At 39.1% G+C, this 144,179-nt stretch overlaps 1 protein-coding gene across 1 annotated transcript; it reads left to right on the top strand.

Annotated features, from left to right (window-relative positions):
* Window positions 1–23,832: 23,832 nt before the first annotated feature.
* On the top strand, window positions 23,833–81,894 carry LOC308630251 (cysteine and glycine-rich protein 1-like; the record flags this gene model as incomplete). Its single annotated transcript, XM_081258733.1, has 2 exons — window positions 23,833–23,969; window positions 81,344–81,894. The coding sequence occupies 2 exons, from the start codon at window positions 23,833–23,835 to the stop codon at window positions 81,723–81,725; spliced, it is 519 nt and encodes a 172-aa protein (XP_081114859.1). The 3' UTR covers window positions 81,726–81,894.
* Window positions 81,895–144,179: the final 62,285 nt, after the last annotated feature.

The following is a 144,179-nucleotide window of genomic DNA, read 5'->3' as shown; positions in this document are numbered from 1 at the left end:
AATGGAGCTCTTCCATCTCCTACCTTTGTACTGATTTCCTCCCTCCTGGTCAGTTCCGGATCCTGCATGGCTGAGATCTTGCCATGGTGGTGAAGCAGCCCTGAGAAGTCTCACCCCAGTGGCCAGTCAGCCTAAGTAGCATTTCTCATCTCACCTAGTTTAGTTACATCCAAGTTCAAAAAAGTCCTCTTTATTTCTATTATGATCACCACAGAAAAAAAATTCTTTTGCTAGATTCTTGGTTTCCCACTGGGTGTTGTGGTACACATTTGTGAGATTTATAGTTGTTTTTCCCATAAAATGGAAATGTTCCACTCATCCATTCATTCATGCAACAAATATTTACTGAAAGTCTGGTATGTGCTAGGCACTGCTCTAAGTGTTGGAGCTACAAAAATGAATCAGGTAGACATGGTTTCTGTCCATGGGGCTTATAAATTAACCCAGATCATTTCTTGACCTTTTGTCTAAATCTCTTTCCCTCTTTTTTTTTTTTTTTTTTTCTGAGTTCTCACCCAGAAGTTTGTAAACATCGGACTGCTTGTATTTGAATCAATTGCAGATTCCCTGACCCTAGCCCTGGACATTCTGATCAAGTGGATCTAGAATGGATATCTGTATTAAAAAATATATATATAACCTTCTTGGTAGTTTGATGTGAGCTAGGTTTGAGAACCGTTATTATCAAAAACATTCTCATCATTTAGATTTGAAATTGTGGTGGTGTCTGAACCAAATATGGATGATGGAAACCATTGACAAGTATTATAGGATGTCAAGTGGGAACTTTCTTTTTGTGGCATAACTACTGTTAAGACCCAAACTGAAGACAGAAGGCACAGTGTGGTCCATATCCTAAATTTATAGAGTCACTAGCAGTTGGGGGTCAGCCACCCTTCTGTAGAACTCACTGAGAGGCCCACAGTTAGAGAATGGGCTCAACCACCTGTGACTCCCAGGGGACTTTGGGAGAGAGGAAGACAGCCTTTTAGGGAGTAGAGGTACAGAGTCATTCCTTCTCTCAAGTCAAGTGTGTGAGGGAGGGGACCTCAAGTAAATCACTTGAGAAGAAAAGTAAACAGACATTTTGTTCCCTGGCTGTATGACCTTCTTAAGTAGCAGACTTGCTGATGCACCTCGTGTGCTATGGGAATGTGGGGAAAGAGAACTGAGTGGAAATGGCATGAGTGGAACAAAATCCAGGTGGAGAGGGGGTCTCCTTCTTCAAAGTGGAGATGAGGAAGTCCTTACATGCCTGCAGACCTGAGAATTGGCTCTGAGAAGTATATGAGACTGGGAGCCATAGATGTCCCAAGATTGATGCAGTGTGGGGGCAAAGAGGGACCCATATATGGGGGAAGGGCAGCGTCTCCTAAAGGATGTAACCAAATCTCTCTCCAGAGGGGAATCTTTGAGCCACCACTGCTCTTCCCTGAGCCCATAGACGATAATCCAGGCTAGTAGTTATAGTCAACCGAGAAGAGGGATGAGAGTTTGCTCAATCACAAGAGGAGATGCTCCTGCTTCCTCCCTGACCCAATTCCAAAGGAGCTCACACCTAGAAAAAGGAGGGGGTGGAGGTGACAGAGAGCCAGAACTCATTGTCCTTAGACTACCTGAAGCCCATCTCTTCTCTGCCCCAACAAACTCCCTCAGCTTTTAGTCCAAAACTGAAAGTCTGAACTTTTCTGGGTCATGGGACAAGTAGAGTTTTGATAGAAAATACAATTGAAGTGTTTAAGTGAACAGGACTGAATCTGAAATAGCTGAACGAGATTGTTGTAGTAACCAGATTTGTTTGAAAAGCACATAAATAGGCAAGAAGTATTTGGGGAGCTGCTGTTCAGCAGGAAAATGGTGTGTGTCTGGGAAATTTATTGGAAAACTAAAACCATTATATATCCATAATAAGCTGATATTCTTTAATAAACAAAAAGTTTTTGTTTAATGTTTTTTGAATAATTATATATGCCCATGTTACAGAATTCAAAAGATATAAAAAGGTAAAAGTAGAAGATAAGTTTTTTTCCCCTTTCCTCTCCCCCAGTCTTGTAGTTCTTATGTTTCTTTCTTAAAATATCACAGACTTGCTTTATATTAAAGTTTCCAAAAATAGTCATATAACTCTATATCGATTCTATAGCACTGATGAACGTATATAAGAAATATATGGGGTAGATACATTTCCACATTCTAGGGTTATTTTTTGGAAGCTGTTGCCAGACAGCATCATCTTGTCGTCATTATTTCTTTGTGACCCAGTGGATCTCAGTGTTTGAAATTCTCCAGAAGCAGATGTTTAGACTATCCTCAAGTTTTTGCTTTTTAATTTTGAATCTTTGAGACAGCTATTCTTATATTAATTATGTCTTATTGATTTGCTTATTCCTATATCACTGTCTATATTTTGCTTATTCAAATGAAATCGCTTTATTCATCAAAGGTTTTAAGTCTTATTTAGCTTCAGAAGGAATGCTAATTGTTCCTTCCATTTTTGCCTCCTCTAATCATTCAGGATTCTAAGTCATGAAACCTCTATACTTGGTTTTCTCAGCTATGGAACTCCGTAAAGACAGCTTGCTTTCTTCTGCTTTATATGGTGGGGAAAAGCTTCATTAGCCAGGACTGACTTTGTCACAGGCCAAGGGTGAAGGTCAAGAAGTTGACTTGTTTTAGTGACTCGTTTTTAGAACTAGGGTGTGGGTGGGGTTTAAAAAAGCTTTCATTGGCCTAAGGCCAAATTAAAATCTAGGTAACAAGATTATAAACCTGGAAACCTCCTCAACTCTCATCCCTCAAACTAAATTGGATTTAACCACTCTATGTTTGCTTTTTCTTCATGTCAATGATCATTCTTTAGCATGTAAACTCCTTAAGGACAGAGACTGTAAATTATTTATTTTGCGTACTTTACAACACAAATCAGAGTGTTTTGTGCATCGTGGGTGATTAATAAAATATTTGTAGAGTGATGGGCTAAGTAGTTTTGCTTTAATTCAGTAATGGATAGGGAACTAAAACAACAACAAAAACCAAAAACTAAAATAACGAATTCAGTAATAGGAAGGGGGGAGAGTTTAAATAGGAGCACTACATGACCAGAAATGTGTTTAGAAAGGTGAGTGTGGTACAGAGCTACTAGATTTAGCAAATAAAAATACAGAGGTACCTGTATTTATCTGGTACCTCTGGTATGGTGTTAATATAGCCTTTTTAGAAACAGACTCACAGACATAGAGAATAGACTTGCGGTTGCCAAAGGGGAATGGGAAGGGGAGGAGGGAAAGGGAAGGACTGGAAGTTTGGGGTTAGCAGATGTAAACTCTTACATTTGGAATGGATAAACAACAATGTCCTACTGTATAGCACAGGGAACTATATCCAATCTCCTGGGATAAACCATAATGGAAAAGAATATGAAAAACAGAATGTATATATGTGTAAAAATTATACATATCTCCTGAATAGATTGAGTAGAAACAGAGTAGAGAGAGCTAGGAGACTACTGAAATTATTGTGGGAGAGAAGGTTGCTGATAATGGATATATGCAAGGACTGGATTTGGGGCACACTGTGGAAATAGAATGGGCAGGACTTGCTGACTGCATGTGGGAGGTGAGGGAGAAATGAAATCCAAAGTGATTTCTGCAAGGTTTTAAATTTAGACTACCAAGTCGATGAATGCAGAAAAGTGATATCCAGAGAGCTGAAAGGAGACCAGGTTTGTATGGGGAGAGGAAAAGGACTGAGAAAGAAAATAAGTTCAATTTAAAACTTTTTGAATTTACAATTGAAAGTGACCAGAAGATATTTAGAAATACTGGTTTAGAACCAGGGAGAAGTTTGGTAGGTACAGACACAAGAGCCTTTCAAGAAGGATTCTGGGAAGCAGTGGGTAGGAAGATTTTACTGTAGTATACCTGGTTGTGGACCAGCGGAAGACATGTGTCTCCTGATGCTGAATTTGGATCAAGAAACAGAGGAAGCAAATATATATAAACATTCCATTAAACCATGCTGTATATATTGTTAGTGTTTTTTGTTTTGTTTTGTTTTCAAAATAGCTATGTAAGCCTGAGTATAACAGGGCAATTGGTGAAGCAAGAAGTTTTTCTTGCAGAACCTTACCAGAGTCACTGACATTTTTGCCCTCAGGGTAAGGAACAAAAGGCAAGGAAAAATCTTAATAGGTGATGCTGCTCCTGCTTGAGTCTCTCCTGGCTTTCTTAGATTGTGTATTCTTGGATAAATACACTGAGGACTTAGAGTAGGGTGTGTGTGTGCATGTGCATGTGCATGTGCATGTGCGTCCTACCATAACCCTTCTGCAATTTTTTTTTTTTTTTTTTTTTTGCGGTACGCGGGCCTCTCACTGTTGTGGCCTCTCCCGTTGCGGAGCGCAGGCTCCAGACGCGCAGGCTCAGTGGCCATGGCTCACGGGCTTAGCCGCTCCGCGGCATGCGGAATCTTCCCGGACTGGGGCATGAACGCATGTCCCCTGCATCGGCAGGCGGACTCTCAACCACGGGGCCACCAGGGAAGCCCACCCTTCTGCAATTTTGCAGTGGTGATCAATAAATATTTATTGAAAAAAAAAGAGTGAACAAATGAATGAATCTTCAATAAATAGCTAAAGATACAGCTGTATTAATAACATCAAAATAATGGTAATAGAGTAGATATTATGGAAATTTAGAAAATTCAGTATTTCCCATGAGTCTTTAGAGGTCTCAAGGAAGAATTCTGTGGAATTATGTTAGAAAAGCATAGAAACTGGAGAACAGTCCAAAGTATCTATTCCAGCCCTGTCAGGTTCTCTTCCCTCAATGCACAAGTTCCTGGCTGCACACAGTGACAAAGTCTTTGTGTAGCAGGATTGGAATTTTCCGTCCCATGAGGACAGCATGGGATGTCAGCACCTCTTTAGAGTGGGCTTTTCCATTTTGAGGAGTTCCAAATGGGAACAATTGGATAAAAATGTATGAAGTAGTGCATGAAACAAAGAAGTCCCCAGAGGTAAGAAAGTCAAACTAAAGGGTGAGCTTCCCCTATAGGTTACTCCTCCCATCTGCTCTCTGTCAGCAATTGGATTTTGATAATCTGAGAACTAAATACAAGTGGAAGGGTTTAAATGGGAACCAGAATGAAAGAAACAAAACCACAACCTCCATGAAGACTCCAACAAGACAAGAGAAAAAAGAAAAAAGAAAAAAGAAGAAAAAAAAAAAAGGTTTAAATGCTTGGAGCTCCATCTTCTGGTCATGAAACAAGATAGAACTGAAATGTGATGTTAATCATAAAAACTAAAACTTATCAACAGAAACTGTGTTAAGTGTATTATCTCATTTAATTTCTCTGTTATCTCAAACAAATTACAAGCTCTTGAACTCAGAAATTAAGGATCTTCATGATCTGGCTCCAACCTCCTGTTTCATCCCCATTCATTCACCCATTTTAACAAGTATGTACTTGAGTCTACCAGGTAAACAGTACTGGCTGGGCTCCTTAGGAAGTGCAAACCCATCAGTCTTGGCACCTGCTTAAGAGATGACTTTTATTTGCATGCCATTAACAAACACTTTGGTTATTTTACATTTAGTAAACTACACAAATAGTACATGGATAATGCTACACAAATAGTTCATGGATAATGCTTCTCTCCCCAAATTAAAACTTGACAGAAATGGCTAAATTTTCCTCTGACTGGCACCCCAGCCATAGTCCTCTCTTCCTCTCACCAGTAACCACAGTTGTAGGTTTGTGGATGTTATTTAAACTGTGATATATATGTAAATGCACACATAGAAGTTGTTTGGTACTTCTTGTGAACTTGAATAGGGGCATATGTATGTATGAGTGTATTTTACAAAGATAGTAAAATACTATAGTACCACTGTATGCAGTTGCCTTTTACCCCAAGATGCAATACATCTTGGGGGATTTACCTGTGATATTACATACATATCTAGTTTATTCTTTTTAATAGTGACATAATATTTCATAATACTTAGCCTATCTCCTTTTTAGGCTTGTTTGCAGAGTTATAAGCAATGCTTATAAAGATTCTTATGCACATGGGTATTTGTCTAGAGGAGAAACTGAGAAGTAGGATTATTGGGCCATGGGGTATGTGTAGTTTTGGTTTGATACACACTGATTATTGCCCTCTGAAGGGGCCAATGCAATGAAAGGGCTGTTTTTCCACATTTTCTTGTCTGCACGTCTGCCAACACTTGATATAATCAAACTATTTTTTTGGTCATTCTGATAGCTAAGAACTGGTATTTTATTATTGTTTTTACTTCCATTTTCTGCTTGCTCATCCTTTTATGCTTATTGACCATTTTATCTTTTCTTTTGGGAACTGCCTCTTATTCTTTCTGTGCTTCTATCCTTTACTCATTTTTATTGGGTTGTTTTGCTTATTATTGAATCTGTAGGAATTCTTTGTATATTAAGGATAATAATTTTTATATATATGGAAAATATTCTTTCTGGATTATTGCTCCTTTTACTTTATTTTATTTTACTTTATTTTTTAGTATAGTTGACATACAATATTATATTAGTTTCAGGTGTGCAACATAGTGGCTTGACACTTACATTATGAAATGATCACCACTATGAGTCTAGTTACCATCTGTCACCATAGAAAGTTATTACAGTATTATCAGCTATATTCTCTATGCTGTGTATTACATACCCATGACATTTATTTTATGACTGGAAGTTTGTACCCTTTAATCCCCTTCACCTATTTCATCCATTCCCCCAGCCCCCCTTCCTTCTGGCAACCACCAGCTTGCTCTCTGTATGTATGTATCTGTTTTGTTTTGTTTGTTCATTTGTTTTGTTTTTTCCACATATAAATTAAACATATGATTTTTCTCTTTTTAAATAAATTTATTTATTTATTTATGGCTGCATTGGGTCCTTGTTGCTGCACATGGGCTTTCTTTTAGTTGTAGCAAGCAGGGGCTACACTTCATTGTGGTGCGCGGACTTCTCATCGTGGTGGCTTCTCTTTGTTGTGGAGCACAGGCTCTAGGCACGTGGGCACATGGGCTTAGTTGCTCTGCGGCTGTGGGATCTTCCCACAACAGGGCTCGAACCCGTGTCCCCTGCATTGGCAGGCGGATTCTTAACCACTGTGCCACCAGGGAAGCCTCGGTTTTTGTCTTTTTCTGTCTGACTTTTTTCACTTAGCATAGTACCCTCTAGCTCCATCCATATTGTTGCAAATGACAAGATTTCATTCTTTTTTATGGCTAATATTTCATTGTGCTCCTTTTAAAAACATTGCCAGTGATATTATTTATAATGCATAAGTTTTTATTTATCAATCTAAATTATCAGTCTTTTCCTGATATATATTTGTTATATATTCTCATGCATACAGATTCTCATATTTTTATGTATATTGTAGCAAGTGTGGCCAGGTACTCAACCATATCCCCTTGGACCTTACAATTTATACGCAGGTGTCTAAACTGTGTGTGCAAACAAACACACGTACATACATTATATTTTTTTCTTTCAGTCTGTTGATACTTTAAAACTTTGCCCATGTTTGTTATAGAAAAACTTTTAGTGGAACAGTAGGTTCACAACATAGTTTTCCATATCTCTTCTGTATCTAGTATAGTACTAGGCACTATGGTATAATGGGAAGAGACCTATGAAAGAAAAGAAATTTATGAGGCACTTATATCTCAGGCAGGAATTCACATTTAAGAGAACAAATGATAAAAAGGAAACTGTTAAAAAATAAGTTATCAGAGTAGAAAATTTATTTGAAAATTGTTCATTGTTGAAGACCATAGAGGAATGATAAGAACGTGGTGTTGGTTAACCAGGAAAGCTTACAGAACTATGTGATGGTTGAATCAAAATGAGGATGTGGTAGGAGATATTTGGCAGAGAGCAGTGGGCAGAGAACTTTGGTTGGTATGAAAAAATAGTGCAGGGTCAAGAATTAGCATGTTGTGTCATGGGAGAATGCGGAGTGGATGGGCTTTGCTGGTGGGAAGGCTCTGTTTGGGACATTTAATCAGGGGGGACTCTAGACAAACTAGCACTTCCTTCCTACCCATCCCTCACCACAGGCAGTCATCATGGGTCTCATTGCCAGCTCTCGCTGAGGAACATGCTCATTCAGAAGTAAATGACGACGATTTAAGATTTGGGAAGGCAAAGCAATTAAAGGGTGGGGTGGGAAGAGGAGGAAGAGAGGAAAAGGTTTTTCTAGTTAAGATACAAATGTGAGCAAAGGCACAGGTGTGAAGGTTAATGGACAACCTGGAGAAAAGAAAGGCGTTTCATTTGGCCAGCACAGTAGCGTTCCTAATGAAAATTTCCTGTTAATAAGAAATAAATCAATAGACCCTTACATAACAGTGACTGCATTGTTAGTGCCTTTGATTGAGAAAATACACGATGATAAAATATACATTTAACAATTGTTTTTAAGTTAACATATATACATAGCAGAAATTTGTTTAGTTTACAGAGAATAATTGGACTTATGTGAATTCTCAGACCCCTTTACATTATTCCAATACCTCCCAGGTACTTGGCCAACAGGTTGGGCTCCACCGTGCTAGCATGGGGTTTCTGTTGGAAGGGTCTTTCTGTGACAGATTCATTCATTCATTCAGCATATATTTATTGGATATCTACTAAGTACAAGGTACTCTTTTAGTCTCAGGGACTACAGCTATAAAAGAAACAAAGATCTTCCTGTCACGAAGCTTATATTCTAGTGGGAAGAAACAGACAATATAGAATATTACACAAATAATATTTCAAATAGTGCTAAGTGTTACGGAGCATAGGGAGTGCATGAGTAGGCTGTGGGAATGTTAAATAGATTGGAGAGAGAAGTGATATTTGAATAGACATTTGAGTGAGTCAGAGAGAGCATGTGGCACGCAGGTCAAGGGAACTGCTATTGCAAAGCCCCAGAGGTGAGAGCATTTTGTTGTCCTTTAGTAAGACTACAGGTATGGCTAGAATTAGGGTTAAAAAAGATGGAGGGTTGTGGTAGAGGATGAGGCAGAGAGGTAGTGAGTAGCCAACCACATAATATAGGGTCTTGCAGACCATTGTAAGTGCTTTGAATTTCACCCTAAGTGAGATAGAAATAAGCCATTGGAGGACTTTATTAGAATAGTGACATAATCTGACTTATGTTTTAAAGTATCACCATAGCTGTTTATGAAATAAATTATTAAGTAAGGATTGAAACAGGAAACCAATTGCAGAAATCCAAATTAGAGATTAATTGTCAAATGGTTTTGACTGGTTGAATAAAATAAAGACTGAGAATCGACACTTGTATTTGGCAACAGGGAGTTTACTATGGAGTGTGTACAGGAACCTTCGAAGATTTTATAGGGAAGTGATATCATAAGCATTGTACTATATGAAAATCTGTTTACTGGTAGCAGTAGATGGGAAGGACTGGATTAAATGAAAAAAGAAATCTGAGGAAAGAGAGAAATTTTAGGTGCCCATTTTATTGAAAGATTATGAGGTAGCAAAGGGAAAGGACATTTTAGAGTCTGAAGTGAAAGAACTAGACAATTGAAGGAGTATAGGGTAAGATCAAGACAGAAGAGTCAAAGCTAAATTTTTTGAAATTGTGTGACCAGAAAAATAAGAGTTCCATTAACGGAAATGGAAAAGTCAGGAACAGAAGATGATGCCTTTAATTTTGTGTATCATGACTTTGAAGTTGTAGACATCTAGGTTGATTTCAATGCTCACCTTTAAATTACTGTTCTACAGTCCTCTATCAGCAGTCCCTGCTTTGAGACTTTAGAGGCATCTGATAAACCATGATCTTTTGACTGGCAGAAAGTCACTTCACATCCTTGGGGGCCTTGACACCTGGACCCCACTCTTCTTCCTAGAGTAAACCTTTGTTACTTTACTCTGTAGTCCATACTGATGATCCACATGGAATAAGAGCCTCACAAAAGATTCCTTGTTTTCCTTTGATTATGTGCTAACTTTGAGGTCTGTGTGGTAAGTTTTGGTGAAGATATCCTTCAGAATATAGATGTAAGTCCAGAATATGAAAGAGAAATAAAAGTTGAAGATTGAAAGGTGGGAGCCATTTGCTATCCAACTGGGTAAGAATCCCAAGGGAAAGAATGTAAAAAGAGAAGAATATTAATTACAGGTGCGGGAAGAAATCTATGTAGTAAGAAAGTTAATTTGAAAAATTGATGGCGTGGTGGGAGGACATGTACATTTAAAAGCTATTGAGATCTTAAATGTTCTCACAAGAAAGAACTGGTAATTACTTGATGTGATAAAGGTGTTAGCTAATGCTGTGGTGGTAATCATCTTGCAATATATAAATTTATCAAATCAACATGTTATATACCTTAAACTTATACAATGTTATATGTCAATTATATCTCATTTTTTTTTAATTAATCTATTTATGGCTGTGTTGGGTCTTTGTTTCTGTGCGAGGGCTTTCTCTAGTTGTGGCAAGCGGGGGCCACTCCTCATTGCGGTGCGCGGGCCTCTCACTATTTTGGCCCCTCCCGTTGCGGAGCACAGGCTCCAGACGCGCAGGCTCAGTAATTGTGGCTCACGGGCCCAGTCGCTCCGCGGCATGCGGGACCCTCCCAGACCAGGGCTCGAACCCGTGTCCCCTGCATTGGCAGGCAGACTCCCAACCACTGCGCCACCAGGGAAGCCTCAATTATATCTCAGTTTAAAACATTTTTTAACATTGAAAAAAGGGAAAGCAAAGAGGAAAATAAAAGCTATCAAGAACATTTCTCAAAAAGAAAATTTTCCTTTCGTCAGTCACCTTGATGGGCCATATTGTACTGGAAAATAAAATTCAGAGCATAAAAGTGGTCTAGGGGAGACAGAAAGACAAGTAAACAAGAACGTTTGTGAGGCTTACAGGAGCAATCTGGAGGAAGTGGGTGAAGACCTCTAAGAACTGGGAAAACCTGGGAGATAGGAAAAAATGGGAGGGGATGACTCGAGTAGATGTTGGAGTGGACAGGAGCGAGGATCCCAAACGAGATGATCAGTGAGAAGTTTCTGATTCTGGGTATGGCTTTGGACGTTTAAGGACACAGGTGCTTTTTTTTTTTTTATCAAATCCCTTTGATTTTAGGATACTATGGATAGTGTAATAGACTGTCAATTTAATAAATTTTTTCAAGAGAAAATATGACAAGAATTTTACAGATTGATTGTAAGATATATCAAAATTCCAAGCACATTAAAATGGGGAAAATTTGTCTTTGAATAGCAGGAATACTGAATTCAATTTTAAATCTTCTGTTATGTTGTGCTGTGATATACTACATTCTCTTACCTCATGTTGTTACTGAAACTTCAGTAAAGACGTATGATCACAGCTATAGTGTGATTAGATCTTATGGGATTAGTGTTTTTGGGAAATTAGTGTTTTGGGATGTATTCTATGTTGAATCAATATGGAGTAAACTTAAGGAAAGACAAGGATGACAGTTGAGAATTCAACAGAAGCAAGAAATCTGAGGAAGTGACTCAGAATAATGTTAAGTTCCTTTAGAGTTCATGAAGATATTAGGGATGCGATGGGAGATACTGGTTTTCCATCCTATGCAGGATAGGGATTCTTTCCATTTTAATTCACATAATATATGCAAAAATATGTGGCCATAGAAGGGGGTGGTGACTATTTTGGGGACATCCAGCTTGTAAACATATGGGTCACAACACATTTAAGGAAGAAAAGAAGAAATGGAGATGAGAAAAGCAGTCATCGAAGAGGTAGAATCAAATAATTTCAGATTATTTCTAACACTTGGGTGACTTTATATCTGGACTGGTTAAGATGTCATCAAATCCTCTGACCTTTAAAAGTTGTTCCTGTCCTGTAATGCAATTACCTACTCTCTCTCTCTTTCTTTCTCTCTTAAAAATTTTTTTTCTTATAAGGGGTTAAGCAACTCCAAAAAGTTTTTACTTTCAACTCAGGAGAATATTAACTTTGTGCTTTTTGGGTGATGAAATGGATGTGCCATGCAGCATGTGGGATCTTAGTTCCCAGGTCAGGGATCCAACCCGTGCCCCCTGCATTGGGAGCACGGAGTCTTAAACACTGGACTGCCAGAGAAGCCCCAGATGTGAGTCTTTTTACCTTCCATGTAAACCTAACTAGATCATAAGTTTCCAAACTGAACAAATTTTGTGGAGGTTGGAAGGAAAGTTCAACTATGTATTTTCTGAGTGAAAGACAGTCATTTAATTCTCTGACACAATGTAATGATGAATCCTGTTGCAATGTTTTTCGGAACCAAATGAGTTCATTCTTTGCACAGTAATATATATGTACATGTGCATGTGTGTGTGTGTTTGTGTGGTGTTTTCTCTCTTAAGACTATTAGTTCTCTTTGAAACTGTACACCCAGGGTAAGCTATGGATGGATAGTATGGATTTACGCCAAAGAATTGTAGGAGAATGAACCTTTCTTATCATCTTATCATAGTGCTCTTCCTATTTCCTAATTCTCTTTCTGCTGCACAGCAAGGGGGCATTAGGATATAGAGCTTGAAAAAGAGCCCCATGTCACACAATAAAATATTTTAGTTTTATATGCCAAAACAGAGTATATAGTGTAAATGATTCCTTGGTTTAGAAATATGTAAAATCTTAGTATGTACTTATTATATATAGTTGTATATTTAGTTGAAAATTGTTGAGACTGTATAAAATAGCATGCACCTCAACATAGTGCACATTTGAACTCAAGAAACATCGGTTGTACTAAACTTTCAAGGTTATCATTTTATTTTTTAAATTTCCTGTGAAATTCAGAGTATTCTTGCTAGTTTCAATTGCAGAAGAATCAAAAGTTTTTCCAAGTTGTATAGAGTTTCACATAACTTCAGACTGAACCTTTATATTCATATTAAGGTATAAAGAACTTCAGATGCTTACCAAAAATATCATATTTTCATCATTACCTTAACTTTCTAATCAGTTTCTGTTCTTAAAAGTTAAGGGGTTTCAAGTGTTAGAGAAAAAAAACACAGTGCTCTAATAATAAGGAGCTTCAGGTGTTTGCTTTGTAGATGTGGTATATAGATTTAATTTTCTCTGGGATTTATATTTGACCTAATGTGTATTTATAACTATTTTAGTTGTAGCAACATGACTTTCATTTTGCATACCTAATAAGGGTAACTGATGAGTCAGATTAATGACACTACTTTATGTTTCGCATCTTTCATCTGCAGCTTACTACATACTTTGTAAACATTAATTAAACATCACAACACACCTTGGAGGAAAGGTAAGTATTATTATCCTTCTTTGGGGAAATAGATATAGAGGGCTTAGATAAGGCAAATATTAAATGTATAGAACTGAGTTCTATAGGATAAGATGCCAATAATGCTTCTCCCTGGGTACGGAGAGAGAAGCATAGGTGTAATTACTATAAAATTACCAAGTTTATGGGGGATGTGAGTTTCAGGGGGCCCAGAACCCTTTGTGAAATTACTTTTGGAGATTATGTATTAAACTGAAGCTCCTGGTTAAGATAGTGTGTATCACCCAGTACCCAAACTTATCTTTTTCCTGATGAAGTGGAAAATCAGGTCAGGATTACTGCAACGTGCTTGAACTTAATAACTCAAGTAGAATCATATGATCTGGGTGTTCTAGCACAGCCCTGATTTCAAATGAGCTGATGATCTGCTTCTCCCATAAGTAGATGCAAACTGTTCTTATTGTGTGACCTAATTTTTGGTTTGCGAATCAAATCACCGTCACTATCATGGTTAGTTTTATTTTTATTTATTTATTTATTTTTGCGGTACACGGGCCTCTCACTGTTGTGGCCTCTCCCGCTGCGGAGCACAGGCTCCGAATGCGCAGGCCCAGCGGCCAGGGCTCACAGGCCCAGCCGCTCCGTGGCATGTGGGATCCTCCTGGACCGGGGCACAAACCCGCGCCCCCTGCATCGGCAGGCGGACTCTCAACCACTGCACCACCAGGGAAGCCCATCATGGTTAGTTTTAAAGCTTTGTTTCTGTATCCCAAAATGAAATGGATATTGATCAGTTTTCAGGTAACTTGGGTGATTTGTAGAGCTGGCATATAAGCTGTAAATTTCATTCAGTTGCTGGTTAACTCAGATAGGAATTTAACAAGATGGACTTTTATTTTTTTCTTTCATAAAGGAAGGCTGAAGAGAGATACCCCAGGCTTTAGATGGGGCATTTAAAGTGGCGTCAAGGACCCAGGCTCTTTCTCTTATTTCTCCACCATCCATAGCATGTGATTTCCATCCCCAAGGTTATCTTATGGTCTAAGATAGTTGCTAGGATTTGAGACATCATATGCATGTTCCATTCAGGAAGCAGGAAGGACAACAAGGCATACTCCAGCTGTCTGTCTTAAGGAGTTTTCTCTAAAGGCCCACTTACTGTTCTTCAACCATCCCTAACTGCAGGAGATGTTAGTAAATGCAGTCATTTGGTGGACACACCACTGCTTGGAATAAAATCAAAGTTCTGTTACTAAGGAAAAAGAAGAGACTATATGCTAGATAGGTGACTAGTGGTTTATAGCAAGAAACCAAAATCAATTATTAAAGCCAAAAAAAAATCATCTTTGGACAGTGAATTATATGGGTGGCCTTTTGTCTTGCTGTTATTGACTGAACAACTGACACATTTCCACTGCATTTCGTGATCTGGAGGCACCGCCTATGGGTGTGTATGTGTGGCCCTGGCAAGAAAGTAACTGAACCAACAAGTGTATCAGCAGAATTGTTTGGAAATGTTCTTGCTGAATTCCTCCCCACCCTGCCTTTGGTCTTGAACTTAAGTCTGGTTTCCTGGTGCACTTGCAACTCAGCTGCTGCTGACCATAGTTAGGCAGAGCCAGGATAGAATAAATCTCCCCTTTAATGATTGATTACAATAATCTGGGACACAGAGCCACATTTCTTTTGTGCAACTTTCTGCTCTGTGCCTTCTATAAGTGTGTCTGTCTCTCTGTGTATTACCCTGAGGTCCAGCTGCTCCACACTCTCCAGACATTGATTGGGAGGAGTTTAAAAGCATAGGTGGCAGCAAACTTGCTTGAAAGGAATATTTCACTTAAAATTCTAATTGCAAAAGAGTGTGGACATCCAGTAGTAATTTCTTTCTCCCTTTCTTCTTTCTTCCTCCCTCCCTCCCTCCCTCCCCTCTTCCTCCCTTCCTTCCTCCCTTCCTTCCTTCCTCCCCCCTCCCTCCCTTCCTCCTTCCCCTCTTCTTTCCTCCCCTCTTCCTCCCTCCCTTCCTTCCTTCCTTCCTTCTTTCCTTCCTTCCTTCCTTCCTCCCTCCCTCCCTCCCTCCCTCCCTCCCTCCCTTTCTCTTTCTCTCTCCCTTCCTCCCTCCCTCTTTCCTTCCTTCCTTGCTATCTTTCTGAGAAAGCCTCAGGACTACTTTCTTAGCAAATTTCAATTATATAATACAGTATTATTGACTATAGTCACCATGCTGTACTTAGAACTTGAAACTGAAAGTTTGTACTCTTTTACCAATTTCTCCCCATTTCTCCTACTTCCCCCAGCTCCTGGCAACTACTGTTCTACTCTTTGTTTATATGAGTTTGACCTTTTTAAAAAAAGATTCCACATATAAGTGATATCATGCTGTTTGGCTTGTTTCACTTTGTCTTTCTCTGTCTAACTTATTTTACTCAGCATAATGCCTTCCAGGTCCATCCATGTTGTTGCAAATGGCAGGATTTCCTTTGATTTTTTTTTTAAGGTCGAATGCTACTCCAGTACGTGTGTGTGTGTGTGTGTGTGTGTATGTGTGTATCTTACATCTGATTTGTCCATTCATCAGTGGATGGACACTTAATTTGTTTCCATATCTTGGCGCCATTGTGAATAAATGCTGCAATGAACATGGGAATACAGATACCTCTTTGATATTCTGTTCTCATTTCCTTTGTATATACATTCACAAGTGGGATTTCTGGGTCGAGTGGTAGTTCTATTTTAGTTTTCTGAGGAACCTCCATACTGTTCTCCATAGTGGCTGTATCAATTTACATTCCCACCAACAGTGCAAGAGGGTTCCCTTTTCTCCACACCATCAGCAACACTTGTTATTTGTGTCTTCTTGATATGGCCATTCTGACAGGTGTGAGGTGATATCTCACTGTGGTTTTCATTTGCATTTCCCTGACGATTAGTGAGCATCTTTATATGTATCTGTTGGCCATTTGTGTATCTTCTTTGGAAAATGTCTATTCAGTTCCTCTGCTCATCTTAAAATGGAATTGTCTTTTTTTTTTTGTTTTTTTGCCATGGAGTTGTGTGAGACCTTTATATATTTTGAATATTAACCCTGTATCAGATATGTTATTTGCAAATATTTCTTCCCATTCCATAGGTTGTCTTTTCATTTTGTTGATGGTTTTCTTTGCTGTGCAGAAGCTTTTTAGTTTGATACAGTCCCACTTGTTCATTTTTGCTTTTGTAGCCTTTGCTTTTGGTGTCAAGTCCAAAAAAATCATTGCCTAGACCCATGTTGAGGAGATTACCCTCTATGTTTTCTTTAGGAGTTTTACAATTTCAGGTCTTAAATTTAAGTCTTTAATCCATTTGAGTTTATTTTAGTGTATGGTGTAAGGTAGTGGTCCAGTTTTATTCTCTTGCATGTGGTTGTCCAGTTTTCCCAACACCATTTATTGAAGAGATTATCCCTTTGTATAGTCTTGCCTCCTTTGTCATAAGTTAATTGACCATATATGCATGGGTTTATTTCTGGGTTCTCTATTCTGTTCCATTGATCTATGTGTCTATTTTTGCCAGTACCATACTGTTATGATTACTACAGCTCAGTAATATAGTTTGAAATCAGTAAGTGTGATGCCTCCAGCTTTGTTCTTCTGCCTCAAGATTGCTTTGTCTATTTGGGATCTTTTGTGCTTCCATACAAATTTTAGGATTTTTTTTCCTTTTTCTGAAAAATGACATTGGAATTTCAATAGGGATTGCATTGAATCTGTAGATCGCTTTGGGTAGGTAGGGATATTAAAAAAATATTAATTCTTTCAATCCATGAGCATAGAATATCTTTCCATTTGTTTGTGTCTTCTTTGATTTCTTTCATCAACATCTTATAGATTTCAGCATACAGATCTTTCATATCCTTGGTTAAGTTTATACCTAAGTATTTTATTCTTTTTAATGCAATTGTAAATAAGATTTTTTCTTATTTCTCTTTATGATAGTTCATTATTCATAATGTGAGTATGAATATGATAATGTTCATTATCTCTTTATGATAGTTCATTATTTCTCTTTACGATAGTTCATTACTCATAATGCATTCTCTTTATGATAGTTCATTATTAGTGTATGATAGTAGTTCATTAAAAAGATAAACTTTTTTTTTCTTTTCTTTTATTATTTATTTTTATTTTTTTGGCTGCGTTGGGTCTTACTTGCAACATGTGGGATCTTCGTTGAGGTATGCGGGATCTTTTTTTTTTTTTTTTTTTTTTTTTTTTTTGCGGTACACGGACCTCTCACTGTTGTGGCCTCTCCCGTTGCGGAGCACAGTCTCCGGACGCTCAGGCTCAGTGGCCATGGCTCACGGGCCCAGCCGCTCCATGGCATGTGGGTTCTTTCCAGACCGGGGCACGAACCTGTATCCCCTGCATCGGCAGGCAGACTCTCAACCACTGTGCCACCAGAGAAGCCCAAGGTCTCTGACTTTTATCTCACGACGACAAAGCAGAAAGCACACTGTCTTCAGGCAGGCAGATCTGAGAGAAGCGGAAGAAGACCAGCACACTGAGTTTCTTCTCCCCAGTGCCCCAATTAGATAAATCAGCTCTTCAACACACAGGAGAAGGGAGGGATGGCCCAGGAAGCCAGTTGTGCTCATGGAAAAGCCATCCTCATAGAATCCATAGGAGGAAAACATCAGGCCTGTCTCTAATATTTGCACAACCAGAGGAAGGCCAGAGTGGGTGCTCTAAGCATAGGGGTGGGGGAGTGGTGTGCAGAGCTGATTGTTAGCATTGCTTCTCAACTCCACATTCAGTGATGCTTGGTAGATTGAAATTGGCCATAATGGGAGTACTTACACCACAGGAAATGGCAAACTACAAATTAGAGCCTTTCTTTCCTCTCCTCTGGTAGAACTGGTTGTTAAAAATCCATCAGCACACCAGTTGGCCCTGGACTGGAGTTTCAATTCCATGGGTTTATGGTTGATACTTCTCTCTGCCCCCATCATCTAGTGGAGATGTTCATGATCAGTGATTAAACGCACATTTATGATTGCCATGAAAAAAACTCCAGCTTTTGCACCATCTGCTTGCCTCTCAGAGATGTACTCCATTGGGCATGCCCCCAGGGCAGTCTGCGCTCTGAGTCCTCTGTCTTGAAAGAGCCAAGGAGCCGGGGATGTGTCTTCCATTGGCACTAAGACTGGTCATTCAGTGCAGGCTTCTATAGTCCCTTGCCAAGTGTATTGAGGTGGAAAGCATAAGAGTCACTTTGATGCTTTTAAGAGTCTTACAGGCATTGATATCAGGACACAGCCTACTTCATGGGGGAAATGAAATTGTTAGCAATCGTTTTCTCAGTGGAGTCCCAAAGTACCTGCGTTTTAGAAGTTAGAAGTTCTGGATTTGAGTCCTGTTTATGCAGATTACAATTGTTGAACTTTGCAAAAAATATTTCACTGCCTGCAGTGTTGGTTAATTTTAAAGTGGGATTAATAATCTTCAATTATAAAGTTTTGAGGATAAATGAAATAGCATGTGAAAATGAGTTATAAATCAAAGAGCTACGTTAATGTAAGCATTATTGTGGTAAAAGGAGAGGTTAGTTAGTTCTGACATTTTAGCTAATTATTTGGAGGGCAGGAAGCAGAGCTAGATTATCCCAAAGTTAATGAAGCATGTGCTTAGCCCTACAGCAAAGGAGTATTGACTTACTTTTTGGAGGGAAAGAATTTGATATATCTTCCTCAATCCCTCCAAAATAAATTAATCATCGTTGGAAAAATAGAAATTTATTGGATTTCTTTATGCATCTTTTACAGTTTGTTTTAAAATTATACTTTGGAAGGGAGTTTATTATAATTAAAATTATAATTTGGAAGGGGTATTGTGTTCTTTAAAAGTATTTAATTTTCTTAAAAACACCTTAATTCAGCCACCATGAAATAATTTTTACTTAGGTTCTTATACTTTTCCTTGTCTTTAAAAGGACTGGGGTGAAGGAAGCCTTCAGAGGTACGTTTTGTGTCATATATAATACTTTGTACAGAACACATAAGGCTGTTTTTTTTCTCCACACTATAGGCAGAGCTCAGATATGAAACTACTTTAATATAATGTTTCCTTGTAAAATGAAAAATAAATAATTTTTAATATTGAATTTTGATATGTTAAACAAAGAAAATTTACATCTTTCAGGTTTGAGTGCTGTTTCTTAGTGGGTTTTTTAGATGTATCTTGGCTGCCCTCTAGTGGTAGGTGAGGCAAACCGAACCAAAACCTGGGGGATAAAAGCTCAGTTCTTTGAATATAAAATAGGGTATTGAATATTTAAGCCTTCAATTTAAAGGGCATGTAATTAACTCAGGTTTTGGCATTTCTTAGATACTAAGTGTTGTTGTTGTTACTTGAATTTTTCTTGTGTTTATTGTTGGTGGTAGTCCGTGTGTGTGTGTGTGTATTCTTTCCCACAGAACCCAGAATCTGATGTCTAGTTATAAATTCTAAATTTTTTGATGCTTTGTGCAATATCTTCTAGTACAAATTCTAGAAAAATAAATTTGTCAGTAAACTTTTGGCCAAAACTGAGATTATTCTGGTGAACTTTTTTATTTTGGTAGAAATTAATATATTACAAAAAAAATACTAAACTTGAATCTGATCATACCTCTAGATCCAACTAGTGATTTACAGGGAATCCATGGGACAGAAGAACATGTTAGACTATACTGAGGAGATGTAATCAAACTCAGACTGAGAAATTCTACAGGACATAAAAGTACAATTCTTCAACAAATAAATTGCAAGAGAAAAAAAAGATGAAAGCGGAATCTCAAAATTAAAAGAAACTCAAAAGAATATCATAATTTTACCATAGGTATCTCTAATTTCACTCCTGATTAAAATAAGCAAGGGGAAGAAAACCTATCTGTAAAATTTATGAGATGAATAGTTGAAAGTACATGTTTGATATTAACTAATTATTTTTAGGTGTGATAATGTATTTTAGTTTTGTTTAAAGACAAGTTATTATCTTGTAGAGTTTCACACTGAAATATTTATAGATGAAATCATATGATACCTGGGATCTGCTTCAATATAGTGGAGGGGAAGGAAGAGATGGAGGTGAGGATATAGCACAATTGGCCATGGGCTTATGGTTATTGGCACCGGATGGATACCTGGGAATTCATTATATCATTTAATCTGCTTTTGAGTGTATTTGAAATTCTCCATAATAAAACAATAATATCAATACATTTGTTACAGTTCTTTTAGTAACAGCTATGTAAATGAATACAGTCTGTCGGACTACTAAAACAATTCCCTTCACCCTCCTTAACCCAAGATAAGCTCACTTTTTTTTCCCTTGTTCCCTTAATTATTTTTTTTAAATTAATTAATTAATTTATTTTTGGCTGCGTTGGGTCTTCGGTGCTGCGCGTGGGCTTTCTCTAGTTGCAGTGAGCGGGGGCTACTCTTTTTTGCAGTGCACGGTCTTCTCATTGCGGTGGCTTCTCTTGTTGTGGAGCACGGGCTCTAGGTGCGCGGGCTCTAGAGCGCAGGCTCAGTAGTTGTGGTGCAAGGGCTTGGTTGTTCCATGGCATGTGGCATCTTCCCAGACCAGGGCTGGAGCGAGCCCCTGTCCCCTGCACCGGCAGGCGGATTCTTAACCACTACGCCACCAGGGAAGTCCTAAGATAAGCTCACTTTGAACTTCATTTTTTATTGGAGGTACATCCTAAAGTTGTACCTCCAATACAAAATGAAGAGCAGCCCTGAGAAGTCTGGCTCAGACCAAAGGGAACCTTGATTTCTTGGACCGCTAAGAAATTAGGTTAGTTTTATCTGGACTCTAACTCCAAATTAAATCAAAGGGGATCGTAGACTAAAGATCAGGGGTAAGACTTCTTTGGGAAGAGACAATGTAATAAGCTTAAATTACCCAAAGAGTAAGACATTGACTGACCCTGTTGTTCAAATTCCACTTGGCTTCAGGGTTTGAGACTTGCTTATATACCCCTTCCCTAACTATCTTCCCTCTTCCACCCACCTGACCCTAACCTCAGTGCATGTGGAAAACCACTCCCCTACTTGTTCTAAGGAGGCTGAGTACTGCTTTCCTACCTAGTGCTTCCCTGGATTCTTGCTCTGAACACTCTCCATGCAGACCCAGGATGCTGCCATCCTGCCAGCCTTCCATCACTGCCTCTTCTGATATAATATAATGTTCCTTCTCTCTACTCACGAACACACAAGGCTGAGCCTCCCTGCACCTGATACCAGTCTGAAATAAGGCATGACCCTTTGCAAATGTTAAGTTAACCTATTTCCCCCTGGAAGGCCCAAGATAAGCCCAGACCACTTCCTAATCTCCTACATAGCTATTTCATCATTCTTTCAGCAAATAGCTATTGAGTGCCTAATATATGCTAGGCTCAGGGCTAGGCAATGCAGATAGAAAGGTAAGCGAAAAAGACCATGGTCCTTGCCTTCACTGAGTTTGCAGACTAATGGGTTTTAATGATCCAAGATAAGACTGTTATTTGTAACAAGTCTTTACTGAAGGTAGAAAGATAAAGGAAAGAGAGCAGTACACAGAAAATACCTTCTGCACCAGCCCAGGCTGGCTTCCTGCCTCGGCCTCTCTTGGTCTAATTCCATTTGTGTAGGGGCAGTTTTTTCTCCACCACTGGAATTATTATGGACCATTACATGACTCAGAATCCAGGACAAACTCCAGGGACCCAGAGAGAGAATATTTTTCTACAAACTCTTTTTTTTTTTCTAAGCACACCATTTATAGAATGACACATATGATATAGATATCTGCATTCCAAGCTTTTTCCAAGTTCTGCATCTCTAATATCCTGAATACTTAATTCTTCACAGGTACCTCAGGTTCAACACATTGCAACAAACTCATTATCTTCCCAAAGAAGAAAAACTTACTGATCCTCGAGGTACATTCTATCTGAGTAAGTAGTTCCTCTGAGAACATAGTTCTACAAGTGAGAAAACAAGTATGAGAGCAAAGCCTTATACATAACATTTTCATATACTTCAACTAGACATCCATCCATCACTGTCATTTATCAGTCATCTTACATATTTTTGAACTGTTAAAAATTACAACAAATATTAAGAAAAGTGCATAAATGTATATCTGTGTTAACTTTCCCAAAATGACAAAATTGCTTTACAAATTATTTTAAATCTACTTCCTTAAATCCTCATTTCTTGCCAGGATTAACCTTTCCCCAGGAAACTTAGAAAATAATAGAATTTCAAGACAGAATGATCAAAACTTTAAAAGTTAGAATAAAAGAAAAGCATGTGGAGGCAAGTTTCAACCTTTTATAAGGAAGAATTTTCTAACAGTTTTTGATGTTCAAAATGAAGGAAGTCACCTTGTGATGTTGTCCTTGTGTTCCCGGTGAATTTAAGGTTCTTTCTTTGTCGTGAAAGAATTCAGAGATGAAGGGATAGGTAAGAAACAGATTTATTTAGAGAGAAACACATTCCACTGACAGAGTATCGGCCATCTCAGAAGGCAAGAAGCAGGAAACTTCGAAATATGGCGTGGTTAATTTTTATGGGCTGGGTAATTTCATAGGTTAATGAGTGGGAGGATTGTTCCAATTATTTGGGGGAAGGGGCAGGGATTTCCAGAAATTGGGCCACCACCCACTTTTTTTTTTTTTTTTTTTTTTTTTTTTTGTGGTACGCGGGCCTCTCACTGTTGTGGCCTCTCCCGTTGCAGAGCACAGGCTCCGGATGTGCAGGCCCAGCGGCCGTGGCTCATGGGTCCAGCCGCTCCGCGGCATGTGGGATCCTCCCAGACCAGGGCACGAACCCATGTCCCCTGCATCGGCAGGCGGACTCTCAACCACTGCACCACCAGGGAAGCCCCACCCACTTTTTGACCGTTTATGGTTGGCCTCAAAACTGTCATGGCACTGGTGGGTGTGTCATTTAACATGCTAATGTATTACAATGAGCATATAATGAGGCACAAGCTCTACTGGAAGTTGAATCTTCCACCATCTTGGACCTAGTTGGTTCTCACTACTTTTTGTCATGTACTGTGGCTATATCTTCTTTTAAAGGTTGTGCTCTGCCCCCTTCCCTCCTGTTTCACTTGGAAATGTAAACAGGTAGGATGACTATTTTGTCAAGGCTATGAAAACTCCTATTTAAGGGCTAACACTTGATTCTTTGAACAATGAAAGTGGGAATATTAAAGGCATTGTAACATCTGGAAAGGAGAGTAGTATCAGGGCAGAGATGTTTTCCATTTACAGCTTATATGTAAGATGGGTGTAGACAAAAGTTTAGGCATCAGAATTATCATATGTGTCAGTAGATGGGGCATTGGCCCTAGACTGTGGGAGCAGTGGTGAACCCATTTGCTGCAGGCCTTACATTCTCAGAAGAGACTTGAGCAGAATCTTCGATGAAAGCGGTTTTTGCTGCAGCTTCCAAAGTGCTAGTATCCGCTAGGAGGCCTGAAGACATCTAGGATAGTTTGAGTCATATCTTAGGCCATTCTCAAGGGGATGATACTGGCTATGTTGCCAATTATAGAGTTTAACACACCAAATTTGATGTGCCACTTAGGTCTGGATCCTCCTGAAACACAACCAACACCACCACTACCACCACCACCATCAATCACCATGTTAAATTATGCTGGGTAACAAACAACTGTGAAATCCTAGCAGTCTGTGACAACAAAATTTGCTTCTCACTTTACGCTACATACCTACCATGGATTGACTGAAGTTCTGCTCAAATCCCCTCCCTCTGGAATCCATGTTGATGGAATAGCCACCATCTGAAACTTTGCCAATTACCATGGTTGAGGAAATAAGACAATATAAACATTGTACACCAGCTCTTAAAATTTCTTCTTGAAATAGGGTATTTGGTTTCTGTGTTGTGATTAAGATGGCATTTTGATCATATTAGATCTGGGATCCAGGAATAACTGGATCCAGCCTCTCACTAGCAATCTTTTTTACCAGATCCCGAAAAAAAAAGTGCGTGGAGAAAATAGTAAGAATTAAAAACAGAAACAGACTCACAGACATAGAAAGCAAATTTGTGGTTACCAAAGGGGAGAGGGGCTGGGGGAGGGATAAATTAGGAGTTTGGGATTAGCAGATATAAAGTACGATACACAAAATAGATAAACAACCAGATCCTACTGAATAGCACAGGGAACTACATTCAATATCCTGTAATAAACCATAATGGAAAAGAATAAAAAAAAATAGTAAGAAAATGAACCATGTTTCTCTGATGTGTGTGTATCCCCAGTGAAGAATTTCAGTGAGCTAGAAAGGACCCCACCAGGAACTCTTTACATAAGCCTGAGAAGCTAGGGACTAAAAGGGGTTAAATACCTGCTCTGCTTACTTCTACTCCACAGCCTGGATCTGAATCTTTTTTTAAAAAATTAATTTATTTATTTATGGCTGCATTGGGTCTTCATTGTTGTGCGCAGGCTTTCTCTAGTTGTGGCGAGCGGGGACTACTCTTCATTGGGGTGCATGGGCTTCTCATTGTGATGGCTTCTTGTTGTGGAGCATGGGCTCTAGGTGCACAGGCTTCAGTAGTTATGGTGTGCAGGCTCAGTAGATGTGGCTTGTCGGCCCTAGAGTGCAGGCTCAGTAGTTGTGGTGCACGGGCTTAGTTGCTCCACAGCATGTGGATCTTCCCTGATCAGGGATCGAACCCGAGTGCCCTGCATTGGCAGGTGGATTCTTAACCACTGCGCCACCAGGGAAGTCCCTGGATCTGAGCCTTATTGCTATTACTCCACATCTGCCAACAAGAGGCTGAAGTGAGCACAAGATAGAAGGGAAGGAACTAGAGAGAATTTGTCTCAGAACCTAGTGGGGAGCTGGTCTAGGCTGCATGTCCATTACCGAGTCCCATGGGGAAAGAAGCCAGAGAACACAGAGAGAGAAACAGAGAGCATGAGCCTGCCAGTGGAAAGCATGTGGAGTGGGAGGTGGTGGGCTGTCTCAGGAAGGACAGGCTGGGGACCTTCATTTCTCTTGGGTTTTGAGGAAGAGAGGTAGAAGGGACTACAAACACATATATCAAGACATGGCCCCTTTTCAACAATTTCAAAATCTCCAGTCAAGCAGGGTGGCCCATAGAACTGTATCTTCATAAATCCATAGTAACTAACCATTATAGGTAGATACTTAGTACTGAAGAGAAGGTCACGAGGAGATGCGGTTTCCTAACCATGGTTTCCTTCTGGACAGGGTTGGCGTGAAGGGGGAGAGTGAGCAGGACTTTAATATGGGATTCTTTCCCCTTAGGCCTTATTATCTGGCAAGAATGACCCTAAATTGAAGCATGTAGATGCATGTAGGGGAACAGTCAATAATCTGTTTTATTTCTCGGTAGGAAGGTATGTCACTTTAATGCTTAGAGCAGTATGGAGGTTCCTTAAAAAACTACAAAATAGAACTACCATATGACCCAGCAATTCCACTACTGGGCATATACCCTGAGAAAACCATAATTCAAAAAGAGTCATGTACCAAAATCTTCATTGCAGCTCTATTTACAATAGCCTGGAGGTGGAAACAACCTAAGTGTCCATCATAGGATGAATGGATAAAGAAGACATGGCACATATATACAATGGAATATTACTCAGCCATAAAAAGAAACGAAATTGAGCTATTTGTAATGAGGTGGATAGACCTAGAGTCTGTCATACAGAGTGAAGTAAGTCAGAAAAAGAAAGACAAATACTGTATGCTAACATATATATGGAGTCTAAGAAAAAAAAATGTCATGAAGAACCTAGGGGTAAAACAGGAATAAAGACACAGACCTACTAGAGAATGGACTTGAGGATATGGGGAGGGGGAAGGGTAAGCTGTGACAAAGTGAGAGAGCGGCATGGACATATATACACTACCAAACGTAAAATAGATAGCTAGTGGGAAGCAGCCGCATAGCACAGGGGAGATCAGCTCGGTGCTTTGTGATCACCTAGAGGGGTGGAATAGGGAGGGTGGGAGGGAGGGAGATGCAAGAGGGAAGAGATATGGGAACAGATGTATATGTATAACTGATTCACTTTGTTATAAAGCAGAAACTAACACACCATTGTGAAGCAATTATACTCCAATAAAGTAAAGAAATGCTTAGACTTTAAAAAGCTTTTTGTAGGTTGTTTATGTCGATTCCTTATAATTTTATTCTATATTTTTCAAGCACATACAGTATTTTTTATTTTTTCTTAAAGGTGAGAAGTGATCTATTATTTACCTTACACATAGAGTGTGGCTAGGGACAGTGACTAGGTGTGAATGTCCTCTCCAGCTTCTAATTTGGGTCTCTAACTGCTTCCTTTCCAGCAAGGATTCTCAACCCAAAAGAAAACAAAGTAATGTAGTCCCAGTGAGTTATTCTATTTTTGCACATAGTGGTTTGTTAATGGCAGGCACCTCTCTTTTTTCTTAATAATAGAGAAGTTTTATTTAGATTTTCAGATATGAAATTTATGGAATTGATTCATGAAGTCATGGCATGTGAGCTTATTTCTGAGGGTAAGAGTAGTAAGAATACTTCAGCAGACTCTAGGTGTGCAAATTACCCTTCAGTAGGTCCTGAGAAGGAACAATGAGGGTTGGGATCTTGCAACAACAGCAGGCAGTGCAGTGTTATGGAGAGCAGAGTTATAAGGAAACATTTAACATCAGGAGCTGTGGCCAACTTTTTCTCTTCTCCCCTTCTATTCCCTAAGTAAGTACCTGATTCCCAAGCATCCTCTATGGGCAGAATACTCTTCCCTCTTCCCCTGGCCAAATAAAAATACTCCTCTACCCTTGTTAACTCTGTGGTGAGCTGGTGTAGTTCAGTGTGTAGACTTTGGACCCAGATTTCACAAGTTCAGATTCTTGTACCACCATACACATGACTTTGGCAAGTCACTTGATTTCAGTATTTTTCTTCTTTGGGTGAGGATTGAATGAGATAATTAATGTAAAGTGCTTAACAAAATGCTGGGAACTTTAGAGGTGCTCAGTAAAGGTATGTGCTCTCTATATATCTAAAATTATCATGGTAGTCAAATTTCCCAAGGTGACTTGAATTTTAAGCAATTTGGATACACTGTAAGATCATATGTTTTGTTTTTTTGGTTCAGGAAATATATCACAATATTTGTTACTTCTAAGATGAAGGCACATGAAAACTACAGTTTAAAAAAAATGTTATCTATGAGGGGGTGTCAAAATAAGTTACTATCTGTCCAGTTGATCTTAACGTTTTACACTGGATCAACCTATTTGCACACACACACACACACACACACACGTTTAACAAAGCTCTCTTTATAGTCTCTACATATTCTAGGTAGTTGCTCAGGACCCTCTTCTCTCTTTTATTTCCCTTTCCCCATTCATTGTTCCCAGATTTTAGTTGGGCTCCCTTTTGCCTGGCCCTGGATTCTAGGATTTGGCATCACTTTGAAATTTGCTTCTGGCTGTTTCCGATTTGATAACCTTTGAGACACAGCCTTTCTGTCATTTTGGGTCTTAGCACACGCACCATGTCTCAGCTCTTCTCATCCTGTTGGTTATAGGGTCTCCCTGCTAATTGCAGGAGTAGACCTTGGCTGCCCTGAGCCAGAGCTGCTGGGAGACACTCTCCTGGGACACGGACCTTTGGTTCACCCAGCCTGGCACTAAGCAGCAGTGTCTCAAAGATTATCAGTTAGCAGTGTCTGGGGTTTTCCTCGTGATCCCACCCCAGTTCCGGAGACTCTAAGAATCTGCCTGCCCACCAGGGTTTCAAATCTTTTTCCACGGCAGTGGCAGAAAATGAGCTTCCGGAGGGACACAGCAGATCTTTCCCTGAGCAGATGCTTAGCGATCATCAACCAGGTGGGTTCCTCCATCTGGCAGGGGTGTGTGCCCCTCACTTTGGTTGTGCCACTGTCTGTCCTGCCCTGAGTCGCTGTTAGTGTGTAAAGTGCACTTTGTTATGCACCTACATTTGAGGGACTTGTATTCTTTGCTTGTGTCTGTTTTAATCAATCACAGCACTGTCACCCTTGTGACCACTGTACCCCCTTCCAGTCCCTGGTTCATACAACTCAACTCACGCTTGAGAGATCCCTCAAGACCCTGAGAGGGGAGCCAAGAATGAAGACATTCACAGGGACTGGTTTACACCGGGTTGTAGATTTTTCTCTCTATACAAAAACAAACACTTGTTTTGAGAACCTAGGGAATTTAGCTAGACAGTGAGCTTCTTGAAGTCAGGGACTCTATCTTACTTATGTTCTCCCCCAACTCCTCCAATGCCTAGCACAATATCTGGTACGTATTTTGTGAATTTTAGGAGCTAAATTAATTACACTTCTTGCTTTCCTTCTTAAGTTGGGAACCACCTGAGAAATAGAGGAGTCAGACAGCTGGAAATCAACAGGCTGCTGTTAGCACATAAGTTGCCTTTGTTCAGAATAGAAAAAGGCACTTTTTCTTCCTTTGGACATATGAATTAGAAGAAAACACCCACTCCTGGGAGATGATTGTAAAGACAGACTGCCTCTGGGTGGATAAGTCAGAAGAAAGTTGTGGGGAACTGGCTTGGTGTGCGGAAGCTGGGCTGGATTTAGTGCCTGCTTGTCCCCAGGACCAGTGCCTTTGTGCAGGTGCCTCTGGAGATCAAAGCAGGAGGAAGTTTTATATTTTTGTTTTGTTTTTTAATAGTAAAAGTTGAATTAGAGCATATTGCATAGGTACACCACCACGATGGGCTTTCTAATAATCTATCATTGGAAATTCCCTGGTGGTCCGGTGGTTAGAACTCAGTGCTTTCACTGCTGAGTGCCCAGTTTCAATCCCTGATTGGGGAACTAAGATCCTACAAGCCTCATGGCCAAAACGTAACAAAATTTTAAAAATCTATCGTTAATTGAATTTACCATTCAAAATAGTAGGGTTCTCCTTTTCGGAATAGAGCCTGGCCCACTATACTAATCACATAGTGGAGGGCCAACCAGGCTCTGCCCTCCCTACACTGGTATATATAAACCTGAGGCTCAGAAGAGGCTTTGCCAAGTTTGCTCAGGGCTTTTGAAACCAGCCCTGCAGGTTGGGCTCTGCAGGGCCTTCCTGGGGACGGACTCCTTGTGTCTTCCACCTCTTGTTTGTAGAAAAGCTTTAGCCTCCTAGGCTGTCCCTGAGTTTCAAAGAGCAAATTTAATCAGAGAAGTGAGAAAATGCAGAAAAAAGGAAAACAGTCAAGCAGGACAAAATAATAAGTTTACTCGTAAAACAAAGTCAAGAACCTTTAGTTCCTCCTCAACGGCCATTTCCTTGAGTTGTTTTGCAGATACTAAAATCCCCTCAAGTGGAAGAAGTTAACTGCATGCTGTCCACCAGCATGGAGACCTCATGGTGGGTTGGAACCAGAGAGTTGGTGAGTGAGATTCCCCAAAACATCAGCAAGTTACCTCACCATCAACCAATCACAGAACTGAGTACAAGCTGATGACATACCCTGTGACCCTCTCCCTCACACTGTCTTTAAAAACCCTTCCCTCAAGGTCATTGGGGAGTTTGGGTCTTTTGAGCATGAGCACCCTGTTCTCCTTGCAATAAATGCTGTACTTTCCTTCCCTTGCAACCTGGTGTCAGTAGATTGGCTTTGGTGTGCATCAGGCAATTGGCCCCACATTTGGTTTGGAAACACTTTCTCCCAAAGTCCACAATAGTATACTTCCTTTCTTTTCCGTGGGTGGAATGAGTGAGGAGGTGGGAAGGAAGCCATGAGAATTATTGTTGCAGAAGTTCTTACTCATGGAATCATGAGACCAGGAGAAAGGAGGTTCTCAGGAACATAGTACTCAGAATAATGTTTCCTGAATGAGTGAATACATTTTAAGAAGAGGCAGATATGAAGTTTACTGCATAAATGTAGTTAAGAAAGAACAATGGTAGAATAGTTAGGAGGCAAATTTTGTGGCTTAAATGAATTTTTTTTTTGCGGGAGGGGGCACATGCTGCGCAGCATGCGGGGTCTTAGTTCCCTGACCAGAGATCGAACCCGTGCCCCCTCCAGGGGATGCAGTGGAAGCACAGAGTCTTAACACTGGACCACCATGGAAGTCCCTTAAATGAATGTTTTGTGACTTGATAATATATCAGGAGTATGTAAACCATACTTGGCTTGTTATCTGGAGGGTTTTTGTTAACCCTTGACGTTGGATGTGGGGGGATTGACTACTGATAAAGGAACAGAAAAAGGGCCTTTTGAAGGGCTTGACTGTTCAGAGAGTGAGTTGGAAAGTCGATTTTGGTGGAGAAAGATTAATCAACTCATTTGGAAACCATTCAAATTTGACTAGAGGGAGAGGAGATAAGGAGTAAGAGCAACAGTTTCTCAACTTGGGTACCTTTGAAAAGACTCTATCTCTAGTGGGTATAATGAGAGTTAACTTTTTTTTTTTTTTTTGCCTTTTTTGCGGTACGCGGGCCTCTCACTGTTTTGGCCTCTCCCGCTGTGGAGCACAGGCTCCAGATGCGCAGGCTCAGCGGCCATGGCTCACGGGCCCAGATGCCCCGCGGCATGTGGGACCTTCCTGGACCGGGGCACAAATCCGTGTCCCCTGCATCGGCAGGCGGACTCTCAACCACTGTGCCACCAGGGAAGCCTGAGAGTTAACTTTTATTCCTTGGAAGGGAAAAAAGAGATACCCCTATGAATTCTCAAGTTGCTGCTTCAGAAGGAGATACCAGTCAGAATGTTACACAAGAGAATGATAGAAGAAGTGAGAAGGCTTATTTCTGGGCCTTTTTTGGGGACTCTGTGTATGTGTGTGTTATCTTGTTTCTTATACTCTAATTACATTAATTAGGGTTAATTCATATTTATAAATTAATTAATTCATATTAGTTTATCAACTTAGTCAAGGATTTTGAGGTCCTAAAACACATGAAACAAATGAATTTTGATGGTAGAGGAAAAGATCAGCTGTTGGGTTGGTAGTGGGTGACAGTGGAGTAAAGATGGGGAGCCAGGAGTCAGGGGGAGAGCAGTACCTTCTTGGAGGTATTTGAGCTTAATTTAGTAATCTATTGCCCCATAAACAACTACCCCAAGATTTAGTGGCTTAAAACAACAGTCGTTATTTAGCTCATGGTTAGGGCATGGGATCAGCTTGGTAGTTTTCCTGCTTGTCTTAGCTGGGCTTACTCATGAATCTCTGGTCACCTGCTGCTTGTAGATAAGATGGTGGGTCAGCTGGGGAATTGGCTGTTCTCAGCTGGCCTCCCTCACATGTGTGGTAGTTGGCTGGCTGTTAGCTAGGGTATCTCAGTTCTCCTCCAGTGGCCTCTTATTCTCTAGCAGGTGGCAACAGGCCTGTAAAGAGATGGTTTCAGGTTTCCAGGTGCAGCAAGGGCGCAAGCACCAGCACTTTTAAGCCTCTGCTGTACCTCATGTTTGCTAATGTCCCACTTGGCAGGTCACGTGGCCAAACTCAATTCAAAGAGTGGAGAAATAGACTGTCTCGATGGGAGGCTCTATATTGCCACAGGGAGGGGAGGGATTTGATGCCATTTTTACCATCTACTATAGAACTTCAGGTTGCTGTGAAGGCTGCAGGTTGGAGAGAAAGGAAGAGAGGGGTCTGGAGAAGGGGAAGGGTAAAGATGATCTTTGTCTACTTCAAAGCTTTTCCTGGGACTGCCCCTAACTTGGGCTAAATGCCATTGTGTGGTAAAAAGAAATCTGGCAGACTCGGAAACTAAAGTTCATACCAGAAACTATTGGGAAAGGGAAAACTAGTAGAGGAAAGTAGTGTGGTTGATTACGGGATACATATTGCAAAAACATTTTAAAATTAAATGTTGCACAGGACTCAGCCTTAGATATCATTAGGTATTACTTAGGTATTAGATACTACTTAGATAATACTGAGATAGTACTCAGTCCAGTAATCTAGATCTTGTATTACTCTCCCTTTATTTGGATAGGAAAACTGGGTTACAGGATGTTACCAAACTCATAAAATTGTGTGCCAGAAGCTTGAAAAAACTGGGAATCATACTTATTAAAGCTGAAACTAGACCTTGATTAAAGAGTATCATTTTCCTTATTGTTATGGAAAACTGAGGTAAGGGTAGACATCTTACAATAGTTTCTTTATTATCAGCTGTGTCAAGAAAATAAAAGGACAGTGTTTGGGGCATTACTGAATTGTGCATGCTGGAGCCTTAATGAGACGATTAATGATCTGAGTAGCGCATCATTTCAGAAATGGGAGGAGGTGGGGAATGGTGTGAGGGAGCTGCTTTTCCTTCAGTGAGCTCATCTATCAAGGACTAAATTAAGACAGCAAGTGGAGCCAGGGGGAGAACTTGGCTCATTTTCTCCTCATCTGGGCCTCATCTTCTCTAGGTAGCCTCAGATCTTGAGGCCTCTAAGTCCCAACTTCCTCTCAGTAAATTGAGGATGTTATTATTCCTGAGTAGTCTTACTCAGGAACTTACCGGAAAATCAAGGCTGGGACTACACATCATCCAGAACTCCTCTACCTCTTTTGTCCTTGTGCTTGTTCATCTGATTTTCTTGAATTGATATATTTTTTAGAGAAGTTTGAGGTCCACAACAAAATTGAGGGGGAGGAATAGAGATTTCCTGTATAACACCTGTCTTCACTCATACATAGCCTCTCCCATTATCAATATCCCCCACCAGAGTGTACGTGTGCTCGATTTTTTAAAAAAAGCTTTATTTTGAAATAATTTCAAAGTTATAGAAAGGTGGAAAGAATAATAGAGGGCTCCCATATACCCTTTATACAGATTTAACAATTCTTAATGTTTTGCCACATTTGCTTTTTTGTATTCTTTCTTTCCCTCTGTGTGTGTGTGTGTGTGTGTATATATATATACACACACACACATATATATATATACACACACATATATACACACACACATATATATACACACATATATACACACACACATATATACACACACATATATATACACACATATATATACACACACACATATATATACACATATATACACACACACATATATATATATACACGCACATATATATATATATATATATATATAAAATCATTTGAGAGCAGGTTGTATTATTATTCCCTCTGACCTCAATACTTTATTATGTGTTTCCTAAGAAAAATGATATTTTCTTAACATTTTCATAGTATAGTTGTCACATTTAGGAAATTTAACATTGAAACAATACTTTTTCCAGTCTACAGTTCAAAATCCAATTTGTCAATTATCCCAATAATGTCTTTTTTCTCTCCAAGATCCAATTCAAAATCCTGTATTGCAATTGGTTGTCCTCTCTCTGTAGAGTCCAAATAGATTTCCTCAGCTTTAAAAAAAATCTTTAATAAAAAATTGATATTTTTCAAAGAATACAAGATAGCTATTTTACAGACGGTTCATCACTTTGGGTTTGTCTGGTGTTTCCTGATGATTAGACTTAGATCATGTGTTCCTACCTGTACCGAAAATCAATGCGTTGTTCCTCTCAAAGTACTACATCTGGTGGCACACAGTGTGCATCTGCCCTTACTGGTGATGTTAATTCAATCACATAATAAAGGTGTTGTCTGGTTTCTCTGCTGTATAGTTACTATTTTTCTCTTTCAATGCTAAGCGATCTGTGGGGAGACACTTTGGGACTATGCACATATCTTGCTCTTCATCGAGCTTTTCCCCCTTGGATGCAATGCTAATTCTTGTTTGAATGAGTCTTTATTATGATAGTTGCAGGGTTTTCTTTTCTTACCTCATTCCGTAACTTTATCTTTCTTTTCCACAGTTGAAATTTCGTTCCCAACATTGTCATCAAATTATTTATTTTCTCAGTCTTACATTACCCACAAAATAGTTTTAGAATAGCTACACCGATATCGTGGTGAAAAACAAACCCATCAGAAAAACCTCAAGACTTTTTGGAGTTCTTTTATTCCCTAGATTGTGGGTATAATGTCAAAATGCTGTGCTCAAAAGTTATTTGGATTGGTTCTCTTTTTTTCCCCTTCTATGTGGTATTTATCCTTCCCTAACTCCCGTCACCGCCCCCCCCCCCATCATGGTTATTAATTTAAACTACAGTGTGTTAATTTGTTTCTGTGTCTATTAAGTTTTAGTTTTCTTTCTCATCTCCACTCCATCCTTTCAAACCTAAAATCTATAGCCTACTGTTTTAGTCTCCCAGGGATGCCATAACAGAATACCAGGCTGGGTAGCTTGAACAACAGAAATTAATTTTCTCACAGTTCTGGAGGCTGGGAGTTGAAAATCAAGGTGCTGGTAGGGTTGGTTTCTCCTCCTGGTTTACAGATGGCCACCTTCTCCCTGTGTCCTTTCATGACCTTTCCTCTGTACTTAAGCACCCCTGGGGTCTCTTCCTCTTATAATGACAGTGGTTCTATTGGATTAGCATCTCATCCTTTGACCTCATTTAAACTTGGTTACATCCTAAAAGTCCCTTCCTCAAGTGATATTGAGGGTTAGGGGTGCAACATATGAATTTTGGAGGGTACACAATTCAGTCTGTTATACCCACTAAACTTTGGCTCTCCCATGAAGCTCTTGATACTGCTTTTGAAATTCATTGAGGCTGCTGACTTCTTTTGACTCAGTTCCTTCCTTGTTCACTTGTTTATATGCTTCCTTATTTATTCTTTTCACAATTCATCCAATCACTCATTTTTTGAATAATTTACTCATCCGAAAACTATTTATTGAACACCTACTAAGCATAAAGCACTTTGCTAGACATAGGAGATATAATGGTGAGGAGGAAAACAGAACAAAGATAAGTCCCAAAAGTTTATAGCCAACTGGGGGAGTCTGACATGATCAAAGAGTCATCCAAATAACTACTGTATTTTTAATTTCTTAAACATGTAAGATTACAATGCAATTGTGCTCCAAAGAATATATAAGAAAGCCTAAAAGGAGGGAATTGGTGTATTTGATGTAGTCAGGGAAGGCATCTCCAGTAAAATGATATTCATGCTGGATTTAATGAAATGCCAAGAGTTAACTGGAGAAAGAGAAATAAAGGAGAAGGGGAGGTGGTATAATAGGGAACTGATGGTTCCTGGCAAGGGAACAAAATACCCTAAGGACTATCATTTTAATAATCTGCACCAATACCATCAGATCCTTTGCCAATAGTCCTGCATTGTTCACTTTTCCCATCTCCAGCAGGGTATTCGTTCAACCACCTATAGAATAGTGTTGCTGTAAGTCACACCTTTATGTGGATTAGCTCCACTGCAGATTCATTATCTCCAGTAATAGCAGCCTGTGTGCTGATGTTTCTGTGTCTCTGGGCAATTCTCTTTCTATTGTTGCTGCTCAAAAGCTAATTCAAACCTGGCCAAGTTTCCTTGAGCAACCTTGCCCATTACCTCCTATGAATGAATTTTCCTAACACACAGCAAATAGAAGCTGTTATGTGAGAATACCCTACATACTAATTGCCCCATATGCTGGTGAGTTCGGTGCTATCTCTCCAGCCCCCTTACTTCCCAACATCCAATTTGCCATCCACTCTTGTTTTTTTTTTTTTTTTTTTTGCGGTACGCGGGCCTCTCACTGTTGTGGCCTCTCCCATTGCGGAGCACAGGCTCTGGACGCGCAGGCTCAGCGGCCATGGCTCACTGGCCCAGCCGCTCCGCGGCATGTGGGATCCTCCCGGACTGGGGCACGAACCCATGTCCCCTGCATCGGCAGACAGACTCTCAACCACTGCGCCACCAGGGAAGCCCGCCATCCACTCTTGTTCATTCAACCTTGTCGATATCTTTTAACTGACTTTTTTTTACTCCATTTAACTACTTATTTCAGACTCTTGACATCTCTCTCTTAGATTTCTACAAGTACCTCTTTAAATATTCTACCCTCTGCCTCCTGCCTTATCTCCTTTTAATTTATCCTCTATAGTGCACCAGAGACAGTCTCTGGTATACTGTATTCTGCATTAACAGAAAGAGTGTGGGCTTTGGAGCAGAACAAGCTCTGCTATACAGTTATATGTCTTTCTGCAAGTGACTTAATTTCTTTAAGTTTCAGCATTAAAAAAAAAGCTGTAAAATGAAGATAATAATACCCATACTTGGTTCTTGTATGTAAAATGTGCTCAAGCATTATCTGGTATCATACTACTAACGGTTAGCATTAAACCAAGGGCCGGGCATTGTACTAACTGCTTTATGTGCACTACCACATTTATATTTTCCAGATGATGAAATAAGGCACAATTTGCACAAAGTCACACAGCAAATAAAGTGGTGAGGAATTCATGCTCAGTCAGTTAGCCTCCAAAACACCTGTGCTTAACCACACAACTACAGCTATTATGAGAGCAACTACAGCTATTATGAGAGATAGGGTGGAAAAGTGAGAACACTGTGAAACTTAGCTTCGGTTCTTAGCTGCTAGATGAACTTGGACAAGTTTCTTAAAGATTTTGAGCATCAGTTATTTGATCTGTGAAATGAGAATATATACCTACAACATTGTAAAGAGAGTTAAGTAAGATTGAATTATATAAAGTAAATGGCATGTAATATCACTCAATAAAGAATATCTATGATTATCATTATTTCTAGCTTAAAAGTACAGTAATTTAGCTACTCTGTTTAAAAATCGTGTTGCTATCCCTCTGCATCATCAGGATAAAGTCTACTGTCTTCAGCATGGCCCACTAAGCCGTGCATTAACGCCTCTTTCCTTCATCTTCCACTCCGAGGTTTAATAATGATCACTTGCTGTTCTCCCAAACATGCACTGCTTTCGTATAACTCTCTGTCTTTTTTAAGGCTGCCTTCTTGGCCTGGAAAACTGCCCCTCCTTCTCTTGCTCCCACCCCAATATGTTATCTTTTGTCTAACTCTCATTCTTCAATACTTGGAGGACCTCCACCCATCCCCCTTTTTTCACAAAGCCATATTTGGTTAACATCTTCAACTTCCCCAGTTATACTTGAATGACCTTTCTCAGATGCCTTTGTAAGTGGGCATCCATTGAATCTCGTTTCACAATTGTTTACTGGTCATTTTTCCTCACTAGACTGTGAGCTATCAGAGGGCAAAGATTGTGTCTTTCCCATCAGTATTCCAAGACTTAGCACAGTGTGACTGCTCAGTGAATGCCTGTGTATGTGGATTAAATGTAATAATCAGAAGTATAGAGGGCAGGTATTTAATAATAAATATTTTCAACATTTTAATAATTTTGTACATTTATTACCCAATATATTCTATTAATAATATTTATTTAATTATTTATAATATGAGGGTGATGCTTGTGCCTTTGTTCCCTTGTACACATTTCAGAATTTAAGGAATATGTTTAGTGAAGTCTCTCTGCTACAGTTTATTCTATTATCAGTTGAAGTAATTATAAAGTGATTCTGCAGACTGCTTATTTTCCTCATTGTCCAGACACAGTGAAAGTCTCCAATTATTATTATTATTTTTAAGCACGTTCATTAACCAAATGTAATGTCTTTTGTTAGGCTGTTAACTGACCTAAAATAAGGGCATTTCCATTAAATAAAACTGAAAAGAGACTTCCGGGTAAGATGGCAGAAGAGTAAGACGCGGAGATCACCTTCCTCCCCACGGATACACCAGAAATACAGCTACACGTGGAACAACTCCTACAGAACACCTACTGAACGCTGGCAGAAGACCCCAGACCTCCCAAAAGGCAAGAAACTCCCCACATACCTGGGTAGGGCAAAGCGGAGAGATCCCCGCACAGAGGATCGGTGCCGAGCGGCACTCACCAGCCCGAGAGACTTGTCTGCTCGCCCGCTAGGGCGGGCGGCGCTGGAAGCCGAGGCTCGGACTTCGGTCAGAGCGCAGGGAGAGGACTGGGGCTGGCGGCGAGAACTCAGCCTGAGGGGGGCTAGTGTGCCACAGCTAGCCGGGAGGGAGTCCGGGAAAACTCTGGAGCTGCCGAAGAGGCAAGAGACGTTTTCTTCCCTCTTGGTTTCCTGGTGCGTGAGGAGAGGGGATTAAGAACGCTGCTTAAAGGGGCTCCACAGACGGGCGTGAGTCGCGACTGAAAGCGTGGAGCCCAGTGACGGGCGTGGGACTCTGGGGCTGTTGCTGCCGCCGCCAAGAAGCCTGTGTGTGAGCGCAGGTCACTGTCCACACTGCCCTTCCGGGAGCCTGTGCAGCCCGCCACTGCCGGGGTCCCGGGATCCAGGGGCAGCTTCCCTGGGAGAACGCACGGCGCGCCTCGGGCTGGTGCAACGTCACGCCGACCTCTGCTGCTGCAGGCTCGCCCCGCACTCCGTGCCCCTCCCTCCCGCCCGGCCTGAGTGAGCCAGAGTCCCCGAAGAGGCTGCTCCTTTAACCCTGTCCTGTATGAGCAAAGAACAGACGCACTCCTGCGACCTACACGCAGAGGCGGGGCCAAATCCAAAGCTGAGACCCAGGAGCTGTGAGAACAAAGAAGAGAAAGGGAAACCTCTCCCAGCAGCCTCAGAAGCAGCGGATTAAAGCTCCACAATCAACTTGATGTACCCTGCATCTGTGGAATACATGAATAGACAACAAATCATCCCAAATTGAGGAGCCAGGAGTCAGTGCTGTGCCTCTGAGGGGGGAGAGCCAACTTCAGGACACTGGTCCACAAGAGACCTCCCAGCTCCACATAATATCAAACGGCGAAAATCTTCCAGAGATCTCCATCTCAACACCAGCACCCAGCTTCACTCAACGAACAGCAAGCTACAGTGCTGGACACCCTATGCCAAACAACTAGCAAGACAGGAACACAACACCACCCATTAGCAGAGAGGTGGCCTAAAATCATAAAAAGTCCGCAGACACCCCAAAACACACCACCAGACGTGGACCTGCCCGCCAGAAAGACAAGATCCAGCCTCATCCACCAGAACACAGGCACTAGTCCCCTCCACCAGGAAGCCTACACAACCCACTAAACCAAACTTAGCCACTGGGGACAGACACCAAAAACAACGGGAACTATGAACCTGCAGGCCGCAAAAAGGAGACCCCAAACACAGTAACATAAGCAAAATGAGAAGACAGAAAAACACACAGCAGGAGAAGGAACAAGATAAAAACCCACCAGACCTAACAAATGAAGAGGTAATAGGCATTCTACCTGAAAAAGAATTCAGAATAATGATGGTAAAGATGATCCAAGATTCTATTTCCCAGATCCAAAATCTTGGAAATAGAATAGACAAAATGCCAGAAACAGTTAACAAGGACCTAGAAGAACTAAAGATGAATCAAGCATCAATGAAAAATACAATAAATGAAATAAAAAATACTCTAGATGGGATCAATAGCAGAATAACTGAGGCAGAAGAACGGATAAGTGAGGTGGAAGATAAAATAGTGGAAATAACTGCTGCAGAGCAAAATAAAGAAAAAAGAATGAAAAGAACAGAGGACAGTCTCAGAGACCTCTAGGACAACATTAAACGCACCAACATTCGAATTATAGGGGTTCCAGAAGAAGAAGAGAAAAAGAAAGGGACTGAGAAAATATTTGAAGAGATTATAGTTGAAAACTTCCCTAATATGGGAAAGGAAATAGTTAATCAAGTCCAGGAGGCACAGAGAGTCCCATACAGAATAAATCCAAGGAGAAATACGCCAAGACACATATTAATCAAACTGTCAAAAATTATACACAAAGAAATCATATTAAAAGCAGCCAGGGAAAAACAACAAATAACACACAAGGGAATCCCCATCAGGATAACAGCTGATCTCTCAGCAGAAACTCTACAAGCCAGAAGGGAGTGGCAGGACATAATTAAAGTGATGAAGGAGAAAAACCTGCAACCAAGATTACTCTACCCAGCAAGGATCTCATTCAGATTTGATGGAGAAATTAAAACGTTTACAGACAAGCAAAAGCTGAGAGAGTTCAGCACCACCAAACCAGCTTTACAACAAATGCTAAAGGAACTTCTCTAGGCAAGAAACACAACAGAAGGAAAAGACCTACAATAACGAACCCAAAACAATTAAGAAAATGGGAATAGGAACATACATATCGATAATTACCTTAAATGTAAATGGACTAAATGCTCCCACCAAAAGACACAGAGTGGCTGAATGGATACAAAAACAAGACCCATATATATGCTGTCTACAAGAGACCCACTTCAGACCTAGAGACACATACAGACTGAAACAAAGGGGATGGAAAAAGATATTCCATGCAAATGGAAACCAAAAGAAAGCTGGAGTAGCAATTCTCATATCAGACAAAATAGACTTTAAAATAAAGACTACTAGAAGAGACAAAGAAGGACACTACATAATGGTCAAGGAATCAATCCAAGAAGAAGATATAACAATTGTAAACATTTATGCACCCAACATAGGAGCACCTCAATACATAAGGCAAATACTAACAGCCATAAAAGGAGAAATTGACAGTAACACAATCATAGTAGGGGACTTTAACACCCCACTTTCACCAATGGACAGATCATCCAAAATGAAAATAAATAAAGAAACACAAGCTTGAAATGATACATTAAACAAGATGGACTTAATTGATATTTATAGGACATTCCATCCAAAAACAACAGAATACACATTTTTCTCAAGTGCTCATGGAACATTCTCCAGGATAGATCATATCTTGGGTCACAAATCAAGCCTTGGTAAATTTAAGAAAATTGAAATTGTATCAAGTATCTTTTCCGACCACAATGCTATGAGACTAGATATCAATTACAGGAAAAGATCTGTAAAAAATACAAACGCATGGAGGCTAAACAATACACTACTTCATAACGAAGTGATCACTGAAGAAATCAAAGAGGAAATTAAAAAATACCTAGAAACAAATGACAATGGAGACATGACGACCCAAAACCTATGGGATGCAGCAAAAGCAGTTCTAAGAGGGAAGTTTATAGCAATACAATCCCACCTTAAGAAACAGGAAACATCTCGAATAAACAACCTAACCTTGCACCTGAAGCAATTAGAGAAAGAAGAACAAAAACATCCCAAAGTTAGCAGAAGGAAAGAAATTATAAAGATCAGATCAGAAATAAATGAAAAAGAAATGAAGGAAACGATAGCAAAGATCAATAAAACTGAAAGCTGGTTCTTTGAGAAGATAAACAAAATTGATAAACCATTAGCCAGACTCATCAAGAGAAAAAGGGAGAAGACTCAAATCAATAGAATTAGAAATGAAAAAGGAGAAGTAACAACTGACACTGCAGAAATACAAAAGATCATGAGAGATTACTACAAGCAACTCTATGCCAATAAAAGAGACAACCTGGAAGAAATGGACAAATTCTTAGAAATGCACAACCTGCCAAGACTGAATCAGGAAGAAATAGAAAATATGAACAGACCAATCACAAGCACTGAAATTGAAACTGTGATAAAAAATCTTCCAACAAACAAAAGCCCAGGACCAGATGGCTTCACAGGCGAATTCTATCAAGCATTTAGAGAAGAGCTAACACCTATCCTTCTCAAACTCTTCCAAAATATAGCAGAGGGAGGAGCACTCCCAAACTCATTCTACGAGGCCACCATCACCTTGATACCAAAACCAGACAAGGATGTCACAAAGAAAGGAAACTACAGGCCAATATCACTGATGAACATAGATGCAAAAATCCTCAACAAAATACTAGCAAACAGAATCCAACAGCACATTAAAAGGATCATACACCATGATCAAGTGGGGTTTATTCCAGGAATGCAAGGATTCTTCAATATACGCAAATCAATCAACGTGATACACCATATTAACAAATTGAAGGAGAAAAACCATATGATCATCTCAATAGATGCAGAGAAAGCTTTCGACAAAATTCAACACCCATTTATGATAAAAACCCTGCAGAAAGTAGGCATAGAGGGAACTTTCCTCAACATAATAAAGGCCATATATGACAAACCCACAGCCAGCATCGTCCTCAATGGTGAAAAACTGAAACCATTTCCACTAAGATCAGGAACAAGACAAGGTTGCCCACTCTCACCACTCTTATTCAACATAGTTTTGGAAGTTTTAGCCACAGCAATCAGAGAAGAAAAGGAAATAAAAGGAATCCAAATCGGAAAAGAAGAAGTAAAGCTGTCACTATTTGCAGATGACATGATACTATACATAGAGAATCCTAAAGATGCTACCAGAAAACTACTAGAGCTAATCAATGAATTTGGTAAAGTTGCAGTTTACAGAATTAATGCACAGAAATCTCTGGCATTCCTATATACTAATGATGAAAAATCTGAAAGTGAAATCAAGGAAACACTCCCATTTACCATTGCAACAAAAAGAATAAAATATCTAGGAATAAACCTACCTAAGGAGACAAAAGACCTGTATGCAGAAAATTATAAGACACTGATGAAAGAAATTAAAGATGATACAAATAGATGGAGAGATGTACCATGTTCTTGGATTGGAAGAATCAACATTGTGAAAATGACTCTACTACCCAAAGCAATCTACAGATTCAATGCAGTCCCTATCAAACTACCACTGGCATTTTTCACAGAACTGGAACAAAAAATTTCACAATTTGTATGGAAACACAAAAGACCCCGAATAGCCAAAGCAATCTTGAGAACGAAAAACGGAGCTGGAGGAATCAGGCTCCCTGATTTCAGACTATACTACAAAGCTACAGTAATCAAGACAGTATGGTACTGACACAAAAACAGAAAGATAGATCAATGGAACAGGATAGAAAGCCCAGAGATAAACCCACGGACATATGGTCACCTTATCTTTAATAAAGGAGGCAGGAATGTACAGTGGAGAAAGGACAGTCTCTTCAATAAGTGGTGCTGGGAAAACTGGATAGGGACATGTAAAAGTTTGAGATTAGATCATTCCCTAACACCATACACAAAAATAAGCTCAAAATGGATTAAAGACCTAAATGTAAGGCCAGACACTATCAAACTCTTAGAGGAAAACATAGGCAGAACACTCTATGACATAAATCACAGCAAGATCCTTTTTGACCCACCTCCTAGAGAAATGGAAATAAAGACAAAAATAAACACATGGGACCTAATGAAACTTCAAAGCTTTTGCACAGCAAAGGAAATCATAAACAAGACCAAAAGACAACACTCAGAATGGGAGAAAATATTTGCAAATGAAGCAACTGACAAAGGATTAATCTCCAAAATTTATAAGCAGCTCATGCAGCTCAATAACAAAAAAACAAACAACCCAATCCATAAATGGGCAGAAGACCTAAATAGACATTTCTCCACAGAAGATATACAGACTGCCAACAAACACATGAAAGGATGCTCAACATCTTTACTCATTAGAGAAATGCAAATCAAAACTACAATGAGATATCATCTAATACCAGTCAGAATGGCCATCATCAAAAAATCTAGAAACAATAAATGCTGGAGAGGGTGTGGAAAAAAGGGAACACTCTTGCACTGCTGGTGGGAATGTGAATTGGTACAGCCACTATGGAGAACGGTATGGAGGTTCCTTAAAAAACTACAAATAGAACTACCATATGACCCAGCAATCCCACTACTGGGCATATACCCTGAGAAAACCATAATTCAAAAAGAGTCATGTACCAAAGTGTTCATAGCAGCCCTATTTACAATAGCCCGGAGATGGAAACAACCTAAGTGTCCATCATCGGATGAATGGATAAAGAAGATGTGGCACATATATACAATGGAATATTACTCAGCCATAAAAAGAAATGAAATTGAGCTATTTGTAATGAGGTGGATGGACCTAGAGTCTGTCATACAGAGTGAAGTAAGTCAGAAAGAGAAAGACAAATACTGTATGCTGACACATATATATGGAATTTAAGAAAAAAAACTGTCATGAAGAACATAGGGGTAAGACAGGAATAAAGACACAGACTTATTAGGGAATGGACTTGAGGATATGGGGAGCGGGAAGGGTAAGCTGTGACAAAGTGAAAGAGCGGCATGGACATATATACACTACCAAACGTAAGGTAGATAGCTAGTGGGAAGCAGCCGCATAGCACAGGGAGATCAGCTCCGTGCTTTGTGACCGCCTGGAGGGGTGGGATAGGGAGAGTGGGAGGTAGACACAAAAGGGAGGGGATATGGGAACATATGTATATGTATAACTGATTAAATTTGTTATAAAGCAAAAAAAAAAAACAAAACTGAAAAGAGTCAGCAAGGATTAATGAAAAAATGACATAAAGAAATAAACATGACAAGCAACACAAAGAAGGTTGGAGATCCTTTTAGAAAGATACAGTTTGCTAATCTGACTCTCTTCTCTTTTGAGGAAGATTCAATGCTGGGACCCCCTGCTGGGGAGAAGGTGGAGGAGGGAGGGAGGAATGACAGGAACACAGTTTAAATGTTTTGACAGTGTAGTCAAAGAGAGTGAATTGCTGCAGGCATTTGCACATTTTAACCCCTACTGTAACAGCTAGAATTCTTTTTTGCACTATCTAAATCCAAGAATCAGCTCTTTGGAAAACTGACTGTCTCCTGCCTGCCACCAAAAAAAAATAATAATAATAAAAGAAAAGAAGTGAAAAATATCAGGTAAGCAAGAAATTGAGTACACTTGTCTCTGTTAGATGGCAGTAATTATTGTATTTTAATTTTATTTTCATCTTTCATTAGATTGTTATCCCAGATATAACCAAGAGTGCTAGAGCACTGTGCCTTATTCTCTTGGGCCCCGTGTGTAAAATTTCAACAACACATTCTGGCAGGATGAGCAGATTTAATGATAAGGAATTAAGAAGTCCACTACGGGGGCTTCCCTGCCGGCGCAGTTGTTGAGAGTCCGCCTGCCGATGCAGGGGACACGGGTTCGTGCCCCGGTCCGGGAAGATCCCACATGCCGCGGAGCGGCTGGGCCTGTGAGCCATGGCCGCTGAGCCTGCGCGTCCAGAGCCTGCGCTCCGCAACGGGAGAGGCCACAAGAGTGAGAGGCCCGCGTACCGCAAAAAAAAAAAAAAAAAGTCCACTACGATTTAGTTCCAAAGTTGACTGAATTAGTCCTTTGAAATTCGAAGTTGCTTCAGGTCATTTCTTTAGTCAAAACAATGCTTATCGGAAGAGGCAAGTCAATCCACAATAAGCTTCTCACTGTTGGGAGAGGGTGTGGTCTTTTAGGATGGCAGAAACTTTCTATTCTCCGTCTCCCTCTTTTTCCTCTCTCTCTCTCTCCCTCATCATGGCGCATAACTCAGAATGGGTGTCAGTGAGAAAGTGTTGCCTCTGCCGTATCAGGAAACAAGGGATGTTGCAGCCATCCAGCCACTACAACCAGCCCAGACAGTGAGCCTGGAGGCTGCCTGCTGCCAAGCCCTCAGTCACCACATCCACCCGCAGTGATGCATCCTGAGGAGACTGGATGAAAAAGCACAAGGATACTGGCCCCAGATAGCTGAGGTGCATATCAAAGGAATGATTTCAGTGAGCTCAGACTCTTGCATCTTCCCGCATATAGAAGAGCGCTAAATTCTTTAACTTGAGATGTCTGGTTTTCTTTAATTAACAGGAATCTTTTGATGTTCTGACTACCTGGTCTTTGTTGCAAAACCTCCTGTATATCCTGGCTCCTTCCGTACCTCTTGAGAGCAGTCCCTTAGAGCTATCTTAAGTTCTCAGTTTTGTCTGCTGAATAAAACATAACTCTCAGCTTTTACGTTGTGCTTTTTGTTTTTTTTCAGTAGACTTGGGGGAAGAGGAGTAAAGGAAAAGAGGAATGTGGTATTTGGGACATGGCTTCATATAGCATTTCATTCTACAAGCAGAATTTATGTTGTTGGACTGACTACTGTTTGAAATGAGATGCAGTAGCACTAGGCTTTGGGTAGTGTTATTAAATTTCAACTCACAATTCACAATCACCTACCGCTGTGTTAGGCACGTTGGAGAATTTAAGAGCAATAAAACAATGTCTGTCTGCCCTCTATCCCTATAAATGAGCTAGGCAGGAGTGTGTAATTCATCAAACAAAAATGTCTATTTTATAATTTATTAAGCTAGTAAGAGTTTTTGTGAATAAACAAGGCCAGCATTAAATCATTTAAAATGAATTTTCTACTAGATTGAAACATTGTACTGTGAAATAAATTTTGAATTTTGGGAAAAGTTTGATTTCTAATAAACGGCAGTACTTCCCCCTTCTCTTTCATTACTGTTTTTCTTTCCTGTGGCTTTTCGTTTCGAATTACTAAAACGTCATGATTTACTTCCTCTTTACTTTGATGTAGTAAAAGAAAATAACTGAAAGTGCCAAGAACCTAGAGAATCAAGCAGTCCAGAGTTGGACAGAAGGTGCTAATTGCTTTGCTTGTCAGAGTGGTAGTTTCCAACAGAAGGATTCATGGGGTTAATTTGAATTTCTTGCCTTCTTACGCCTGTAAGCCACATTGTTAGGCACCTGTTTCTAGCGGTACATACTTGCCTTGAAATCGCTCTTTCCATGGTAATGGACTAAATGGCTGCTCAGCCTTGAGAATAAACAAGCCTCCTTAAGCACTTAACTCCCTCCTGGGGAGAGACTTCTGGAAAGGTTCTTTTTGTGTCACAGCTAGGGACAACATTCATAATGGGCGAGAACAACACCAATTTTTTTTTTTTTTGACTGTGCGGCATGTGGGATCTTACTTCCCTAACCAGGGTTCAAACCCATGCCCCCTGCATTGGAAGGGTGGCCTCTTAACCACTGGACCTCCAGGGAAGTCCCTACACCAAATATATATATATATATATTTAAATAAATTTATTTATTTATTTTTGGGTGTGTTGGGTCTTCGTTTCTATGCGAGGGCTTTCTCTAGTTGCGGCGAGCAGGGGCTACTCTTCATTGCGGTGCGTGGGCCTCTCACTGTCGCGACCTCTCCTGTTGCGGAGCACAGGCTCCAGATGCGCAGGCTCAGTAGTTGTGACTCATGGGCCTACTTGCTCCACGGCATGTGGGATCTTCCCAAACCAGGGCTCGAACCCGTGTCCCCTGCATTGACAGGCAGATTCTCAACCACTGCGCCACCAGGGAAGCTCACCAAATATTTTTAAAGGAGACTAATTAGGGGATGAGCAAGAGGAACTTTAGCTGCAGGTTGTAGAAATAGAATTTTAGAGGTGGGAATAATAGTGTAAAGGTTTTTATTACTCCATTTCCATAACTTTCATAAGTAAAAATTCTCTGGCTTCAAAGCTGTGGCCAACAAATTGAATTCAGGCGGGGATTATGGCGACTGGATGTTAATGTCCATGGCTATAAATTTGATCACTTTCATTTCCAAATGTTTGTTTTCTTCATCCTGTGCCAGAGTAGAAGGGAGTATTTGCAGACAAAGGTTCCTGAATAACTGTCAAAATGTGTTCACTCACTTATTTATTCCTTCATTTATATGTCCAGTCAGGCTTCTTTGGAATATTCACTTGGTGTCAAGTACTGTATTAGTCAATACTTTGCCTTCAGCACACTTTCTAGCTTTGTGAACTGAACTGGGGTGCAGTGAGGTGAGGTGGTCAAGGGTGATGATGAAAGAAGAGAAGAAATACTTTCAAGGACGAGTATGACATTTGGTACAAGGAAATATTCTCATTATATTCTGCTAGAGACAATAGATAATAGAAATTGCTGAATAACATTTAGACATATCTACACTTTTGAAGGACAACTGTTGACTCTCTGTTAATAATAACTCCAATTTAAATATTTTGTTTGGGTTTCATTTCATTGTATAATAATAGCTAAATTAATTTGTATTGTTTTTAAAAGCTGTATATTGATTTCAACATTATGGATTCAGCCTCGGGATGTCTCAATTATTGTATATACAAGCTATTTTAACACTGATTAACCTCTGCCAGAGGTTACTCTCCAACAATCTGTAGGACTTTCCATATTAACCAGAAAAATAACCAAATTAGTGTTAAATTGGTTAAACAAGGGACCATTCTACTGCGGAAGCACTAATGCCATGGTGGCTTACATAAGCAAAACAAAATCTAAGCCTGCAGACGCCTCAAGGTTACAAAATCAAAAAGCTAAAGACAACAATCCCAATCAGCCAACTAGGCTTTAAGCTACAGGCAATCAAATAATTTCCTTTTTTTTATTTCTGTACTTTATATAAGTCTTTCCCTTGGCTCCTGTCTGCTGAGTACTCTTAACCATTTTCCATTTGTTGCTCCTCATTTGAGTCAATTTTTGCTCAAACTCTTAACATTTAAAGACATGGGGAGGGGGAAGCGTAAGCTGGGACGAAGTGAGAGAGTAGCATGGACATATATACACTACCAAGTGTAAAATAGATAGCTAGTGGGAAGGAGCCACATAGCACAGGGAGATCAGCTTGGTGCTTTGTGACCACCTAGAGGGGTGGGATAGGGAGGGTGGGAGGGAGATGCAAGAGGGAGGAGATATGGGGATATATGTATACATATAGCTGATTCACTTTGTTATACAACAGAAACTAATACAGCACTGTAGAGCAATTATACCTCAATAAAGATGTTAAAAAAATAAATTAATTAATTTTTTAAAAAAGGAATGAATGAGATTTGACTAAATTAAACAAAATTAAAAAAAATAAAATATGCCTCAGTTTATCTTTTAACAGTTTGTGGCTACTTCATTCATCTCTAAGAAATAATAATTGAACATCTGTGATATGCCAGAAGCATTCAGAGATGAATGAAATTGAATTCCTGATGGAAACATACACAAGATACACTATAAAGTTAAACCTATGTAGGAACAAGTAGTTAATTGTTCTTAGCTCTGGAGAATAGCAAATCACCTCAAATCACTTCACTTCTCTGGAAATTTCCTTTCCCAAACAGAGGATGAGTTCCTACAGTTTTATAATGGGCAGGGGGTGGACATCAGCGCCAAGGAGAGCCAAAGCAGTGCCTGACTGAACCCCTTTAGAGCTATCTAATGGGGATTTGTAACTGGGAAACAGAAATGCAGATGAGTTGATAAATTTGCTGGAGCTGGCAGAGTGTGGCTGTGTCTGGGTCATGGGTGTGAAGGAGCAGGCAGTGGAGGAAGAGAGAGAGTTTATTTCCTGATCGCTTTCCAATTCTAAGATTCAGCTATGTGATTCTGAGTGTACTTTCTGCCTTTGAGGCCCTTGAGATACCTCGGATACATATTTTTTCTTTTTAAATAAAAAACCTCTCAATACTTATCCAGTTTGAGTGGAATTCTTGGCAAACCTTCACAGAGTTCACACATTTATTCTTTTTGAAAAACTCCCACTGCTCTAAGGTAGCATCTCCTAAGGTTGATATGTGGTATCTATTCAAATATGGCTGGTTTTGACCCTCTCCAAATAGAAACACATTTGTGGTTTCAACATATTTTAAGACTGTTATTTCTAAGCAAAAATTTTTAGAAAGACTTCAGAGTTTTCACATGTCCTGGACAGAACTTCTAAAGAAACAGCATTTTCATTGCCAAATATAAGTGAATCAGAAATGACATTATTTCCCCTGAAAAATGCCAGGGAATATTTTCTCCCTATATGGTTGTCCATATAATGCTTTAACATATTTCTGAATCTTACCCTGAGTATTTAGTCTGCAACTTTATCTTTTATCTGCAGTAATCTATAATTTTTTTTTTACCTCGCATAAGCAAAATGTCAAACCATTCCTCTCTGATGTTTGCAAATGTATAATTGAATAAACCTGTTAAGTCATAAGTACTTGAAAATATCTTAAAAAGATCCATAAATATCATTTAGAATTGTTTTTTACTAGTATAAAAACATTGTGAGAAAACAAAACTGTAGAAGACATATTAGTCTACTGAAAAAAATGTATTTAAATGAACCAAAGTAAACTTCTATTAACAAGATAAGTTTGTGTGCTTCTCAGAGTTCTATTTTTTCTAAAAAGGAGAACTCTTGAACTTGGAACGTTCATCAATTTAAAGATTAAAAACAGCTGAAATTAGAATTTGATATATGATTCACTCAGCCTGCTGTACTGTAACTCACTTCGATACATACAAGTTTATTATGACAGTTGGTTTATTTCTGATGAATGTTGGTATGAAAATTTCTCAATAACCACAATAACCCCCCTAAACTCTTTTTAAAAAATTAATTAATTAATTATATTTTGGCTGCATTGGGTCTTCGTTGCCATGCGTGGGCTTTCTCTAGTTGCTGCAAGTGGGGGCTACTCTTAGTTGCAGTGCGCGGGCTTCTCATTGGGTGGTGTCTCGTTGTGGAGCGCGAGCTCTGGACACGCGGGCTCAGTAGCTGTGGCTTGCGGTCTCTAGAGCGCAGGATCAGTAGTTGTGGCGCATGGGCTTAGTTGCTCAGCGGCATGTGGGATCTTCCGGGACCAGGGCTTGAACCCATGTCCCCTGAACTGGCAGGTGGATTCCTAACCACTGTGCCACCAAAGAAGTCCCCCCCTAAACTCTTAAAAAGCAAATGACTGTAATTTTATTCAAAGGCAAAATTCTTCAATTACTCTGAGGTCCACATATTTTATTTACACTTCATTTTCTACAGTTATCCCTCTTGATTCATATTAGAGTTACCCAGAAATCACCTGGGTTCATCTTTGTTAAAAAAAAAGTGAAAACATAGCAGATGCATTATAGTAATTATATGACAATTTCTGCTGCAGGCAAAAAGCATCTTTCAGGCATTTTAATTAAGCCAGTGGTGTTTCAGCAGGCTAACAAATATTCTCCATTCGATCTTCACAAAATACATATTATAACATACATAATCATGAATAATGTGGTAAAATGCTTTACATTTTTAGAAAACAACTCTGTTCATATAATCTTATTTTATTTATTTTATTTTTTATTTATTTATTTTTTTGCGGTACGCGGGCCTCTCACTGCCGTGGCCTCTCTCGTTGCAGAGCACAGGCTCCGGACGCGAGGCTCTGCGGCCATGGCTCAAGGGCCTAGCTGCTCCGCGTCATGTGGGATCTTCCCGGACCGGGGCACGAACCTGTGTCCCCTGCATCGACAGGCGGACTCTCAACCAGTGTGCCACCAGGAAAGCCCTATAATCTTATTTAATTTTATTTATTTATTTATTTATTTATTTTTTTCCCATGTATTCTTATGGTTTATTATTATTATTTTTTATTTTTTTAATTTTTTTTAGCATTTAACTGAAATTCTTAAGTGAATATGCAATATGGGAGTCTGTGTTAGTTACAATAATGTGATAACTTAATCCCATTACATCTCTAACTTAAATTATAATCTTATTTTAAATTGTAAATTTCTACTTTTCAAATAAACTCAGGAATAACTATGTATAATTTAAAGAAGACACGAGAGGCCAGTTATTTTGAGAAGAGATGGATTTGGGTGCCGTCTTCCACTAGATTCAGTTTTCATGGATTTATTTTTTTATTTTGCAAGAATAGATCAGTAGAATATTTATGAAATCAAAATTTTTTCTTAATGATAAATTCTTTATAGTGTCAAATTTTATTGCAGTTGTCTATAAGGACTAAATTATTAATTTTTAGTTAGCAATAAAATGTCAATAAATATTTTAGTAAGAATAGAACTTATAACTGGCTTTGTTCTGATAACTGTAATAGCCACTAATGTTAATTTCTAGATTTTGAGTAGTCTAACTTTTGGTTTATTTTGGCATTCTTTTATTATTTTTTCACTTCACATTTTACTATCTTCTATGATAACATTCTTTTAGAGGTGTCTTTCTATAGGAGGGTCTTCTATATGCAAAGTAATTCCTTCCATTAACATTCACTTTTCCCTTGGTATTGAACAGTTATGAATCATTTTGGTTGCAAAGGTAGAATAAAGAAGGGACAAGATATAGGAAGAGAGAAAAGGAAAGGAGTGGAAAAATAAAGGAGATAAAATGGGAACAGGTGAAGAATTTTATTTAATAGAAAGAGGTATAAGTAAAAACATTAACTTTGGAGAAAATGAATGGATGGAATGAATGAATGAGTAGATAAGTATTAAAAAGATAGCATAGGATAAAGCAAATATCTTATGTTATTCATTTTAGTTAAAGGAAATATAATCTCATGAGTAAAAAGAAGTTAAATTCTCCTGGAAGATATTAATGTCAAACTATCTATTCAGGCTTGTCATACTTTAGATAAAAGCATAATCTTGCACCATGAAAATATTCTGATACCTTTCTTTTGTAAACAGTTTTCTGGGACAGGAAACTCCATCAACTTCGTGTTTCAATTACAAACCAAATTAAAATTATTTTAGAATAAAAATGGGAGGCCTCTTCACTTAGAAGCCAGATGTCTTATTAAATATAATTTCCTCTGTTGGCTGCTTTATATTAGGGGCCTATTTAAGACAAGAACAGCTTCTGTGAAATATAATTATCCCCCTTGTGTGGCTTTCATGGTCATGGAGGCTGGAATATGAAAGTAATTGACAAACAAATCTGCAAAGCAGTTTTTTTTTTCTAAAGCAGTTGCTTAAATCCAATCAGCTATCATTTTCATTGGCTATTCCAGAACCTTGTATTGTGTAGATTATGTTGGATTGATTGATATGCCCATTCAGAGTTTCCTGTTATGGCTTTTAGAAAAGTGTCTCATTGCTCTATCCAACTTTCAGCCATCAAATACTTATTTGGTGGAGAATTTACATGTTTTACAATTTTCTTAGTCTCATATTTAAAATGGATGCAGTACCATTAAAGTCAGAAGCATAAGCTACATGTTTAGGGGTTAGAATTCTTTTTGTTTCTTTCTAATGTGCACATTCTGGTTAAAGAATGACTTCTTTCGCTTATTGATTATTCTGATTTTACTCTTTCCCCTCTTTTTTTTAAAAAAATCTTAAAACATGTATCTCCCAGTGGGTGGTATTTACTGTCTTTTTTCTGTTGCTTATGACTAATGAAGTTGGAAATTATTGGCAATGGGAAAACCTTGGCAGTAAGTGATTGCCTGCTTATTAAAGCTTACTCAGGTGCTCTCTGCATTATCCAATGAACAGAAGCATGGAATCCAGAAGCTGACTGGTTAGCTGGTCCAACAACCTGTCTAATGCTCTTGGTCTAGGGGTTCATACACATCATATCTGGACACTGGCACAGGTGAGGAGCCCATTCCTCCTTTGGACCACTCTGTCAGACAATTCTTCATTAGATTGTGCTGAAGTCTTCCTGAAGCTTCCATTTACTGATCACAATTCTACCTAATAGCAACATATAGAAACTTCCTTCCAATTCTCACATAACAACCCATCAGCTGTTTTGCCCATTTGAATCTTTTCTTTCCCAGTTGTTTCACTTGTATTCATAGGCGTCCCCTGATCAGCCTGGTCAATCAGAAACTCTAATCCGATCTCTGCTAGAAAGTTGATATGACTTGAGTTCTGTTGCTGTTTTTTTTTTTTTTAATTTAACTTATTTATTTTTGTGCGTGTTGGGTCTTCGTTGCAGCGCGCAGGCTTTCTCTAGTTGCAGCGAGCAGGGGCTACTCTTTGTTGTGGCATGCGGGCTTCTCATTGCAGTGTCTTCTCTTGTTGCAGAGCACAGGCTCTAGGTGCGCGGGCTTCAGTAGTTGTGGCTCGCGGGCTCTAGAGCGCAGGCTCAGCAGTTGTGGCTCAAGGGCTCAGTTGCTCCGCGGCATGTGGGATCTTCCCGGACCAGGGCTCGAACCAGTGTCGCCTGCATTGGCAGGCGGATTCTTAACCACTGCACCACCAGGGAAGCCCTCTGTTGCTGTTTTTATCAAGACATTTTGAAAACTATTCTAACTTTTTAAACAACTATTTATTTTTCTATTTAATAAGACCTCTTTAAAATCTATTTTATATTATGAAATATTCAAAATGCAAAAAAGTAAAAGTACCTGGTTTTCAAATAAAAAAAGCAAATCCAGACTTAGTAAAGAAAGACTTTATTTGAGGGGATTATTGCATGATGGGGAAAGGGACTATTGCAGTTAGGTAGAACACTTTGACCATAAGATCTGCAAGCATCTCAAGCATTATGCAAAAAGGGATTTTCTTTAATAGAAAGAGTAACAAGGCTAGAGAGAGTGGTGTAGGGAATTGGGATGAAAGGGTAGCAAGATGGGATAATAGATTAGAGAATGTTCTACCCTAAGGCCAGTCTATTCTCCACAGGGCTTATAAAGGAGGATCTGTCTGCTGGCCAGAGAGACCTGGGGGTAGGAGAGTAAGTTAACCATAGCTTAACAAGCACTTTGTCCCGACAAATCGGTAGGGACAAGCAGTTCAGCTAATCATACATGAGGCAAAGAATGGGAATTTGGTCTGCACCTGGTCATGCTTAAGGTAAACAAGGGTGTTATCCATGAATCTTATCTAATTTACATGGGGACTAGTGGTTCTTTGCAGTAAGCCATTTTCCAGAACACAAAAGAGCGAGTGGGAGGATTTCTTTAAACATTGCTGTTTTACAGGATCTCAGGGCTCTAATAAAGCTCAACATTGTTACTATTCACCACTCGACTTCACAAATGTCAACATTTTGGGTCATATTTGCTCCAAAAACATTTTTTAAAGAAATACATACTACAGATGTATTGAACCTATGCAACCTATTTCATTTCCTTATTTTCCTCCCCAGAGTTAACCAGTATACCGAGATACATATATATCTCTTTTATAGACTTTGCTGCTTATATATGATCCATCAAACACACATACACACACACACACAGAGTATTGTTTGATGTGCTCTCAGTTTACTAAGTGGTATCATACAATATATCCATACGTATCTATCTCTAACATGCTCTATCTCTATCACTCTATCTATATCTATATCTCACTTTTTTTCACTCAGTTTTTTTGTGTGTATCTTTGAACTTGCGTCCATGTAAAAACGTTTTTTTAGGGTGTATACCTGGACGTGGAGTTTCTGAAACTTTACTAGATACCGACAAATTTTTCTCTAAAGCAGTTGTACAAATTTGTACCTACCTCTCTCTAGCAGTCTATTACAACTCCTTGTACTCCACATTCGTATAGTATTTTGTAGTGTCAGAATAAAATTCTTGCCATATTGTTAAGCATGAACTGTTATATCTTTTTGTGTTAATTTTTAGTTCCTGATTAGTAATGAGGTTGGGTTTATTTTTATGTTTATAGATCATTTGGTTTTTAATTTTTGCAATATAGCTATTTGTATTCTTTGCCCACTTTCCTCAAGTTGTTTTTTTTTCTTATTGATCTGTAGATATTCTTCATGGTTTTTTTTTTTTTTTTTTTTTTGCGGTACACGGGCCTCTCACTGTTGTGGCCTCTCCCGTTGCAGAGCACAGGCTCCGGACGCGCAGGCTCAGCGGCCATGGCTCACGGGCCCAGCCGCTCCGCGGCATGTGGGATCTTCCTGGGCCGGGGCACGAACCCGTGTCCCCTGCATCGGCAGGCGGACTCTCAACCACTGCGCCACCAGGGAAGCCCCTCTTCATGGTTTTTATATACCAATTTCTTTGTTGATCATATACATCAAAAAGACCTGTACCTAATCTGTTTGCTTTCATAGTTTTTATATTTGAATGTAGCTAAGTGTTTCAGTTAGCTTAAGGTAGATCATGCCATGGTAACAGAACTTCCAAATCTCAGGGTTTACAGCAACAGAAGTTTATTTTTTACTCACATTCACACGGGTTGACAGGCCCTGCTCCACATATTTTTCACTCCAGGGATCATAGCTGAAGATGCAGCTCTTATCTTAGACATGCCAGTCTTGTAGCAGAGAGAAGAGAGAGATTGCAGACCCACGGGAAGGCTCATAAAGCTTCTGTTTGCAAGTGGCACATATCACTTTATACCCACATTTTATTGGTCAAAGCAAGTGACATGAGGTGAGAGTATATAATCTCCCATAGGTGAAACAGGTAGGGAGGGGTAGCAAATCTGTTCAGAGTGGTACAGTCTGCCGCACCCCATTCCCCAATCCCTTTCTCTGTGGTTTGTGCTTTTCATGCCCTGTTGAAAGAATTCCCTACCTAATGTCATAAAAATATTCTCCTATATAGTCTTTGGAAGACTTGATTTTTACATTTGTGTTTTTGATCTATCTGGAATTTATTTGGGGTATGGTGTGAGATAGATATCTAAGTTTAGTTTATTTTTATGGATAATCAAATATGCCTACCAGCATTCATCAGCCATTCTGTCCCTTTTCCTCTGATATTTTTAATGTGATCTGTGCCATGTATCCAGTTCCCAGGTATATGCGTTCTCTTTCCGGTGTCTCCAAATAGGTTCTATTTGTCTATTTGTGTAAGCCTATGCTAATTACTCTTTTTCTGTCAGTCTTTCTCCATATATATGTATATATATACATATATTAAAAATATATGTATATATATATATATATATATATATATATATATATATATATATATAATTTAGAAATATATCCAAGCATGGTTCAGCCACGGGGCTTTACTTACTCAAGGAAGACTTTCTCCATGTCAGGTGGAGTTTTTTTTTTACCACTTAGGTTTCCTATCTTGGAGACAGCCTGTTCCAGGACTTGGTTTTCTTGCCTTCTTTCCTGGCCCTACCCTCCAGATCCATGACATTGGCTGATTTTGTCACATCTCTGGCTTTGAGTTCCTGCTTCATTTCTGACACTTGAGATTTACCTTTCTAATTTATTATTATTTCTCAGCTTTGTAAACTACTTTGGGGGTTATATTTTATCCAGCATTTTGTTATTTTGGTAACATGAGGGGAGTCTATACAGCTCAGTCTCTCCTATTGCTGAAACCCATAGGAGACTTTTTAAAAGTTGAAAATCTACAATATTCAAATGAGGGAAGATCTAATGGTAGATTTAATAATAACTTGGTTGACAAAAGAAATATATTATGGATCACAAGCCTTCCCAGGGAGTCTCAAATTATGTATTGAAGCAACGAGCTTTTAAAATTAATTAAAAAGCTATCTGTTACACAAGCCATTCTGATAGCCAAGCTTAGCTTATAGGAAATTCTCTGACTTTGTTCCTTGCTATAGTGTGTCGAATTTAATGTCTCTGCCAATTATCTCTATTTTCAATAAATATCAGAAGCACACTGAAAGAAGCTTTCAGATTTCAGTGTGTGTATTTGTGTGTGTGTGTGTACATGCGCATGTGAATGAGAGTGTGTGCAGAAGGGAAGGAGAAAGTGGGAATTAGAGAGGGAAAGGAAAGAAGGAGGAAAAATTTTCTTTTGTTCCTTCCCTCTCCCCACAGCTACTTTCCTGCCTGCAACAATTTCTCTCCCCTGCAAGCTTAGAGTGAAAGTGAATGTTATGTGTAACCCAAGTGACTGGTGCCTGTATAGGCTCTAATCACGTAACAGAAAGATCTTATTACCCACCCTTCTCAAACGAGGATCACCTTGCTCTCGTATATTTGGGCTGCATCTTAGTCATTCCTGGTTCTGCCTGTTCTCTATTACTGCTTAGTTCCTAACCATGGTTTTGTTCTGCCTTTGGCCCCTGCATGCCATGCTCTAGCACTTGACTTAATAATACAATGCATAAGCGTGTAGATTCTGGAGACAGATGATCTGGTGTCAAATCCTGGCTTGACACTTATCAGCTGTAGGATCTTGGGTCTCTGACTTAATCTTTCTGTATTTCAGTCTTCTCACTTATAAAATGGGTATAAAATGTATAGCTACCTCCTGGGGCTGTCGTGAGGGTTATATAGTAAGTGACTTGTCCAATACCCTCAGATTTTGTTTCCATTTTTGTGCACACATGTTCCAGATGAGCTGTCACTCCCGAGCTGGCACTGGGTGTCTTTATTGTCAACTGCCCTTGGCTGTCAGAACCTGCTTTGTAAATTTCCAAAAGTACTTGGAAATTTGTTTGTGTTCCCCCACCCCAGCCTTTTAATCAATGACTGACACTTATAGAGTGTAAGTAACTCCATCATCCTTGCCCCCTAACCATCAGACACACTGGGTGACATAACTCTGAGGTATGTTTTACATCAGAGCTGCTGTGGGATTGAGTTATCCTCCCTCTGACATGGCTCACATCTTTGCTTGGTCTCCTTCACTTTCTGGTCCCACTTCACCACTGCCACTTCTCCTGAAAACACTTTTATTAAATCACTTGCACACAAATCCTTGCCTCAGAGTCTGGTTCAGGGGAAGTCAACTTAAAGCAGTTTATTTGACTTACTACCTACATAGGGTGCTTTGCACATAGGATGTCACATAAGTGTTAGCTTTATTCTTCATGCTATTACTATGCTGGTCTAATGCAGGATGGTTTGGTGAAGGTCCCCTTTTCCTCACTGCCTTATCCCTAGAATACATATCTTATTATACTTAGTAATTCACAAGAGGACTGCTAAGATTATGCAAGCCTGTTATGTACCAGCTTTCCAGAAGGTTTGGGAATAACAGTAGAGGACATAAAAAGTTAAAACTGGATGATGAATACAACTTATTTGTTAAGAGGACTCTACAAATAAATAGAGTCTGGCCTTGCCTTCTTCACCAGTGGTCTATATTTCTCTCTGATCCTGAGCGGGGGGGCAAGCTCCTTTAAGTCTTTGTGGTGTAAAGCCCCATCCTCTTCAGAAAACTCTGTCTACTCACAGGATCTTTAAACTGTGACTTTGGATATGATCCTTTTTTTTGAGTGACTGATATATGAATAATATACCAGGATTTATATCCATATAACATGTGAATAATATACCAGGATTTACATCCATATAACATGTCAGACACTAATTTTGTAGCCTTTTACAATATTGGGAGAAGAAAAAGGAAAAAACTTTTAATGAAAAAAAAAACAGTTTCGAATTCAAGGACTGCAAGCATTAAAAGGGTTTGGTCAGCCAATGTATTGTTTTGTAAGCCAACATTTTAATGTTCTTTTTGAAAGAGATGGAACAGTTTGTTTTAAGACGTGAGACAGTAAATGTCAAGTCTGAACCCATATGCTGGATTATAAGTGTTCAAATAGCTGTGTTATGTGAAATTCTAGAAAATTGGGTTTGCCATGGAAATGTTATTATAGCTGTAACCATGGGTAGGCTATTGTGGTTTTGTTTCTGACCATAAAAAAAGCACTGAAATTTATACCCCAGGGGTAACTGAAGAGGCAAAGATAAATGAAGCTTGTCAGTTATTCTAAAATAAGACTCTGTTTCCACCCCCCCATTGTCAGTTATAAATTAATATAGTACTTTAATTTTCAAATAGACTCTTGCACTTATAAGAGATTACAATTTAGACAAGTTCTGAATGCTGATGAATAATATTTAGCTTAGGTTTTGAAGTATGTGGTATGAAGGAGTTATGTCAAAGTTTTGAGCTTTGGAGCATCTGGGGTTATTCTGGAATTCCTTACAGAATGGTAAATTTAGAGAGAGAATGAAACTATGCTCTACTGATTTTTCACTCAGAACTAACCTCACCATAAATTTGCTAAACTATAAGAGATATTTACTGTTTGTAGTTGTACTGTTTGGGGACAGGACTTGACATAGTGTATTAGTTTTCTATTGCTGCTGTAACAAATTACCACAAACATAGAGGCTTAAAACATCATTTATTGTCTCACAGTTTCCATAGATTAGGAGTTCAGCTACAATTTAGCTAAGTCCTTTTCTCAGGGCTTCACAGGATTGCAAAGTGCCAGCTGGGCTGCATTTCTTTCTGAAACTCAGGGTCCTTTTTCAAGCTCCTGTGATTGTTGGCAGAATTCAGGTCTCTGAGACAATAGGACTGAGGACCTCATTTTCTTGCTGGTAATTAGCCAGGGTAATTTTAGCTCCTAGAGGTCTCACATAGTGTTTGGCACGTGACCTTCTTACAACATGACTGCATACCTCTTCAAGGCCGGCAGGAGAATCTCTTCCTCCAGTCTGAAAGACATTCTTATATAATGTAACATAATCACAGGAGTGGCTATACTATCATTTTTGCCATATAATGTAACCTAACCAAGGGATTCATTATCCTATTACCTTTGATGTATTCTGTTGACTAAGAAGCAGGTCGTAGTTTCTTCTGCACTGAAGGGGATTATGTAAAGGCATGCATTACTCATTGGAGGTCATGTTAGGGAGAACCCATTGTTCTTGGTATACCCAAAGCTATGTAAATAGGTCATATATCACATTAAAGTTGAACTAGTGTCTGGTAGTTTTCCCATTTCATGTCATAGTATGGTAAATTAAGATATAATTTAAAAATTATTACATTATGGAAACACATGAGTCACTGAAATCACTGATGGTCTTTTTTTTTTTTTTTTTTCGGTACGCGGGCCTCTCACTGTTGTGGCCTCTCCCGTTGTGGAGCACAGGCTCCAGACATGCAGGCTCAGCAGCCATGGCTCACGGGCCCAGCCGCTCTGCGGCATGTAGGATCTTCCCGGACGGGGGCACAAACCCATGTCCCCTGCATCGACAGGCGGACTCTCAACCACTGCGCCACCAGGGAAGCCCCCCTGATGGTCTTGAATAAATCATTCCTTGTCTTAAATTTGTTTTCTAAGTTCATAAAATAAATAAGAGGTATATGTTACCCTCATGACCGTGATGACATTTGTACTTTTGATTAGTACTTCTTGGTCAGCCCAGAGCTTCAGAAGATTTTGATGGATTACAGGGGTAGAAAAATCTCATAGAGGATTAGATCTGGCAATAACAAAATGATACTCCAAGAACAATAAACAACAGCCAGTTAGAAGATGCAGTACAAAGACGCTCATTTATAATAGTGATAAAAGGTGAAATACCTAGAAATAAAATGAACAAAAATTCACAAGATCTACATGAAAAAAATTAAAATATTACTAAAGAACACAAATAAGACTGGGGCAAATGTTGAGGCATATCATGTTCATGGAAAGGAAGATTTAATATTATAAAGCTGATATTTCTCCCTTAGTTAATCTATAAATCTAAGCTAAAATACTAACAGAATTTTTGTTTTGTTTTGTCTTAACTACACAAGTTTACTCTGAAATTCATATGGAAAAATGATCAAGAAACTGTAGTGTGGAAAATTCTAGCTACACTAAAAGAGAAAGAGATGATTTAGGCAGGACTTGCCAATCACATATTAATATGTATATGCTACAATAAAGCTACATTATTTAAGTGTAGTACTGGTATATGAATAGAAAGAATACAAAGTTGTGAAATAGACTCAAATATATATGGAATTTTAATGTAAAAGTGGTATTTCAAATCAATGGAGAAAAGATGCTTTATTCATTAAATTCTCATGGGACAATTGGATAGCTTTTTGAAAGAAAGCATAAAGCATGACCCCTATCTCCCCCCTACCCCCAAGTAAATCCAGATGGGTCAAAGGCATAAATATTAAAATATTAGAATAATTATGTAGCAGAGGAATTGTGCAAGGTGGTTTTATAAACTTGGTGTTTGAAGGCCTTTCTACAAATGACACAACCCTTCTGAAATCCATTACAATGATTTAATTTACTTTCATAAAAATAAATATAATAAAAAATATTGTAAACATAGAAAAGTTATAAAACTGGAAAAATATTTGAAATATACTATATAAAAATACTGTTTTTAATATGTAAAATAGCTTATAAATCAATAAAGAAAAAGACTGTGGGCTAACAGCAAAGTGAGGAAATTTTACTAAGAAAGGAAATAAAAATGACTCAAACAGATAAAACACTTCACTCAAGATAAAGACAAATATATAACCATAATAATATACCACTTATTTTCACTATATTAAGTTGGCAAAGAAAAGTTTGATAATACATGGTTAGCCAGACATAGGGAAATTTATTCTCTTACATTACTGGTGAGAGTGTAATTTTTAAAAATAAATGGGAGTGATTTCTTTGTCTTTGACAGAAGGACTTTATTTATTTAATATTTATTTTATTTATTTATTTTCTTGGTTGTGCCGGGTCTTAGTTGCAGCATGTGTGATCTTTCTTTGTGGCACGTGGGCTTCTCTCTAGTTGTGAGGCATGGACTCCAGGGCGCTTGGGCTCTGTAGTTTGTGGCATGTAGGCCCTCTCGATGAAGTGCATGAGCTCAGTAGTTTTGGCGTGCGGGCTTAGTTGCCCAGCGGCATGTGGGATCTTGGTTCCCTGACCAGGGATCAAATCCGTGTCCCCTGCATTGGAAGGCAGATTCTTTACCACTGGACCACCAGGAAAGTCCTGTGAGAGTGTAATTTGATACAGACCCTTTGGAGGATAACTTAACAATATCTATCTAACTGAGAAATTCAGATAGCCTTTGATCCTGCTATATATTTTCTATGTATTGATCCTGAAGTATACTCATACATGAGCAAAATGAATGTGTACAGATATTCATGATAGTATCATTTATAATAGAAACATTTGGAAGTGACCTAAATGGCCTTTAATAGAATGTTTAAATAAAATACGGTTCGTGAGGATAATAAGAGCTTTCTTTGAATATTAGTGTGTGCCAAGTACTATAGTATGCACTTTACATATACAATCTAACTCTCACAACAAATATATGAGGTAGGAATAATTATTATCCTCTTTTTACAGAATGGGAAACTGAGACAGAGAGGACAACTAACTTGCTCCTAATAAATAGAGGAGCTGGGACTCAAACTGAGGCTCTTGAGTTGACATAGTCTTACTAGGCTACAGTTTCTCCCATACATGTGGAATTCTAATTCTAGGAAGGTTTGAAAAAGAAGGAAGCCACTCTATGTACTGTACTGATATCCTAGACTGTCTAGAAATACAAATATTTGTGTATTTCTAAGATACATATTTTATAAGAAAACTTCAAGGAATGGAATGGTGTAGCATATTATCATTTTGTGGAAAAAAGACTATATTGATAAATGTTTATAAATACATGGTCTGTCTTCACAGATACAAAAAAATTAGCACTAGTGTTTGCATCAGGGGAGAGGAACTAAGTATCTTGGGGAAGAGAGGAAGGAAGACAATTTATTGTTTATGTTTATCATTTTGTGTATTTTGAATTTTATGCTATGCACACATACTACTTATTAAAGAAAAATAAAATAAATAATAATAACAAAAGCAGTAAACACAGGAAAGAGTAATTCAGAAGCCTGGTTTATATAGCATGTTGTTGTAAGTATCTTACTTCCACTTATAAGGACAGTTTATGTTATAAAAATTTAACATGCACCATAAATAAGTGGAAAGATGAGTTCTAAGAACTGAGAAGAGATATTTAGTTATAACACATAGAACCAACAAAGGATTATTATCTAAGACATATAAAGGAATCTTACACTTCAGTAAGAAAAAGAAAAACAAACTAATAGAAAAAATGAACAAAGATATGAACAGGTAATTCATAGAAGAGCAAGTTCATGCTAAAGAACACATGAAAAGATGATCAACCACATTTAATAAATATGGGAAGGCAAATTAAAATGAGGTATATCATTTCATACTCCTAAATTTAAAAATTTGACAGTAAGAAGTATCAACAAGGATGGAGAACAATAGCAAGAACTGCTGGTGGAGTACAAATTGGTACAGCCACATTGGGGATAGTGTGGTAATGCCTAGCAGAGTGGAAGATGCCCCTAAAGACCATGTGACTCAGCAGTTCCATCCATATCTGCTCAGGGAGAACCATGCAAGGATGTTCACAGTAGCATTTTTTTTAAATAAAAATTTTATTGGATATGTTAGGTAATGTAATTCTCATATATTTTATCTTAGAATTTCTAAAGCATTTGGCAAATAATACCCATGGCATCTATGCAATTGACATTGCTACCATGTTTTTACTTTTTTTCGTGGTGGCTCTAGAATTTGCAATGCACATTGACAACCAATCCAAATAACACTGTACCACTTCATGGGTACTGCAAGTACTTTATAATAACCAAGCATGATGGTTAATTTTGTGTCAGCTTGATTGGCCAAGAGGTGGTCAGACTAAACATTTTTTTCTGAGTGTGTCTGTGAGGGTGTTTCTGGATGAAATTAATATTTGATTGGTGGCTCAATAAAGTAATTGCCCTCCCCAATATGAGTGGGCATCATTCAATTCCTTGAGTGCTTGAACTGAACAAAAGGCAGAAGAACGAGGAACTCACCCCTTTTTTCCCTGCCTCACTGAATGGGCTAGGACAACTTATTATATTTTCTTCTGCCTTTGACTGGGATTTACACAAGCAACTTCCCTAATTCTCAGGCCTTAAGGACTCAGACTGAATTGCACCACTGTTTCTCCTAAGTCTCCAGCTTACAGATAACATCTTGGGATTTCTCAACCTCCATAATTGGATATGCCAATTCCTCATTACACACACACACACACACACACACACACACACACAAACACACACTACTGGTTCTGTTTCTGGAGAACCCTAATACATCAAGTAATCCTAATTCCTCTCTCCCATCCCTTGTATCATTTCTTTCGTTCATTTCACTTATACATAAGCAATAATCATCAAATATATTGTTGCTATTATTATTTTGAACAAACTGTTATCTGTTAGATCAACTAAGAATAAGAAAAATAAAAGTTTTTATATACCTTCACTTATTCATTCTCTCTAATCTTCTCCCTTTCTTTATGTAGATCTGAGTTTCAGACCTTATATTATTTTCCTTCTCTCTGAAGAACTTTTTTTTTTTTTTTTGCAGTACGCAGTACGTGGGCCTCTCACTGTTGTGGCCTCTCCTGTTGCAGAGCACAGGCCCCGGACGCGCAGGCTCAGCGGCCATGGCTCACGGGCCTAGCCGCTCCGTGGCATGTGGGATCTTCCCGGACCGGGGCACGAACCCGTGTCCCCTGCATTGGCAGGCAGACTCTCAACCACTGCGCCACCAGAGAAGCCCCTCTGAAGAACTTAAAAAAAAATTTCTTGCAAAGCAGATCTACTGGCAACAAATTCCCTTAATTTTTGTTTGTCTGAGAAAGTCTTTATTTCGCCTTTACTTTTTTTTTTTTTTTTTTTGCGTTACGTGGGCCTCTCACTGTGGTGGCCTCTCCCATTGCGGAGCACAGGCTCCGGACATGCAGGCTCAGCGGCCATGGCTCATGGGCCTAGCCACTCCGCGGCATGTGGGATCCTCCCAGACCGGGGCACGAACCCGCGTCACCTGCATCGGCAGGCAGACTCTCAACCACTGCACCGTCAGGGAAGCCCTCACTTTTACTTTTGAAGGATAATTTCAGAGGATACAGAATTCTATTTTGGTGTTTTTTTTTTTTTTTCTCTCAATACTTGAAATATTTCAATCCACTTTCTTCTTGCTTGCATGGTTTCTGAAGAGAAGTCAGAGGTAATTCTTATCTTTGCTTCTCTATAGCTGAGGTGTTTTTCCCTCTGGCTGCTTTCAAGATTTTTTCTTTTTCTTTTCTTTTTTAAAAAAATTGAGGGCTTCCCTGGTGGTGCAGTGGTTGAGAGTCTGCCCCGGTCCGGGAAGATCCCACATGCTGCGGAACGGCTGGGCCTGTGAGCTGTGGCTGCTGAGCCTGCATGTCCGGAGCCTGTGCTCCAGAGTGGAAAAGGCCACAGCGGTGAGAAGTCTGCATACAGCAAAAAAAAAAAAAAAATAAAAATTGAGATATAATTGACATATAACAAGATTTTTTTCAAAAAATATATTTATTTATTTATTTGGCTGTGCTGGGTCTTAGTTGTGGCATGCGGGATCTTTGTTGCCAAGTACAGGATCTTCTTTGCAACATGTGGGCTCTTTTAGTTGCAGCATGTGGGCTCTTAGTTGTGGCATGTGGGATCTAGTTCCCTGACCAAGGATTGAACCTGGGCCCCCTGTTTTGGGAGTGCAGAGTCTTAACCACTGGACCACCAGTGAAGTCCCAAGATTTATTCTTTATCTTTGATTTTCTGCAGTTTGAATATGATATGCCTAGGCATAGTGGGTTTTTTGTTTTTTTTTTTTTTTGGCATTTATCTTGCTTGGTGTTTTCTGAACTTCTTGGATCTGTGCTTTGGTGTCAGACATTAATTTGGGGAAATTCTCAGTCATTATTGCTTCAGATATTGCTTTTGTTCCTCTCTCTCTTTGTTTTCCTTCTAGTATTCCATTGTATGTATGTTACACCTTTTGTAGTTGTCCCTCAGTACTTGGATATTCTGTTCTGTTTTTTTCAGTATTTAAAAAAAAAAATAAATTTGTTTATTTATTTATTTTTTGGCTGTGTTTGGTCTTCGTTGTAGTGTGCAGGCTTTGACGAGTTGCAGCGAGTAGGGGCTACTCTTCATTGCAGTGCACGGGCTTCTCATTGCAGCAGCTTCTCTGTTTCAGAGCACGGACTCTAGGCACGTGGGCTTCAGTAGTTGTGGCACATGCACTCAGTAGTTGTGGCTCACGGGCTCTAGGGCACAGGCTCAGTAGTTGTGGTATAAGGGCTTAGTTGCTCCTCGGCATGTGGGATCTTCCCGGACCAAGGCTCGAACCTGTGTCACCTGCGTTGGCAGGTGGCTTCTTAACCACTGCACCACTAAGGAAGTCCCTTTTTCTGTATCTTTAATTTTGCTTTTAGTTTCTACTGACATATCCTCAAGCTCAGAGATACTTTTCATAGCTGTGTCTAGTCTACTAATGAGCCTAGTGAAGACATTATTTTTGTTGTAGTGTTTTTGATTTCTAGCACTTCTTTTTGGTACTTTCTTAGAATTTCCATCTCTGCTTATATTGCCTATCTGTCCTTTCATGTGTCTACTTTTCCCATTAGAGCTCTTAGCACATTAATCATAGTTGTTTTAAATTCATGGTCTGATAATTCCAACTTTCCTGACATATCTGGTTCTGATTCTAGTTCATTCTCTTCAAACTGTGTTTTTTGCATTTTAGTACGCCTTGTAATTTTCTGTTAAAAGCCAGATATGATGTATGGGGTAAAAGGAACTTATGTAAATAGGCCTTTAAGGGTGTGGTGGTAGGGTGTTGGGGGAGGGGACATGTTCTATAGTCCTATGATTTGGTCTCAGTCGTCTAGTGAGTCTGCACCCCTGCTCTGTGAACTTCACAAGGGCTTCTCAGTTTTTTCCCCTGCCTTAGGTGGGGGACAGGATGGCTAAAGGAGGCTGGAGTTGGAGTTGAATGGCTGGAGTTCCTTTCCACCAAGTAGATTAGGCTCTGATAAAACCCCAGTAGTTTAGGGTCTTGTAAAATAGATTCTTGAAGGGCAAGCTTTGTTAAGAACAGAATGCTTGGGGCTTCCCTGGTGGTGCAGTGGTTAAGAATCCGCCTGCCAATGCAGGGGACACGGGTTCGAGCCCTGGTCTGGGAAGATCCCACATGCCACGAAGCAACTAAGCCCATGTGCCACAACTACTGAGCCTGCATTCTAGAGCCTGTGAGCCACAACTAATGAAGCCTGTGTGCCACAACTACTGAAGCCCGCATGCCTAGAGGCTGTGCTCTGCAACAACAGAAGCCATCACAGTGAGAAGCCCATGCACTGCAATGAAGAGTAGCCCCCATTCACCACAACTAGAGAAAGCCCGTGCACAGCTACGAAGACCCAACACAGCCAAAAATAAATAAATAAATAAATAAATAAATAAATAAATAAATAACCCCAAAACAGAATGCTCTAGTGATTTTAAAATGGTTAGTTTTCTTCTCCCCCCTGCAAGAAGCACAAGGGGGGTTTTCCTTCATTCTTCACTGTGAGAACTTGGTAGAGGTCCTGATGGTAAAACTCACAAAAGTGTGGGGAACCCGAAGGGAGGCCCCCTGCAATTTTTAACTCTTGGACTTGTCCACACTGAGCCTCCAGCAATTCTTCAATTACAGTTCAGGTTTTCCTACCCAGCACGGGTTCTCATGGAAGTTTCTGCTCATGGATTTCTGCTCTGGTAAATTGTAATTCTCTGTATGCATTTCTCCAATTTTGGGAGCAGCAGTTTGCCCTTTGACCTCACTTCTTTGATGGATCTCAGAAGAGTTGTTGATTTTCAACTTTTTACCTGTTGTTAGGGTGGATTTTCAACTTCCAAGCTCACTGGAAGGACTGACTGAAAATGAGAAGTCTGCTCAGTGGCATTGCTTTTAGTATTGAAAAATTTGAAACATCCTAAATATCTGTCAGTAAGAGAAAGAATAATTTGACTGTGGAACATTCATATAATGGACTACTATAATGCAGCTAAATGAATGCATTGGATTTATATGATTTAAAGTGGCTATGTCACAGAAACATAGAGTAAAAAAAGCAAATGCAGAATGATACACAGAAAACAATTCTATATATTGTTTATGAATACATATGTGTGTAATAAAAGTACAGTAATGTAACAGAAAGGTACATAGCTTTAGGATAGTGATTTCTTCTGTGATGCAAGGAGGAATAGATTCACCGAGGAATAAAACAGGGACTTCAGCTATGTGTGTAATATTTTATTTATGAAAAGAACAAAAAATTTAAAGAAAATGCAACAAAAGGTGTTAACACCTGTTAATTATGTGTGACCTTAGGAAAGCTCATTAACCTCCCAGTACTTTAGTTTTCTTTCTTTGACATAGAGACAGTTGTGAGGGTTGAATTGATTATATACATATATTTCTAATACATTAAAATTTTTATAATAAAAATGTAAAGAAAAGTTATTATGAAAGAAGACTGAAATATTAAGAATTTGGATGAACTTAAAAAATGACATTGTGTGGGTTATTACTGTAACAAGTTCTACCATATTTGACTCAAATTAGAACAAATATTATCTGTTAGCACTCCTTACTCTAGCTGTCGTTTTATGTGAAAAATGCCACTGATGCTTCTGCTTTTGGTGATATACTGATCAAGGGTAAAATGGAAAAACAAAGCATTAGTTTTATTTGTTTTGGAGCAGAGACTGATTTGGTTTCCATCATCATTTCCTGGGGAATGCGAAAATTTTTGCTGAGGTTGTTTGATTTTTGTCTCCATACTTTAATAACTCACAAGGAGATCTCCTTTTGTGCCCCTAGAATGAAATAAAAATGTTTTCGAGCTCATAGTGGAATTTACTACTGTTCTATTCATTAACAAAATACCAGAAAGCAGCAGGAGAGCCTTCAATGGGGGCAATAGAGGGAACAAGAATCATCCTAGAATATGCTGCTTGTATGTCTTCTTCTTTGTCCTCTATTGTGGGTGGTGTCTCTGATCTGATTGACACCTTGGTCCATGTTTTCTAAACCACTAGAGCTTCATGGAGTATCAGATTACTGTGACTTTCATTGAGACTGCTTTGAAAAGTACAGTGTTTTCGAACGACTTGGAAACTACCTTCTGTTTAGAAAAATGCTTGTGTTCTGGGTGTCAGTAAGGCTGAGATTATTAAAAAAAGGTAAAGAAGATAAAGTATTCCAGGAATCATCTTTCTAGCTTTAAGTGAAAAGAAATCTACACAACCATATGAGCTATGAAAGCCACAGTTCGAAGCCTGAAATTTCTGTTGTGAATATCATGTCTTTGAGACACATGCTTTGTGGCTAAAATGTTCATATGGTTTCTGTAACTATGTAATGCAAAAGTAGGTCTGTTTGACCCAAACTGAGGGAAACTATTGAAGTACGAGTTCCTCTGTGAATTCAATGCTTGTAGCAAAATAAGAATAAAGATATTTTACCAATGCTGGTGCAGGCTTTGGGATGAATCAGAACATTGCCCTCTGTGTCAAATATTCTCTATGACTACGTGAAAAAGGCTAGGGAGTCCCAGGTTTACTTTGTAGAATACACAGACAGGCACGCACATATTCATGGCATATGCATGCAAATATGCACACACAGATATACCTCATCTCCTTTTTCTTCATAGGAATGAGGTTTTCTCTATACAAATGAAACTTACTAAACTATGGTGGATGGACCTAGAGTCTGTCATACAGAGTGAAGTAAGTCAGACATAGAAAAACAAATACTGTATGCTAACCCATATATATGGAATTAAACAAAAAATGGTTATGAAGAACCTAGGGGCAGGACAGGAATAAAGACGCAGATGTAGAGAATGGACTTGAGGACACGGGGAGGGGGAAGGGTAAGCTGGATGAAATGAGAGAGTGGCATAGACATATATACACTACCAAATGTAAAATAGATAGCTAGTGGGAAGCAGCAGCATAGCACAGGGAGATCAGCTCTGTGCTTTGTGACCACCTAGAGGGATGGGATAAGGAGGGTGGGAGGGAGATGCAAGAGGGAGCAGATATGGGGATATATGTAAATGTATAGCTGATTCACTATGTTACAAAGCAGAAACTAACACACTATTGTAAAGCAATTATACTCCAATAAAGGAAAAAAACCTTTAATATTTAATATGAATCTGTCTTCTTTAATAAGTATACCAAACACATTTAAACATTTTCTTGATGATTCATCCATCACTATTAATAATTAAATATGATGTTTTTATTTCTCTGTAATGCTTTGCTTTTATTCTCTCCCCTTCCCCATTACTGAAGCAATACTCATTACAGAAAATCAGAAATACATAGAGGAAAACATCAGTTATCACATTTATCCAGAGATAACCAATGCTAACTCTTCATGTATTTTCAAATGCACACTTATAGGCACACATATACTAAAACAAAAAGGAACATACAATAATATATTTTGTGATCTGCCTTCTTCTCATAGTGATTTGTCATGAATACTTTTTTATATCTATAGATCTATAACAGAAACATCATTTTAAAGGACCACATGATACTCCATTATATGGACTTATTATATTTTATTGCAACAATCCCATATTGTTGAAGTTATATTATTTTCAACATTCTTATATCACAGACAACACTGTATTGAATGTACATGTGTTTGTTGGTATGTATATGTGTACAAATATATATATTTATACATATCCTTATGATAAATTATTAGAATTACGTATTCTTTGAATTTATAGTTCAAAGAATACATACCTTCCTTCAGGAAGAGGAGTTGTTTCTCTGAAATGGTTTCTCAGGTTTTTCAGCCTTTAGCTTATTCTTTTGGAAGACTTCTGTCTTCTGGAGACTGGCTAAAAAAAAGCTTTCAGCCTGGATCCTCCAGGACAAAGCTGCCTCCTTATGACCAGCTGCAATTGGCTTGAAAGAGGTTTGAATTGAGCCATTGAGCTGTACATTGTTTGAGCTTTTGAAAATTGTTCTTTAGAGGAAAAACCTCTAGAAAATGGGATCCCAGTTATCTAGGTATTTTGAGGGTGCTCCTATCCCCAGAGGACTCTGGCTGATTTTATGTTTAAAAACCATGGTTCTTCCTCATGTGCATTTCTTCTTTTTTTTTTTAATTTTTTTTAATTTTTTAATTTTTTTTGTTAGTTTCTGCTTTATAACAAAGTGAATCAGTCATACATATACATCTGTTCCCACATCCCTTCCCTCATGCATCTCCCTCCCTCCCACCCTCCCTATCCCACCCCTCCAGGCGGTCACAAAGCACCGAGCTGATCTCCCTGTGCTCTGCGGCTGCTTCCCACTAGCTATCTACCTTACGTTTGGTAGTGTATATATGTCCATGCCTCTCTTTCGCTTTGTCACAGCTTACCCTTCCCCCTCCCCATATCCTCAAGTCCATTCTCAAGTAGGTCTGTGTCTTTATTCCCGTTTTACCCCTAGGTTCTTCATGACATTTTTTTTTTTTTAAATTCCGTATATATGTGTTAGCATACGGTATTTGTCTTTCTCTTTCTGACTTACTTCACTCTGTATGACAGACCCTAGGTCTATCCACCTCATTACAAATAGCTCAGTTTCATTTCTTTTTATGGCTGAGTAATATTCCATTGTATATATGTGCCACATCTTCTTTACCCATTCATCCGATGATGGACACTTAGGTTGTTTCCAGCTCCGGGCTATTGTGAATAGAGCTGCAATGAACATTTTGGTACATGTCTCTTTTTGAATTATGGTTTTCTCAGGGTATATGCCTAGTAGTGGGATTGCTGGGTCATATGGTAGTTCTATTTGTAGTTTTTTAAGGAACCTCCATACTGTTCTCCATAGTGGCTGTACCAATTCACATTCCCACCAGCAGTGCAAGAGTGTTCCCTTTTCTCCACACCCTCTCCAGCATTTATTGTTTCTAGATTTCTTGATGATGGCCATTCTGACTGGTGTGAGATAATATCTCAGTGTAGTTTTGATTTGCATTTCTCTAATGATTAATGATGTTGAGCATTCTTTCATGTGTTTGTTGGCAGTCTGTATATCTTCTTTGGAGAAATGCCTATTTAAGTCTTCTGCCCATTTTTGGATTGGGTTGTTTGTTTTTTTGCTATTGAGCTGCATGAGCTGTTTATAAATTTTGGAGATTAATACTTTGTCAGTTGCTTCATCTGCAAATATTTTCTCCCATTCTGAGGGCTGTCTTTAGGTCTTGTTTATGGTTTCCTTTGCTGTGCAAAAGCTTTGAAGTTTCATTAGGTCCCATTTGTTTATCTTTGTTTTTATTTCCATTTCTCTAGGAGGTGGGTCCAAAAGGATCTTGCTGTGATTTATGTCATAGAGTGTTCTTCCTATGTTTTCCTCTAAGAGTTTGATAGTTCCTGGCCTTACATTTAGGTCTTTAATCCATTTTGAGCTTATTTTTGTGTATGGTGTTAGGGAATGATCTAATCTCAAACTTTTACATGTCCCTGTCCAGTTTTCCCAGCACCACTTATTGAAGAGGCTGTCCTTTCTCCACTGTACATTCCTGCCTCCTTTATCAAAGATAAGTTGGCCATATGTGCGTGGGTTTATCTCTGGGCTTTCTATCCTGATCCACTGATCTATCTTTCTGTTTTTATGCCAGTACCACACTGTCTTAATTACTGTAGCTTTGTAGTATAGTCTGAAGTCAGGGAGCCTGATTCCTCCAGCTCCGTTTTTCGTTCTCAAGATTGCTTTGGCTATTCGGGGTCTTTTGTTTTTCCAAACAAATTTTGAAATTTTTTGTTCTAGTTCTGTGAAAAATGCCAGTGGTAGTTTGATAGGGATTGCATTGAATCTGTAGATTGCTTTGGGTAGTAGAGTCATTTTCACAATATTGATTCTTCCAATCCAGGAGCATGGTATATCTCTCCATCTATTTGTATCATCTTTAATTTCTTTCATCAGTGTCTTATAATTTTCTGCATACAGGTCTTTTGTCTCCTTAGGTAGGTTTATTCCTAGATATTTTATTCTTTTTGTTGCAATGTTAAATGGGAGTGTTTTCTTGATTTCATTTTCAGATTTTTCATCATTATTGTACAGGAATGCCAGAGATTTCTGTACATTAATTTTGTATCCTGCTACTTTACCAAATTCATTGATTAGCTCTAGTAGTTTTCTGGTAGCATCTTTAGGATTTTCTATGTATAGTATCATGTCATCTGCAAACAGTGACAGCATTACTTCTTCTTTTCCAATTTGGATTCCTTTTATTTCCTTTTCTTCTCTGATTGCTATGGCTAAAACTTCCAAAACTACGTTGAATAAGAGTGGTGAGAGTGGGCAGCCTTGTCTTGTTCCTGATCTTAGTGGAAATGGTTTCAGTTTTTCACCATTGAGGACGATGCTGGCTGTGGGTTTGTCATACATGGCCTTTATTACATTGAGGAAAGTTCCCTCTATGCCTACTTTCTGCAGGGTTTTTATCATAAATGGGTGTTGAATTTTGTCGAAAGCTTTCTCTGCATCTATTGAGATGATCATATGGTGTTTCTCCTTCAACTTGTTAATATGGTGTATCACATTGATTGATTTGCGTATATTGAAGAATCCTTGCATTCCTGGAATAAACTCCACTTGATCATGGTGTATGATCCTTTTGATGTGCTGTTGGATTCTGTTTGCTAGTATTTTGTTGAGGATTTTTGCATCTATGTTTATCAGTGATAATGGCCTGTAGTTTTCTTTCTTTGTGACATCCTTGTCTGGTTTTGGTATCAAGGTGATGGTGGCCTCATAGAATGAGTTTGGGAGTGTTCCTTCCTCTGATATTGTTTGGAAGAGTTTGAGAAGGATGGGTGTTAGCTCTTCTCTAAATGTTTGATAGAATTCGCCTGTGAAGCCATCTGGTCCTGGGCTTTTGTTTGATGGAAGATTTTTAATCACAGTTTCAATTTCAGTGCTTGTGATTTGTCTATTCATATTTTCTATTTCTTCCTGAGTCAGTCTTGGCAGGTTGTGCATTTCTAAGAATTTGTCCATTTCTTCCACGTTGTCCATTTTATTGGCATAGAGTTGCTTATAGTAATCTCTCATGATCTTTTGTATTTCTGCAGTGTCAGTTGTTACTTCTCCTTTTTCATTTCTAATTCTATTGATTTGAGTCTTCTCCCTTTTTTTCTTGATGAGTCTGGCTAATGGTTTGTCTATTTTGTTTATCTTCTCAAAGAACCAGCTTTTACTTTTATTGATCTTTGCTATTGTTTCCTTCATTTCTTTTTCATTTATTTCTGATCTGATCTTTATGATTTCTTTCCTTCTGCTAACTTTGGGGTTTTTTTGTTCTTCTTTCTCTAATTGCTTTAGGTGCAGGGTCAGGTTGTTTACTTGAGATGTTTCCTGTTTCTTAAGGTGGGATTGTATTGCTATAAACTTCCCCCTTAGAACTGCTTTTGCTGCATCCCATATGTTTTGAGTCATCGTGGCTCCATTGTCATTTGTTTCTAGGTATTTTTAAATTTCCTCTTTGATTTCTTCAGTGATCACTTCGTTATTGAGTAGTGTATTGTTTAGCCTCCATGTGTTTGTATTTTTTACAGATCTTTTCCTGTAATTGATGTCTAGTCTCAGAGCATTGTGGTCGGAAAAGATACTTGATACAATTTCAATTTTCTTAAATTTACCAAGGCTTGATTTGTGACCCAAGATATGATCTATCCTGGAGAATGTTCCATGGGCACTTGAGAAAAATGTGTATTCTGTTGTTTTTGGATGGAATGTCCTGTAAATATCAACTAAGTCCATCTTGTTTAATGTATCATTTAAAGCTTGTGTTTCCTTATTTATTTTCATTTTGGATGATCTGTCCATTGGTGAAAGTGGGGTGTTAGAGTCCCCTACTATGATTGTGTTACTGTCGATTTCCCCTTTTATGGCTGTTAGTATTTGCCTTATGTATTGAGGTGCTCCTATGTTGGGTGCATAAATATTTACAATTGTTATATCTTCTTCTTGGATTGATCCCTTTATCGTTATGTAGTGTCCTTCTTTGTCTCTTCTAATAGTCTTTATTTTAAAGTCTATTTTGTCTGATATAAGAATTGCTACTCCAGCTTTCTTTTGATTTCCGTTTGCATGGAATATCTTTTTCCATCCCCTTACTTTCAATCTGTATGTGTCTCTAGGTCTGCAGTGGGTCTCTTGTAGACAGCATATATATGGGTCTTGTTTTTGTATCCATTCAGCCACTCTGTGTCTTTTGGTGGGAGCATTTAGTCCATTTACATTTAAGGTAATTATTGATATGTATGTTCCTATTCCCATTTCCTTAATTGCTTTGGGTTCATTATTGTAGGTATATTCCTTCTGTTGTGTTTCTTGCCTAGAGAAGTTCCTTTAGCATTTGTTGTAAAGCTGGTTTGGTGGTGCTGAACTCTCTCAGCTTTTGCTTGTCTGTAAACGTTTTAATTTCTCCATCAAATCTGAATGAGATCCTTGCTGGGTAGAGTAATCTTGGTTGCAGGTTTCTCTCCTTCATCACTTTAATTATGTCCTGCCACTCCCTTCTGGCTTGTAGAGTTTCTGCTGAGAGATCAGCTGTTAACCTGATGGGGATTCCCTTGTGTGTTATTTGTTGTTTTTCCCTTGCTGCTTTTAATATGATTTCTTTGTGTTTAATTTTTGACAGTTTGATTAATATGTGTCTTGGTGTATTTCTCCTTGAATTTATTGTGTATGGAACTCTCTGTGCCTCCTCGACTTGATTAACTATTTCCTTTCCCATATTAGGGAAGTTTTCAACTATAATCTCTTCAAATATTTTCTCAGTCCCTTTCTTTTTCTCTTCTTCTTCTGAAACCCCTATAATTCGAATGTTGGTGCGTTTAATGTTGTCCCAGAGGTCTCTGAGACTGTCCTCTGTTCTTTTCATTCTTTTGTCTTTATTTTGCTCTGCAGCAGTTATTTCCACTATTTTATCTTCCACCTCACTTATCCGTTCTTCTGCCTCAGTTATTCTGCTATGGATCCCATCTAGAGTATTTTTCATTTCATTTATTGTGTTTTTAATCGATGCTTGATTCATCTTTAGTTCTTCTAGGTCCTTGTTAACTGTTTCTTGCATTTTGTCTATTCTATTTCCAAGATTATGGATCTTGGAAATAGAATCTTGGATCAGCTTTACTATCATTATTCTGAATTCTTTTTCAGGTAGACTGCCTATTACCTCTTCATTTGTTAGGTCTGGTTGCTCCTTCACCTGCTGTGTGTTTTTCTGTCTTCTCATTTTGCTTATGTTACTGTGTTTGGGGTCTCCTTTTTGCAGGCTGCTGATTCGCAGTTCCCGTTGTTTTTGGTGTCTGTCCCCAGTGGCTAAGGTTGTTTCAGTAGGCTGTGTAGGCTTCCTGGTGGGGGGGACTAATGCCTGTGTTCTGGTGGTTGAGGCTCGATCTTGTCTCTCTGGTGGACAGGTCCACGTCTGGTGGTGTGTTTTGGGGTGCCTATGGCCTTATTATGTTTTTATGTAGCCTCTCTGCTAATGGGTGGGGTTGTGTTCCTGCCTTGCTAGTTGCTTGGCATAGGGTGACCAGCGCTGTAGCTTGCTGGTCGTTGAGTGAAGCTGGGTGCTGGTGTTGAGATGGAGATCTCTGGGAGATTTTCACTGCTTGATATTATGTGGAGCTGGGAGGTCTCTTGTGGACCCGTGTCCTGAAGTTGGCTCTCCCACTTCAGAGGCACAGCACTGGCTCCTGGCTGCAGCACCAAGAGCCTTTCATCCACCCGGCTCAGAATAACAGGGAGAAAAAGTAGAAAGAAAGATTTAGTAGAAGAAAGAAAGAGAGAGGGAAAGAAAGGAAGAAGGGAAGAAAGGAAAGAAGGACAGAAGAAAGAAAGAAAGGAGGGAGGGAGGAAGGAAGGATGGAAAGAAAGAAGGAAACAAAGGAGGGAGGGAGGGAGGAAGGAAAGAAAAAGAAAGTGGAAAGAAGAAGGGTGGGAGGGAGGGAGGGAGGAAAGAAAAAGAAAGAAGGAAAGGAGGAGTGGAGGGAGGGAGGGAGGAAGGGAAGGTAGGAAAAAAAGGTAGAGCAGGTAAAGTAAAATAGAATAAAGTATGAAATATAGTAGCGTTATTAAAATTAAAAAGTAATTATTGAAAAAAGAAAACGGACCGATAGAACCCTGGGACATATGGTGGAAGCAAAGCTATACAGAGAGAATCTTACACAGAAGATTACACACATTCACAAAAAGAGAGCAGGGGGAAAAATCAAAAATCTTGCTCTCCAAGTCCACCTCCTCAATTTGGGATAATTCGTTGTAAAAAGAGGAAAAGGGCGAGAAGTCTGAAATCTTGCTCTCTAAGTCCACCTCCTTAATTTGGGATAATTCGTTGTAAAAAGAGGAAAAGGGGGGAAAGTCTTAAATCTTGTCCTCAAAGTCCACTTCCTCAATTTGGGATGATTCGCTGTCCATTCATGCACTCCACAGACGCAGGGCACATCAAATGGACCGTGGAGCTTTTATCCGCTGCCTCCGAGGCTGCACAGAGAGATTTCCCTGCCTCTGCTCTCACAGCTCCCGGGTCTCAGCCTTGGACCTGGCCCCGCCTCTGCGCGTAGGTCGCCGGAGGGCGTCCGTTCTTCGCTCAGACAGGACGGGTTTAAAGGAGCCGCTGATTCGGGGGCTCTGTCTCACTCAGGCAGAGGGGAGGGAGGGGCGCGCAGTGTGGGGCGGGCCTGCGGCGGCAGAGGCCGGCGTGACGTTGCAGCAGCCCGTGGCGCTCCGTGCGCTTTCCCGGGAAAGCCGTCCCCGGGTCCTGGGACCCCGGCAGTGGCGGGGTGCACAGGCCCCCCGGAAGGCGGGGCGGACAGTGACCCGTGCTCGCACACAGGCCCCGCGGCGGCGGCGGCGGCGGCGGCGTCCCACGCCCGTCTCCGAGGTCCGCGCCTTACCCGCGGCTCGTGCCTGTCTCCGGCGCTTCCCCAAGCAGCCCTCTTAATGCCCTCTCCTCGCGCACCAGGAAACAAAAGGGAAAAAAGTCTTTTGCCTCTTCGGCAGCTCCAGACTCTTTCCCCGGACTCCCTCCGGGCTAGCCGTGGTGCACTAACCCCTTCAGGCTCTCTTCCTGCCGCCAGCCCCAGTCCTCTCCCTGCTCTCCGACTGAAAGCCGATACCCGAGCCTCAGCTCCCAGCCCCGCCCGCCCCGGCGGCCGAGCAGACAAGCCTCTCGGGCTGGTGTGTGCCTGAGGGCACCGGTCCTCTGTGCCAGAATCTCTCTGCTTTGCCCTCCGCAACCCTGTTGCTGTGCTCTCCTCCGCTACTCCGAAGCTTTCCCCCTCTGCCACCTGCAGTCTCCGCCCGCGAAGGGGCTTCTAGTGTGTGGAAACCTTTCCTCCTTCACGGCTCCCTCCCACTGGTGCAGGTCCCGTCCCTATCCTATTGTGTCTGTTTATTTTTTTTTTCTTTTGCCCTACCCAGGTATGTGGGGAGTTTCTTGCCTTTTGGGGGGTCTGAGGTCTTCTGTCAGCGTTCAGTAGGTGTTCTGTAGGAGTTGTTCCACGTGTAGATGAATTTCTGATGTATCTGTGGGGAGGAAGGTGATCTCCGTGTCTTACTCTTCCGCCATCTTCCTCCGGGCCCCCTCATGTGCATTTCTAACTAAATGGACCATTAAAGGTCTGTCAAACGGATTCTTTTATCTAGTGGGTATAAATGTGTTTTAGTCATAGTCTGTATGTTTTCACACTGGACTGAAATCTTCCCTTGAAGACAGGCTGCTACTGCTTCTTCTATGGCTAAAGTCCTTTTGGGAAAGATTACCCCTACCTGGAGAACTCCTCTCAAACTTCATGGTAATTGAGGAAACCATTTTACTGGCACAGTGTTTCAACAAGTCTGTGTTGTTTGGCTCGTTTTACAACACTTTCACTGTGCTTACCACCCTCAAACCTCTGGTTTAGTCAAATGCAGTAATGGCATTATTAAGACTCAACTGCCAAAATTTATAGAGGCCCTGCAAATAATGTGGCCAAAAACATTGCCATTGGTCCCTCTAAATCTCAGATCCACCCCTTTTGGAACTCATAAACTCTCATCCTTTGAGACAGTCACTGGATGCCCAGTGCACTTGACTCCTTCTTCTTTTGACTCACAACTGATGAAAGGAGAGATACTCCAATATTGCAAGGCCTAATTGCTTCTATAACCATGTATTGGTAGAGCAGTCTTTTCACCGTGTGCTTTAGGGAGGCAAAGACCTTAAGCATCACACCTTGCAACCTGGAGATTTCACCTGTTGGAAAAGACAACAGCCAAAGAACTCTCTTCAGCCTCACTGGAAAGACCCAATCAGGTACTGCTAACCAACTCTTGTGCTGACAAACTCCGAGGAATAGACTCTTGGATCCGTGTGACACAGCTAAAAAAATGTCAAATCCTGTCTGAACCTGCACATTATCTGATAACCTGAAAATAAATATTTCCTGGAATTGAGGTAGACAACATCTGATGAGACAGCATTCCCAAGACATCCTGACCAGGCCTGTTGGGAATTTGTTGCTAAATCTTTGATGTTGACGTAATGCTTCAGATGATCATAAAGTCTATGATTTTGATAAAAATGTAGATAAAAAGTACCTGAGAGTTCTCCATCCTACCCCTCATTGTTACTTGAATGTGACATTAATAGGTTTCCAATTTGTGCACTTTCCCTCCAGCGTGAGACACAATAACCAGGAACGGTCTTTCCTGACAACTGAGGGAAAAAGCTTCTGAAACTAGAAAGCCTGACTCTTCATCAGCGATGCTTTCAGAGAAAGATCTTGATCAAAAGGGGGAAATATAACAATTAATAAACAGAAACCTCAATTACATAGAGTTGGGAGACCAGAAGAAGGAGCACTCACACTCTGCGATGATAGCAGAGCCCAACAGGAAAAAGAAAGACTCCTTTCATGGCAAGGACTCAACTAATGAAAAATCATGCTTTGTTTACTGTAGCCCTCCCAACTTCATTTTCCTCCTTATAAAAACATTCTCCTTTCCTTGTAGTGCAGGGACCTGCATGTAGCTTGCCATGGTTGCAGACCTGAAATTGCAATTCCCTGCTGATCCCCAATAAACTCATCTTTGCTAGGGAAATAGTCAGCAGTCTATTTGTTTCTGGTCAACAATTCATATTTTAAAGGGAGATGAGGTGATCTCCCTTAAAGGTTTTGTTTTTATTCTCATATAAAAATAAACACTTGAACCTCAGAAAATGTTTGGGCATAGAAATTTTGGGGCTGGAAGGCAAATTTTTTTCCCATGGATTAAAATATGCAATACTTGAAAAGATTTAAGCAGACATTCACCAAAGATATGTGAATAGTAACTAAAGACATGAGAAGGTGCTCCACATCATTAGTCAACTGAGAAATATAAATTAAATCCAAGATGAGGTAGTACCACACATCTATTAGAATTGTTAAAACAAAACATAAAAAACAAAAAACCCCAACAAATACCAAGTGATGATAAGAATGTGGAACAACATTGTGCATGGAAATGTAAAAATAATATAGCCACTTGGAAAACTGTTTGACAGTTCTTTTAATATTAAACATATACTTACTATATGACCCTGCAATTCTACTTCTAGGTATTTACCCAAGAGAGAAAAAATCTGTTTACACAAAAACATATATGCAAATACTTACAGTGGCTTTATCCGTAATTGCCCCAAATGGGAAACAAACTAAATATTCACAACTGATGGATGGATACAAATTGTTGTACATCAGTGCAGTGGAATACTGCTCAGAAATAAAAAAAGATGTAAAAAATGAAATAAAAAAGAGTATTGATGCATGTAAGAATATGAATTAGTTTCAAAAGCATTGACTTGATAGGCTACATAACATATGATTTTACTTATAATTTAGAAAAGGAAAGATTATAGGGACAGAAAATAGATCAGTTGTTGCCAGGGCCTGGGGATGGGATGAGAGGGTCACTTTAAAGTTATACCATGAGGAGTCCCGCACTCCGCTCTGCTCCTGCTCAGCCACCCACCCCGGACCCGGCGCCACCACGCCCAAGTGCCCCAAGTGCAACAAGGAGGTGTACTTTGCTGAGCGGGTGACCTACCGGGGCAAGGACTGCCATCGCCCTTGCCTGAAGTGTGAGAAATGTGGAAAGACTCTGACCACGGGGGCTCACGCCCAGCATGAAGGCAAGCCCTATTGCAACCACCCCTGCTATGCGGCCATGTTCGGCCCCAAAGGCTTTGGGCGTGGTGGGGCAGAGAGCCACACTTTCAAGTAAACCCAGGTTTTGAAGACCCCATCCCTGGCTGCCCGCCAGGCCACTGCCCCTCTAGGCCGATGGCAGGCCCTCCCCACAGGCACCTGGGGCTCCCCTGTAGACCCTCAGGCCCTCAATAAACCCGGACACTTGGAAGACCAAAAAAAAAAAAAAAAAGGTTATACCTGAGGGAATTTTTAGGCTGAGGGAACTGATAAATTTCTTAACAGTGGTTGTGGCTATATGACTGTATGCATTTGTCAAAGCTCATGGAACTGTCCCTAAAAATGAGTTAATTTTACTGAATGTAAATTTAAAAAGTGAATAAAAATTTAGAAACTAAAAAAATTCCATTTTAATAAAAAAAGAAAATACCTTGCCAAAGTGTCTGTAGTGGCCATAAAAGTAGGCATTGCATACATCCAACACAAAGAGCTTGACCAAAGGGTCAGCTTCTGTGCTTGAAATTCTTTGCTGCATTTCCCAGTGACTGAGCATGGCAGGGATATTAAGGCAGGCACATTCCTGGGGGTCATGGGTCTCTCCAATGGCCTGGTTGAACCTTCCTTAGGCTACACCACAGTGGAGGACACTTCCACCCAACCTCCTTTCCTTCTTCACTCAAGACAGAATGCATGGTGGTTATGGCTCTCCCAGCCTCACTGGCTCTCTTCTCAAGGTCTCCCACACAAGCATTTCCCTGAATAAAATCCTTACATATTTAATCTTGTCTTGCCAGCTGCTTTTTGTGGGACCTGAACCAACACAACTTCCAGTTTTATGCTCTATAATATGATCGCCACAGAGATAAAATGCATAATCACATTTTTAACTTACTTTTACCTAATCACCTCTTCTATAAATAATTTATTGACTACAGTATACATAAAGAAAAACATACAAAATGTAAGTGTGCAGGTCTATGAATTTTCACAAAGTGAAAATATTACCCAGATCAAGAATAAGAACATTACTAGTAATTCAGAAGCACCCCCTACCCCCCCCAACTTATTCCTTCTCCCACACTGACTCCATCTCAAAGGTAATCCATGGCCTGAATTCCTAACACCATAGATCTGTTTTGCCTATCTTTTAATTTTAAATAAGTGGCATCACTCAGCATATATTTTTATTTTGGTCTGGTTCCTTTCAATTATTATTATGTTTGTGGGAATCATTCATGATGGTATGTATGTAGGCTAGATATGTAAGGCTACATTGGTGCTTATACTAAATGACGATACACTGCTATGTTTTTGGTGTCCTCTTACCAGAGTTTTGACAATTTTCCTATCTCTCAACTTAGTGGGTTGTTAGCTACCATTTCTGTTGCTATCACTATGCTTATCTCTAACTGCAACTTCTTTTCGTAATTTTTTGCCTTAAGTGTGCTATGATTGGAATATCAATAAAAATGTAAAATAGGTAAAAATTATTTAATAAACTGAAAGGATTTTAGCATGTAGATTTTGTGACTTTTATTTTGGCCATCTAGAAGTTACTTAGAGCCTTTACATTTATATCTAGGGTCTAGTTTTGCTTAAAGTGACTGAGATTGCCAGAAGTGCAAACTCCAGGGAAGAGGGGTATTATTCTGTATCCATGTCTCTTTAGAAGGTAGAAGGGACTGATGAATTCCCTAGTTCTTTACTTAAATAGGACCTTTTTTCCATGTTCTGTGGGATTATTTCATCTTGAAAGGTAAAGAAAAAGGAAAGTTGGTTTCAGCTTCTGTACAGGAATTTTAAACAAAATATTTTGATTATTTCCCTTAAGGTAAGAATTTAGTATAAATCTTATCACTAAATTTGAGATTAGTTATTGACTCTGATGTGATTTTAAAAAGCACAATGACTCTTAGATAATGTTGCATTGGCTTTAAGAAAGCTTTGTTTCTCATATTAGTTGAATTTGGCTCAGCTTAGTAAGTAAGATTATAACCAAATAAATACTATTAACCAAATAAGCCAATATATCATCAGGACCCCACTCCAAAAGTTGGGTTTTAGAAGGATGTAATCCAATAAACATTGAATCTCTGTAGTAATCTAACAGATGGAGCAAAAAGGACTAGTGAAGAGCTAGTCTTTTCTGGTTGACAGGAGCTAGTGGGACTGGCTACATAATTAAATATTTGAGCTCTAGTCATAGCCTGTGGGTGCTGTGGTGACATTACTGATAGTTTTTATTCTATTGTAATTTGTTCATTTCATTTAAGAAATACTAGTGGTAGCTCCCTAAATTGATTTCATTGCTTATTTATGATTTGAAAAACTCTAATTTATATGACACCAAGATCAATCTTATTCCTTCGATGCTCCTTGAACTGGAGCCTTGGCACTGGGCCCAGCCCAGCCCAGTCATGGTCTAGTGGTTATCAATCCTCAATTCCATCAGCTATACATCCTGACAATAGAAGGCTCAGACTTTGAGAATATTTTCACCCTGGACCACAGATGGGAAAATGAGATGATGTGTAATTAGTGCTGCATCTGTCTGTGTTCACAAAGCTCTATTTATTAGTCTACTTTCTACTCTTAAAGTGGTAAATGTAGGGACATCCCTGGTGGCGCAGTGGTTGAGAATCTGCCTGCCAATGCAGGGGGACATGGGTTTGAGCCCTGGTCTGGGAAGATACCACATTCTGTGGAGCAACTAAGCCTGTGCACCACAACTGTTGAGCCTGTGCTCTAGAGCTTGCAAGCCACAACTACTGAGCCCACGCCCCACAGCTACTGAAGCCCATGTGCCTAGAGCCCATGCTCTGCAACAAGAGAAGCTACCGCAGTGAGAAGCCTGTGCACCACAACAAAAGAGTAGCCCCCCGTCACCACAACTAGAGAAAGCCTGTGTGCAACAACGAAGACCCAAGGCAACCAAAAAAAAAGGTGGTTGAAATGATGTTGTGGTGCTTCTGTGCTTAGGCAACAGGAGGCCATGAGTTTTTGTTCTTATCGTCTTGAAACTCCTTGACTTCCATGTGAAGAAGCCTTCTTGAGGATGAGAGACCAGGTAGTGAGAGGCTCTATAGCCCATAACAATCACCAGACATGGGAGGAAGGCCATGCTAGCCCAACCAGCCCAGTCGCTATAGACCAAATTTTGTGTCCCTCCTGCCCAATTCATATGTTAAATCGCAACACCCAATATAGTATAATGGTATTTGGAGGTGGGGCTTTAGGAGGTGATTAGGTTGTGAGGGTGGAACCTTCATGAATGGGATTGGTGCCCTGGTTCCAGAGAGATCCCTTGTCTCTTCTGCTGTGTGAGGACACAGAAGACAGCCCATCCATGAATCAGGAAGTAAGTTCTCACCAGATACCATATATGCAGGTGTCCTGATCTTGGACTTCCAGACTCCAGAACTATGAGAAATGTATGTTGTTCAAGTCACCCAGCCTATGATGTTTTGTTATAGCAGCTCAAACAAATTAAGACTCCAATCAAACCTGTCTATTCCTGTAGCCGTAGAGTAATTCCATGTGAGACCAGTGAAGAATCACACAGCTGAACCCAGCACAAACTGTTGATCCACAGAAACAAAAACAAAAAACGTTGTGTGTTATTTTAAGCTACTCTGATTTGGAATAGTTTATGACACAGGTTAGATAAATGATAGATTTGTCATGAGTGTTCAGTAAATGGACATAAACCCTCGCCTTTTGAGGGAAGGGTAAATTTAATTTTGAAGTACAATTTCAAAGGTAATACTTTTAAAGCACTGAAATTTATTTCTTAGGATTAGGTGGACAACATTTTAGAAAGTTATTTGGCTTATTATTGTTCTCTCTTTGTGTTTATCTAATTTCCAGATCACTATACATATATACCCAAAACAAAACTATTTAAGACAAAATTGAGTTTGTTGAAAGTTTGTGAATCAGGAGGAATCTTTGCCCTTGATTAATGAGGGTCCCTTACATAGAACTACATGTTGGATAAGTGAGACACAAATATCATAGCTAGTACTTGGGGGTAGGTCTGTATTGCACAGTGCAAAGGACCTGTGGATGAGCAATTTTTAAATTTCTCTTTATGAGAAAACAATAAGATAGATAATTTCTTTCTTTGAGCCTGATAGGGGATTATGACTCTAATTTGTCATAATGGAGCAAACTAAATTTTGCAAGTGCATATTGTTTTTTCAAAAGGTTTGCAGAGTATGAGTAATAGTTAACACTTATTGAACATTTAATGTGTCAGGCATGTTCTAAGCATTTTTTAAAGGATTTTATAATTACACCTCAGTTTCCTTCTCTGTGACAAAGGGTCAATAGTAGTAGATATGGTTGAGGAAGCTGAGGTGCAGTGACTTGGTTTGGGTTCCCTAGGAGCAGAACCTAAGGTGGGGATTCTTATGCAAGTGATTTATTATGGGAACACTCTCAGGAGAAAGGGGGTGATGGAATCAGGATAGGAGAAGGGAAGAAAGCTAAGCCAGAATATGCTCTCAGCTGAAGTCTAGCTTCAACCTGATCCTATGAGGAGTTCTAGAGTATTAGTTGCACCAAAAGGTTAGTCCTAACTTGAGGAAAGGAGTCCAGCCTTTTGTATTCCTGTATTAGGCAGTTATTAGCTGTGGATTGGCTGCAGCTGGGGTTTCTGGAGTACCTAAGATCCTATGGGGGAGGAGCTCCTGTTGCTAAAGGGCAGTTCTCATGGGAAAGGGGCAAATGTGAGCCAGTAAGAGCAATTACAACAGCTGAGGGCTGGGGGCACCAATGGAGTAAAGGGATCTGGGTGGGCATCAACAGTGTCTGATACCGTCCTCCCCTTGCAGTGATGAAATCCACTTGCTTCTCACATTAAGCTCACTCTGTGCAAGTGTTGCTTCCCCGGGATTCTGGTTGGTCACAATTTCTGGAAAACCTAAGAGGAGAATTAGTAGGAAAAACGACAGCCGCTGTTGCTACAGTAGATCCTGAGGTCATAACTTTCACTCACTATCTTCTGCTTTTACCTTCCATCCATCTTCTGTCCCTGCTGGTTAGCACATCTCCAGTTCTAATAGCCTGCGTGCTAGAGTGATCAAGACTCTCAGTCCTGGAAAGTTTAGGCCCCCGATCACCACGTCTTTATCAGACCAAAGTTCCTGAATTTAACCATTTAGAGTTGAAACTGGCATAGGAATACTAAGAGATATCAATTATGATTGGTGTCTGAGTATCAATCATAATTCTACTGCCCCCACTATGTAGCAATAGTCCTTTATCCTCCTGATGTTATTATCTCTGCCAATATATTAACTTCCTTTTGCTAGTCTACTAGAACAAGGAATACAAAGTGACCAGACAGCCACTATAGCTTTAAGTTCAGTGGGACTCAATGTACCCCCTGGGGGGAGCGAGTACTTACTGAGAGTAAGGATATCTAGACCCACGGGTCCTAAAAATTCAAGGGTAAGAAGCAAAAATTCCTCAAGTGTGTTACTGGAATGATCATGAGCAGGAAAACTCCTACTTCTACTCCTTTGTTCTCATATATTCTACCTTTTGGAGACACAGCACCAAATATAGGGTATTGGTTTAATGAGTATATTACATCCTGAAGGATAGTGTTCTGTCCTCACAGGGTGTCATCTCCAAACTGGCCCTTAGCTGTATCTTCAAGAAGCCATTTCATGGTTCTATCAGCTCAGCAGCTTTGGATGGTGAGGTGTGTGTTAGACCAGTGGATTTTATTATCATGGGCTTACAACTAAACCTCCTTTGCTAAAAATTGGGTCCCTTGATCTGTTATCAAATCAATGTTATGAGGGATCTCCACCCATATTGGGAATATTTGTCGATTCTGATCAAAATAAATCATTGCCCTTTTATCAATGTCACATCAATAGGCTTGTTGGTGTCTATGAGGGATGGTTCTGTATTGGAGGCTTTGATTTGTCTCTGCAGCTAACATACTGCACAGTCCACACTGATAGCAGCTAGATCAGCTTTGGTTAGAGGGAGGCTCTGATCAACAGCTAAGCAATTTGCCTCACACGGACTATGTGTATTCTTACACTGGTCACTCCTCTCTCCATGCAAAACGGATGGCCAGATGTACTGCCTAGAGCTCTACCTACTGGGGCGTTTCCTCTCACTGCTCTCTTTTAGAATCAACTTGAGTAGCACTGTAAACTAGCAACTATCTCTTATCAGCTTGAACCAACATACTGAGCTGACCCATCTGTGAAATAAGTTTAGTTTTTGTTCTTCACTAGCTGGTCACGGGGAAACCTACCCCCACTCAAGCCCCAGTTAGGTCCTAGGTGTGAGCTGAGGGAGAGGCCTTGGAACAACAGTGGTGAATGACACGGGGATCTGGGCCACATGTTTGTGCAGCTTTCTTGTGCCCTCTGAACCAGATAGATACATCACTTCCATTTTATAAGTATTTTCAGAATTGGTTCTCTGGAAGCAGACGCTAGGAAAAATTTGGGGTGCAAGATGTTTTTAAAGAATCTGCATTTGGGACTTCCCTGGTGGTCGAGTGACTAAGATTCTATGCTCCCAGTGCAGGGGGCCTGGGTTTGATCCCTGGTCAGGGAACTAGATCTCACACGCCACAAGTAAGAGTTCGCATGCTGCAACTAAAAGATCCTGCATGCTGCTACTAAAGATCTCACGCGCTGCAGTGAAGATCCCGCATGCCACAACTAAGACCCGGCACAGCCAAATAAATAAATAGTTTTTAAAAAAATTGTGTTTGTGAAACGAAGTGGAAGGAAGCAAGACTGGGCAGAGGAGGAAGTCAAACTTCCACCCAGTCCACCAAGGCCTGGGCTGACCTGGTTGGGAACTCTGCAGCAAATGGTGTCTGTTGGGGTGTCCTGCAGCAGGCTGCAAGAGCCAGGCCTTGGCTCCCTTGTCTCTCTCAGTCACTAGGTGTGGACACTGGGAATGGTATAAGCTTGGGTTGAGTGTCTCTCTGCTGCTGAGGCAGGCCCTGAAGGAGCAGACAGTTGGAAGTTGTCTGTACTTCCTACTGTTGGTTGGCAAGTCTTCCTTTGAGGGGCTCCATATCTATCTCAGCCAGCCTAACCTAATGACCCAATGGGATGGGTCTGACCATATCCAGCTCGTCATCTGCAGTTAGGACTTCATGTCCCATGATCAGATGCTCAGACCCCACCAGAGCTCAGGAACATGCCAGAAACTGTTTGTAAATGGTGTCTGATTCTATGCTACAGATGATATACTCTTAATCTAGAAGCCCAAGGCTCTGTGCTGCAATTCCCCTATGGGGGACTTGCCACAAATTCTGCTTGGTGTCTTTCTTTACCAAAGATACCTCTACTGCCACAGGATTTGCTAGGTTATCTGGCCCAAACTGAAGAACTGCTTATACCACAGCTTGGACCTTCAATAAAAACCTTTTTATTTTTTATTTTTTACTCTGGGATCAACTCTAATCTAGCAGTCTCTCTTATCACCCAATAAATAGGTTGGTGCTATATTCCAAACAAAATTTGCTACATTAAAATTCCAAATTGGCCTACCTCGTGTTGTGATTCTTCTTTCATACTAAGATATACAAGGTGAATAACTTGCTCTTTAATTTGAAGAGGATGGTTGAGCATGACCCAGATCAGTGAGGCCCTTGAATCTTTGTAAGATTTATCTCCTACCCTCTGGAGCACATTAATTTCACTATGGCACTCAGAATACTAGCTACTTCTTGTTAATCAGGTCTTATCTACATGATATCATCAATATAGTGAATTAATGTGATGCTCTATAGATTGTCTAGATGGGCCAGGTGCCTTCATTATAACAGGGAGCAGGAGGTTTATAGCGCTACATCAAGACCACGAATTAATATTTTTGTCTGTCTCATGTGAATGAAAACCATGAGACAGACTTGGCCAGAACTCCATTTATTATCTCATTTCCATAATGACACCAAGTATCAGCATCAACTCAGACCCTGTGTACCACAGCCCTCAGAAGATCTGGGTGTCCTCTTTTTCCAGTGTATCATGAACTGAGTGAATTGCTATGATCCCCTGGGGGAAAGATTGGGGAATTACTACATACATTTTCCATGGTCTTTTACAGTCCTTCCTAATGTAATCCCAGCTGCTACTTAAGTGAGTGAGTTCTGGGTCTGAGGATGCCTCAGGTCTGGAGACTGGGCAAAGGATCATGACATTCCTGTTGGAGGTCTGACTTCAGCCTTCTGTTCATCCACTTATGATCTCCTTGACTATATAAATTAAGGATTATCCTAATTGGCTCTCCATTTGTTTCCCCCTAGGAACCCTATGTTTTATTTGCTATCTCCATTGATCCCTGTGGGTCAAGCCATTCTGTCCTTGCATCTGAGGGTTAAGTGCCACCCTCAGACACTTGCTCTTCTGGGATCCTATCATCCCACTGAAAGAGTGAGTGCAGTTCTGTAGCAGCACCTCCTATTATCAGCTGTAGATCTCGGAAGATGACCAATCCCCAGTAAGCTTCCTAAGAGAGTTTGCTCTCTGAAGACTCAGCCTGCAACACTGGGTTAAGGCAAATTAAATGTAATTGCTTTACTGAAGGGTTTTTAAATGTCTTTTATGTGAGAGTGGAATGTGAATTTACACAAACAGTATATAACATTTTGAGTAAAAACCCTGTTTAATGATTTTGTCATGCGACACTTCTTAAACTCCCAAACTGACATTCAGTGTTACTGATGTTACTCAATGTTACTAATATTATAGATGAAAAAATCTCAAAATATTATTTTAACTTTTAACTCTCTAATTATGAGGATGTTTTCATATCATTTTTATAATACTTGTATTTTCTTTATTATAAACTGTCCATTGTTCATTTAAAAAATTGAGTTGTTAGTCTTTTATTGATTTGTAGAAGTTCTGTATATGTGGTGGGAATTAGTTTTTTGCTTAATATGATAGAAAATATTTTTTCTTTATTGTTACTTGACATTTGAAGTTAAGAGTTTACTTTTTTCTTTTCTCTCTCTTTCCTTTCTCCTTTCCTCTCACACTCCCTCCTTTTATTCCTCCTTTCTTTCTTTATTTCCTAACATTTTTCTAACCTAAGCCACTGCAATAACCTTCTAACAATAATAGCCTAGCTTTTGTTCCTGTCCCTGTCAGTGTTTTCTTCATACAACCGCCAGAATCATTTTTTTAAAAGCACACTTGTGAATATTTCACACCTACTATTTCAAATACGTCAGCGGTTTCTCATTGCTCTTAAAATAGGGTACTAAGTTGGTTACAAGTATTCTCTAATCTGGGCCCTCACCTACTCCTGTAGCCCCATCTCTAGCCACTTCCTTTCTTTTCCTCTAGAGTGCCAGGCCTCTTTCCCCTCAGAGTCTTCACACATACTGTCAGCTGCCCCTCTTCATGTCCCTGCAACTTTGCCTGGATAATTTCTTGCTTTTCAGACCTTAGCTTAAATGGCATTTCTGTAGGAACAATTTTTCTACCCCTCAGATTAGGTCTCTATCATAAGCCCTTGTGACATCCTGTAATAACCTTTGTAGTCCCTGACCCAACTACACAGTATATACAATTAACCATTTGTTTAGTTAACTTTTTGTATCTCCTGCTAGAGTCTTATCTCTGTGCTGTCAGGAATTCTCTCTCTCTCTCCCTCGCCCTCTTTTTGTATTCCCAACACTTAACAAAGAGCCTGGCACAGAGTACATGCTCAGTAAATAACTATTTAAAAACTATTGAGGGAAAGAATGATTGAGGTTTGAGAATTAGGCAGTAGGGAAAATGACGAAGATTTTAGTACTGTGCTGATAAAGTTATAGTTTATGCTATGGAAAATGAAGAGTCATTGAAACATTTAATAACAGATCAGTTTTATGTTTGTTCTGTTCTTCCCTCTCTTCTTACAGAATATTAGATTTTCAATCAATAATTATTTCTTGGGTTTTATTTTTTTAATATGACCAGGAATCTCCATGGGTAGATAGTAGGACATCTGTAATTCTTTAATTAAAATGGAATGTATTTTTTCTCCATTGGTTTAGGGAATGGATTTTAAAGTTATTGCAATATCTATTTGACTTTTAAATTTTATTTTGTTTTAAGCAAGTAATTTTTAAGAGACTTGTTATTTCTTCTCAATGCTCTCCCAATCAAAAAAAAAAAAATTGCAGTGGTCCAAGCCATATAACAATGTTTTATGAAGCAGGTCAACATCACTGTACTAGGGAATCACTGATTTACTTGGTAATAACATGTTCAGTGCTACTTTTGTGAAAGAAGGAAAATACCTATGTGAGTGTCAGGTCTTAAAGAGAAAAGATCTATTTGTTGTCTTATATTTTTAAATCCAGAAATTATTAGATAATGATCTAATAATACACATGATAATAATAACAGAATAATAATAATAAGCAGAAAATATATGTCTGTGCTTCTTTGCAGAATGGCTCAGTAATTTCTGTTTTAATATTAGTACTTACTTTCATTTATGTAATGCTTTTCATGTTCAAATTACTTATCCAAAATTAAGTAATTAATCCTAATACTAGACCATGCAAGGCAGATAAGAATTATCTTCATTTTACAGATTAAGTCAAATGTACCATATTCCCAATGATTACTGTTTTAAAATCTCCAATACGAAATGGTCTATGTTCCTCTGGAAGCATGTGGAAATCCAAATTTACATAGTAATTATGGGTTCAATTGTGCTGAGGAAGCAATTGGCAGGCCCAGATAATCTTCCAAAAAAAAAAAAGAATACTGGTAATATACAAAACAGAGGAAAGCAGTTTTTCTTTCTTGTTGAATGATAATATTATTATTCACATATAATGTTTTTCTCCTCAGAAGTTCTCTAAAGCTAAAACAAAAACAAAAACCCCAAACCACAAAATGCTGTTCAATGTACAGAATCAATGCAATGAGTTGGTTGAATTTGCATCTTGACAAATGAAAAAGAAGCCACAGTCTCTTTGGAGATAACAATAATGCACAGCCATTTCCTTATCATTTGGTACATACATAGTAGTATTGGGCTGCATTCTGGCTACTAGTAATACACCTTCTTCATGAAGAAATTTTTTGTGAGGAGAATTTGTGTTAAAAAATAAATTATAAAATATTGTTAGGAAGTAACTCCTTAGCCTTACATTGTGGAAGGACTCATAAATATGCCATTTCTATTTTTGAAAAATCACAGCACTTTTTTCTCTTTTTTCATGACAGAGAGACAAGCCATAATTGTTACTGAAAAAATGAAAAAAGTTTATCTATTGATCTATCTATTATCTCCTCAATACGGTGTTCCACTGTGTTCAGAAGAAAAGCCATCCCCATTCAAAAATAAAAAAGGAGGGTGCCTGGTTGATGATATTTTAGTTCAGTGAGAACAGTTCCTTCTACACTGGCTGATATTGTGCAAAAGTGCCAGAAATATCACTATTTATAGATTCAGGAACTTCTTTTTCTGATAATATAGTGTACCAGATATCTGGAGTAACTCTTCTTGTAAAGAACATCTATAAGTCCAGTATAAAATTTTTTAAAATTAATGATTAGATGATCCATTAGGAAAATAAGGGAAATTATTGCAGAAATGACAAAAAGGCATGAATCAGAAGGCAAGGGAGAGTCAGAGACACTTTAATGAGTTATGAAAGGGCTATGGGAGACCAATCTTGGGACTTATGCAAAGTGAAAGATTGGGCCATAAAGCTAGATCCGCCATATCCTCAGTGGATGGACCAGAAAAATGTCTGCCTCCTGGCGGGTATGTAGGGATTCTTGTCTATCTCTGCAATGGCTCTTGGAAAAGCAGGAGAAAACATGTCTCCTGAGAAGTCTCTGTGAGGCCTGCCCTAACATAGTTTTTTTTTTGGGGGGGAGGGGTGCCCAAATCCATATTATTGAGGATTGAAGAACTTTTGGCTGAAAACTTAAGTGCTCTCAGGCTTTGGGTATTCCTACGCCCTAAGCAAAATCAAAGGCAAATCTCTCTAGAGGAATTCATTGTAAACTCAAGCTTCAGTGCTGTCCTTCAGATAAAATTCCTATGTATATAAGCAGGCAATAAAAATCATAAAATGTACATGGAACCATGAGCAAAGACCAGTAAAAATATCAAACTACAGAATCAGACCAGCAAAGACTGGGTATTGGAAGTTATCAGATACTAAATGCAAGTATGAATATTTAATATTTTTAAAGAAGATGCAGGATACTATCATAAATACCATAGAAAACAATAGTCTACCAAAACTAACAAATTAGATTTAAAAAAAGAACAAGAAGGGCTTCTGGGAATGAAGTATATATAAAAGTTTGTGAGAAACCCAAAAGGCTGTTTACACAGCAGATTTGACATGATAAGGAAAGGAATAATGAACTGTAACATGTCTTGAAGAATAGAGCTGTAAAGTTGGAAACTATGAAAAAGAGGTACATGATATGTAAGATAGAGTAAGATGGCATAATATATATCTAATTGGAGTACCAGAGAGAGACTGGAGAAAATGGGGAAGAGACAATATTTTAAAGAAATAATAGGGAGGATTATACAAAATGATGAAGGGTTTGAAACTCAAATTCTAGAATGAACCCCTAAAAGAGCCTTTAAAGACGAATCCACACTGATATCTATCCTACTGCAAATGTAGAACCTCAAAGACAAGTGAAGATCTTAAAAGCTGAATGATAATTACTTACAGTTAATTTCTACACAGCAACAATAGGAGCCAGAAGACATTGTAATACAACTTTTAAGCAGCTGAGATAAAATTCTTATTAATCTAGAATTCTATGCCATGTAAAACTCTCTCAAGAACAATTGTATACTAAATGCTCATTAGTGGAAATTCTAGAAGATTTACTTCAAGAAGAAGCAAAATAATTTCAGAAGGAAGAGCTGAGAAGAAAACGTGAGCAAAGAAATGATAAACATGTACATAATTTTTTTTTTTTTTTTGCGGTACGCGGGCCTCTCACCACTGTGGCCTCTCCCGTTGCAGAGCACAGGCTCCTGACGCGCAGGCTCAGCGGCCATGGCTCACGGGCCCAGCCGCTCCGCGGCATGTGGGATCTTCCCGAACCGGGGCACAAACCCGTGTCCCCTGCATCGGCAGGTGGACTCTCAACCACGGCGCCACCAGGGAAGCCCATATACATAAATTTAAATAACCACTGAGCATGTAAGACATCAAGAACGATACCTAATTTGTGGCGTAAAAAAGAAGGTAAGTTAAAATACTGGAAAACAGTAGCTTTCAAGATGAGGAGGTATAGCTTGAGTTAACGGGTTCATAGTCCTTAAAATAACTGAGAGGAAGGGGAGAGTGTTATATCATCTGATATTAAAATAAATATCCATTTTATATTTTAGGGTAATCACTAAAATAACGAATTAGAGTATAAAATTTTCAACATATTCAAAGGAGAAATATAAAATGAGAGCTATATTTATGTGAATTACTTCAACTTGTTTAAGCTGTCAATATATGCAGAGAACTTTGTGCAATCTGTTTTTCACATATTAAGGCAAAATATTTTAACCCTCTTTCTTTTCTCCTTTTTCTCTCTCCTTTTCTTTTTTCTCTCCTTAATTATTCCTTGGATATCTTATATGTAATAGGACTTAGGTAGGTGCTGTGGATTCAGAGATAAATAAGACAAAGCCTTTGTTTTTAGCAGTTCAAAGACCACCTACTCTCTGAAGGCAGGAATATCCTGATGAAACAAAGAAATGATGATCCCAAAGATCCATGGGAAGATAAGTGTAGCTACAAGGAGGGCAACTATGAGAAACAAGATATCAGGAGGGTACAAGACCCTGAGCTACCAACACAGCTCTGAGTTGCAGAGTTAAGAGGGTGATATAGACCGTGTTTATTGACTTGGAAACCACGTTTGATCATTTAATGTAACTTTAATATTTTCCTTGACAAAAGTGATCAAGTTGAAAAAATGAAAAAAACTAGGTACCAACTTTCTGCAGATTTTCCCCCTCCTTAGCATTTTTAGGATACTTATTATGTGCTAAGTACTTTATAAACATTGAACTATTTCATACTCTCAAATGATATATGAAATAGGTACTATTACTATCTCTATTTCCAAGAAGGGGAAATCCAAGCTGAACTGAGCAAAGTGACTTGCCCAGGAACTGATTCTAGAACCTAGATTGTAAGTGAACAGAAAGGGATCCATGCTCAAACAAGTTTGGGATATACAGGTTTAAGAAAGCTAAGCATGCAACTTTCCTGATATGTTTTTCAGATAATTTATGTGTCCCTAAAGGGGAGCTGTAGTATGCAACATTTCCCAAACTTGTGGAGCTGGTATGTTTGACCAGCACAACCTGTGGGATGCAATACAAATGCAAATTTATTTTTGTCTCCCATCATCTCTTTACAATTTTTTCAGGGGGGAATGTGCGTCCCTAGCTCCTGGATGAAAACTGGACAGAGCTAGATTTTCTGGCTACTCAGTAGTAAAATAATTGATTTACTTTAAGTTGGAAACAGCATCTTAGGTCAGTTATTAAAATCTTTTTCCTTCCCCTAGCTTGGGCTAGCTGTGGGGAAGTATCTCTCTCTCTCTCTCTGTCTCTCTCTTTCTCTAGCTAGCTGCTTTTACAAGATCTTCAGTCGGAGTAGGAGGAGGGAAGGAGGGAAGGAAAGGGGGACTGAAAATTCTTAATTTACCTTGCCATAGCATGGCTTTAGGATTTCTAGGTTTGGCAGATGTCTGATGCTGGATCTTTCTCCCCTGAGTGATTTGGAAGTTTCCTTGCATCTTTTCTGACCCAGGCAGTGATGCTCTATTTTTCCTGCTGCAGTTTCCCTCTCAGCCTTGGTTTTCTGCTGATCTGCTTTATATATACTCACTCTGTTGAGCCCTATGACTCTTACAGCTGGTCCTCCTGTCAAGTTTAATTGGCTGCAGGCCACTTTTTTTTTCAGGTAGCCCACTTCCAGAATTCATCTGTACCTTGGAGTGTATCAACATATCTCTTGGCCTGACAAGCTCAAGGTCTTGAGGCCAAGCCAAGGTAGCCACTTTTCCCTCTTTCCTGCCGCAGCAGTCAAGCATGGTTTCATGCTTATTGGCTCTTCAAGTGGGAATTACCCTCCAGTTCACTTTGTGTGCCCAACTGCAGTAGCTACATGCCCTCTGACTAGTACTATTAAAACCCCTTTCATAGATATGAAATGAAGGACAAGCACCTCTCCATCCTTCTTAGTTCTCTTTGGTGATGATGGGGTAAGGGGGCTGGACTCACAGTACTCTTAAGGTCTCTCTAAATAAATCCCTCCCACAAATCTTCTTTATTCTATTTCATTGAATCTAAGAGACTATCTCTATTAGTTATCTATTGCTGCATAACAAATTATTCCCCAAATTAGCAGACATTTATTAATACACACAGTGTCTAAGGGTCAGAAAACCTGGAACAACATAAGGTGGTCCTTGTTCAGGGTCTGTCATGAGGTGGTAGTCAAGGTGTCAGCCATGCAGCGGTCACCTGATACTTTCACCAGGGCTGGAAGATCCACTTCCAAGATGGCTTACTCATTAGGTTGTTGGCAAGAGGCTTCAGCTCCTTGCTGGCTGTTAACAAAAGGTCTCAGTTCCTTGCCATGTGAGCTCTCCAAGGCAGTGTTCATGACATAGCAGTGGACTTCCTCAAAGTGAAAAGTGACTGATGAGAGGTGATACCAAGACAAAAGCAGCAGTGTCTTTTATAACTTAATCTTGGAAATGACATACTATTACTTCTACCGTATTCTATTGGTTACATAGATCGCCCTGGTATGGTGTTGGAGGTGTCTACCTGAGGTTGTGAATGCCAGGAGGTAGGGATCACTGGGAGCCATCTTGGATGCTGGCTACCATACTATCTATTGTAAATGTACCATTTATTTTATGCACCACTAGGAAAGAAAAAAAAAAAACGTTGAGGATTATGACTGAAGTCAAGTGTAAGACATATCTAATTTCAGAAGTGTTGAAAGGTGAAAGAAATGAGTCCTAGAATTGATGACATGCAGAAAAATCTCCTTTGTGGGTAAGAATATTTTGAAATCATAAAATTGATTCCTGATTATTTTCATTGAAACTGCATCTTGGTCCATCCATCCTCCATATTTTTTCTTGGACCATTCTCACGCACTAATTTTCTGCTGAATGCTTTTTGGTAATGTTGTTCTAGTTTGAGAACTAGTTAGTTCCCTCTGCTTGTTTCTGTGGTTTAAATCCCTTTATTAGTAAATATTAACAGAATGCCAACATTGAGCAGAATATCATGCAGATTTACAGTAGGACATAGTCTTTAAGTGACTTTGTAATCTCATTTCATAGAGAGAGTAAGTTACAGCAAACATAATGAAAGTATCTGCTTAACTGGATGGTAGAGCAAATTTTTTGTTTTAACTAAACAATTTGAAAAATTAGTTCAAATATTTAAATTGCATCTTTGAGGGTCTTATGAACTATACAATTTTTATTGCAGTTTTTAAAAAATGTTTACTTAGATGAATTCAGGTTAATAATCATTGCCATTTTAGTATCATCCACCAATATAATTTGGTACTTAAAACTACAACAGAGGGCTTCCCTGGTGGCGCAGTGGTTGAGAGTCCGCCTGCCGATGCAGGGGACACGGGTTCATGCCCCGGTCCAGGAAGATCCCACATGCCGCGGAGCGGCTGGGTCCGTGAGCCGTGGCTGCTGAGCCTGTATGTGCAGAGCCTGTGCTCTGCAACGGGACAGGCCATAACAGTGAGAGGCCTGCGTACCGCAAAAAAAAACAAAACAAAAAAAACAAAAAAAAAAAACCCAAAAAACCCTACAACAGAGTTCAAACACATTTACATTGGAAAACTACAACAAAGTTCAAACACATTTACATTGGATATTTATAACTATTTTTCAAATTTTAGGATGATTTGCAGGGGAGGGCATGTGTATATTTGAAAGCATGCACTCTGAAGTCAGGCAAAGCTAGGTTGAATATAGATTCCAATATAGATTCCCAACTATAGTGATATAATTGGGCTCGCGTTAACATCTTTGAGCTTCAGCTACCTTTTCTGCATAAGGATGATGTTACCCACTCTATTAAGAAGTAGTGAGGATTAAATAAGACAGTGTATGTAAAGCCTTTGCCTACTGCCTGGCACATAGTGACCCCCCCAAAATGGTAATTATTCTTGTTATTTACCATGAGACAGTGTCGAATTTGATGTGTTGTGGCTTTGTGTCTGTCTAAGGTTTTAAGAGCATTTGAAGAGAAAGTCAGAATTTGGGTGTTGGGCAAAGTTCATACTGTCCCTGCACTTTTATTTTGAAAAAGACTTAAAAATCCAGTTCATAGTGGCTGACCAATTATTCTGAATACAAGTCCTTTAATCATAATAAAAATAAACATTTAAAGACAAGGGAGGGGGCTTCGCCGGTGGCGTAGTGGTTAAGAATCCACCTGCCAATTCAGGGGACACAGGTTTGAGCCCTGGCCTGGGAAGATCCCACATGCCACGGAGCAACTAAACCCAAGCACCAGAACTACTGAGCCTGCACTCTAGAGCCCGTGAGCCACAACTACTGAGCCCACACCACAACTGCTGAAGCCTGCGTGCCTAGACCCCGTGCTCCACAACAAGAGAAGCCACCGCAATGAGAAGCCCACGCACAGCAATAAAGAGTAATCCCCGCTCACTGCAACTAGAGAAAGCCCTCATGCAGCAACAAAGACCCAATACAGCCAAAAATAAAAAATAAAATAAAATAAATAAATTAAAAAAAATAATAAAGAAAAGGGAGGGAATTCCCTGGCTGTCCAATGGTGGCCGTCCAGTGGTTTAGACTCCATGCTTCCACTGCAGGGGGTGTGGGTTTGATCCCTGGTTTGGGAACTAAGATCCCACATATGGTGTGGCCAAAATTTAAAAAAAAAAAAAAAAGAAGGGAATGTAAGTACATTGCAATTAGAGAAAAGGGAAATTTTAGGATTATATTTGATAAATCGTATAGAAGGCAAACTTGACAGTAATATACCATAAATAAGAATAACTAAAATTGATTTATTCTTTTAGATTAAACCACAAGAGGCTAAAATACTGAAAAGGAAAGATATACAAAGACTTTTTGAAAGAAATATTTGAAATGCAGGAATTTTTAACATGGCTTAATTTAGATTGAGTCTAGGAACAAATCTTTATTTGTGACATATATTTAACATATAGCTCTCTGTGACATTGCTGTGGAAGAAATGAGTTCAAGAAGAGAAGGGAAGCCATAGGTTAGGCATGGTGCTTAAATCATAAAACTGGGTCGTTTGCAGAAAGATCTTAGAAACACTGAAATCTCCAACAGACAAAAGAGATATATTTTTAGTAGTTTAGTGAAAATACTAAAGTGTAAATTTCTTTTTATATGGAAAATAGAAAAATACTTGGAGTCATTTTGTGTATATCTATATCTATATCTATATCTATATCTATATCTATAATCTATATCTATATATATATACAAGCTTTTAAAAATGAGCTAAACTAACACATATCGCTTCCAGTAGAGACACATTTCAATATTAAAAGTAATGTTGGAACTAATAGTCATTTTATTTTAAGATCACCACTTATATTATCTACTGTTAACACAACAAGCAATGTTTTGGGAAATTAAACTCTATTAGAAAAAAGAGGGATTCTATCAGTCCTTCTTATTGGCCTCTGCGGTTTTCAGTGCCTCTAAGTGTTGATTCTTTCTTTTCTTTGCTTTCACTATCTAAATGCTTCTTGTCTTTGTCAATCCTCTATCTTCTTGCTGGTTATGCTTCTTCCTCCTCACCCTGAATGTGGGCTTAGTCCTTGACACTTTGCCATTTCCTCACAAGAGTCTTTCCTCAGGAGGCTCACTGAGATGCTCCTCAATCTTCTACCCTGGCCGTGACACCTTTCCCTGAGATTTATTTCTTCCCCTCAGTCTGCCAGCTGGACATATTTCTTATGGCCAGTTATGCTGAGTCACTGAAGTCAGCTTTAGTTTTTCCCTCTCCATTTCTCCAAATCAAATTAGTCACAATTTCTCTTTTCGGATTCATCTTCTCTGGATTCAAGCAGGTTTTTTAAACAGAATGATAAGATGAGCTGGTGCAGGTGGCCAAGCATAATTCAGTAGGTAGCTTCCAGTGGTGAGACCCAAAGTGAGAGCAGGCAGCCAACCTGACGAGGACTCCTTCACAAAGATGCTAGACAGAGTGTGAGGCTCTAAAGTAGAGACAAAGCAGTGGAAACAGGGTATGTAAGACCTGAAGAAATGGTTCTAAATCGGAGGGTGGGAAGTGAAGTTTGGTGGAATTCCACAAGCTGTCAGAATATCACCATAGGTAATTTAAAAAGTTTTAATTAATTAATTAATTAATTTTTGGCCACAGTGGGTCTTTGTTGCTGTGCGTGGGTTTTCTCTAGTTGCAGTGAGGGAGGGCTACTCCTCATTGCAGTGCACGGGTTTCTCATTGTGGGTGGCTTCTCTCATTGTGGAGCACGGGCTCTAGGCATGTGGGCTTCAGGCTTCAGTAGTTGTGGAACATGGGCTTAGTTACTCCGTAACATGTGGCATCTTTCCAGACCAGGGCTTGAACCCGTGTCCCCTGCATTGGCAGGTGAATTCTTAACCACTGGGCCACCAGGGAAGTCCCACCATTGGTATTTTTATAAGGCATCTTCAGCCTCATAAAGGGAAAGTAGTCTTGGATGCACTTCCTTTGTATGAATATTACAACAGTCTCCTAATTTGTTTGTGGATCTCTCAAGTCTTCACCTTTTTAATACATCTTGTATACTACTTTTAGGTTACTTTCCTTAAAATGATCTCTTTACCCATGCCTCTCCCCTGCACAAAATTTTGTTGACTCTCTTTTCCCCATGGGATAGAATGCTTTGCCTGGCAATGGAAGTCTCCCACACTTTTACCCACTTCTTATATGGGTCTGCATTCCAGGAAAACCAGGCTAGTTAATACTTATACTCCACAACAGGTGAAGCCCCACACCATTCTCCCTCTCCCTGTATGATTCCATTCACACAAAATAACATCTGCAATTTTTTTGTGTGAATATAAGCCTCCAGATTTTCCTTTTTTAAACTAGAGACACAAACACTTATATTATTGAATAAATGTTAAACCAGAATGTGATGTGAATCACAAGCAATATGCTAAGACATTGCAAAACAGAACAAGATTTCTCCTTTCTATGTAGCCAAGCAAATATAACCCATTACATACAACTTATCAAGATAAATGATGACTAGTCCTCAAGAGGACTTGATAGTACCAATTGTCACACATAGTTCATCCTAACTTCACTTGGTAATTAGGGTGACTATCTGTTAGCTTATGGTCATCATCCAGAGAAATAACAAACTTCTCATATCTTTATGACAGGAGTGAGTTTTGCAAATTGGAACAAGGTGCCCACTGAGGTTAGACTCCTACCGGCCCATGGGAACTGTTATAGGGAGGAGCTATTTCCTTGATGTGTACATTTGAAAAAGATGGCTCCCAGGTACTTGAGAAAGACATTCCTGGGTCATAAAACTGAAAAAAAAAAAAAAAAGACAAAAAAGAAGAAAAAAAAAGGTCAGCTGAAAAAAGGCCTATCTAGTCTTTAGTAAGATACATTTTATTTTTTTTATATTTTATTTTTATTTATTTATTTTGCGGTACATAGGCCTCTCACTGTTGTGGCCTCTCCCATTGTGGAGCACAGGCTCTGGACGCGCAGGCTCAGCGGCCATGGCTTACGGGCCCAGCCACTCCATGGCATTTGGATCTGCCAGGACTGGGGCACGAACCAGTGTCCCCTGCATCGGCAGGCGGACTCTCAACCACTGCACCACCAGGGAAGCCCTATATTTTATTTTTTAACACCTTTATTGGAGTATAACTAGTATAACTGCTTGACAATATTGTGTTGGTTTCTGCTGTATAACAAAATGAATCAGCTATATGTATACACATATCCCCATATCCCCTCTCCCTTGTGCCTGTCTCCCACCCTCCCTCTCCCATCCCTCTAGATGGACACAAAGCACCGAGCTGATCTCCCTGTGCTATGCAGATGCTTCCCACTAGCTATCTGTTTTACATTTGGTAGTGTATATATGTCCATGCTGCTCTCTCACTTCCTCCCAGCTTACCCTTCCCCCTCCCCGTGTCCTCAGGTCCATTGTCTATGTCTGCGTCTTTATTCCTGTCCTCCCCCTAGGTTCATCAGAACCTTTTTTTTTTTTTTAGATTCCATATGTATGTGTTAGCATATGGTATTTGTTTTTCTCTTTCTGACTTCACTCTGTGTGACAGACTCTAGGTCCATCCACCTCCTACAAATAACTCAATGTCGTTTCTTTTTATGGCTGAGTAATAATCTATTGTATGTATGTGTCACATCTTCTTTATCCATTTATCTGTCCATGAACACTTAGGTTGCTTCCATGTCCTGACTATTGTAAGTAGTGCTGCAATGAACATTGTGGTATATGTCTGTTTTTGAATTATGGTTTTCTCAGGGTATATGCTGAGTAGTGGGATTGCTGGCTCATATAGTAGTTCTATTTTTAGTTTTTTAATGAACTTTAATACTGTTCTCCATAGTGGCTGTATCAATTTACATTCCCACCAACAGTGCAAGAGGGTTCCCTTTTCTCCACACCCTCTCCAGCATTTATTGTTTGTAGGTTTTATGATGATGGCTATTCTGACTGGTGTGAGGTGATACCTCATTGTAGTTTTGATTTGCATTTCTCTAATGATTAGTGATGTTGAGCATTCTTTCATGTGTTTGTTGGCAATCTGTATATCTTCTTTGGAGAAATGTCTATTTATGTCTTCCACCCATTTTTGGATTGGGTTGTTGTTGTTGTTGTTGTTTTTTTTTGACATTGACCTGCATGAGCTGCTTGTATATTTTGGAGATTAATCCTTTGTCAGTTGCTTCATTTGCAAATATTTTCTCCCATTCTGAAGGTTGTATTTTCATCTTGTTTATGGTTTCCTTTGCTGTTCAAAAGCTTTGAAGTTCCATTAGGTCCCATTTGTTTATTTTTGTTTTTATTTCCATTTCTTTAGGAGGTGGGTTGAAAAGGATCTTGCTGTGATTTATGTCATAGAGTGTTCTGCCTATGTTTTCCTCTAAGAGTTTTATAGTGTCTGGCCTTACATTTGGATCTTTAATCCATTTTGAGTTTATTTTTGTGTATGGTGTTAGGAAGTGATCTAAATTCATTCTTTTACATGTAGCTGTGCAGATTTCCCAGCACCAGTTATTGAAGAGGCTGTCTTTTCTCCATTGTATATTCTTGCCTCCTTTAGCAAAGATAAGGTGACCATATGTGCTTGGGTTTATCTCTGGGCTTTCTATCCTGTTCCATTGATCTACATTTCTGTTTTTGTGCCAGTACCATACTGTCTTGATTACTGTAGCTTTGTAGTATAGTCTGAAATCAGGGAACCTGATTCCTCCAGCTCCATTTTTCTCTCTCAAGATTGCTTTGGCTATTCAGGGTCTTTTGTGTTTCCATACAAATTGTGAAATTTTTTGTTCTAGTTCTGTGAAAAATGCCAGTGGTAGTTTGATAGGGATTGCATTGAATCTGTAGATTGCTTTGGGTAGTAGAGTCATTTTCACAGTGTTGATTCTTCCAATCCAAGAACATGGTACATCTCTCCATCTATTTGTATCATCTTTAATTTCTTTCATCAGTGTCTTATAATTTTCTGCATACAGGTCTTTTGTCTCCTTAGGTAGGTTTATTCCTAGATATTTTATTCTTTTTGTTGCAATGGTAAATGGGAGTGTTTCCTTGATTTCACTTTCAGATTTTTCATCATTAGTATATAGGAATGCCAGAGATTTTTGTGCATTAATTTTGTATCCTGCTACTTTACCAAATTCATTGATTAGCTCTAGTAGTTTTCTGGTAGCATCTTTAGGATTCTCTATGTATAGTATCATGTTATCAGCAAACAGTGACAGTTTACTTCTTCTTTTCTGATTTGGATTCCTTTTATTTCTTTTTCTTCTCTGATTACCATGGCTAAAACTTCCAAAACTATGTTGAATAATATTGGTGAGATAGGGCAACCTTGTTTTGTTCCTGATCTTAGAGGAAATGGTTTCAGTTTTTTACCACTGAGGACGATCTTGGCTGGTATTTTATGAACTTTATTATGTTGAGATAGGTTCCCTCTATGCCTACTTTCTGAAGAGTTTTCATCATAAATGGGTGTTGAATTTTGTCAAAAGCTTTTTCTGCATCTATTGAGATTATCATGTGGTTTTTATCCTTTAGTTTGTTAATATGGTGTATCACATTGATTGATTTGCATATATTGAAGAATCCTTGTGTTCCTGGATAAACCCCACTTGATCATGGTGTATGATCCTTTTAATGTGCTGTTGGATTCTGTTTGCTAATATTTTGTTGAGGATATTTGCATCTATGTTCATTAGTGATATTGGCCTGTAGTTTTCTTTTTTTGTGACATCTTTGTCTGGTTTTAGTATCAGGGTGATGGTGGACTCGTAGAATGAGTTTGGGAGTATTCTTCCCTCTGCTATATTTTGGAAGAGTTTGAGAAGGATAGGTGTTAGCTCTTCTCTAAATGTTTGATAGAATTCACCTGTGAAGCCATCTGGTTCTGGACTTTTGTTTGTTGGAAGATTTTTAATCACAGTTTCAATTTCAGTGCCTGCGATTGGTCTGTTCAGATTTTCTATTTCTTCCAGGTTCAGTCTTGGAAAGTTGTGCTTTTCTACGAATTTGTCCATTTCTTCCAGGATGTCCATTTTATTGGCATATAGTTACTTGTATTAATCTCTCATGATCCTTTGTCTTTCTGCAGTGTCCGTTGTTACTTCTCCTATTTCATTTCTAATTCTGTTGGTTTGAGTCTTCTTCCTTTTAGTCTTGATGAGTCTGGCTAGTGGTTTATCAATTTTATTTATCTTCTCAAAGAACCAGCTTTTAGTTCTACTGATCTTTGCTATTGTTTCCTTCATTTCTTTTTGATCTGTTCTTTATGATTTCTTTCCTTCTGCTAACTTTGGGTTTTTTGTTTTCGTTCTTCTTTGTCTACTGCTTTAGGTGTAAGGTTAGGTTGTTTATTTGAGATTTTTCTTGTTTCTTTTTTGTTTCTTTTTTTTTGCTGGACGCAGGCCTCTCACTGCTGTGGCCTCTCCCATTGCGGAGCACTGGCTCTGGATGCGCAGGCCCAGTGGCCACGGCCCACGGGCCCAGCTGCTCCATGGCACGCGGGATCCTCCTGGACCGGGGTACGAACCTGTGTCCCCTGCATCGGCAGGCAGACCCTCAACCACTGCGCCACCAGGGAAGCCCTTTTCTTGTTTCTTGAGGTAGGATAGTATTGCTATAAACTTCCTTCTTAGAATGGCTTTTGCTGCATCCCATAGGTTTTGGGTTGTCATGTTTTCATTGTCATTTGTTTCTAGGTATTTTTTAATTTTTATTTATTTTTTAAAATTTCTTTTTCTAGGTATTTTTTGATTTCCTCTTTGATTTCTTCAGTGATCTCTTCATTATTTAGTAGTGTATTGTTTAACCTCCATGTATTTGTATTTTTTACAGTTTTTTTTCCTGTAATTGATATCTAGTCTCATAGCATTGTGGTCAGAAAGACACTTGATATGATTTCAATTTTCTTAAATTTACCAAGGCTTGATTTGTGACCCAAGATATGATCTCTTCTGGAGAATGTTCCATGAGCACATAAGAAGAAAGTTTATTGTGTTGTTTTTGGATGGAATGTCCTATAAATATCAATTAAGTCCATCCTGTTTAATGTGCCATTTAAAGCTTGTGTTTCCATATTTATTTTCATTTTGGATGATCTGTCCATTGGTGAAAGTGCCGTGTTAATGTCACTGTTGTCACTGTGTCACTGTTGATTTCCCCTTTTATGGCTGTTAGCATTTGCCTTATATATTGTGGTGATCCTATGTTGGGTGCATAAATGTTTACAATTGGTATTTCTCCTTCTTGGATTGATCCCTTGATCATTATGTAGTGTCCTTCTTTGTCTCTTGTATAGTGTTTATTTTAATGTCTATTTTGTCTGTTATGAGAATTGCTACTCCAGCTTTCTTTTGATTTCCATTTGCACAGAATATCTTCCTCCATCCCTTCACTTTCAGTCTGTATGTGTCCCTAGGTCTGAAGTGGGTCTCTTGCAGACAGCATATATATGGGCCTTGTTTTTGTATCCATTCAGCTAGTGAATATATTTTGGTTGGAGCATTTAATCCATTTATGTTTAAGGTAATTATTGAAATGTATGTTCCTATTACCATTTTTTAAATTGTTTTGGAATTGTTTTTGTAGGTCTTTTCCTTCTCTTGTCTTTCCTGCCTAGAGAAGTTCCTTTAGCATTTGTTGTAAAGCTGGTTTGGTGGTGCTGAATTCTCTTAAGTTTTGCTTGTCTGTAAAGATTTAAATTTCTGTGTTGAATCTGAGTGAGATCCTTGCTGGATAGAGTAATCTTGCAGGTAGGTTTTTCCCTTTCATCACTTTAAATATGTCCTGCCACTTACTCCTGGCTTGTAGAGTTTCTGCTGAAAAATCAGCTGTTAACCTTATGGGGATTCCCTTGTATGTTATTTGTTGCTTTTCCCTTGCTGCTTTTAATATTTTTTCTTTGTCTTTAATTTTTGATAGTTTGATTAATATGTGTCTTGGCATGTTTCTCCTTGGATTTATCCTGTATGGGACTCTCTGTGCTTCCTGGACTTGATTGTCTATTTCCCTTCCCATGTTAGGGAAGTTTTCAACTATAATCTCTTCAAGTATTTTCTCAGACCCTTCCTTTTTCTCTTCTTATATTTTGACCCCTATAATTCGAATGTTGGTGCATTTAACGTTGTCCCAGAGGTCTCTGATACTGTCCTCAATTCTTTTCATTCTTTTTTTCTTTATTTTGCTCTATTGCAGTTATTTCCACTACTTTACCTTCCAGGTCACTTATCCATTCTTCTGCCTCAGTTATTCTGCTTGATTCTTTCTAGAGAATTTTTAATATCACTTATTGTATTGTTCATCATTGTTTGTTTGCTCTTTAGTTCTTCTAGGTCCTTGTTAAGTGTTTCTTGAATTTTCTCCATTCTACTTCCAAGATTTTGGATCATATTTGCTATCGTTATTCTGAATTCTTTTTTGGGTGGACTGGTTATTTCCTCTTCATTTGTTTGGTCTGGTGGGTTTTTTACCTTATTCCTTCATCTGCTGTGTGTTTCTGTCTTCTCATTTTGCTTGACTTACTGTGTTTGGGGTCTCCTTTTTTCAGGCTGCAGGTTTGTAGTTTCCATTGTTTTTGGTGTCTGCCCTTAGTGGGTGATGTTGTTTCAGTGGGTTTTGTAGGCTTCCTGGTGGAGGGGACTAGTGCCTGTGTTCTGGTGGATGAGCCTAGATCTTGTCTTTCTGGTGGACAGGACCATGTCCTTTGGTGTGTTTTGGGTGTCTGTGAACTTATTATGATTTTAAGCAGCCTCTTTTCTTATGGGTGGGGTTGTGTTCCTGTCTTGCTAGTTGTTTAACATGGGGTGTCCAGCACTGGAGCTTGCTGGCCATTGGGTGGAGCTGGGTCTCAGTGTTGAGACAGAGATCTCTGGGAGAGCTCTTGCTGATTGATATTATGTGGGGGTGGGAGGTTTCTGTTGGACCAATGTCCTGGACTCGGCTCCCCAACCTTGGAGACTCAGGCCTGATACCCTGCCAGAGCACCAAGACTCTGTCTGCCACATGGCTCAGAAGAAAAGGCAGTAAAAAAAGGAAGAAAAAAAATCTAAAAATATAGAAAAAGGTAATAAAATATAATAAAATAAAAAAATAGAGAGCAACCAAACCAATAAACAAATCCCCCAATAACAAGCACTAAAAATCAAACTAAGATAAACATAAAAATCAGATACAAATCAATCACAGACAGCAAACCCCAAGTCTACAGTTGCTCCCCAAATCCACTACCTCAATTTTAGGATGATTTGTTGTCTCTTCAGGTATTCCACAGATGTAGAGCTCATCAAGTTGACTGTGGGGATTTAATCCAGTGCTCCTGAGGCTGCATGGAGAAATTTCCCTTTCTCTTCTTTGTTCCCACAGCTTCTGGGTTTTAACTTTGGTTTAGGGCCCACCTCTGCATGTAGGTCACCCTCAGATGTCTGTTCCTTGCCCAGACAGGAGGAGGTTAAAGAAGTGGCTGATTAGGGCTCTCTTGCTCTCTCAGGCTGGGGAGAGGGAGGGTTATGGTAGTCATAATTGGAATGCGGGGCAGGCATGTGGTGGCAGAGACTTGCGTGACATTGCAACAGCCTGAGTTGCACCATGTGTTTTCCCAGGGAAGTTGTTCCTGGATCTCGGGACCCTGGCAGTGTCGTGTTGCACAGTCTCTCAGTGGGGTGTGTGGGTAGTGACCTGTGCTTGCACACAGGATTCTTGGTGACAGTGGCAGCAGTGTTAGCATTTCATGCCCATCTCTGGGGTCCGAGCTGATAGCTGCAGCTCACGCCCATCTCTGGAGCTTGTTTAGGTGGTGCTCTGAATACCCTCTCCTTACGCACCCTGAAACCATGGTCTCTTGCCTCTTCAGCAGGTCTAGACTTTTTCCCTGACTCCCTCTTGGCTATTTGTTGGGCACTAGCCCCCTTCAGGCTGTCTTCACGCAGCCAACCCCAGTCCTTTCTCTGGGGTCTGACCTCTGAAGACCAAGCCTCAGCTCCCAGTCCCAACCTGCCCCGGTAGGTGAGCAGACAAGCCTCTCAGACTGGTGAGTGCTGGTCAGCACTGATACTCTGTGCGGGAATCTCTCCGCTTTGCCCACTGCTCCCCTGTTGCTGCACTCTCCTCCATGGCTCCGAAGCTTGCCCCCTCACGATCCCCTGTCTCCCCCAGTGAAGGGGATTCCTAGTGTGTGGAAACTTTTCCTCCTTCACAGCTGCCTCCCCGAGGTGCAGATCCCATCCCTATTCTTTCTTCTGTTTTTTCTTTTGCCCTACACAGGTATGTGGGGGTTTTCATGCCTTTTGGGAAGTCTGAGGTCCTCTGCCAGTGTTCAGTAGGTGTTCTGTAGGAATTGTTCCTCATGTAGATTTTCTTTTAATAAATTTATTTATTTATTTATTTATTTTTGACTGAGTTGGGTCTTTGTTGCTGAGGGCAGCTTTTTCTAGTTGTGGTGAGTGGGGGCTACTCTTCGTTGCGGTGAGCGGGCTTCTCATTTTGGTGGCTTCTACTGTTGCGGAGCATAGGCTCTAGGCATGCAGGCTCAGTAATTGTGTCTTGAGGGCTCTAGAGTGCAGGCTCAGTAGTTGTGGCACGCGAGCTTAGATGCTCCGCGGCATGTGGGATCTTCCTGGACCAGGGCTCGAACCTGTGTCCCCTGCATTGGCAGGCAGATTCTTAACCACTGCGCCACCAGGGAAGTCCTGTAGATGTATTTTGATGTATTTGTGGGGAGGAAGGTGATCTCCATGTCTTACTCCTCCACCATCTTGAAGGTTCCTCTCTAGTGGGATACATTTTAAAGAGATGAGAAAGCATTTAGAGGTCTTCTAAGGCATATATTCTGATAAAACAGAGGGAGAGATCTCTTTCCTCATTTTCAACAGGGAGGATGAAGCCTCTTTTTAAAAAATTTGTATTTGACTCACCTGGAAACTCACAGTGTGACTGAGTTTTCATAGCACACAGCCATACATCCTAAAAACATATGTTAGGGTGCCTGACAATGACACTCCAGCAAGGGGAGACACACATGTGCAGACCTGGGGAACCTTGTGTGACATGTGTGTTATACACATTTTAGCACAGCCTGGGGACACCTCACATACACCCTGGGGACCTAGTGTGACAGGTGTAGGATGCTGTCATTATGTCAGATGTGACAGGTGTGAAGTCTTCAGATTTTCTAGGCAATGTTACAAACTATCTACACCTTCTATAACCTACCACTTAACTGCCATAACCATTTGCAATGACATCCACTACCCCTACAAGAGCCACTGCCAACATTTGTTGATTTTTTTATATGCTAAATATTTTATATAGATTAATTGGTTTAATTCTTATTTAACCCTTGTTTATTATTACTTACTAACATTTTATTAATGGGTTTAAGTAACCTATCCAAGCTCATCCCACTAGCAAAACCAATGTCTTCTTGCCCTCACTCTTTCCTTTTATGCCTCAATTCCCTTATCATCTAAATTCTGTGGTTGATTTGTTGTTGATTGCAGGCACATGTATGTTCTGTGTACCTACCTGGATATTTTCCTCATCATATAGCAAGGCCCTTGCCTAAAATTCTTCGTATCCTCAGAGCCTAAAGATAGTGTCATATGATAGTGTCAGATATGTTTAGTCATTATTCATTGCTGTTTATGTTGGTGCTCCAGAATGAAAAAACAATCAAGCTTGGCTATTTAAATTATTTTGTTCCACCTGAATTTTTTAATAGAAAGATCTATATGATAATAATGAAGAAAATTGTTAGAACATAACTATCCCAGAATGCTTTTCTCTTTACAATTGCTTCTGTAGGTAATATACATTTTACCCTAAGCTATTTTGATTTCATGTGATACTAATGAATATGTAAGAACTAAAAGGGGAAATATATACCATATTCATTTTAGATCTATTTATTTCTGAAGCGAAGTTCCAGGCAAAGAGTTGATATCTGCCTGTGGAAAAGAATGAAGCTAACAAGGAAATAAACTTTAGTTTTCAACCTTCACAAAGTACATTAGCAAATAACAACAAAGGCTGGGGAGAGAATTAAAAAAAAGTCATTACAAAAAGTCTCTTATGCTTTCCTTAATGTGTTTATCTTCCTAATATAATTCCTGTTTGCTAATATTTTCCAATTTTTATTATCTTAACGGGATGTTCTCATTTTGATAACACTCCCAGTTGTTTCATATAACCTGCTGTGTATCATATACCCTTAAAAACTTCTCACCTTTTTGTTTATATGCCTGTGAGTCTCTTTTGAAATTTACTTTAGTGAGTGTTAAAAAAATCCTACTAAAGTACACTAACGATAATTATGTCCTTATTAGTTTACCAAGAGTGCCAATGAAATTAATATATGTAATGTTTAAAAATGTGTAATATTTACTTTGCAAAAGAGAAATAAGCTATTCTGATTTTCTATACTATTCTTTTAGGTACACTAGGAATCAGATAGGTAGTCATTATTTTAATTTCAGTATTTAGGCCCTTTATTAGTATAATGGAGTGAAGGGACAAGAAAGGTATCACTACCCTAAAGCAAATAAAAAATTAGCTAATAATGTATGTAAGGTACTTGACATATAATATAATTCAACAGATGGTGACAGTGATTGTAGTAGCTGTTGTGAGTGTCCTTAATAATGGCTATGGCAGTTAAGTGGTTGGCAGAATTGAATATATCGTCAGGTAAAGATTGAAGTATTTAGAAGAGTCTCTTTCCCACCTACGCCTTCAAATTTAACATTAGAGTGTTATTCCCATATGTTAGACATTGCCTTCTGTTTGTATCTTCTTTAAAAATGCAAGGACTCTTGGAGTGTAGTACACGCAGTATAGTACCTTGTCAACCAAAAAATAAGGTAGGAGGCTGCAAATAAGAAAAGAGTTTATTTGGGGTCTTAAGAATTGCAATTTGAGAGGCACAGATTCGGGTAACCTTGAAAGAGTGTTCAGAGGAAGAAAAAGAGTCAGGGGTTCAGAAAGACAAAAAGCCACAAGGTTGTTAAAAGTTGCCTGGCGAGAACTGTGGTTGACTCTGACTAAGAACATATTTGTCCTTAAGGAATCACGAGTTGTTTTAGGGTAGGGTCTGATACGTGGATAGACTATCATGAGTTATTTTAGGGTCTGATAAGTATCTTGAGTTTCTGGCAGATGTTCTGGATGCCTTTGTTAAGACAGTAAGTGATCAAAGGACAGATTCCATCCAGGGTGAGATGTGCATAAGCCACACTTCCTCAGTGTCCTCCCCGCTCCATCGTCCAGAGCCCTCATAGCAATGCCGACTCTGTTTAGATTTTTCTTTCACACCTAACACTTCATTCATTCAGTTATAATTCATAAAACATCTGTATGTTGCAGGTCACTTTTCTGGTAAGAGCAATATATCAATTTCTGAGAACATGACAGTTAAGGCTCTTACCTTTGACGGTTGACATTCTAATGTCAGAGCCAGATGACCAATAAATACACAACATATATACTCAAAATAGTTAACTGATGGGATGAAGCTATAAGGGACCTGAGCAGGGTGCTGGGATAGATAATTCAGTGGAGCTGGGTGTGGGGAGGACTACTTTAGGCAGGAAAGTTCCTCTCTGAGGAGCTGAGAAATCATATGAAAGCTTGAAGTTGGCCATAGAGGAGAGAGTGAGGCTGGAGCACAGTGAGCATGGGTTTGGAGACAGGGGCAAAGCTGATCCTGTGGGGTCTTGTAGGTCATGGTAAGGAATTCAGGCTTTATTCTAAGAGCAATGGGAGGCCACTGACAAGATTTTGTCAGAGGACTGGCACAATATCATTTGTTTTTGAAAGCTCCCTCTAGCTGTGGTGTAGGGAATATTTGCAGCTAGTTAGTGGTGGGCTGAGATCTGTCCATAGGCCTTCTACTCCAGCACCGAGGCCCTTCCTTCCTGAGCTGTACTCCATTTCCTTGCCTTGGTGTTTTGTATTCCCTTTGCCTGGAGCAGCCTCCTTCTTCCCTGAACCACCCATTCTCCAGCTGGCAAATTCCCATTTGCTTTTTAATTTTTATTGTTTTTATTTATTTTTATTTTTTTAGGCCATGCCGCATGGCATGTAGGATCTTACTTCCCTGACCAGGGATCAAACCTGTGCCCCCTGCATTGCAAGCACGGATTCTTAATCACTGGACCACCAGGGAAGTCCCTGCTTTTTTAAAGGTAAGCTCAAATGCAATCTCCTCTATGAATAGGACGACCATACAATTATCATCCTCATGAGACTTTTTGAGGGGCACTATTAAAAATGATCCTAGGAAAACATGAGTAAAATAAACTGTCCCAATCAAACAGGAACATATGGCTATCTCTGCTCCCTTGTTGGTTTTACCTGCATCTTCATGACATTCTATAGTATTATTCCTCCTCTTGGATGCAGTATACCCAATGGTTAAGGCCACGGGCCCTGAAGTCAGGCCACCAGAATTCACATCTCAGCCCGTCCCCTACTCATGTTGAGCTGTGTGACTTTGGTCGAGTCACACAAACTCTCTAGGCTTCTGTGTCGTCATCTGTTTAATGTAAGTAATGATGGTGTTTCCTTAATGACTATTTTATTGTGGAGAAAAAAATTAAATAATACATGCCGAATACTTAGCACAGAACCTGGCCACATACTTAAGATTCATTAAGTATTAACTACTATTGTCTTTTTCAAATAGGACTACAATTATGTTCATAGTTCTCTCTCCCCTAATAGACTCTGAACTCTTTAGGGTGGAGACCATGTATTATTTATTCACCTTTGTATTCTTAATTTACAGCCCAGTGCCTAGTATACAAAGAATTTTAAGAAAATGACTAAAAATGCAGAAAAGATGAAAGGTGACTTAGAGATTTAAAAAAATTTCCCCACTCCACTTTTTACATATGAAAGAAGAAAGTTAAGTGTATTTCTTGAGTCACAGAGAGAGAGAATCAGAATCTAGTTCTCTCGGTTATCTGGCTATTTATGCAAAGGTGTCCAATTTGATCATGGTGAGAATAAATAGATATCTATATACTATTAGGTAAATATTGAAGTAATTAGAAGAATCTGTTTCTCAAAATCTGAAACAAGTGCAAACTTTTATTCAGTTATTACTTAGGAGCACTAATATTTTTAGATAAAATTAAATAGCAACTTTTTTTTTTTTGCTTAGTGCTGTTTTGCTTATAAACTTACAATCATACAAAGAACTAAAAATTAAAATAAAACTTAGTATCCCCATAATTGCTCAAGATATAATGATGGTTAGAATAGGCCAAGATAAAAAAGTCAGAAAGGCTTATCTTGTTACACATTTTTCTTTAAACTTGAGCAATTTAAAATATTTTCAAGAGAATTAATAATTTATTGCTCTTAAACATAAGAAAACAAATGTAATTAGAGTCACAGTACTGCCTAATCCAGAACAATATGAATCAGTTGCTCGATACTATTATTAGTCAGTGTACCAAGAAGCAAAAATGGGCAATATAACTTGGTGAAATGGCCCAGAAGATGGGAACTCCTATTGCATATTTAAATTAAACAGATGCACACACATGCATGCACACGTGTACACGCTGGTTTATTTCATCCAAAAATAGAATTTGTATACTTAAAAACTGGATTTTTTTGGGCAGTTATCTTAATTAAGTTTTTCATGAGTCCTTTAGGGAACCAACACTCCCTGGATTTGTGGATTAATGATGGGGTGATCAGCAGAAGTGCTTGTAGTTAATATAAAAGTTTTAACAACAGGAGAACTAGTCCCTCAATAATCCAAAACGAATGTTTAGTTTTACATTTGGATCATTTCTGAGTAAGCTGTTATTTTATATTGTGTTCCAACACATAGAAAAATGGAATTAGAGTTGGCCTTACAAACAGGTGAAACAGGTGACAGCACTGCACAGATATTTGATGCCCTACCTGACTCATTCACTCTCAAGTGAATTGCAGTCCCTTGCCAAACATTTATGGTATATTATTGTAATTCCCTTTATGACCCATATCCCTTGGTAGCCTCTCACCTCCTTAGGAGAAGGAACCAGATCTTATTCGTTGCTTACCCCAGTGGTTGGTGCAGAACTGGACACATATTTGCTGGCATTCAGAATATCTGTGATGGAAAGAGTGAGGGAGTGAAATTCCATTGAGAGCATCATGTTGTTAGGAGATACAGGAGCTACAATGATGACTAAGTTACAGTAAGAAGTTCTTCCTTGGGTCCTTACATCTTTGTTTTCAAGACTTTCTGTAAAAATTCAATGCTAATTTCTTATCATGGATATTAGTTGATGCCACTGAGCAAGACAGATTTCTAAGATGGGGTACAAGAGGAAATAAACCAGAAAATGGAACACAAGTGATTCGAAGTTTTATGGGTTATTCTCAAATTTCAATGAGTATTCTCTTATGAAATATTATTTCATTTTCATTAAAAATTACTCATCAAAATCAATGAATTTGAAATTCAAACAGGTATATTAAAAAATATGAAGTGATTATTAAAGCAGTTCAGTTTTACTACTTAATGGCTACATAAATTTTATGGAAATGAATTGGTTTAAAATGTGATCTCCAATCTGATGGTATAGTTTATTTGATTTGAGTCCTATGGAGTACTTAGATAAGATCATGTTGTATGATAAATTGGTATATATGTAATTATTGTGTTCATTAATGTATATGCTATAGAGATCAGTTATTAAATATGTATGCATACTAGTATTTTTCATATTGTATTTAATTTGCAGAATTGATGTTTCAATTATTTTACCACTGTTAAAGGGAGAAGGAGAGCAAAATCAGTAAAACTGATAAAAACACATAGATATTATGATAAAGAATAATTTTTCACTTAGAAAAAGACACATTTTATAGTCAGGGCTATTCTTCAAAGCCAGTAAAAGAGATATATTTTTAAATTTGTGAAAACTTCTTAGATGTAGATCCTTGCAGATATTCTGCCATTGCTGTTTTGTGATAAATAGGATTAAATGATCTAGCCTTTAGAAAAGATTGTTAAACAAAAGGTGTATTTTATACTAAAATGTTTTGAGTAGTCTGCGTTTGCTTATTTTAGTTTATAATTTATTAAGTCTTCTTGATGAATTTCAAGTTACTGCTTTAATGCATTTCACAACAAATGATTTTGCCATAAGTCTATAATAATCTGTTATTTTAATTATAATCTCTAACTGATGTGTGAAAGTAGAACACTTTCTATGACATTGGATAAAAGTATACAGTTTTTTAAAATGTAGGGTTTGAAGTGAAAACACATTTTAGATGGTGATTTAGAAATGGCAAACACCACACACTGATAAAAGAACTCCAGATTAAAAAAAACAACTCATTTTTTTCTTAGCTAAACACTCTCAATTTGCTGTTAAATCAAGTTATTCAACAAGTATTTATTGACTACTGTGTGCCTTTAATGTTCACACTATTAATCATAATCTCCAATAACATTTATTGAGTGTGTACAGTGTGTAGACTACTGTACTAAAGGGAGCTAGTAGTTTGAAATGATTAATAGTTTGTTTATTTGCAGTAAAGCCAGGCTCTGCTCTGTGTTGTTTGGGGCTTGATGGTTCACTGAGGGAAGCTGTAGCATGTTCAGAGAAAAAGGTTGCTTCAAGGTCATCTGAAACAAGGAAATAGCTTTGGAATGAAGAAAAATTTCTACATTTTAAGCCAAATTTTGGGGAAGATATCTTATGCATTTTTCTCTAGAATTCTTCACTCTACCTCACGTATGCCTACTGTGTACCATATATACATATGCAATGTGTTATATGAGTAAAAAATCAATAAAACATAGCATCCATATACAAAATGCATTTATTACTTATCTTCCATGGGGATAATTCATACCTTATAGTATGAATGGTTTTACCATTTCTTCAGGAAAGTAAGAACTTTGTAGGATAGGACCCCAAACAAGGAAAGTCTTGAAAGGAGAGAAGAGGATTTGGGAAAGATGGGAGAGCAGAGATTGTCTGGACGGGGCAGCAGGAACAGCCTTGGGCATGCTGGAAATCCAGGAAGATCTCACAAGGGATAGGAGGCTCTCAAGGAGAATCTTCAGATTAATTAAAACAATCTCAGAAATCATCTGTAAGTGGATATTAAACATAATACCTTAAACCATCTTTATTCAACTCCATCAAAATTCAGTTTCTGTCGTTAAGTGACTCACGCTGAAATAACTAGACCTGGGACTATAGCTTTAAACATATTGTTCAAGGATAATTTTGAATTACAAGCAGAAAAACTGAAGAAGAGAGACATTTAGGAAATGGTTTATTTAAGAATTTAAGAATCTTGGACTTCCCTGGTGGCACAGTGGTTAAGAATCTGCCTGTCAATGCAGGGGACATGGGTTTGAGCCCTTGTCAAGAAGATCCCACATGTCGCAGAGCAACTAAGCCTATGTGCCACAAGTACTGAGCCCATGTACCACAGCTACTGAAGCCCGTGCTCCGCTACAAGAGAGGCCACCTCAATGAGAAGCCCACGCACCGCAACCAAGAGTAGCCCCTGCTTGCCGCAACTAGAGAGAGCCAGCGTGCAGCAAGGAAGACGCAATGCAGCCAAAAATAAATAAATAAAAAGAAAAAGAAAAAAGAATTTAAGAACCTAAGTTTAACAAATGGAATCTACACACAAAAACTTCCATGGAGAATCAAAACAACTTTTTTTGGGATAATTAAATGCAAATAAACAACAATATTAAAATCTTCCACTACAATTCCTTAGTTAGTCAAATGATCAACATCAAAGAGTTTTTTTTCAGAAGAATATGATTTTTAAAAATAAAAGCTGTAGGATTTAAAAATTCTACTTTAAAAAATAATGCAGATAGCACACATTTGTCATACAAAATTAACAGATATAAATGTACAGAAAAGAAAAAAAATTTAAAAAGAAGCTTTAATAATTCTTTAAGTGCTGGGAAGCCATTGTTAATATTTTGATGTGTTTATGTACTTATTTCTATGTGTGCATATAGACATAAGTAGATGATGCTGGTTTTCCTTCAGTCAGAGAAATGAAGAGGAGGGGAGTGGTTGGGCAATGTAGAGGTGGACAGTTTATCCCACATATAACCCACCCATAAGAGCAATTCCACTAGAAGGTTCTTAAGAGAGAGATCCTTAATACAGTGGGGGGAAAAAAACAACGACTCCACCCTTGGTTTCAAACTTCCATTCTTCCCATTGTTCCAGGGCTGGATATTTCTAGCTGTCAGATATTTGTTTCTTCAGAAGAATATGACTGATGGTGGATTAATATAGGGGACACCCTCTGGATCATGGTTTTCTGCTGCTGGACCCTCATCTTTGTTGCATGTGTTGGGAAATGAGGAATCTGAAAAAGGAAGATATGCATGGAATAGCTTCTTGTTGTGGACCAGTTTACCTCTCGTAAAAGTTGCCCAACTCAGCCCTTAACATCAAAAGCAGGGGCTTAATCTTCTCTGGCTAATTTCCCAAAGGAATTTTGGGACAGGTGATGAAGGATGTAGAAAGTATCCTTCCACCCTTTTCCACATGGTCTCTGTTGATGAATTAATAAAAATAACAGGAAGAAACATTCATAAGCCTTTCCATGTTCTAGGCTCTATACTCATTAACTCACTTTGTTCTCACAACAGTCAATGAGGGTGGTTGTATTTGTTTGTTAGGGTTGCTGTAATAAAATACCACAGATCAAGTGACTTGAAAAACAGAAATTTATTTCTCACACTTCTGGAACCAAGACCAAGGTGTCAGCAGGGCTGGTTTCTCCTGAGACCTCTCTTCTTGACTTGGAGATGGCTGACTTCTCACTGTGTTCCCACATGACCTTTTGTCTGAATGTTCATCCCTGGGATCGCTTCTTCTTCTTCTCTTTTTAAAATTGAAGTATAGCTGACTTACAAAATTATATTAGTCTCAGGTGTACAACATAGCGATTCAATATTTTTATAGATTATACTTAATTTAAAGTTATTACAAACTAATGGATACTGTACTGTATAATTTATCCATGTTACTTATCTATTTTATACATAGTAGTTTGTATCTCTTAATCTCATAACCCTATCTTGCCTCTCCCCACTTCACTCTCCCCACTGGTGACCACAAATTTGTTCTCTATATCTGTGAGTCTGTTTCTTTTTTATTATATACATTCGTTTGTTTTATTTTTAGATTCCACATATACGAGATAACAGAGTATTTGTCTTTCTCTCTCCGACTTATATCACTAAGCATAGTACCCTCTAGGTCCATCCATGTTCATGCAAATGGCAGAATTTCATTCTTTTTTATGGTTGAGTAATATTCCATTGTATATATACCATATCTTCTTTATCTGTTCATCTGTTGATGGACACTTAGGTTACTTCCACATCTTGGCTATTGTAAATAATGCTGCTATGAACGTTGGGGTGCATGTATCTTTTTGAATTAGTGTTTTCATTTTCTTTGGATATATATACCCAGTTGTGGAATTGCTGGATCATATGGTAGATTTATTTTTAGTTTTAGCCTATTTTTACTGTTTTCCATAGTGGCCACATCAATTTACAATCACACCAACAGTGTACTAGTGTTCCCTTTTCTCCATGTCCTTGACAATATTTGTTATTTGTAAACTTTTTGATGATAGCCATTTTGACAGTGGTGAGGTGATACCTCATTGTGGTTTTAATGTACATTTCTCTGATGTTTAGCGATGTTAAGCATTTTTTCATGTGCCTATTGGCCATTTGTATATCTTTGGAAAAACTTCAATTCAGATTGTCTGCCTATTTTAAAATTAAGTTGTGTTTTTTTTATTTTTTATGTTTTTTATTTTTATTTTTTTGCTTTATAACAAATTTAATCAGTTATACATATACATATGTTCCCATATCCGCTCCCTTTTGCGTCTCCCTCACACCCTACCTATCCCGCCCCTCCAGGCAGTCACAAAGCACCGAGTTGATCACCCTGTGCTATGCGGCTGCTTCCCACTAGCTATCTACCTTACGTTTGGTAGTGTATATATGTCCATGCCGCTCTTTCACTTTGTCACAGCTTACCCTTCCCCCTCCCCATATCCTCAAGTCCATTCTCTAGTAGATCTGTGTCTTTATTCCTGTCTTATCCCTATGTTCTTCATGACATTTTTTTCTTAAATTCCATATATATGTGTCAGCATACAGTATTTGTCTTTCTCTTTCTGACTTACTTCACTCTGTATGACAGACTCTAGGTCCATCCACCTCATTACAAATAGCTCAATTTCATTTCTTTTTATGGCTGAGTAATATTCCATTGTATATATGTGCCACATCTTCTTTACCCATTCATCCGATGATGGACACTTAGGTTGTTTCCATCTCCGGGCTATTGTAAATAGGGCTGCTATGAACACTTTGGTACATGACTCTTTTTGAATTATGGTTTTCTCAGGGTATATGCCCAGTAGTGGCATTGCTGGGTCATATGGTAGTTCTATTTGTAGTTTTTTAAGGAACCTCCATACCGTTCTCCCTAGTGGCTGTACCAATTCACATTCCCACCAGCAGTGCAAGAGTGTTCCCTTTTTTCCACACCCTCTCCAGCATTTATTGTTTCTAGATTTTTTGATGATGGCCATTCTGACTGCTGTGAGATGATATCTCATTGTAGTTTTGATTTGCATTTCTCTAATGAGCAAAGATGTTGAGCATCCTTTCATGTGTTTGTTGGCAGTCTGTATATCTTCTGTGGAGAAATGTCTATTTAGGTCTTCTGCCCATTTTTGGATTGGGTTGTTTGTTTTTTTGTTATTGAGCTGCATGAGCTGCTTATAAATTTTGGAGATTAATCCTTTGTCAGTTGCTTCATTTGTAAATATTTTCTCCCATTCTAAGTGTTGTCTTTTGGTCTTGTTTATGGTTTCCTTTGCTGTACAAAAGCTTTGAAGTTTCATTAGGTCCCATGTGTTTATTTTTGTCTTTATTTCCATTTCTCTAGGAGGTGGGTCCAAAAGGATCTTGCTGTGATTTATGTCATAGAGTGTTCTGCCTATGTTTTCCTCTAAGCGTTTGATAGTGTCTGGCCTTACATTTAGGTCTTTAATCCATTTTGAGCTTATTTTTGTGTATGGTGTTAGGGACTGATCTAATCTCATACTTTTACATGTCCCTGTCCAGTTTTCCCAGCACCACTTATTGAAGAGACTGTCCCTTCTCCACTGTACATTCCTGCCTCCCTTATCAAAGATAAGGTGACCATATGTCCGTGGGTTTATCTCTGGGCTTTCTATCCTGTTCCATTGATCTATCTTTCTGTTTTTGTGCCAGTACCATACTGTCTTGATTACTGTAGCTTTGTAGTGTAGTCTGAAGTCTGGGAGCCTGATTCCTCCAGCTCCATTTTTCGTTCTCAAGATTGCTTTGGCTATTTGGGGTCTTTTGTGTTTCCATACAAATTGTGAAATTTTTTGTTCCAGTTCTGTGAAAAATGCCAGTGGTAGTTTGATAGGGATTGCATTGAATATGTAGATTGCTTTGGGTAGTAGAGTCATTTTCACAATGTTGATTCTTCCAATCAAGGAACATGGTACATCTCTCCATCTACTTGTATCATCTTTAATTTCTTTCATCAGTGCCTTATAATTTTCTGCATACAGGTCTTTTGTCTCCTTAGGTAGGTTTATTCCTAGATATTTTATTCTTTTAGTTGCAATGGTAAATGGGAGTGTTTCCTTGATTTCACTTTCAGATTTTTCATCATTAGTATATAGGAATGCCAGAGATTTCTGTGCATTAATTTTGTATCCTGCTACTTTACCAAATTCATTGATTAGCTCTAGTAGTTTTCTGGTAGCATCTTTAGGATTCTCTATGTATAGTATCATGTCATCTGCAAACAGTGACAGCTTTACTTCTTCTTTTCCGATTTCCATTCCTTTTATTTCCTTTTCTTCTCTGATTGCTGTGGCTAAAACTTCCAAAACTATGTTGAATAAGAGTGGTGAGAGTGGGCAACCTTGTCTTGTTCCTGATCTTAGTGGAAATGGTTTCAGTTTTTCACCATTGAGGATGATGCTGGCTGTGGGTTTGTCATATATGGCCTTTATTATGTTGAGGAAAGTTCCCTCTATGCCTACTCTCTGCAGGGTTTTTATCATAAATGGGTGTTGAATTTTGTCGAAAGCTTTCTCTGCATCTATTGAGATGATCATATGGTTTTTCTCCCTCAATTTGTTGACATGGTGTATCACATTGATTGCTTTGCGTATATTGAAGAATCCTTGCATTCCTGGAATAAACCCCACTTGATCATGGTGTATGATCCTTTTAATGTGCTGTTGGATTCTGTTTGCTAGTATTTTGTTGAGGATTTTTGCATCTATGTTCATCAGTGATATTGGCCTGTAGTTTTCTTTCTTTGTGACATCCTTGTCGGGTTTTGGTATCAAGGTGATGGTGGCCTCATAGAATGAGTTTGGGAGTGCTCCTCCCTCTGCTATATTTTGGAAGAGCTTGAGAAGGATAGGTGTTAGCTCTTCTCTAAATGCTTGATAGAATTCGCCTGTGAAGCCATCTGGTCCTGGGCTTTTGTTTCTTGGAAGATTTTTTATCACAGTTTCAATTTCAGTGCTTGTGATTGGTCTGTTCATATTTTCTAGTTCTTCCTGATTCAGTCTTGGCAGGTTGTGCATTTCTAAGAATTTGTCCATTTCTTCCACGTTGTCCATTTTATGGGCATAGAGTTGCTTGTAATAATCTCTCATGATCTTTTGTATTTCTGCAGTGTCGGTTGTTACTTCTCCTTTTTCATTTCTAATTCTATTGGTTTGAGTCTTCTCCCTTTTTTTCTTGATGAATCTGGCTAATGGTTTATCAATTTTGTTTATCTTCTCAAAGAACCAGCTTTTAGTTTTATTGATCTTTGCTATCATTTCCTTCATTTCTTTTTCATTTATTTCCAATCTGATTTTTATGATTTCTTTCCTTCTGCTAACTTTGGGATGTTTTTGTTCTTCTTTCTCTAATTGCTTTAGGTGCAAGGTTAGCTTGTTTATTCAAGATGATTCCTGTTTCTTAAGGTAGGATTGTATTGCTATAAACTTCCCTCTTAGAACTGCTTTTGCTGCATCCCATAGGTTTTGGGTCGTCGTGTCTCCATTGTCATTTGTTTCTAGGTATTTTTAAAATTCTTCTTTGATTTCTTCAGTGATCACTTCGTTATTAAGTAGTGTATTGTTTAGCCTCCATGTGTTTGTTTTTTAAAGCTCTTTTCCTGTAATTGATATCTCATCTAATGGCATTGTGGTCGGAAAAGATACTTGATACAATTTCAATTTTCTTAAATTTACCAAGGCTTGATTTGTGACCCAATATATGATCTATCCTGGAGAATGTTCCATGAGCACTTGAGAAAAATGTGTATTCTGTTGTTTTTGGATGGAATGTCCTATAAATATCAATTAAGTCCATCTTGTTTAATGTATCATTTAAAGCTTGTGTTTCCTTATTCATTTTCATTTTGGGTGATCTGTCCATTGGTGAAAGTGGGGTGTTAAAGTCCCCTACTATGATTGTGTTACTGTCAATTTCTCCTTTTATGGCTGTTAGTATTTGCCTTATGTATTGAGGTGCTCCTATGTTGGGTGCATAAATGTTTACAATTGTTATATCTTCTTCTTGGATTGATTCCTTGACCATTATGTAGTGTCCTTCTTTGTCTCTTCTAGTAGTCTTTATTTTAAAGTCTATTTTGTCTGATATGAGAATTGTTACTCCAGCTTTCTTTTGATTTCCATTTGCATGGAATATCTTTTTCCATCCCCTTTGTTTCAGTCTGTATGTGTCTCTAGGTCTGAAGTGGGTCTCTTGTAGACAGCATATATATGGGTCTTGTTTTTGTATCCATTCAGCCACTCTGTGTCTTTTGGTGGGAGCATTTAGTCCATTTACATTTAAGGTAATTATCGATATGTATGTTCCTATTCCCATTTTCTTAATTGTTTTGGGTTCGTGATTGTAGGTCTTTTCCTTCTGTTGTGTTTCTTGCCTAGAGAAGTTCCTTTAGCATTTGTTGTAAAGCTGGTTTGGTGGTGCTGAACTCTCTCAGCTTTTGCTTGTCTGTAAACGTTTTAATTTCTCCATCAAATCTGAATGAGATCCTTGCTGGGTAGAGTAATCTTGGTTGCAGGTTTTTCTCCTTCATCACTTTAATTATGTCCTGCCACTCCGTTCTGGCTTGTAGAGTTTCTGCTTAGAGATCAGCTATTATCCTGATGGGGATTCCCTTGTGTGTTATCTGTTGTTTTTGCCTTGCTGCTTTTAATATGATTTCTTTGTGTTTAATTTTTGACAGTTTGATTAGTATGTGTCTTGGCGTTTTTCTCCTTGGATTTATTCTGTATGGGACTCTCTGTGCCTCCTAGACTTGATTAACTATTTCCTTTCCCATATTAGGGAAGTTTTCAACTATAATCTCTTCAAATATTTTCTCAGTCCCTTTCTTTTTCTCTTCTTCTTCTGGAACCCCTATAATTCGAATATTGGTGTGTTTAATGTTGTCCCAGAGATCTCTGAGACTGTCCTCTGTTCTTTTCATTCTTTTGTCTTTATTTTGCTCTGCAGCAGTTATTTCCACTATTTTATCTTCCACCTCACTTATCCGTTCTTCTGCCTCAGTTATTCTGCTATTGATTCCATCTAGAGTATTTTTATTTCATTTATTGTGTTTTTAATCGATGCTTGATTCATGTTTAGCTCTTCTAGGTCCTTGTTAACTGTTTCTTGCATTTTGTCTATTCTATTTCCAAGATTTTGGATCTTGGAAATAGAATCTTGGATCATCTTTACCATCATTATTCTGAATTCTTTTTCAGGTAGACTGCCTATTACCTCTTCATTTGTTAGGTCTGGTGGGTTTTTATCTTGCTCCTTCTCCTGCTGTGTGTTTTTCTGTCTTCTCATTTTTCTTAGGTTACTGTGTTTGGGGTTTCCTTTTTGCAGGCTGCAGGTTCGTAGTTCCCGTTGTTTTTGGTGTCTGTCCCCAGTGGCTAAGTTTGGTTTAGTGGGTTGTGTAGGCTTCCTGGTGGAGGGGACTAGTGCCTGTGTTCTGGTGGGTGAGGCTGCATCTTGTCTTTCTGGTGGGCAGGTCCACGTCTGGTGGTGTGTTTTGGGGTGTCTGCGGACTTTTTATGATTTTAGGCCGCCTCTCTGCTAATGGGTGGTGTTGTGTTCCTGTCTTGCTAGTTGTTTGGCCTAGGGTGTCCAGCACTGTAGCTTACTGGTTGTTGAGTGAAGCTGGGTGCTGGTGTTGAGATGGAGATCTCTGGAAGATTTTCGCCGTTTGATATTATGTGGAGCTGGGAGGTCTCTTGTGGACCAGTATCCTGAAGTTGGCTCTCCCACCTCAGAGGCACAGCACTGACTCCTGGCTCCTCAACTTGGGATGATTTGTTGTCTATTCATGTATTCCACAGATGCAGGGTACATCTAGTTGATTGTGGAGCTTTAATCCGCTGCTTCTGAGGCTGCTGGGAGAGGTTTCCCTTTCTCTTCTTTGTTCTCACAGCTCCACGGTCTCAGCTTCGGATTTGGCCCCGCCTCTGCGTGTAGGTCGCTGGAGGGCATCTGTTCTTCACTCAGACAGGACAGGGTTAAAGGAGCAGCCTCTTCGGGGACTCTGGCTCACTCAGACCGGGCGGGAGGGAGGGGCACGGAGTGCGGGGCGAGCCTGCAGCGGCAGAGGTCGGCGTGACGTTGCAAGAGCCCGAGGCGCACCGTGCGTTCTCCCAGGGAAGCCGCCCCTGGATCCCGGGACCCCGGCAGTGGCGGGCTGCACAGGCTCCCGGAAGGGCAGTGTGGACAGTGACCTGCGCTCGCACACAGGCTTCTTGGTGGTGGCAGCAGCAGCCCCAGCATCCCACGCCCGTCACTGGGCTCCGCGCTTTCAGCCGCGACTCGCGCCCGTCTGTGGAGCCCCTTTAAGCAGCGCTCTTAATCCCCTCTCCTCGCGCACCAGGAAACCAAGAGGGAAGAAAAAGTCTCTTGCCTCTTCGGCAGCTCCAGAGTTTTCCCGGACTCCCTCCCGGCTAGCTGTGGCACATTAACCCCCTTCAGGCTGAGTTCTCGCCGCCAGCCCCAGTCCTCTCCCTGCGCTCTGACCGAAGCCTGAGCCTCAGCTTCCAGCGCCGCCCGCCCCAGCGGGCGAGCAGACAAGCCTCTTGGGCTGGTGAGTGCCTCTCGGCACCACTCCTCTGTGCGGGAATCTCTCCGCTTTGCCCTACCCAGGTATGTGGGGAGTTCCTTGCCTTTTGGGAGGTCTGGGGTCTTCTGCCAGCGTTCAGTAGGTGTTCTGTAGGAGTTGTTCCACGAGTAGCTGTATTTCTGGTTATCCGTGGGGAGGAAGGTGATCTCTGCGTCTTACTCTTCCGCCATCTTACCCGGAAGTCAAGTTGTGTGTTTTTTGATGTTGAGCTGTATGAGTTGTTTATATATTTTGGATATTAACCCCTTATCAGTCATATCATTTGCAAATATTTTCTCCCATTCAGTGGGTTGTCTTTTTGTTTTGTTGTTGGTTTCCTTTGCTTTGCAGAAGCTTTTAAGTTTAATTAGATCCCATTTGTTTACTTTTGCTTTTGTTTCTTTTGCCTTAGAAGACAGATCCAAAAAAATATTGTACAATTTATGTCAAAGAGCATTGTGCCTATGCTCTCTTCTCAGATTTTACATTTAAGTCTTTAATCCCTTTTGAATTTATTTTTATATATTGTGTGAGGGAATGTTCTAATCTCATTCTTTTACATGTAGCTGTCCCGTTTTCCCAGCACTGCTTATAGAAGAGACTCTTTTTTCCATTGTATATTCTTGCCTCCTTTGTCATAAGTGCATGCTTTTGTTTCTGGGCTCTCTATTGTGTTCCATCGATCTATGTGTTTGTTTTTATGCCAGTGCCATGCTGTTTTGATTACTATAGCTTTGTAGTATAGTTTGAAGTCAGGAGGGTGATATTTCCAGCTTTGTTCCTTTTTCCCAAGATTGCTTTGGCAATTTGGGTTCTTTTGTGGTACCATATAAATTTTAGGGTTATTTGTTTTAGTTTTGTGAAAAATGTTGAGGGTATTTTGATAGGGATTACATTAAATCTGTAGATTACTTTGCATAGTATGGACATTTTAACAATATTAATTCTTCCAGTCCAAGAGCATGCTATACCTTTTCATTTCTTTGTATCATTTTCAAATACCTTCAACAGTGTGTTATATTTTTCAGCATATAGGTCTTTCATCTACTATTTTCTTGCTTTCTCTTTCTGATAGTTCATTGTTAGTGTAGAGAAAAGCAACAGATTTCTGTATATTAATCTTGCACCTTGCAATTTTACTGATTTTATTTATTAGTTTTAATAGTTTTTTTGTGGAGACTTTAAGGTTTTCTGTATATAGTATTATCATGTCATCTGCAAACAGTGACAGTTTTACTTCTTCCCTTCCAATTTGGGTGTGTTTTATTTCTTTTTCTTGTCAGATTGCTAGAACTTCCAATACTATGTTAAATAGAAGTGGCAAGAATGGGCATTCTTGTCTTTCTCCAGATTTTAGAGGAAAGGCTTTCAGCTTTTCACTGTTGAGTGGGGTGTTAGTTGTGGGTTTGTCATAAATGGCTTTTATTATATTGAGATATGTTCCCTCTATACCAAGTTTGATCCATCGTAAAAGGATGTTGAATTTTGTCAAATGCTTTTTTATGCTTCTATTGGGTTGTCATGTAATTTTTATTCCTCCTTTTGTTAATGTGGTGTATTACACTGACTCATTTGTAAATATTGAACCATTCTTTCATCTCTGAGATAAATACCACTTGATCAGGGTGAATGATCCTTTTTTTAAAAAAATTCATCCTTTTTTTTTTTTTGCAGTACGCTGGCCTCCCCCTGTTGTGGCCTCTCCCATTGCGGAGCACAGGCTCCAGACGCTCAGGCTCAGCAGCCATGGCTCACGAGCCTATCCGCTCTGCAGCATGTGGGATCTTCCTGGACCGAGGCATGAACCCATGTCCCCTGCATTGGCAGGCGGACTCTCAACCACTGTGCCACTAGGGAAGCCTCATCCTTTTTAATATAGTATTGAATTTGGCTTGCAAATATTTTGTTGAGGATTTTTGCATCTATGTTCATCAGACTGCATGTAATTTTCTTTTTTTTCTGCAGTATCTTTGCTAGTTTTAGTATCTGGATAATGGTGGCCTCATAGAATGAATTTGGCAGTGTTCCATCCTCTTCAGTTTTTTAAGAATAGCTTAAGAAGGATAGGTATTAGCTCTGTGTTATATGTTGCATAGAAGTCCCCTGTGATTCTCTCTGGTCCTGGACTTTTATTTGCTCGGAGTTTTTTTAAAAATTACTACTTCAATTTGACTACTAGTGATCTGTTTTTTCAGTCTGTCCGTTTTCTCCTGATTCAGTCTTGGAAGACTGTATATTTCTAGAAATTTGTCCATTTCTTCTAGGTTGTCCAATTTGTTGGCATGTAACTGTTCACAGTATTCTCTTATGATTTTTTTATATCTCTGTGATGTCAGTTGTTATTTCTCCTCTTTCATTTCTTATTTTGTTTATTTGGCTCCTTTCTCTTTTCTTCTTGTTGAGCTTGGCAAAAGGTTTATCATTTTTGTTTATCTTTTCAAAAAACCAGCTCTTGGATTTATTGATCTTCTCTATTTTTTGTCTCTATTTATTTCCTCTCTGATCTTTAGTATTTCCTTCATTCTGCTGAATTTGGGTTTTGTTTGTTTTTTTCTAATTCCTTTAGATGGTAGGTTAGGTGGCATGTTTGAAATTTCTCTCTTTTTTTGTGGAAGGCCTGTAATAGGTTTTGGAAAGTTATGTTTCTGTTTTCATTTGTCTCGAAGTATTTTCTGATTTTCTCTTTGATTTCTTCATTGACATATTGTTTTTTTAGCAGCATGTTATTTAGTTTCCATGTGTTTGTGCTTTTACCATTCTTCTTCCTGTAATTGATTCCTGGTTTCTTACTGTTGTGGTGGGAAAAAAGGCTTAATATAATTTCTATCCTCTTAAATTTGTTGAGATTTGTTTTGTGACGTAGTATGTGATCTACCTGGAGAATGTTCCACGTGCACTTGAAAAGAATGTGTATTCTGCTGTTTTTGGGTGGAATGTCCTGCAAATATCTATTAAATCAAACTAGTCTCTTTTATCATTTAAGGCCAGTGTTTTCTTATTGATTTTCTGTCTGGATGGTCTGTCCATTGATGTAAGTGAGATGTAAAAATACCCTACTATTATTGTAGTATCATCAGCTTCTCCCTTGATATCTGTTAATGTTTGCTTTATATATTTCAGTGCTCCTGTATTAAATACATATATGTTAATAAGTGCAATATCCTCTTCTTGTATTGTTCCTTATGAATCTCTTCTTCTTATAAGGACAGCAGTCCTATTGGAAGAGGTCGCCACCTGTATGAACTTATTTAACTTTAATTACTTCTTTGAAGAAACTATCTTCGACAGAAGGGCACGGGACGCTGGGGCTGCTGCTGCTGCCACCGCCAAGAGGCCTGTGAGTGAGCGCAGGTCACTGTCCACGCCGCCCTTCTGGGAGCCTGTGAAGCCCGTCACTGCCGGGGTCCCGGAATCCAGAGACGGCTTCCCTGGGAGAACGCATGCCACGCCTCGGGCTGGTGCAACGTCACGCCAGCCTCTGCCGCTGCAGGCTCGCCCCGCACTCCATGCCCCTCCCTCCCCCCCGGCCTTAGTGAACCAGAGTCCCCGAAGCGGCTGCTCCTTTTACCCTGTCCTGTCTGAGCGAAGAGCAGATGCCCTCCGGCAACCTACATGCAGAGGTGGGGCCAAATCCAAAGCTGAGAACGTGGAGCTGTGAGAAAAAAGAAGAGAAAGTGAAATCTCTCCCAGCAGCTTCAGAAGCAGCGGATTAAAGCTCCACAATCAACTAGATGTACGCTGCATCTGTGGAATACATGAATAGACAACAAATCATCCCAAGTTGAGGAGCCAGGAGTCAGTACTGTGCCTCTGAGGTGGGAGAGCCAACTTCAGGATACTGGTCCACAAGAGACCTCCCAGCTCCACATAATATCAAACGGCGAAAATCTTCCAGAGATCTCCATCTCAACACCAGCACCCAGCTTCACTCAACGACCAGTAAGCTATAGTGCTGGACACCCTAGGCCAAACAACTAGCAAGACAGGAACACAACACCACCCATTAGCAGAGAGGCGGCCTAAAATCATAAAAAGTCCGCAGACACCCCAAAACACACCACCAGACGTGGACCTGCCCACCAGAAAGACAAGATGCAGCCTCACCCACCAGAACACAGGCACTAGTCCCCTCCACCAGGAAGCCTACACAACCCACTAAACCAAACTTAGCCACTGGGGACAGACACCAAAAACAACGGGAACTACGAACCTGCAGCCTGCAAAAAGGAAACCCCAAACACAGTAACCTAAGAAAAATGAGAAGACAGAAAAACACTCAGCAGGAGAAGGAGCAAGATAAAAACCCACCAGACCTAACAAATGAAGAGGTAATAGGCAGTCTACCTGAAAAAGAATTCAGAATAATGATGGTAAAGATGATCCAAGATTCTATTTCCAAGATCCAAAATCTTGGAAATAGAATAGACAAAATGCAAGAAACAGTTAACAAGGACCTAGAAGAGCTAAACATGAATCAAGCATCGATTAAAAACACAATAAATGAAATGAAAAATACTCTAGATGGGATCAATAGCAGAATAACTGAAGCAGAAGAATGGATAAGTGAGGTGGAAGATAAAATAGTGGAAATAACTGCTGCAGAGCAAAATAAAGACAAAAGAATGAAAAGAACAGAGGACAGTCTCAGAGATCTCTGGGACAACATTAAACGCACCAATATTCGAATTATAGGGGTTCCAGAAGAAGAAGAGAAAAAGAAAGGGACTGAGAAAATATTTGCAGAGATTATAGTTGAAAACTTCCCTAATATGGGAAAGGAAATAGTTAATCAAGTCTAGGAGGCACAGAGAGTCCTATACAGAAAAAATTCAAGGAGAAATACACCAAGACACATACTAATCAAACTGTCAAAAATTAAACACAAAGAAATCATATTAAAAGCAGCAAGGCAAAAACAACAAATAACACACAAGGGAATCACCATCAGGATAACAGCTGATCTCTCAGCAGAAACTCTACAAGCCAGAAGGGAGTGGCAGGACATAATTAAAGTGATGAAGGAGAAAAACCTGCAACCAAGATTACTCTACCCAGCAAGGATCTCATTCAGATTTGATGGAGAAATTAAAACGTTTACAGACAAGCAAAAGCTGAGAGAGTTCAGCACCACCAAACCAGCTTTACAACAAATGCTAAAGGAACTTCTCTAGGCAAGAAACACAACAGAAGGAAAAGACCTACAATAACGAACCCAAAACAGTTAAGGAAATGGGAATAGGAACATACATATCGATAATTACCTTAAATGTAAATGGATTAAATGCTCCCACCAAAAGACACAGATTGGCTGAATGGATACAAAAACAAGACCCATATATATGCTGTCTACAAGAGACCCACTTCAGACCTAGAGACACATACAGACTGAAAGTAACGGGTTGGAAAAAGATATTCCATGCAAATGGAACCCAAAAGAAAGCTGGAGTAGCAATTCTCATATCAGACAAAATAGACTTTAAAATAAAGACTATTAGAAGAGACAAAGAAGGACACTACATAATGATCAAGGGATCGATCCAAGAAGAAGATATAACAATTGTAAATATTTATGCAACCAACATAGGAGCACCTCAATACATAAGGCAAATACTAACAGCCATAAAAGGAGAAATTGACAGTAACACAATCATAGTAGGGGACTTTAACACCCCACTTTCACCAATGGACAGATCATCCAAAATGAAAACAAATAAGGAAACACAAGCTTTAAATGATACATTAAACAAGATGGACTTAATTGATATTTATAGGACATTCCATCCAAAAACAACAGAATACACATTTTTCTCAAGTGCTCATGGAACATTCTCCAGGATAGATCATATCTTGGGTCACAAATCAAGCCTTGGTAAATTTAAGAAAATTGAAATCATATCAAGTATCTTTTCCAACCACAGTGCTATGAGAGTAGATATCAATTACAGGAAAAGATCTGTAAAAAATACAAACGCATGGAGGTTAAACAATACACTACTTCATAACGAAGTGATCACTGAAGAAATCAAAGAGGAAATTAAAAAATACCTAGAAACAAATGACAATGGAGACACGACGACCCAAAACCTATGGGATGCAGCAAAAGCAGTTCTAAGAGGGAAGTTTATAGCAATACAATCCCACCTTAAGAAACAGGAAACATCTCGAATAAACAACCTAACCTTGCACCTAAAGCAATTAGAGAAAGAAGAGCAAAAACATCCCAAAGTTAGCAGAAGGAAAGAAATCATAAAAATCAGATCGGAAATAAATGAAAAAGAAATTAAGGAAACGATAGCAAAGATCAATAAAACTAAAAGCTTGCTCTTTGAGAAGATAAACAAAATTGATAAACCATTAGCCAGACTCATCAAGAAAAAAAGGGAGAAGACTCAAACCAATAGAATTAGAAATGAAAAAGGAGAAGTAACAACCGACACTGCAGAAATACAAAAGATCATGAGAGATTATTACAAGCAACTCTATGCCCATAAAATGGACAACGTGGAAGAAATGGACAAATTCTTAGAAATGCACAACCTGCCAAGACTGAATCAGGAAGAACTAGAAAATATGAACAGACCAATCACAAGCACTGAAATTGAAACTGTGATAAAAAATCTTCCAAGAAACAAAAGCCCAGGACCAGATGGCTTCACAGGCGAATTCTATCAAGCATTTAGAGAAGAGCTAACACCTATCCTTCTCAAGCTCTTCCAAAATATAGCAGAGGGAGGAGCACTCCCAAACTCATTTTACGAGGCCACCATCACCTTGATACCAAAACCCGACAAGGATGTCACAAAGAAAGAAAACTACAGGCCAATATCACTGATGAACATAGATGCAAAAATCCTCAACAAAATACTAGCAAACAGAATCCAACAGCACATTAAAAGGATCATACACCATGATCAAGTGGGGTTTATTCCAGGAATGCAAGGATTCTTCAATATATGCAAAGCAATCAACGTGATACACCATATCAACAAATTGAGGGAGAAAAACCATATGATCATCTCAATAGATGCAGAGAAAGCTTTCGACAAAATTCAACACCCATTTATGATAAAAACCCTGCAGAAAGTAGGCATAGAGGGAACTTTCCTCAACATAATAAAGGCCATATATGACAAACCCACAGCCAGCATCATCCACAATGGTGAAAAACTGAAACCATTTCCACTAAGATCAGGAACAAGACAAGGTTGCCCACTCTCACCACTCTTATTCAACATAGTTTTGGAAGTTTTAGCCACAGAGTTTTAGCCATCAGAGAAGAAAAGGAAATAAAAGGAATGGAAATCGGAAAAGAAGAAGTAAAGCTGTCACTGTTTGCAGATGACATGATGCTATACATAGAGAATCCTAAAGATGCTACCAGAAAACTACTAGAGCTAATCAATGAATTTGGTAAAGTTGCAGGATACAAAATTAATGCACAGAAATCTCTGGCATTCCTATATACTAATGATGAAAAATCTGAAAGTGAAATCAAGGAAACACTCCCATTTACCATTGCAACAAAAAGAATAAAATATCTAGGAATAAACCTACCTAAGGAGACAAAAGACCTGTATGCAGAAAATTATAAGACACTGATGAAAGAAATTAAAGATGATACAAATAGATGGAGAGATGTACCATGTTCTTGGATTGGAAGAATCAACATTGTGAAAATGACTCTACTACCCAAAGCAATCTACAGATTCAATGCAATCCCTATCAAGCTACCACTGGCATTTTTCACAGAAAAAGAACAAAAAATTTCACAATTTGTGTGGAAACACAAAAGACCCCGAATAGCCAAAGCAATCTTGAGAACGAAAAATGGAGCTGGAGGAATCAGGCTCCCTGACTTCAGACTATACTACAAAGCTACAGTAATCAAGACAGTGTGGTACTGGCACAAATACAGAAAGATAGATCAATGGAACAGGATAGAAAGCCCAGAGATAAACCCACGGACATATGGTCACCTTATCTTTGATAATGGAGGCAGGAATGTACAGTGGAGAAAGGACAGTCTCTTCAATAAGTGGTGCTGCAAAAACTGGACAGAGACATGTAAAAGTATGAGATTAGATCAGTCCCTAACACCATACACAAAAATAAGCTCAAAATGGATTAAAGACCTAAATGTAAGGCCAGACACTATCAAACTCTTAGAGGAAAACATAGGCAGAACACTCTGACATAAGTCACAGCAAGATCCTTTTTGACCCACCTCCTAGAGAAATGGAAATAAAGACAAAAATAAACACATGGGACCTAATGAAACTTCAAAGCTTTTGCACATCAAAGGAAACCATAAACAAGACCAAAAGACAACCCTCAGAATGGGAAAAAATATTTGCAAATGAAGCAACTGACAAAGGATTAATCTCCAAAATTTATAAGCAGCTCATGCAGCTCAATAACCAAAAAACAAACAACCCAATCCAAAAATGGGCAGAAGACCTAAATAGACATTTCTCCACAGAAGATATACAGACTGCCAACAAACACATGAAAGGATGCTCAACATCTTTGCTCATTAGAGAAATGCAAATCAAAACTACAATGAGATATCATCTCACAGCAGTCAGAATGGCCATCATCAAAAAATCTAGAAACAATAAATGCTGGAGAGGGTGTGGAAAAAAGGGAACACTCTTGCACTGCTGGTGGGAATGTGAATTGGTACAGCCACTATGGAGAACGGTATGGAGGTTCCTTAAAAAACTACAAATAGAACTACCATATGACCCAGCAATCCCACTACTGGGCATATACCCTGAGAAAACCATAATTCAAAAAGAGACATGTACCAAAATGTTCATAGCAGCTCTATTTACAATAGCCCAGAGATGGAAACAACCTAAGTGTCCATCATCGGATGAATGGATAAAGAAGATGTGGCACATATATACAATGGAATATTACTCAGCCATAAAAAGAAATGAAATTGAGCTATTTGTAATGAGGTGGATAGACCTAGAGTCTGTCATACAGAGTGAAGTAAGTCAGAAAGAGAAAGACAAATACTGTATGCTAACAAATATATATGGAATTCAAGGAAAAAAAATGTCATGAAGAACATAGGGGTAAGACAGGAATAAAGACACAGACCTACTAGAGAATGGACTTGAGGATATGGGGAGGGAGAAGGGTAAGCTGTGACAAAGTGAAAGAGCGGCATGGACATATATACACTACCAAACGTAAGGTAGATAGCTAGTGGGAAGCAGCCGCATAGCACAGGGAGATCAGCTTAGTGCTTTGTGACCGCCTGGAGGGGTGGGATAGGGAAGGTGGGAGGGAGACGCAAAAGGGAGGGGATATGGAAACATATGTATATGTATAACTGATTAAATTTGTTATAAAGCAAAAAAAAAAATAGAGAAATGCAAATCAAAACTACAATGAGATATCATCTCACAGCAGTCAGAATGGCCATCATCAAAAGATCTAGAAACAATAAATGCTGGAGAGGGTGTGGAAAAAAGGGAACACTCTTGCACTGCTGGTGGGAATGTGAATTGGTACAGCCACTAGGGAGAACGGTATGGAGGTTCCTTAAAAAACTACAAATAGAACTACCATATGACCCAGCAATCCCACTACTGGGCATATACCCTGAGAAAACCATAATTCAAAAAGAGACATGTACCAAAATGTTCATAGCAGCCCTCTTTACAATAGCCCAGAGATGGAAACAACCTAAGTGTCCATCATCGGATGAATGGGTAAAGAAGATGTGGCACATATATACAATGGAATATTACTCAGCCATAAAAAGAAATGAAATTGAGCTATTTGTAATGAGGTGGATGGACCTAGAGTCTGTCATACAGAGTGAAGTAAGTCAGAAAGAGAAAGACAAATACCGTATGCTAACACATATATGGAATTTAAGAAAAAAAAATGTCATGAAGAACCTAGGGGTAAAACAGGAATAAAGAGTCAGACCTACTTGAGAATGGACTTGAGGATATGGGGAGGGGGAAGGGTAAGCTGTGACAAAGCGAAAGAGCGGCATGGACATATATACACTACCAAATGTAAGGTAGATAGCTAGTGGGAAGCAGCCGCATAGCACAGCTCGGTGCTTTGTAACCGCCTGGAGGGGTGGGATAGGGAGGGTGGGAGGGAGACGCAAAAGGGAGGGGATATGGGAACATATGTATATGTATAACTGATTAAATTTGCTAAGTAAAAAAAAAGACACTATCTTCAAGTACAGTCACATTGGGGTTATGGCTGCAACATATGATTTTGGGGCGGGGTCACAATTCAGTCCCCAATAGTGATACTATTGTTCCCATTTTATAGAAAAGAAAATTTTATAGATTGTAATTTACCAGGTTCACCTAGCTGGGTAATGACGAAATTCATTCCACCTTTGTGTGATCCGGAGTGCATATTTTTGACCATTATGAGATACTGCCATGAAAAGCAATTTAGGTACATTTTCCTCTGTGTAGCTCCATTCTACCCTCTGACTATTTAATTTAAGATTCTGCCTCTAGGCTTTCAGTTTTAGTTTTCAAGGTTGTTTTAAATTTTATCACTCTTTTCTGTCTCCTGAGCATTTTCACGAGAAGATGAGAGAAGTTGCATTAGTGACTAGTAAATGATTTGGAGCCATTTGGACTAGCTAACTCCTGATCTCAACTATATTTTGTATGGTTAGAATTAGTTGACTCTGGAATGGTATCAAATCTATAGCTTTTCTTATCAGATTATAGTTAAGTATATTCTGTCCCAAATAAAATACCTGCTTATTAACTGTTTCCTATTGATTATAGAAAGATTAAGAAAACAAGGCATCAGAGATTCAGTTGTCAGAAAGGGTAGAAGGTTTCAGATTTGGGCACTAGTTCAGAGGTGGACAAGCAACAGTGACTCGTCCTGGGTGTTAAGAGTTTGGGGTTAAGGTAGTGAAATTTCTACTGTTTAATATCAAGTTTTCTAGAGTTCATAGAAGGCCTAAGGCATTAGGTAACATACATATGGTTCTGATTGTTGAAAGACAAAGGATGCAGAAACTGGGATCTATTAAGTGTTCTGTTAAAATCAGTTGGGAAATGTTAGCTTGCATCAAAGGAAAAAAACAGAACATACCAGCCAAAATAATAGGAAACTTACTAAAAATTGAGAAACTGAGCAGTAAAAATGGACTTCAGGTAAAGTTTGATCAGGACAATTGTGATGCAGTTATTTTGGTTCTACTCTCCTTTGTGTATCTGCTTCTTCCTCAGGTTGCTTTTTTCATGATAGTAAAGCGGCAACAACAATTCCAGTTATTGTACCTGTACATCACATACTTCCGAGAAATAGAGATTATCTGTATACCAGAATTTGTAGCATAAGATCTGAGATTTTCTCTGATTGTATGAGCCTAGATCACTTGCTCATGAATGAGGCAATAATAGTGCTCAGAGTGTGGAATGCAATGATTAGCTTACACTAGATTTTGTACTCCATTCATGGGGCTGAAGGTAAATCCAGCTTTTCTAGAACTACATGGATGTAACATCATGGATGAGGGGTAGAATGGTTGTTAGGATGATAACCAAATGTCTATTATATTCACAAACATTCTTTTTAGTGGACCCAAACCAAAATGTAAAAACTAAAGAGATTCCGTTAGAATAAATTATGTTTACCATAATTTATTTATTCATTTATTCACAATTTTCAAAAAATTAATTGAGTGCCTATTATGTACCTGGACCCTGGCTGGAATTCAGAGATTAAAGAGCTCCCCCATCTAATGAGGGGGGGGGGCAGACAAATAACAAGACAATATTAATTCAATATGGTAAGAGTAATTAAAAGTAAAATGGAAATGGGGATGGAAGAAGTTGCTGCCACAGGCGGCTGGCATTAGAAGGACCAGATTGTTATTTGTCAGGAGACAAAAGAGAAAGGAGACACTGGAATTCCTTTAACGACCAGGTTTGTGGCTGACAGGGTCTTGGTGCTCTGGCCAGGTGTCAGGCCTGAGCCTCTGAGGTGGGAGAGCCGAGTTCAGGACATTGGAACAGTACAGACCTCCCAGCCCCATGTAATATCAATCAGCTAAAGCTCTCCCAGAGATCTCTGTCTCAACACCAGCTCCACTCAATGACCAGCAAGCTCCAGTGCTGGACACCCCATGCCAAACAACTAGCAAGACAGGAACAAAACCCCAGCCATAAGCAGAGAGGCTGCCTAAAATCATAATAAGTTCACAGACACACCAAAACACACCACTGGACGTGGTCCTGCCCACCAGAAAGACAAGATCCGACCACATCTACAAGTACACAGGCACCAGTCCCCTCCACCAGGAAGCGTACACAACCCACTGAACCAACCTTGCCCACTGGGGGCAAACTCCAAAAACAATGGGAACTATGGACCTGCAGCCTACGAAAAGGAGACCCCAAACACAGTAAGTTAAGCAAAGTGAGAAGACAGAGAAATATGCAACAGATGAAAGAGCAAGGTAAAAACCCACTAGACCAAACAAATGAAGAGGAAATAGGCAGTCTACCTGAAAAAGAATTCAGAGTAACGATAGTAAAGATGACCCAAAATCTTGGAAATAGAATGGAGGAAATACAAGAAAGGTTTAACAAGGACCTAGAAGAAATAAAGAGCAAACAAACAATGATGAACAACACAATAAATGAAATTTAAAATTCTCTAGAAGGAATCAATAGCAGAATAACTGAGGCAGAAGAATGGATAAGTGACCTGGAAGATAAAATAGTGGAAATAACTACCACAGAGCAGAATAAAGAAAAAAAGAATGAAAAGAATTGAGGACAGTCTCTGAGACCTCTGGGACAACATTAAATGCACCAGCATTCGAATTATAGGGGTCCCAAAAGAAGAAGAGAAAAAGAAAAGGACTGAGAAAATATTTGAAGAGATTACAGTTGAATACTTCCCAAATATGGGAAAGGAAATAGTCAAGTTGAGGAAGTGCAGAGAGTCCCATACAGGATAAATACAAGGAGAAACACACCAAGACACATATTAATAAAACTATCAAAAATTAAATACAAAGAAGAAATATTAAGAACAGCCAGGGAAAAACAACAAATAATATACAAGGGAACTCCCATAACATTAACAGCTGATCTTTCAGCAGAAACTGCAATCCAGAAGAGAGGTGGCAGGACATATTTAAAGTGATGAAAGGGAAAAACCTACAACCAAGATTACTCTACCCAGCAAAGATCTCATTCAAATTCGATGGAGAAATTAAAAACTTTACAGACAAGCAAAAGCTAAGAGAATTCTGCACCACCAAACCAGCTTTACAACAAATGCTAAAGGAACTTCTCTAGGCAGGAAACACAAGAGAAGAAAAAGACCTACAAAAACAAACCCAAAACAATTAAGAAAATGGTAATAGGAACATACATACCAATAATTACCTTAAATGTAAATGGATTAAATGCTCCAACCAAAAGACATAGATTGGCTGAATGGATACAAAAACAAGACCCGTATATATGCTGTCAACAAGAGACCCACTTCAGACCTAGTGACACATACAGACTGAAAGTGAGGGAATGGAAAAAGATATTCTAGGCAAATGGAAATCAAAAGAAAGCTGGAGTAGCTATTCTCATATCAGACAAAATAGACTTTAAAATAAAGACTATTACAAGAGACAAAGAAGGACACTACATAATGATCAAGGGATCAATCCAAGAAGAAGATATAATAATTGTAAATATTTATGCACCCAACATAGGAGCACCTCAATACATAAGGCAAATGGTAACAGCCATAAGAGGGGAAATTGAGAGAAACACAATAGTAGTAGGGGACTTTAACATCCTGCTATCATCAATAGACAGATCAACCAAAATGAAAATAAACAAGGAAACACAAGTTTTAAATGACACATTAAACAAGATGGAATTAATTGAAATTTATAGGACATTCCAACCAAAAACATCAGAATACACTTTCTTCTCAAACATTCATGGAACATTCTCCAGGATAGATCATATCTTGGGTCACAAATCAAACATTGGTAAATTTAAGAAAATTGAAATTTTATCAAGTATCTTTTCTGACTACAATGCTATGAGACTAGATATCAATTACAGGAAAAAAAACTGTAAAAGATACAAACACATGGAGGGTAAACAATACACTACTAAATAACCAAGAGATCACTGAAGAAATCAAAGAGAAAATAAAAAAATACCTAGAAACAAATGAGAATGAAACACGACCACCCAAAACCTATGGGATGCAGCAAAAGCAGTTCTAAGACGGAATTTTATAGCAGTACAATCCTACCTCAAGAAACAAGAAAAATCTCAGAAAAATAACTTAAACTTACACCTAAAGCAATTACAGAAAGAAGAACCAAAAAGCCCCAGAGCTTCCCTGGTGGCACAGTGGTTGAGAATCTGCCTGCCAATGCAGGGGACATGGGTTCGAGCCCTGGTCTGGGAAGATCCCACCTCCACGGAGCAACTAGCCCTGTGAGCCACAATTACTGAGCTCGCGTATCTGGAGCATGTGCTCTGCAACAAGAGAGGCCGCGATAGTGAGAGGCCCGTGCACCGCGATGAGGAGTGGCCCCCACTTGCCGCAACTAGAGAAAGCCCTCGCACAGAAATGAAGAGCCAAGACAGCCATAAATAAATAAATTTTAAAAAGGCAAAATTCCTTAAAACAACAACAACACACAAACAAAAAAACCCCAAAGTTAGCAGAAGGAAAGAAATCATAAAAATCAGATCAGAAATAAATGAAAAAGAAATGAAGTAAAAGATAGCAAAGATCCATAAACTAAAAGCTGTTCTTTGAGTTGATAAACAAAATTGATAAACCATTAGCCAAACTCATCAAGAAAAAAATGGAGAAATCTCAAATCAATAGAATTAGAAATTAAAAAGGAGAAGTAAAAACTGACCATGCAGAAATACAAAAGATCATGAGATATTACTACAAGCAACTATATGCCAATAAAATGGACATCCTGGAAGAAATGGACAAATTCTTAGAAAAGCACAACTTTCTGAGGCTGAACTAGGAAGAAATATAAAATATAAACAGACCAAGCGCAAGCACTGAATTGAAACTGTGATAAAAATCTTCCAACAAACAAAAGCCCGTGACCAGATGCCTTCACAGGCAAATTCTATCAAATATTTAGAGAAGAGCCAACACCTATCCTTCTCAAACTCTCCAAAAATATAGCAGAGGGAGGACCAGTCCCAAACTCATTCTACGAGGCCACCATCATCCTGATACCAAAACCAGATACAGATGCCACAAAAAAAGAAAACTACAGGCCAATAACACTGATGAACATAGATGCAAAAGTCCTCAACAAAACACTAGCAAACAGAATCCAAAAGCACATTAAAAATGATCATACACCATGATCAAGTGGGGTTTATCCCAGGAATGCAAGGATTCTTCAATATATGCAAATCAATCAATGTGATACACCATATTAATAAACTGAAGGATAAAAACCATATGGTCATCTCAATAGATGCAGAAAAACCTTTCTACAAAATTCAACACCCACTTTTGATAAAAACTCTCCAGAAAGTAGGCATAGAGGGAACATACCTCAACATAATAAAGGCCATATATGTCCAGCCAACATCATTCTCAATGGTAAAAAACTGAAACCATTTCCACTAAGATCAGGAACAAGACAAGGTTCCCCACTCTCACCACTATTATTCAACATAGTTTTGGAAGTTTTAGCCACAGCAATCAGAGAAGAAAAAGAAATAAAAGGAATCCAAATCAGAAAAGAAGTAAAAGTGTCACTGTTTGTTTGCAGATGACATGATACTATATATAGAGAATCCTAAAGATGCTACCAGAAAACTACTAGAGCTAATCAATGTGTTTGGTATAGTACCAGGATACAAAATTAATGCACAGGAATCTCTTGCATTCCTATACACTAATGATGGAAGGACTGAAAGAGAAATTAAGGAACACTCCCATTTACCATTGCAACAAAAAGAATAAAATATGTAAGAATAAACCTATCTATGGTGACAAAAGACATGTATGTGGAAAACTATAAGACACTGATGAAATAAATTAAAGATGGTACAAACTGTTGGAGAGATATACCATGTTCTTGGACTGGAAGAATTAACATTGTGAAAATGACTATAGTACCCAAAGCAATCTGCAGTTCAGTGCAATCCCTATGAAACTACCAATGGCATTTTTCACAGAACTAGAACAAAAAAATTCATAATTTGTATGGAAACACAAAAGACCCCGAATAGCCAAAGCAATCTTGTGAAAGAAAAATGGAGCTGGAGGAATCAGGCTCCTGGACTTCACACTCTACTACAAAGCTACAGTAATCAAGACAGTATGTTACTGGCACAAAAACAGAAATATAGATCAATGGAACAGGATAGAAAGCCCAGAGAGAAACCCATGCACACATGGTCACCTTATCTTTTATAAAGGAGGCAAGAGTATGCAAGAGTACACAGGTGCTGGGACAAACAGGCAGCTACATGTAAAAATGAAATTAGAACACTCCCTAACACCATACACAAAGATAAACTGAAAATGGATTAAAGACCTAAATGTAAGGCCAGACACAATAAAACTCTTAGAGGAAAACATAGGCAGAACACTCTATGACATAAATCACAGCAAGTTCCTTTTTGACTCACCTGGTAAAAAATGGAAACAAAACCAAAAATAAACAAATAGAACCTATGAAACTTAAAAGCTTTTTCACAGCAAAGCAAACCATAAACAAGACGAAACGACAACCCTCAGAATGGGAGAAAATATTTGCCAATGAATCAACTGACAAAGGATTGATCTCCAAAATATACAAGTAGCTCATGCAGCTCAATAGCAAAAAACAAACAACCCAATCCAAAAATGGGCAGAAGACCTAAATAGACATTCCTCCAAAGAAGATATACAGATTGCTAACAAACACATGAAAGAATGCTCAACATCACTAATCATTAGAGAAATATAAATCAAAACTACAATGAGGTATCACCTCACATCTATCAGAATGGCCATCATCAAAAAATCTACAGGCATTAAATGCTGGAGAGGGTGTGGAGAAAAGGGAACACTCTTGCACTGTTTGTGGGAATGTAAATTGATACAGCCACTATGGAGAACAGTATGGAGGCTCCTTACAAAACTAAAAATAGAACTACCATACGACCCAGCAATCACACTACTAGGCATATACCGTGAAGAAACCATAATTCAAAAAGAGTCATGTACCACAATGTTCATTGCAGCTCTATTTACAATAGCCAGGACATGGAAGCAACCTAAGTATCCATCGACAGATGAATGGATAAAGAAGATGTGGCACATATATAAAATGGAATGTTACTCAGCCATTAAAAGAAACGAAATTGAGTATTTGTAGTGAGGTGGATGGACTTGGAATATGTCATACAAAGTGAAGTAATCAGAAGAAGAAAAACAAATACCGTAACCTAACACATATATATGGAATCTAAAAAGAAAAAAAAGGTTC

Source organism: Mesoplodon bidens (assembly GCF_964165515.1).
Source record: "Mesoplodon bidens genome assembly, chromosome: 1".
Lineage (NCBI taxonomy): Eukaryota > Metazoa > Chordata > Mammalia > Artiodactyla > Ziphiidae > Mesoplodon > Mesoplodon bidens.
The sequence above is the reverse complement of the archived record's forward strand: the minus strand, read 5'-3'. Positions and strand labels throughout refer to the sequence as shown.